This window comes from Tachypleus tridentatus, chromosome 6 (assembly GCF_004210375.1).
Source record: "Tachypleus tridentatus isolate NWPU-2018 chromosome 6, ASM421037v1, whole genome shotgun sequence".
Taxonomy (NCBI): domain Eukaryota; kingdom Metazoa; phylum Arthropoda; class Merostomata; order Xiphosura; family Limulidae; genus Tachypleus; species Tachypleus tridentatus.
Window position 1 is genome coordinate 44,592,910 of NC_134830.1, and position 126,036 is coordinate 44,718,945.

General features: G+C 33.9%; 2 protein-coding genes and 1 long non-coding RNA gene across 7 annotated transcripts in view; 1 reads left to right on the forward strand and 2 right to left on the reverse strand.

The window, feature by feature from the left end:
* LOC143252364 (beta-1,4-mannosyl-glycoprotein 4-beta-N-acetylglucosaminyltransferase-like) overlaps window positions 1-3,068 on the reverse strand; it is a 13,667-nt gene extending 10,599 nt beyond the window's left edge. The window contains exon 1 of the mRNA XM_076504365.1: window positions 2,945-3,068. Within this exon, the coding sequence (XP_076360480.1) occupies window positions 2,945-2,970 (26 nt within the window). The 5' untranslated portion in view covers window positions 2,971-3,068. The remainder of the gene's footprint in view (window positions 1-2,944) is intronic.
* A 23,457-nt stretch (window positions 3,069-26,525) lies between these two features.
* LOC143252367 (uncharacterized) lies at window positions 26,526-116,956 on the forward strand. 3 transcript variants are annotated; one of them, XR_013028959.1, is made up of 3 exons: window positions 26,526-27,721; window positions 62,524-62,693; window positions 116,677-116,956. It is a non-coding gene; the product is annotated as an uncharacterized LOC143252367 (long non-coding RNA). The 3 variants fall into 3 exon arrangements; XR_013028957.1 differs by lacking the exon at window positions 116,677-116,956 and adding an exon at window positions 87,717-88,595; XR_013028960.1 differs by lacking the exon at window positions 116,677-116,956 and adding an exon at window positions 67,482-67,662.
* Window positions 68,384-98,738, reverse strand: LOC143252366 (uncharacterized). Of its 3 annotated transcripts, none has more exons than XM_076504368.1 (3): window positions 98,420-98,738; window positions 77,124-77,369; window positions 68,384-74,588 (listed from the first exon to the last, which is right to left on the reverse strand). In XM_076504368.1, the coding sequence occupies exons 2-3, from the start codon at window positions 77,335-77,337 to the stop codon at window positions 73,585-73,587; spliced, it is 1,218 nt and encodes a 405-aa protein (XP_076360483.1). In that variant the 5' UTR covers window positions 77,338-77,369; window positions 98,420-98,738; the 3' UTR covers window positions 68,384-73,584. The 3 variants fall into 3 exon arrangements, with proteins under 3 accessions (XP_076360483.1, XP_076360481.1, XP_076360482.1); XM_076504366.1 differs by having other exon boundaries at window positions 77,124-78,849; window positions 98,420-98,736; XM_076504367.1 differs by lacking the exon at window positions 98,420-98,738 and adding an exon at window positions 90,851-91,030.
* Window positions 116,957-126,036: the final 9,080 nt, after the last annotated feature.

Genomic DNA, 126,036 nt, shown 5'->3' on the forward strand with positions numbered 1-126,036 from the left:
GTTATTTATTTATCTATTTTTCACAACTGATAATATAAAATTTTAAGTCATGCTTATCTTTAATTTATTTTATCAGTGCTTTGTTTCAGAGTTATGCGTGTATGTGTTTTCTTATTGCAAATCCACATCGAGCTATCTGCTGAGCCCAGCGAGGAGAAGCGAACTCCTGATTTTAGCGTTGTAAAGCAGTAGACTTACTGCTGTACTAGAGAGGGACGGAGTTATGCACAATTATATAAATATGGGGAAAAAAAAACATGAAATTTGTTGAGTATACTTTGTATCTTTCTATACGGATCTTTTAAATAATATTGTTAAAAAAAAGTTTTGACTAAAGGTTTAACACTTTAAACACTAGCTAAAACAAATCGATCAGATATTTGATGTTTCCCATTTGTGTAGCGTCTTTTGTCACACATGAAATAAATGGATGGCCATTTAAAAATGCTGACCAGGAATGGGGGGAGACAACCAGTCAGAAATACCCAACGTCTACAAGGCTATTATTGTTTGTTTGTAATTTAGCACAAAGTTACAAAATGGGCTATCTATGCTCTGCCCACCATGGGTATCAAAGCCCAGTTTCTAGCGTTCTAAGTCCGCAAGCATACTGCTGTGCCATTTGTGAGCCCTGTTATCCGAATCGGACATTAAATTCTTTGAAATGCTAATTGTATGTACAAAATACTACTTTTCAAAGTTACAACATAAAGGTCCAAAGATGGTGAAGCACTAGAAATCAATAGGCCTAAAATTTCTCACAGAAAGATCGTAAAAATCTGAAATGTTTCCCTCACCCACACCCTTCTTCATTTGTTCGTATCAGAATAACTGACCACTAAAGAGAGCTGTGATTGTTTGTTTTTATTTCGCACAAAGCTACTTGAGGGCTATCTGCGCTAGCCGTCCATAATTTAGCAGTGTAAGACTAGAGGGAAGGTAGCTAGTCATCACCACCCACCGCCAACTCTTGGGCTATTCTTTTACCAACGAATAGTGGGATTGACCGTCACATTATAACGCCCACACGGCTGAAAGGGCGAACATGTTTGGTGCGACCGGGATTCGAACTCGCGACCCTCGGATTACGAGTCGAACGCCTTAACACACTTAGCCATACAAGAGAGCTGTTATTGACGAAAGGCCTCCTAGACGGCAATTTGTGGTACACAAAAGCTGGATCTGAAATGCTATTCTTACTCACCTCGGATTTTGAATACGAAATGAGAAAATTAAGAGAGACGTGTAAAAAAATCAGTTGCAGTTTGGGTGAGTTTGATCCCAAATTTTAGGAATATTAAAATTATCTGAACATTATTCAATATATACTTATTCAATAACACAACTCATCATTTTTTATACAAAACTGTTAACCCTAAATTTCACATTTCAGTGTTAGTGTATTCCCATCGTACAACACAATAACACTGGGTGTATTTTAACAGAAATGCAGGCACAGTATATATTATATTATATATATATATATTCCAGTGTTTCTACTCTAGATTTGGGACAAGTTGATGTACTTACTAAGGGTAAACCACACATAATTATACCACTTACACGGCTTTGTGTGTTTAGAATGCTAAAAAGAGAGAATTTGTTGTATAAATTCGCGCCAAATGAAACAAACCACTTGTATGAGAAAATAAACAAGCAAGACTGGAAAATACTTTGCAATAATAAAGTGAACTCACTATAAAAATGGCAAACGTTACCATAATAAGTAACATTTCGTAAAATAAAAATCCACTAAATATCATCAGAGGACGTGTTATTTTTTACAGATTATACAATTTAATGGGTTTAAAAGAAAACCGGATTTATTATGAAAATCCATAAATAGTGTAATGTTTCACAGCATATAAAACATGTTAAATTAAGTCTACCCGACAGTGGGATTGCTGTTTCTCCAAATCTCTCTTTGTTAGATATAATGAAATAAAATTGTTTGTTTTTAGAGCAAAGCCACGTTCGATCATCTAATGCGTCCATCACTGGGAATCAAACCCTGGGTTTGAGTTTTTTTAGTTAGTACAATTGCCTCTGTCCTGTGGGGATACATAATCAAAAGTAATGGTTCTTAATGTATTATATTCGCTTGCTCATACTCAATTGAGGCCTAACATAGCCTGCAAGTAGGAGCGATTGATTTGTATCTGTGGGTCTTGAGTTTCAATCATCTTCACACCAAACATACTCGTCCTTTCAGCCGTGGAAGTTTCATGATATGACGACGAATCTCACTATTTGTTGGTAAAAGAATAGCCTAAAAGCTGGGGGTGGGCTGAGTAGCTGCCACCCCTCTCATTTATCACTGCTAAATTAGGGACAGCTCGCGCACATAACTCCGGTGTGGCTTTGCATGAATTTCATAACAAGCCAATCAAGCATAATCTGGAACATTTCACAATCCCTGAGTATAAAAACTTCATTTTAAACTGAAAATTATTATCTTAATTGATTGAGATGCGGATTGGCCTCATGGTAGAGCTCCAAATTTCGGAGCTGGCGTATTGAGTTTTAATCTCTGCAATACCACAAAATATTCCCTGCACTTTAAGCTATGCGTGCTTTATAGAAGAGACAGATAATCCCTCAGGGGTAGTCAGCGGATGATAGAGTGCTACTTATGGGCGCCTTTCCTCTGGCCAGTATTTCAAAATTAGGACGGCTACAATAGCCTTAACAGTTTTGTTACAAACGGAAAATATACATCGTTATCCTAACTAATTAATTTCAGGTCTCTGTTTAAAAATGTGTAAAGACATTGCTTCGGGCCTTCACTTTTTCTGGAACACGTTACTGCTAACGGATCCGTTTGTTCCACAGCTGACATTATCTTTGATTCTGGATCAGTAACAGTCAAACACCTAACTGGAATTCTGTGGGTATAAACTTTTAAAAACAAATTTAACAACTTATTTTAGATTTTTGTACTTACACCAATATCGTGTTAAAACTGTGCATTTCTCCCCTTCTGACTGAAAAAGAATCTGAATTGGCTATGAACTTCAATACACAGTTACTACGATTTGAAATGTTAGCATGTATAAGCAAACATTTTATTCACAAGCCAGATGGAATAAGAGAACACCTGCCATGCAAAATATGTTACGCCACAAAACGCTGCTAATATGTATACCTCTTTCTACCAATAGATACTTCGAGCACGTGACAAGGCTGTCAGCTCAGTATACGTATAATTATCTTGTTTTGTCTCCCAACATATATTTAACGTGCTACAGATGTTATGTTACGGATGTAAAATAGAGAGTAGGAAGTACATCAATTTAGTGAGGCGTAACTTGTTAAACACAAAATTCAAATATTGAAATACAGTTTGGAAGTAAATGATAAATGCTACAAAATAGTGTGTTTTCTAATACGATGATTTAAAATTCGTAAAATATAATCTAACCGTATTTTGCGGCTTATAAGACGCGCCAAATTTTGGAATGCAATATTCAGGAAAAGAACAAATGTTGGAGACAGAATACCAAATAATATTTACACCAACAAAACCTAAGCTTATGTGTTTTATTAAAATAAACATCTATGATTAGCAATATTTTTATTACCCAGACGATAATGTTTAATCATAAAAATACATAGATAACACCAATACTGAAATAAGGGCTAAAACAGAACAACAGTTTTGGAAATAATGGAAAAACAGATTTAATTCCTCAGTTATCTTCGAACCCAGAAATATGGCCACTTTTGTCATGTTTTCGACAATCACTACCACTCATCGATATCATCAGAATCAACAATGCTGTCTCTTCACTCGTAACGAAGATCATCTTCTGTACCATCCATTGTATTAGTGATACCACATTTCTTGAAGGACTTAATTACTGTCTCTGTCTTAGCTACTTTCCGAGCAGTTTGAACCACGTGACACACACGTGCAATAGTCGGTTGTTGCTTTTTTTTTTGTACAGCCACTGGGTTTTAATCCACTTAGGCCCTTCATCCATTCCATTTTTCCTTCATAAAAGCTTTGAAGGGCTTATTAATCGATACATACAATGGTTGTAGTTGGGATGTCATATCTCCTGAAATGACAGCAATTTGAGTTTTCAGTTGCTGTACTTTTTTATTCGATGCCTCGATTTTATGAGACCTAAACTGGTCCAACACTAAACAAAGCTGGTTGCCTAAACCATCCACCAGATCTCCTTTTGCAGAATTTTTCAAGCCAAAGTTTGACTCGTTCTTCCTCCATCCACCCTTTCTGGTGAACGTGAGCAAAATTTCCTGCTGGAATTTTGTCCTTTGGCAGAGTTTTTTGTTTGTTTGTTTAAAAATCAGAAATAACAAGAGTTTGATTCCATCAGTACAGCATGATATAACTACTGCATAGTGACTTTTTACACTCCTATATATCTTAATAGTCACGGTTTTTGTTACTATCAGGTCATCCCTTAAATAATGTCCGATTTTAGGTTAAGAAAAAGGGAGAGGATTTCAAACGCTTTAACGTTATTTAATCAATAATGTATGTTCCATTATTATTAATTACATCCTGCCAACGATTCACAAGCTTCTGAATACCACTTCTTTAAAATTCTTGGGATTTGGAGGAAAATAATGTAGAGAGGGTTGTTTTGACATCTTTATGTGTTCTAAACTCTTTTCCATCAAGATAGTTTTGAAAACTGGGGAAAAGATAATAATCAGATGGGGCAAGGTCTGGAGAATAAGGAGAATATAGAAGTTTTTCCCAGTCTAGTTCTTCAATCTTTGCAGATGTGATCCTTCCTGTATGGGATCGTGCATTATTTTGGTGTAACACAACATCTTTACGATTGATCAAAGCAGGCCTTTTTTCTTTCAGTGCAACATTCAAGCGCTCCAACTTTTGACAACAGAAAACTAATGTAATAGTTACATTAAGTGGCAAGGACTCAAAGTGGATCACACCAACAATATCCTACCAAACGCTTAACAAGAGTTTCTTTCAGTGAAGATCCATTTTGGGCTGTGCTTTAGCCAGTTTACCTGCACTGAGCCATTGTCTGCGGCTATTAACATTTTTATAATGTGTCCAGTGTTTAGCTCTAGTCACTAACCTGTCCAAAAAAAAAGTGAGTTACGTTCACGAGAGTGCAGAGAAGTGTAAATGTCCACTATTGCTCTGAGGTTGGCTTCTGTCAAATCATGGGAGACCAATTTCCCAAGTCTTGACACCTTTTAAAGCTGTTGAATGGGTTGAATTAAGCTTCTGTGCTAGTTCTTCAACTGTTACAGCACAATCTTCATCAAGTGCAGCCAGTAGCACGTCATCATTAAACTCAACAGGACGACCTGAACGTGGCGCTTCACTTAAGCTTTAGTCATCTGATCTGAACTTCTGAAACCACCTTCGACATTTTATTTCACTGAGAAACTCCGCACCGTAAACACTTTTAATGTTTCGTGTAGTTTCTGCTGCACTATTGCCTTTTTTAAACTCATAAAGCAATATATACCTAATGTGGTCTTCAGACACATCCATCTTCATAAAGATTCATTTCATAAATGATCTGGAAAAGTGAAGTTGGGTTAGTTTCGTTTATTTGTCTAAACATTTTTATGCACGTCCTACTTAGTCATTAAAGCCTTCTACAAAGACAGAAATGATGATGCACTTTCTACATTACATTTTCGGACATAACTAACGGGATGACCTGATACATGTATTAAGCATTTCCACGTTTTTATTCAAAAGGATGTCAAAGGTCAGGGGGACCTAATACATATTTCAGTTTGGCTTAGCTTATAATTTGTTTGTTTCCTGGAATTGATTACAAAATTACGAAACTCTAGGATCTTGCTTTTATATTCATCCGACATTCTCTGGGCGATCCTTGTGCAGGTTTGCACGGCCAGTCCATGTTGTTTCATGAATCTATAAAACCAGATTAGAGTTGTTGAAAAATTGTTCTCTTTTTGTGCGGCCTTGACCTTGGCCTTATTCATTATTGTTTCTGTCGACACAGAATTACGAAGCTTCCTTTCATTCAAAACCCAATACCTAACTTCTTCATCTAGTTGTGGCTACCTTGCTGGTTTACGAATATTATGTTTGCTCTTCTGAATGGTCATCAATCTATCCTCTTGCTTATGCCAGACTAATCATTTTTTCGGTGACGCAAATTCCCTCTCTACAGTTCTGTTACCGTATATTTTGGCGAAATCAACTTCGCGTAATTTACAACGAATATTGACAGCATATCTCTTATTAAAATACATTGTGCTAGAAGCGTTATTACGAATCTAAAATTCAAAACCTACCGTAGTATGGTAGAAATAGTCCTATACCATTGACTACAAATTAACAAAGAAAAATTAAAACAATATCAACTCAGTATCATGCTGATCAAAATAGATGATTTTATGAGTTTTGGTTTTTAAAAACATGCGTCTTATAAGAACGCAAAATACGCTATTTTTTGTCCATTTATAACATAATACAATGTTTCGGAACAACAAAAGACCTGTTGGTCCATCTCTAAGCCAAACTATAACTATGAAAGAAATAAATTAAGAAAACGATAATAGAAACTGTCCCCTGCATATCGTTCTGTAAATTATATCAGTCATATCGAGGAAACGATAAGGAACTGTCCTTTACATATCTTTCCAAATAATAGTTCCTCTTCTAGCAACTAACTATTTATATTCCACCCTAAATAAGGTTTAACACTTACTCAGCTTTTCATGTTATAGTGATAGCTACGTAGCTTTATAATATCATACGTATACTTTATAATATCATACTTATACTTAATAATATCATACGTATACTTTATAATATCATACTTATACTTTATAATATCATACTTATACTTAATAATATCATACATATATTTTATAATATCATACTTATACTTTATAATATCATACGTATACTTAATAATATCATACATATATTTTATAATATCATACTTATACTTTATAATATCATACGTATACTTAATAATATCATACATATACTTAATAATATCATACATATATTTTATAATATCATACTTATACTTTATAATATCATACGTATAGTTAATAATATCATACTTATACTTTATAATATCATACGTATACTTAATAATATCATAGTTATACTTTATAATATAATACTTATACTTAATAATATCATATGTATACTTTATAATGTCATACGTATACTTAATAATATCATATGTATACTTTATAATGTCATACGTATACTTAATAATATCATATGTATACTTTATAATATCATACATATACTTAATAATATCATATGTTTACTTTATAATATCATACGTATACTTAATAATATCATATGTATACTTTATAATATCATACGTATACTTAATAATATCATATGTATACTTCACGTTGTTATTACATTAGTCAATTTCCATTTCCTTCCCTGTCAGAAATTAATAGTTATTTATTACAAACTCATAACACAAACAAAATTTATAAACCGTTATGGAACAAATACATCTGTAGCCTAGAATCTAGGTTTCCAGACTTCCCAAAACCAGCTGGTATCTTAGAAATGAAAGTGAATTTAAAATCTGCGAGAGGGCTGTCCGTTCTTTGTGCGTGTAACCTCTCACGTTTGCACTCCTGCATCATTATATATACATATACATATATATAATACTGAGAGTATGGAATCAAACGATGACGTTTGGCTCGGTGTAGTGAAACATTAATTTTCTAAACTATTGCATTATCGAATCAAATGTTTCGTTTAATTTTGCAAGGTGTAACGGAAGCATATGTGTTCTCTTGTGGTGACCTAAATAGATATGGATAATTATTTATACCCATAGGATTTCCAGTTACCTGTACAGTGAACGTTAGAAATATTTGAACGTATCATAAATGTCAAAGGTCTTCATAATCGGTGTACTTTTTGTTATGTAACTTGTAAATTAATTTAGCTCTTTAATGAAATTAAAAGTATATAATGTCAGTAATTGAAGCTTACAGCTCCGTATTAGGGTGGCTATGTAGAGTATGTACACACATTACTTACTAACTAGCTGGAGATAAAATACATTGACATTGCCCTGAAAAACAGATTAACACTAAATAAGCAAACAATATTGAAACGTAAAACACAGCAGCCTACATATTAAATCAGTAAACAAGTAGGGTAAGAGGTCATTCAAAACCTCTTCTCCCAGGTCTTCAAAACCTAAACCCCGACACTGAAAGAAAATATTTTTTTATCATGAATAAGTTGTATTAGCCTTTCGAATACAAGACTACACGACCCGGCATGACCAGGTCTTTTACCAAAGAATAGTAGAATAGATCATAACTTATAACATCCCGACGGCTGAAAGGGCGACCATGTTTGGTGGAACATGCTCTTACTTAAAGCTATGAGGCAGCGATATAATGTTACGGTCAATCCCACCCTTCGTTGGCAAAAACGTAGCCCAAGAGATGGCGGTGGGTGCTGCCAGGTAGTTAACTTTTCTAGTTATCAGTACAACTGACGTAAGAAAATAAAATAATAATCCGAGTTAAGGCATGCGACTCATAGTATGAAGATCGCGGGTTCTGGTCCCCGTCGCACCAAACATGCTCGCCTTTTCAGCCATGGGGACGTTATAATGTGGCGGTCAATCCCACTATTCGTTGGTAAAAAAGTAGCCCAAGCGATGGCGGTGGGTGGTGATAACTAGCTGCCTTCCCTCTAGTCTTACACTGCTACATTAGGGACGGCAAGTGCAGATAGCCCTCGAGTAGCTTTGCGCGAAATTAAAAACAAACAAGACTACACTCGTGAGTAAAAGCGATTTAAAGATTTGCTTAAAATATGTTGTTTTAATGCAAGTTTGTGTAGTAACTATATTTAACAAGAACTTTATATAGACGTTTATACTTCTACAGAAACATTATATACATACAGTTTGTTTTTTTTTGTTTTGTTTTTTACTTGAAAGGTGGGTTTCCAGCTGTGGCGAATCATTGTCAGAAAATTTTAATTTTGGTTTGGTTGTTGCTAAGCTCAAAGCTACATAGTCGGTTATCTGTGCTTTGTCTATTACAGGTATCGAAATCAGAATTTTAGTGTCGTTAGCTTACAGATTTACCGCTTAGTCGCCATCGTGCCTATCACAGAAAATGCTACACATTGCTCATTTGATAACAAACGTCTCGAGCCTGATATAAAACCTACACTGTGCGCATGCGTGAAGCTACCAATAATAAAATGCTACACTTATTTCCCAAATCAAATGTTCTTGTTTTTTAACTATATTTTTACTTTATGTAATAACAATGTTGAGCATTAATGCATTAACATATTTAGTTCAATCGTTAACATTTATTTGAACTTTTAACAGGATAAGTTCAGTTTATGTCACTTCAATTAAAATTAAGTCCTAACTTATCAACCACGATATGTTTATCGCTTGAAAATAGATAACATTACTGTTAGCTGTTGTAATTGTTTATGCAATTCTAAGTTTGAAAATCTCTTATGTGCAAGATAAAGTTTCTAACGCAGAAGTCAAATATTCTTATTTGAGATTTCGTTTATTGATTCAAAAAATGGGACGTTGAAACTTGGAGCCTGATATAGTCTGCTAATTATGGCATTCTAATCGCATTCTGCAGGTCACGGGATAGAAACACCGATACCGAACATGCTCTTACTTAAAGCTATGAGGCAGCGATATAATGTTACGGTCAATCCCACCCTTCGTTGGCAAAAACGTAGCCCAAGAGATGGCGGTGGGTGCTGCCAGGTAGTTAACTTTTCTAGTTATCAGTACAACTGACGTAAGAAAATAAAAATAATCATCCGAGTTAATGACTGCATGAGGCAACAAGAGCGATATTAATAAACTCTAATATTGAGTAATAGGTTTGATAACTATGGATAAAGTTAAAATAAACTCTAGTATTAAGTAATAGGTTTGATAAGTATGAATAAAGTTAAAATAAACTCTAGTATTAAGTAATAGGTTTGATAAGTATGGATAAAGTTAAAATAAACTATTATTAAGTAATAGGTTTGATAAGTATAGATAAAGTTAAAATAAACTCTAGTATTAAGTAATAGGTTTGATAAGTATGAATAAAGTTAAAATAAACTCTAGTATTAAGTAATAGGTTTGATAAGTATGAATAAAGTTAAAATAAACTCTAGTATTAAGTAATAGGTTTGATAAGTATGGATAAAGTTAAAATAAACTCTAGTATTAAGTAATAGGTTTGATAAGTATGGATAAAGTTAAAATAAACTCTAGTATTAAGTAATAGGTTTGATAAGTATGGATAAAGTTAAAATAAACTCTAGTATTAAGTAATAGGTTTGATAACTATGGATAAAGTTAAAATAAACTCTAGTATTAAGTAATAGGTTTGATAAGTATGAATAAAGTTAAAATAAACTCTAGTATTAAGTAATAGGTTTGATAAGTATGGATAAAGTTAAAATAAACTCTAGTATTAAGTAATAGGTTTGATAAGTATGGATAAAGTTAAAATAAACTCTAGTATTAAGTAATAGGTTTGATAAGTATGGATAAAGTTAAAATAAACTCTAGTATTAAGTAATAGGTTTAATAAGTATGGATAAAGTTAAAATAAACTCTAGTATTAAGTAATAGGTTTAATAAGTATGGATAAAGTTAAAATAAACTCTAGTATTAAGTAATAGGTTTGATAAGTATGGATAAAGTTAAAATATCTGCACAACCTGTTCCTAATTTAGCAGTGAGAAGAGTGGGGGAAAGGCAGCTAGTCATCAGCACTCATCGCTAGCTCTTAGGGTATTTTTCACCAAAGAATAGTAGAATAGATCATAACTTATAACATCCCGACGGCTGAAAGGGCGACCATGTTTGGTGGAACGGGAATCCGCAGATTATGAGTCGTTTATCTATGGAAGATGAAGAAGACCAATTATCATTAAATGTACTAGAAAAAAAAAAACTGATATAGAGGGATTTCATAACCTTATATATTAATAAAACGTGATACGTTGAAAATAAAAATTATATATATATATTTTCATTCCTAACGTAAAGAAAAACTTCATTATTATAACCAACTAAATCGAATCACCACTAGGGGGCGATACATTAGAGAGGCTATCGGAACAAAACAAATAAGGTGTAAATATCCCCCTAGAAGACTAAACAAATGGAGTTGCGTATTTTAGTACATACACGGAATATAGTAAACACCGTACATGTAAGCTAAATCTTACACGAATTTTTCGCTTGTGTTTTCTACAAGATTAAAATAACGTAAAAATAATATCAAATATAGATCGTCTCCTAGTTTCTCGCTCGACGATAGGCTTACGGTCTGTTTGTTTTTAAGAATTTTGCGTAAAGCTACACGAGGGCTATCTGCTTTAGCCGTCCCTAATTTTGAACTGATAGACTAGTAGGAAGGCGGCTAGTCATCATCACCAACTAACTGCCAATTAAATAGTGAAAACAAGTCATCAGTGATGTTAAAATGAAATCTCTATTCCTGATTCATTCTGTACACTTCCTTTTTGTCAGTAAGTTGTACAGCCAGTATTTTTCAAACCACTTCTTAATTCGCGTGTGTCCAATAACTTTATATTATAGACAATTATTGCTGACAGAATAACAATGTTAAGACGTTAAGAACACAATTGATAAAAACGAGTGTAATTAAAGTGTCATTTGAAACAACACAATTGAAAATTATGGAGACAAATAATTATTACATAAATCTATTAAGAAGCAAAAATAAAAAATATGTCCTAAAATCATTTGGTTTATTACGAAAGCCTTGTATCTTATTAAAAATATAGTTTTGCGTAAGCACACAATCACAGGTTTTCTGCGAAGCTCGAGACGGGAGTATTTTATACATGCACTAGTATCGCCATCTTGCGGGACTCTGAAATGATATCAGTATTTATTGTAATACTGGCGGTAATATTATTCTTTAGAGGTAAACAGAAACATAGATTGGTAAAAATCGAAATCGAATGTACCTCATAAATCTTAAAATAAATAACACGTGTAAAAATCGAAATCGAATGTACCTTATAAATCTTTAAATTGCTTGTGAATTTGTATTTATCGTATATATACATACATTCAAACAGTGTGAGCGTAAGGATACTCTGAGAACACTAAAATGGATTACAAGAATGCAAAGTGTATCTTAAGGTGATTCAGAACATGAAATTACAAATCGGTAACAAGGTAGTTCAGTTATCTCCAATGTATGTAAAATTATTATTTATCAAATAGCAGTCCCGGACTAAGTGGTAAAGTTGATAGTTCATACTATTTACGTTTCGTGTCAGATCTCGTTGTTGTTTCTTAATAGTAAAAATAAATTTGTTTTTAAATTTCGCGCAAGGTTACACCAGGGCTACCCGCGCTAGCCGTCTCTAAATGAGCAGTGTAAGACATGAGGGAAGGTAGCTAGTCATCACCACTCACCGTCAACTCTTGGAATTCTTTTTTACCAACGAATAGTGGGTTTAACCGTCACATTATAACTCCCTCACGGCTGAAAGGGGAGGTATGTTTAATGTGACGGGGATTCGAACCCGCGACCCTCATATTATGAGTCGAGTGCCTTAACCACCTGGTTCCAGTAAAAAAAAATCAACCACATGTATGTGTACAACTTATGAATGGTTATAGATGTAACTGAACAAAGTGATAATACCGGGTAAAAAATAAGTGACAAAGTGATTAAGACACTTTTAGGTCTTAAGTTTGTTTTCTTTGAACCAAAGAAGAACTGTAGATAATGCCATTTATTTCTTTGATATGCCAAGATATCTAATCGGATGAACTGTCTAGTGGGAATAGAAATTATAATGTTAAGGATAATGTATATAATATTTAAAACCTGGATGCTGACTTTATTATCAGATTTAATTGTATGACTACGTTACTTCTGAGCTGTTGATTTTAATTTGTTTAAACGCTTATTAAAGAGATATACGTACACGGAGAGATACTTATGAATTTGATATTTCATTGCGTGGATAGTTAATATACAAAATTGCATAGTTTTCTATCACCTCACTTTTCCTTACGATGTTGACTTACGCTCTTTTATTTACTTAGAAATAATCGACACAGAGTTTACATCTACCTAAGACTACTCAAGTGGTTCAGCGGTAAATATCGGGATTTACGTCGCTAATTTTTTTTTTGATCCGTGGTTGGCAACACAAATTACCCATCGTGTAGAAGTATGCCTAACATAACAATAAATAAATACGTATTTAGTTAAATCAGGCTGAAAAGTAAAGCAGTGCACACATTCCCACTGTGTACTGACAGCGCATTGTTTTGTTTTACGCTAAACCGTGTATATATAATCTATCATTTTAAAATACGTTTTCATTTCGCCTCATTAAAAATTATGAAAATTACTTAACAGTACTTACGAGAAATTTTCTGTGAAATGGTGTAAGGTGTTACATATACTTAAAAATCATGCTATATAGTTGGTAAAGTAACATGTTTTCCAAACAAAAGGCTTGACATGGCCAGGTGGGTTAAAGCGTTCGACTCGTAATCCAAAGATCGCGGGTTCGAATCCTCGTCGCACAAAACAAGCTCGTCCGTTCAACTGTGGGGAATTATAATGCGAAGGTCAATCCCACTATTCGTTGGTAAAGAATAGCCCAAGAGTGGGCGGTGGGTAGTGATGACTAGCTGCCTTCCCTCTAGTCTTACACTGCTAAATTAGGAACGGCTAGCGTAGATAGCTCTCGAGTAGCTTTGTGCAAAATTCAAACCAAACAAACTAGTCGAAGATAAAAGTTTCCTGTTATAACCTTAGTTAAACGTCATATGGAATTTTTTACATTCAAGTTATTAGTTGTGCATAAATAGCAGAAAGTGTAAAACGACAGCTGTGAAAACAAAAAAATGAATCAAGAGAGTAATAACCAGCTTTGTTCTACAAAATAATGTTAGTTTTGTTCCACATAAACATTTGTTAAATCTCATGAACCCAGAGAAACATAATGAGATTTCGTAAGCATTGGAAAATTAATTAATTAAAAGAGTTTAAATTTTTAAAAAGATTTAAAAATACTTTAAGTGTAAGCAGTTGTTGTAATTACACACACACACATACAGGTGATTAAATTCACTTTATAAGAACATATTAGGTGGTTAGGGGAGTTGGCTCTTAATCTGTGGTTCACGGGTTCGAATCCCAGTTATCATATATCATCGCCGTTTTAATCGTGAGGAGTGTTATAATGTGGCAGACAATCTCATTATTCTTTGGTTAAGGAGTAGTCCAATAGTTGGTGGTGTTGACTAGTCTATTACTGCTAAATTAGGAACAACTAGCTGAGATAACTCTTGAATATATTTGCATTAGATTCAAAACATACAAACATGGAACTTTACACAAGATAAATATTTCTTGAGATCTGTAGTTAATAACAATTAAATGCGCAACTATTTATAACTATAACTGGTAGAAGACAAAATTGTACATGAAAATAAAGATAGCTGGAAGTAACTTGGGTTAATGTTTGTTTGTTTGTTTTGAATTTTGCGCAAAGCTACACGAGGACTATCTGGGCTAGCTATCCCTCACTTAACAATGTAAGACTAGAAGGAAGACAGCTTGTCATCACCACACACTGTCATTTCTTGAGCTACTCTTTTACCAACGAATAGTGTGATTGATCGTAACGTTATAACGCCCCATATCTCAAAGGGCGAGCATGTTTGGTGTGACGGGGATTCGAACTCGCGACCCTCGGATTACGCGTCGAGTGCCTTAACAACCTAGCCATGCTGGGCCACTTGGATTAATATATAAGATCGAACGCTCCTTTGTATTTGGCATAATTCCTTCTGAAAAATAATAATGACATGGGTAGGTGGTTAAGACGCTCGACTCGTAATCTGAGGGTCGTGGATTAGAATCCTCATAGCACCAAAGGGATGAAACACCCTTTCATCCGTGAGGACATTATATTGTAACAACCAAGCCCACTATTCGTTTGTAAAAGAGTAGCCTAAGAGTTGGCGGTTGGTGATGTTGGTGAGTAGTTGCCTTTAAATTAAAAACGACTGGTACAAATAACCCTCGTGCAGCTTTATGCAAAAATTCAAAACAAACAAACTGTTATTTCCAGAACTTTAAATAATTGTCTTTTTTTTTCGTCAATTCTACACAAATTGGTTCAGTTACCTTAGAACACAATTTGCCCCATGCTATGTTATTGTAATACAGTCTGTGATAATTTCACTTTAAAAATCGCCACCATAAGCTTTTTATGGCTAAACTCATAATCACACAGTCTGCATCTAACTAATTCTCTAAATAACTAACTCGATCTACGTTTTTAATGATATTCTAGTTAGAGAGAGGCCTAGAATATTCCACACACTTCGAGATATTATGATGAAATGATACTCAATTGATACAAAGAAAAAATCTCAGGAGGTTCTACTAACGTGACATCATAATACAACAATCGTCAGTTCATAATAACTGAACGTCATGACACATAATTCTTAAACAGTTAAGTATAATTTCTGCAACAAACAAACACTTCCAAAAATAAATAAATTTAACATTCGTGCTATAGTCAAACCGTCTAAATTATAACACTTCGCATTAAACGTAAACAGTTTTGTATATCTAAGATGTTTTTCTTTAAAATTGTATAAAATTCTTAATTTCAATTTATATCATTGTTGCTTTTGCAAGACTATTGGACAAATAAATTGGTTGGTTGGTTAATTTAGTGTTTTATGGCACAAAGCAGCTGGCTATCTGCGCCAAGACAAATAAATAAAAAGCGTTCAGTTTTTGAGTGGGATTAAGCAAACTGCTTGTTTATCATTTTATTATGCCTGTGCTACCATATCTTGGCCTAAAACTCTTGAACTATGGCAAACTGTGCCCAGCAATCATTTCTCGCTCTTTTCTCTGTAAGTGAAAAGCACAAATAGCTGTCACATCGTTTGTCACTGAATACTTGTATTAACCTAAGTTATAAGAATGATGTCTTCGTGTTGTCATTGTAATTATCTCCTCCAGCATTTCTTATGTTGATTTGATGGTGGTCATTAGGCATTGCTGACTGAGACAGCGCATTAAGTTTCCTTTGTAAAAAGCTTCTGACAAATATGGCGAGGTCAGTCTTAGGCCAAGCATCCTTAACGAGTTTTCTTTCATCTTCTACTCTATGCGGACGTTAGTTTTCAAGACCATGTTTAATCAGACCAAAAGTACAAAAGTTCAATGAAATGGCATCATGGCATCGGAGAATTTTACATGTATGTGGGTGTATGGTGGTATTGTCATGACTTCGGCTTATTCTAGTGTGTGTATGGTATTGTCATGACTTCGGCTTATTCTAGTGTGTGAATGGTATTGTCATGACTTCGGCTTATTCTAGTGTGTGTATGGTATTGTCATGACTTCGGCTTATTCTAGTGTGTGAATGGTATTGTCATGACTTCGGCGTATTCTAGTGTGTGTATGGTATTGTCATGACTTCGGCTTATTTTACCATCTTTTATTATGAAGCACCCTTTGATTTTAAAGAGTGGATAAAATATTATATGCTTATCACTTGTAAGCCTTGTTTAAATTCAAATCTTTGTTTATCATGTGATTAACTACACCAAAAATATGCTCACTTTCATAGTAACGAGGTGAAAGAGTTCTTTGTCATAATCACAGCCTTTAAATCCCATTGTCTTTCGTATGAGTTCCATGCAAAACATATTGAGAGCTCCATTCTTTGAAATGTTATGACTTTTCACTCTATATCTTTTAACAATTTGATAAGATAAACATGATTTTAAATATGGTCTAAGCGTAGTTTCAATAAATAACAAATAGTTAGAAATTCACAGCTAAGCCTAACATATAAATGCCATCCATCTCATCCCTAGCATGACAACTTTCATTTGAAAATAAACCGTACTGTATTAGCATGTATAACACCTCAAACCTTTGGTCCATTAAAGTAACGCATATTTTATGTATGTGCTTTTTCAATTATAAAATTATCTTTTTATCTTTATAATACTTAAAACTTTTTTGTATAACCAAATATTTATATTCTACAATGAAACTACATGTACTGTTGATCAAAAATAGCGTGTGTCGCATTATAAGTTTAAACTAGGTGTTATAGTCATTAATCAACTTCAGTTGGGCAAGACTAGAAATATTATATGTTATTTGTCTTAAATATTATGTAAGCTTTACTTTAAAAAGAATACGACACGATGTTCTAAAATAAATGTTAGACGAAGCTTTACTTAGAGACGGCTGGCGCAGATAGCCTTCGAGTAGGTTTGCGCGAAATTCAAAAACAAACAAACTTGCTAATATTAAGTAATTACCTAAAAATCTAGAAATATATTGTATTTAATCTTACCCTACGTATCAATAAAAACAATTATATTGGGTACTTAATTTTACATAAAACAATAACTCAAAGATTAACACTAAAACCAATAATTAAAAGATGCTGGTGTTAATATTAAACCGACCTCCAAGATACCTGAACATGGCAACTAATATTATGCTTCCATAAAACCCACGTAGTATGCACGTGTTTTGCACGTAGTTAATAGTCGCTGTGCATTCCTCTACCCAACACTAACATTATTCACCTCAACTAGTTGCCTGGTGAAGAACTGTCTTTTCTGGGTAATTATATTTCCAGTTCACAATGTGAAACTCGTATTCAGTAACAAGTTGCTCGTTGCCGAACACGTTGAGTGTATATCATAGATTATAATTTCGTTCTTAGAATTTCCAAAAGCCATCTGGATGTGGAGTGGTCCTATGTTAGAACTTGTATTTCAAAACTAGTAAGCCTGGTTCGAATCTGTGCGATACTACAAAATAGCTCTCCTGCTTTAAGATGTTGGTACGTTATACGTGTGACAGTCAATCTCTTAGTGTGGATGACAGTTTGTGTGGTGCTATTAACTCATTGCCCTCCCTCTGGTGAGTAGTTCAAAACTGCTAAATAAAAATACAATATTCCATTTAAATTATTGTAAAACCCTTAAGCCTTCTAGAAATTATGATTACTTATTCATTTAAAAAAGGGTAAGGAGATTACTTAACAATAATACTTAATTATATCGTTTCATCATCTTAGTTCTAATATGACTAATCCTCTCACTCCATTCTGTGGACCAGAAGTAAGTTTCAGGGCTTATAATGCTAAAATTTCGGAGTCAGTTCCTGAGGTGGACAATTCGCAGGTACCCTATTGTGAAACTTTGCGTTAGAAAACAAATATACACATTTTTAAAACTTTTAGTAAACGTCCCATTCGTTGACTAATATAATTAGAAACAATTTCTAGTTTTATTCTATTTTAATGACGTTTGTTTGTTTGTTTGTTTTGGAATAAAGCACAAAATTACATCATACTCTATCCATCACGGGTATCAAAGCTGTGCGACTTTGCATGTATTACCGTTATGCTACTGGGGACATTTTCATAACGAGTAATGTAGTTAGAAACAATTTATAAATTTATTTTATTCTAAGAGTAGTTTGAAATGTGAGTATGAACGTCATAATTTAATGTCCCCCACTGGGGTAGTGGTAAGTCTTTGGACTTACCACGCTAAAATTAGGAGTTCGATTCCCTTCGGTGAACACAGCAGATAGCCAGATGTGATTTTGCTATAAAAAACACACACATAATTTTAGACCTTAAATTAAGACCATTTGGAACACAGCTCTTATCTACAAAATGAAAGATGATGTTACGAAAGAGAACCTTCTGATCCTAAAGTCGTTGTAATGAATCTAGACATATTTCCTGCTTTAAGCAACGTAGTGATAAACAAAGATTTGAAGGTGATGAAAACTGACAAGCCTTATAAAATACTATTAATCCTCAAAACTGATGGAATTTAAGACTCAGTTTCTTGCTATGTAAAGAACAAAAATTCGAGGAATATTTAGTATTACAGCTTTGACGCATGTTGCGTATTAACAAGAAACATAAGTTAGTCACGTTCTTATCTTGATATAAATAGCTACATAAAAATAACCATCAAAAGTAGTACTAGGAAATAGTTTTTAGTCGCGAAAGAAGTTCTATCCGAAAATCAAGACAGATATAACTAAGAATAAATTTTATAAAACCAAAATAAATATTGATTATCAAAATTATAGGCAATTTGACCCAAAATATGTACCCTTTACAGGACAACCATACGATAAATTGTTTGTTTTAAAAGATATCAACATTGAGCTACCTGCTATCTCCACTGTGTTAATCGAACCCCGGATTATAGCGTTGTAAATCCGTAGACTTACCGCTGTTCCAGTACGTTGAGATATTCAATAGTTTTTAACTGAATGCTTTTTTCCTGATTGCGGAGAGGCAATTTCAAATTATATGTCGAATTCTGATTCAAATCTGTGAAGTTCAATAGAAAAGATTCTGTACATACGAACAACAGTGCGGTGCTAAGAAGGAGTGATTAAAATGAAGAATGATCCTTTTATCCATATTTTTCCTTTTCATAATATATTGTTCCAAATGCTTGTACTTTCCAATACTTGGTCTGTTTTAGTGTTAGATTTATTGAGTTTTACTCTGAGAGCTTCTTACATTTTTCCTAGTTTCCAGTGTTTCACATTGTACATCATATTATTCTCTCCACTGCGTTTAATACTGTGGGCATGCTCGGATAGGACTGTTTGTTTTCTGAGGAAAAAAATTGTATTGCATGTTCTTTTAATCGTTGTTTAATTGTTCTTCCATATACTCCGTTATGTGTCCCAACAACAGCATGGTACTCTCTACACTATTTGATTACATGTTGTTTAGTTGTGGTGGATTCTTCCTTGATATCTAGATGGATTTGAAAATTAATGTCAAATTTCTGGCAAAGTGTGTGTCAGTGGTCCTATACGAATGAATTAACAATAATGATGGCTAGTTCGTCAGTTACTTGACAAGCGATTGGCTGATTAATTTTTTATGGTATCTATTAGTTTCGTATATTATTCGAAATTCTTTTTGTATGTATTGAAGGTTGTGTGTCTTACCTGCCCTGTTTTCCTAACAATACTTTGTTTATTTGATTTGGAGACGGTTGTATCTATGGAAGGTGCATGTATTTTTTATTTTGGTTTTGACAGACTTCAGTATACACTCGTGGCAGTGTTGTAGTACGTCAAGAAGTGATATTTGGTTTTGTTATTTTAGAAAGATATTGATGGAGTTGAATGGCCGGATGACAAAGTTGAGATGTCAACACATCGTTGCCAGATATGTGTATGGAACAGTTAACTCTGTCGATTGTAACTCTATTTATTTGTATTTTGAATTTCGCGCAAAGCTACACGACAGCTATCTGCGTTAGCCGTCTCTAATTTGGCAGTGTAAGACTAGAGGGAAGTCAACTAGTCATCACCACCCACCGTCAACTCTTGGGCTACTCTTTTACCAACGAATAGTGGGATTTACATCACATTAAACGCCTCCACGGTTCATATGGCGGGGATTCGAACCAGTGACCTTCATATTATGAGTCGAGTGCCTTAACCACCTGGCCATGCCGGGTCCGATCATGACTACAGGAGACACAGTAAATCCCATAACAATTCCGACGATTCTCTCATAGTTGTTTCTGATTAGGAAGTACATGTATATCGTGAAAAGACGGTGAGAAATGAGTTTCATCCAAAACTTCACTCAAAGATTCTACTACACGTGTGGAATCGAGCCTCCTTCGAGTTTTTACCAGGTGAAAACGACAGAGTTAATATCGATGTCATAAGCACGCTAGTTAAGGAAAGGAAGAACCAATTTCGCTAGCAATAGGTCGTATTAGGATATCAAATGTATTTGTCCTAAAAAGTTAACATGTTAACTTTCATTGTTTTGAATATAAATCAACACAATACTGGTTATTTTACGCTTTGGACATATAAACAGGCTGTACTTCGCCTAAAGTTGTCTTTTATTTTATTTTATCTGTGATTTATAAGCTAAAGTTGGAAATATATTCAAATACAGTAACAATTTTAATATTCATATTCATTTGTTTGTTTTAGAGCAAAGCCATGTTGGTTTACTTCTGTATCCATCGCGGGGATTCGAACTCTGGAATTTTGTGCTGTAAGTCTGTATACTTATCGCTGTCCCACCAGGGAAAACCAATATTCACATTAATACATTAGAATCACCATCAGGTATTTTTATCAAAGTAAAGCAAGGTAGAAGGATTGACCTTTATTTTCATTCACAAGTCAACACTTCGCAGTCTTTGTTGAATTCAATGTCGAATATCTTACACTAAATTTCTTTCTTTGTACTCAACCCTTAAAATACAACTCTGCAAAATTTCATAATAAGAACTTTTAATACCAGATTTGGACAGAACGTAATTCTGATTCGTTCGAACAGCAATTCCATACATTTATGAGCAGTATTTCTAGTGATGATTACCAAATTAAGCTCTGGCTGTCTTTTGTCCTATATAGTCTTCAATAATGTTACAGAAAGCTGGTTACAGCCTTTAGTGACTGCTTTTCCACTAAACGATGAATCCCCTCTTGACACTTGAGTTGCTTTGTGCTTGGTAGGACAAGATTATGGCTTTTGCTACCTTTGATAGGCTTGGCTATCTCAGCTCCTGAGCAGCTTCAATATTATTCTCGGGTCGTGATACAATATAGATTGTCTTATCCATGTCTTCGTTAGAGTATTGGGTTTCTATAATTTCCTTCCAACTTGAAAAAATGTTTGAAAATAACAATTTGTAGATAAGATGTTTAGTGTTCTAAGTACAAAGAAGCAGAGACGATAACAATTACAATTTGAGCGTAATCATTCAGACAAATATTACGACTTGTTGCAACACTCAAATTATTATATATTATATAGGTCTATATAATAAAGTGATAAATTGTTCCCCCAGGGCTTGAAAGGGATGAAAAGAAAATTTCTAGTGAGATACAAATAAATTTTGATAGCAAATAAAATTCATAGTCCAAATAGCTACTTGCGATAATCATGTTTGTGCTTGAAATAATAAAAAATATTTGTATCTCCGACGTTTACCAATAGTTTGAGTGCGGTGCTTTTCCATACTAGGTACGTGGGAGAATCCATAGTTACGTCATCAGTGCTTGTCAGCCAATCAGCACTCGCGTAGATGGGTATTTCTCGTTTTCTAAGCGGCATAGAAACACCAATGCGATCGTTCACAAGTTGAAAAAAAAGAGGCCTCGTTCACTAGGTTGTCTTGTTTCTGGCAAATCTAAAAGGACTAAAACTGTGAAAGGGCTCTGTCTACAATCATTTTTTAAAAATATAAGCAACAACTGGATTAGACCTTCCAAGTCTTCAATCTTCTAGCGGATGTTGATTGGAATTTAGCACAAAGCTACACAATGGGCTATCTGTGCTCTACCCACCACGGGTATCGAAACCCGGTTTTTAGCATTGTAAGTCCACAGACATACCGCTGAGCCACTGGGGGGCTAGCAGATGTTACTGTACCTAGTATTACTGTGAATTTTGGATTTCCTAAACCACTTTGATATTAGATGACCATCAGTTTTTACTAACCAATCCTTATTGAGCATATTGTTTCCTTTTGACATAACTACTCGTTAGACGTTAATTAAAGAATGTTAGTTTATGAGTGCATAGAGAAAGCCACCACTAGGAGTATTAGCCTATCGCGACATCTGGAGGACCAAGTCTAATTTATTCATATGAAAGTAAACGTAAGGACGTCAGCAATATGAAATCATTAAATATAGGAACTGTAGTTTTGGTCGTCAGAAAACCAATGTCTGCAAACAAAAGAAGAATACACACAATTGTATAATTAAATCAATTATATTGCCACCTACTGGACACTATAAAACCGGTGTCGGCAAAGGGACGAATTTCACACATAATTCTATAATTAAATAAATTCTATTGCTATCTGCTAGTCGTCAAAAAAAAAGTGTTTGCAAAAGGAAGAAGTTCACACACAATTCTATAATAAAAATAAATTCTACTGCCACCTGCTGGCTACTATAAAACCAGTGTGAGCAAAGGAAAAATTTCACACATAATTCTATAATTAAAACAATTCACTTGCCTTATGCTAATCACTAGTACGGCCCGGCATGGCCAAGCGTGTTAAGGCGTTCGACTCCTAATCCGAGGGTCGCGGGTTTGCATCCCGTTCGCGCCAAACATGCCCGCCCTTTCAGCCGTGGGGGCGTTATAATGTTTCGGTCAATCCCACTATTCGTTGGTAAAAGAGTAGCTTAAGAGTTTGCGGTGGGTGGTGATGACTAGCTGCCTTCCCTCTCGTCTTACACTGCTAAATTAGGGACGGCTAGCGCAGATAGCCCTCGAGTAGCTTTGCGCGAAATAAAAAAAACTAATCACTAGAAACTGGTGTCTGTAAAGGAGGAAAAAATATATCTGTGTTCTTTATTGAAAATATAATATTGTTTGTTTAAATTACTGTAACTTACATTTATACGGAGTGGCATTAAGATTTCATAAGATTTACAGGATCGCCGTAATCCCTGGAAGAGGTATTGATTTTATATATTTTATATACTAACAAAAGTTACCAAATTAAAACAAAAGTTTTTCTTATTAGCATATCTTCATAACTACATTGAATAATTTATAGCACAAAACGTAACGAACCGAAAACGAGAGATAGTAATAAATATGAAATGTGTTTGAACCTGTACATATTCCTGTGACTACACCATTAAATATGATAAACATGAAGTTAGTTCTTGAAATGCTAAACACATCATAGGGTCCCACCATGGTCAGGTGGTTAGGTGCTCGATTCGCGGATTTGAGTCACTGTCCCGCCAAACATGTTCTCCCTTTAAACCGTGAAGACGTTACAACGTCACGTTCTATCCACTATTCGTTGGTAAAAGAGTAATCCAAAAGTTGGAGGTGAGTGACCATGATTAGCTGCCCTCCCTTTTGTCTTTCACGAGGGCTATCTGCGCTAGCCGTCCCTAATTTAGCAGTGTAAGACAAGAGAGAAGGTCGCTAGCCATCACCACTCACCACTAACTCTTGAGCTACTCTTTTACCAACTAAGAGTGGAACTGGCTGCCACATTATAACGCCTAAACGGCTGAAAGAACGATCAAGTTTGATGTGATGGGAATTCAAGCTGGCGACCCTTAGATTAGGAGTGGAACGCCCTAACCACCTGGCCATGCCAGGCTTACTTTTTAAAGATGGTTACTTAATTATTTATAGTTATAAAGAACAAAGTAAATACATCTCCAACAAAATACAAAAATATAATTATATTTCCTTGTTATTATTTTTCTACGTCTCTTCTTAAAAGTAGTACAAACTTATTTCCAAAAATCCGTATTTCTTCGTTGTATTTGTGTGTTTATAACAAAGGATAGCAAAGTTAACATCAACTTTGAGCAATTGATTATCATTCGCATTACAACATTTCAATGCGGAATTATATTATTCAGAATTATTTGGAATTGATAGAGTGAAAAAAAAAATCCAAGATTAGTTGGGTATGTTTATCATTTTTTTAATTGTTTGAACATTTGAAGCGGAAGGTAGTACATAGATTGTTCTCTTTACCACTAGATGGCATGAAAGTAGATTAAAATACTGTGACTTGTTTTTGACCACTAGATGGCAGGAAAATAGTTCGAAATATTGTGACTTGTTGCGTGAAACTAAACAAAAAAAACGTATTGCAACAGGCTTCTCGTACGTGTTTAATATGTTTGGTAATCGATTTTCCATTTCAAAGAAGTGTTCACTTTTGCGCAATTGTAACGGAGTTAGAGTCGCAGAAACTTTAATTGTAGTATGTATTTTCTATACACATTATGTAATTTCGCTTTCTTTTCACATGGTATGAAAATATATGTCAGAAAATTACAAGAAAAGATCCAAAGTAATTGCTGGTTACAACAAATAAATAAATATACCAGTCACTTACTCTCGAAGCAATTTGTAGTAACTTCTTAATGACTTTTGTGGTTCGGAACATCGTAGTTTAAAATGTCAGCACGTATATAAAAGTGAAATATGCATTACTTTTATTCTTCCAAAATACGAAATGATAGTTTTGTTTCATCAACGAGACACTTTAAAAAATTAACTGAACCTTCAGTCATAGCGACAACTTTTATAAAAACAAATACTTCAAAATTCAAAATGATTGATAGAAATAACTAAATTGGAAATATTCTTGTTACGTTTATGAATCATAAATAAAATCTCTTTTAATAACCAACAATTAGAAGTTTCAAATATTAATCAATAATTTATTTTTTCCTTCTTTCATTTTCAATTGGAATCCAAAGGAAGAAGTGACGTCAGTACGAGAAATGTGAAATTGTTTTTTGGTTTATTTCTTTACTAAATTGAGATTTATTTTGAAGATACTTCAATCTACTCTCGTCCGTTTGAGAAATATTAGAATCGGTAGAACTTGTTACACTGGTTGCCATGGAAAGATTTACATACAAAGAAACCTCTATAAGCATACTACAAACTAATCAACGGTTCATTTACTCTCAGCCACTGACCGGTAGTAGCTCAATTACACGCGGAAGTAAAAAACACTCATTACACTGTTAGTTAGCAAAATTGATTTTTATTGGTACGAACTATCATCAAACGGTAGCGCCACTGTCAGTTAACTTCTACATTCAATGAAAAGCGTGAAATAATGTTTCATATATTATTTGTATTAAACGTAATGCGTTTTACTCTATTTTGTAGCTAATTTTACTTTAGTAGGCATTCAGTAGTTTTAATAAATGTAAAAAATACTGCATTTAAAGTAATATGTCATAAAATTACGACCTATATAAAGTTATGTGATCTATATTGGAAGAATGCCATCTGAAACTTTCAAGGCCGGCTACATTTACACTGGTTACAAATCAAAACTAATTTTTAAAACTGGTATCTTTATTTCAAGCCATAAAACAGTAATACATTATACATTCCACGCGCACGAATCTTTTATTAGTTATACACAACAACTAAAAATGAATTGTACGTAGAAAGTATTAAGAATACAGCTGTATGTGTAAAAACCACTGAAACCTATCTTGTTCGGTTACTGTTCCAACGGCCCACGTTAGGGGGCTTTCCGTGAGCTGGGTAAACGTGGAATACACTCACGGTCCTGTAACTTAATTTTTCCTGGGAAAACCATATATTCTAACTATCAGTGTTGTGTAATCACATCGTAGAAGTAGCTGATATCCACGAAAATAATGCTTTATTTTTAACATGAAATTTCTTTTTAAGTGAATATAAAATAATTTAAGTTGAATTGATAATTATATTATAAACAACTTTTAAGCAGAAATTACACACACAGTTTTCTTTCAATGGGCATTTCGAAGGAGGGGGAGCTAGTTTTAATAAGTGTAAAAAATACAGCGTTTAAACTAACATGTCATAAAATTACGACCTTTATAAGGTTATGTGATTGAAATTGGAAGAATGCCATCTGGAACTTTCAAGGGCATTGTGATAGGCATAACACAGACAGTCCTCTGTGCAGTTTAACAACAAACAATTAACTACAATTCGTTTCTCAAAGATTTATTTTGTTGTTAAAACATATTAAGCTGATTCGCCGGAGCTTTATTAAAACTGGCTTGATTAAAAATTCATTGTTAGTCAAATATCTACATATTTCTCAAGAGGTTAAATACTCTCGCCAATGCAATACATTGAGCAAAGATAAAATTAGGTAATATTATTGCTTAATGTTTTGTCGTTTAGGAAAACGTGTACAATGTGCAATTCTAATCGAAACAGTTTAGTTTTAATTGAAAGAGAAAAAGGGGGAAAAATGAAAATAAGTAATTTCACAAGTCGAAGGTTCGAATAAAAGTGTTAAAGATAATATAGTTTTCTCCAATAAAAGTGAGGGGGCATGTGCCCCTTTTGCTATATAGGTTTGAATTCGAAGTGCCTCCCCCAGTAACACATCGATATGTCTGTGGGCGTTACAACTCTAGAACCTGGTTTAGATACCCGTGATCGGTAGAGCACGGAAATCTCATTGTGTAGCTCTGTGCAAAAATACAAACAAATACGATTCGACGTGTGATACATAAAACATTCTGGAACACCAAGTCAAATTTCACTATAGTTTTTTTAATTTTTATCGTCTTGTACAGGATTCAGAATAATTGAATACAAATATTTTATGTGTTAAATTAGATCTGGAACTAAAGTGAATAAATGAACTTAGCTAAGCCTAGAATTACAGGTTCTAACGTATTATCATCACCTTCACTTTTCTGTACACCCAGTATTTCTTGAGTGGAAAAGAGTAAACACGTTGTCTGTGAATCATTTTAAAAACATCGACTATTTTTAAGTCAAAGACTATGTCTTAGTAAAATGTACCTCGGTATGTGATATATTTAGTCAAGTAAGAGGGGGTCTGTTCTATAATAAAGTCACTCAACCTTCTAAAGTCTCAATTATGTAATGCGTGGGAGTAAAGCAGGGGGCTTGCACTTTCACACATGGTTTATAGCTTGACTTCACCTGGCGTCGTTTAAGGTGGCAAATGTTACGTGAAGTATTGCTACAGATGTCCCAATAAGATGTCTTTTTTTTTTAGTTATTTGAACTCGGTAGCGAACGTATCTTAATGGTTCTTGCTATCAGGCTTCATGTCCTCAACCATGATGAGCTCTGGAGAAAAGTCACAAAAGAGAGGTTTGTCAATTTGAATATTAGTGTTTTACAGTTATTAATAACAGTAAAGAGCTGGACTCGGTCATTTTTCTGCTCAGTGTACTGTATCACCATGTAAAGCATGCCACCACCCCCAAATCCAGGTGTTCTTTTATCATTCTTCCCTTTATCAAATGGTTTTAGGAGTGGAAAATTATTACAGCACTCGAAACCTCAAATTTTGTTATCAGATAGGTGCTTTAGAGTAACTTCAAATTTTTATGAAATAGGTACTTTAGAAAACCTTCGAGTTTTTTATCAAATAGGTGCTTTAAAAAAGCCTCATTTTTATCAAGTAGGTGCTTTAGAAAACCTCAAGTTTTTATCAAAGAGATGCTTTATAAGAGCCACAAGTTTTTGTCAAATAAGTGCTTTAAAGAAGCTTCAATATTTTTATCAAATAGGTGCTTTAGAAAAGCCAAAAGTTTTTTATTAAATAGGTGTTTTACCAAACTGAAATGATTTTGCTTTTTTTTAACGTTTTCAGCAGTGTTCTTTAAGTGATTCAGACACAAATAACAGAAAACTGTATAAAAATCAAAGAATGAAGACAATTTTTTATATACGTATTAAAAAGATTTTGAAACTAAATCTATAATTTAGTGAAATGTAACGAAAAAGGGACTGTGTACGAATTTAAATTTTCAGTAAAGAAAATATCCTAATTTGTCACGTTTGATGACTCTTTGATTTTACTGTTCTTTTTTGAGCTTATATAATTACGATCCCCTTAACAACTCCCCTTTAAGCAAAAATCATGATAAAAAGATAGACAGATGAATGGATGGATAATTTTAAATGTGATATATTAACTGATTCTAGTGTTTCACGACCTCTGAATGATGGCTTGATTTAATTTCTGATGCTTGTGGTAAATGTAATATGAACCACTTAACAATAAAGTATAGAGATTGACAACTAGTATATTCAGTTCAGTGGACTGGAGGACATAATAAATGTATGGCGTGGCGATCATTTCGCTGTAAAGCTAAATAGAAATTGAACTCGCTGCCAGTGCTACATGCTATGGTAATTATGTAACATACCCCCCTAGAGGCTATACTTTTACTAGTTTCTGTATTTATGTCTATGGAGCATTACAACGACTACAATAAGTGTTTATTTTCATATTCTATCAGAAAATCAATTATTTGATAATTGTATGTAATATTTAATCTCTCTCACGCAGTAACTACGCAGTAAAATATTAATAATTTGAATAATAATTCGTGATAAATACTAGTTTTGTACTTACGTCCAATGTTGTATTATTTCCAGCGTCTTCAATAATCCATGTGATCCAGATGTGCATAAACCTAAAATTAAATGTCATATGTTTAGTCTAAAATTCTATTAGTTTGCTATCTGAATTAGACTCCCTGTGTGTGAGAATCTAATTGTTGTGACCTGAGAAAATCCGGTAAAAATGTTTTTGGCTCGTCGATCTACACAAAATCATATGCGTCCTGATAATTAAATAATGGAATGTTTCTCATATTGTAAAACAAATAAAAATGGGTATTGTTTTTGTTCGGTTTAGTCACGAAGTGGGTAGTGGAAGTCAATGTGTCTTAACCTTACGAACAAAACCTTCAAGTTCATTAATCTTCAAAACTTCGTAGTTGTGATGAACTCAAAGTTGTATACTTAAGATAATCGTGTACTCCATACACATATTTGGTGTGAGATAGTAAAGTGATCTTTCTGATACGAATAACGTACAATCATATCTCTTTTCACAGCACGTATCTGTTTGTAAGTAACGAGTAAAATAACCTCTGTACATGTATGTTCATGAACAAAGAGTAAAATAACCTCTGTACATGTATGTTCATGAACAAAGAGTAAAATAACCTCTGTACATGTATGTTCATGAACAAAGAGTAAAATAACCTCTGTACGTGTATGTTAATGAACAAAGAGTAAAATAACCTTCTCTGTGCGTGTATGTTAACGAACAAAGAGTAAAATAACCTTCTCTGTGTGAACAATGACTAATTATGTCTCTTTTACAGCACGTGTCTGTGGATAACCAAACACACAAATCGTAAACAGAGAAACAATGCAAGAGTCTGTTTTCTTTACTGAATATCTAGCGTACAATTAACTTATAGTTACTAGTGTAGTATTTGTATAATGACTTGTCGCTTTAGACGAAGCCTGCCTTAAATGTTCACTGTATTTCACTTTTATTTCCCAAAGTTGTAACCTTATGGTGTAAAGGTCTGCTTTCTACTCAGTGACTCAACTTTCTAAAATCGCAATTACGTAATACGGGGGCCTTGTACTTTCACACGTGTTTTATAGCATGACTCACGTGGAGTTATTCATGACCCATAATACCACTCCATCTAATTCACACGTATTCCATAACGACATATAGCTTCATCTGCTAATTCAAGTAACCCATCGCATGGCTCACTTGGTGCCTTAAGTGGCACGTTACATGGCTTCACTTTGTGTTTTAAGTGGCACATGGCATGACTTTCTTGCTGCTTTAAATGATACATCACGTGGTTTCACTTTGTTCTTTAAGCGACACATAGCTTCATCTGCTGCTTTAAGTAAATAATCGCATGACTCACTTGGTGTTCTAAGTGACACATCAAGTGGCTTCGCTTGGTGTTTTAAGTCACATTTCACATGGCTTCACTTAGTGTTTTAAGTAATATATAGCATGACTCCCCTTGCTACTTTAATTGACACATCACTTTGCTTTACTTGATGTTTTAAGTGACACATAACACGATTTCATCTAGTTCTGTATTTAACCCTAAACATTACCTCATCTGATATCGACTTGACGTCACCTATAGCACGATTCAAAATATGTAATTAAAAATCAGTAGCAAGACTTCATGGTCCTGTTGTCCCGCATACTAGTATTTCACCTGATGCCGATTCTGCCTCATTCCGTTAATATTCCCCTTGTGGTGCCTACATGACCCATCAGATGTTGTACACGTTTCTCAACGTTAATTCCCTAAACGATTGTCTAATAATTTATAGAATTATTGACATTATGAACTTGTTTAATTGAGTTTCCTTTCAACAATTATGTTTTACGGTATCTTTAAGAAATAAAAGCATAAAAATCGCTATATTATGCGTAATTTGGTTTACTCGGAATTGCAGAACAAACCATTAGCGTAATTTATTCTGGCTTGCTTTGTTTTGAATTTCACGCAAAGCTACTCCTGGGTTATCTGCGCTAGCCGTCCCTAATTTAGCAGTGTAAAACTAGAGGGAAGAAAGCTAGTCATCACCACCCACCGCCAATTCTTGGGCTACTCTTTTACCAACGAATAGTGGGATTGACCGTTACATTATAACGCCCTCAAGACTGAAAGGGCAATTTACTCTGTATTCATTTTCGAGTTGAAGAAAATGTAACTAACCAAAGCCTTACACTAATTTAAACATTAAAATTGTGTAAATTATTACTGAAATAGATTAAGCAACCTTGAATATATCTTTTGTTCATTTCTTAATGGGCGCGAACACAATAATCTAATGAATTAGAAGTTATGAAATTGAATGTTGGAACCTTTCTAATGATTAAATCCAGTGAAGTAGAATTAATTATTCCACAATTTTCTAGAATGTTTGGTGGTTTCCTGAAAGTTAAGCCATGTGTAAACCGTAGAATCAAGAAGTAGCACAACGCCACCTGGTAACCTTGAGGGGTGAAGGTAGGTACTTCACCTAAGACAAAACAGTTCGTAACGTTTGGTCAATCAAGGATGACATTGGAGGTTGTTTACACAGACCTGTAGGATACAGTGACCAATTAGATGATTATAAAAATCTTTTATCGGTTGAAACAGAACTGGTACATCCTCTAATGGATAAAGGTTGACGTCACAAGTTAAAATTACGCACAGGTAAAAGTTTGTTCAGCGGGTTCAACTGCGCTTTCCGACTTAATATTGTTCGTAACAGTGTCAAAGCCCTCTAGTTTTGGTATTACACATTACTGTAGTCTACCTAACACTGTGTATGACACCTGGAGAAATGTTCATATATAATACTAATTAGAAGTAACCGACAAGAAATATTTTTCTCTATTGAAAAATATTGTTTAGTGCAGAAAATGTAAAATAATAAAAATTAAATCTACCACAGTTATAAACACTAATTAATTAATTCAAGCAGAACAATCTTTGTTTGGTGTTAAAGCCCAAAGCTACACAAATACTTTATTTTGAATTTCGCGCAAGGCTACACCAGGGTTACCTGCACTAGCCATCCCTAATTTAGCAGTGTAAGACTAGCTAGTCATCACCACCCACCGCCAACTCTTGGGCTACATTTTTATCAACGAATTTGGATTGACCGTCACATTATAGCGCCCCCGCGGCTGAAAGGGCAAGCATATTTGGTGTGACGGGAATTCGAATCCGCGACCGTCGGATTACGAGTCGAGTACCTTAACCACCTGGCCATGCCGGGCCTACACAAATAACAGATTTCCTTTTCTAAAAGCTCCAAAGATAAAAACATCCAAAGAGATGAACTCAGGGGACTCTTCAGGAGTTGTAATTTCTACTCGTCAAGGGGGTTAGTTCTGAAATAGGCAATAAAATACATTCTTAAACAATAATAATAGTAAACAGTGTAAATAACAATAACTTCAATAAACCTACAAACCTTTCTAACTTACAAAAGGTTACTGTACTGACAAGCAAGAAAATGAAACAAACAAGGTTGTTCATGGACTACAGGTAGGTTAACAGAGCATGTGGACGTGTACTTCTTAATCCCATGCGGTCTAAGGGTTTACTGCCTTCTCAACCACTGTTATAGAGATAGTCAGTGGCACATCCGGCTAAGCGCGAACCCTTAATTGGACCCATTCCAAGAATCCTTCTGAGTTTAATTACGAGATCCTTTAATGTAAGACCAGTCCAATTAATGTAAATTGATTAACGGTATATTTCTGATCGCTAACAGAAGTTTGATGACCATAGCAAATACATCGTGAAAACATTCATTGAATCTTCGGAATGGAATCCACAATAGTGGATATTATATTGATAAACCTATCGCAACACCAAAAGCTTGATCAGAGAATGCACTATTGTTAGCACGATACGTGATATTTAAGCAAAAGGGCTGAAAGCTCTGTTTGACAAAAAATTTATTCCATTTTAAGGTGACATAATTTTCAAAACAATCTTACTGTATCCACAGCATCATTCATTCGTATCAAAGTAAAAGGTGCTTCCACATCGTATTAATCTAGAGGGTTTTCGCTACTGCTAAAGATGGTATGAAATCGTAAAATCCGGATATTGGTCAGTTGTACTAATACGAAGAGGACTTGCGCTGGTCACGAAGTATTCCGAGATAAAACTGTAACCAACAGTTAGGTTTTAAATCCGCAAATCGAAAGGGTGAGGTCAGAAAGACTTGCCTACGAGAGTAATATGAACACGGGAAGCAGAGGATAATTTCAAACATAATGGTAAAACAATAAACAGAAACATCTATTCCTTACATAAACAGTCAGATACGATAGGAGTTTTATGTGTACTAATAGTCAGCTTCCAAACACCAAGTAAACTTTTCTGCTTACTAGGTCTGTGGAATGTTTGTTACATCTTCACACGACAAGATCCTGCAAGATTGTGTATCTTTTTCCAAAAAAAAAGAAACAGAAGAACTATTTCTATACAATGATTTTAAGTCAGACAAAAGGGGCTTCTGCAGTATCCCACATTCCTTGGTTACCTATATCAGTGATCGTTCTCGTTATAGGTATTTATACGAACCTGTGCAAATTTTTACACCACCCCCTCCATAATTCAGAAGCCTGGTTAAATCAGTATATCTTATGGAATGGTCACTGTAGTATGTCACCTTAGTTCGAGGCTAGAACTAAAGCAAGATTACAACTATTTACATCCTATTCACAAGAACATTTACTAGTTACGGAAGACTTGTAAAAATATATTTCGAAAAATACATTACAAAAGGATAAAAAACAGTTTTTTTTGGTTTGTTTTTTTTTTGGAATTTCACACAAAGCTACTCGAGGGCTATCTGTGCTAGCCGTCCCTAATTTAGCAGTGTAAGACTAGAGGGAAGGCAGCTAGTCATCACCACTCACCGCCAACTCTTGGGCTACTCTTTTACCAACGAATAGTGGAATTGACCGTCACATTATAACGCCCCCACGGCTGGGAGGGCAAGCATGTTTGGCGCGACTCGGGCGCGAACCCGCGACCCTCAGATTACGAAGCGCACGCCTTAACGCGCTAGGCCATGCCAGGCCCCATAAAAAAAAACAACAACAAAAACAGTGCTTTCAAATGTTCTGTAATTACTTGGTTTGAAGAGTTACTGTACATTAGTGTATTTTAACGTTTTTTTATTCTTTATCTATTGTGCATACTGCTGCTGTGTATTTTGTATAGACTTTTATGTCATTTTTGTGTTTGTTATCTTGGAATAAAATTTCGTTGGAAATGTGATGACCACAATGAATTATACTTTGATAGAAAGAATTGCTTACAATTTATACATACTTTTAATTGTTATTATTAGTTATTATTGTTTTGTATTTCAAAATTATTTATTTCAGTATGTTTCTGTATTTTCTATTGGTGAGGTTAATGTTTCATTAATGCGAATTCTCTGATTTACATTTTGAAACGACAAACCAAATAACCTATAGCTTTCGTTTTCTGAGGTATGGTCAGGCTTGGTGGTTATTGTGCTGGACTTGCAATATGTGGGTAAAAGTTTCCAGTCCCATCTCAGAACATGCTCGCCCTTTCAGCTGTTTGGATGTTATAATGAATCGCTTAATCCCACTATTCGATAAGAGTAACCCAAGAGTTGACAGTGGTTAGTGTTGACTAGCTGCACTCTCTTTCTAGCCTATCGCTTCAAAATTGAGGCTAACACAGAAATTCAACGGAAACCAACGTAATGTCGTTTCTTAAGACCAGTATAATGTCGTTTCTTAAGACCAGTATAATATCGTTTCAACTTTAATTTCATTCATTTTCATCATTCAGTTATAGGTAAATTGATTATCTTTTGCAATTAATTTCATAAACTATATCACTGATTTATCTTCTGGTGCGTCCCCTTCAGACTGAGCTGATTAAAGAATTCGTAAACATTCGGTGTCTTCTCCTTCCTTTCAAACTATAACAAAATTCAGATGGTAAATTCTGCCTTGCGAGTTAGTGCGCATGTGTGATAAACGTTCGAATACGCGGGAATACTGACCGAATGTGGAGGTAACTGTTGGTTCTTAGCGTAATAACTTGAGCTTTAGGCTTTTGAGAATAGGTAACTATTATCCCGGTTCTTTTATTATTACATCAACGTGCACATCTTTTCTTTAATACCACGCGCATTAAATAACGCTTGGGATAAACGGAGTTATTAAAAACATCCGCTATTGACTCGCTTGCAGTACAGCGGTAAGTCCACGGATTTACAACACCACAATCAGGGGTTCGATTCTCCTTATTGGGCTCAGCAGATAACCTGCTGTGGTTAAGCTATAAGAAAAACACACTCGTTTGCTTCCCCTCGTTCTTTTAAACCTGGTATTGAAAAAATCACCAAGAGAAACTTTATATTGCACCTTTTTGAAGCCTAATTTTCACTCTTTTGTATGTTTTTAATGACTGAGTGTACTTACATACTTACTGTTAACAATCTCGTCATATATTGTATTAAAAGTGATCTTGAAAGAATAATTCTTTACTTACTGTTACCAATCTCATGATATATCGTATTAAAAGGGATCTTGAAAGAATAATTATTTACTTACTGTTACCAATCTCGTCATATATCGTATTAAAAGAGATCTTGAAAGAATAATTATTTACTTACTGTTACCAATCTTGTCATATATCGAATTAAAAGTGATCTTGAAAGAATAATTATTTTCATTACTGTTACCAAACTCGTCATATATCGTATTAAAAGTGATCTTGAAAGAATAATTATTTTCATTACTGTTGCCAAACTCGTCATATATCGTATTAAAAGTGACCTCGAAAGAATAATTATTTATTTTCTGTTGCCAATCTCGTCATATATCATATTAAAAGTGATCTTGAAAAAATAATTATTTGCTTACTGTTACCAAACTCGTCATATATCGTTTTAAAAGTGACCTCGAAAGAATAATTATTTATTTTCTGTTGCCAATCTTCTCATATATCATATTAAAAGTGATCTTGAAAAAATAATTATTTACTTACTGTTACCAATCTCGTCATATATCGTATTAAAAGCGATTTTGAAAGAATAATTATTTACATACTGTTACCAAACTCATCATATATCGTATTAAAAGCGATCTTGAAAGAATAATTATTTATTTTCTGTTGCCAATCTCGTCATATATCATATTAAAAGTGATCTTAAAAGAATAATTATTTTCATTACTGTTACCAAACTCGTCATATATCGTATTAAAAGTGACCTCGAAAGAATAATTATTTATTTTCTGTTGCCAATCTCGTCATATATCATATTAAAAGTGATCTTGCAGAATAATTATTTATTTTCTGTTGCCAATCTCGTCATATATCATATTAAAAGTGATCTTGAAAGAATAATTATTTACTTACTGTTACCAAACTCGTCATATATCGTATTAAAAGTGACCTCGAAAGAATAATTATTTATTTTCTGTTGCCAATCTCGTCATATATCATATTAAAAGTGATCTTGCAGAATAATTATTTACTTACTGTTACCAAACTCGTCATATATCGTATTAAAAGTGATCTTGAAAGAATAATTATTTACTTACTGTTACCAATCTTGTCATATATCATATTAAAAGTGATCTTGAAAGAATAATTATTTTCATTACTGTTAACAAACTCGTCATATATCGTATTAAAAGTGATCGTGAAAGAATAATTATTTTCATTACTGTTACCAAACTCCTCATATATCGTATTAAAAGTGACCTTGAAAGAATAATTATTTATTTTCTGTTTCCAATCTCGTCATATATCATATTAAAAGTGATCTTGAAAAAATAATTATTTACTTACTGTTACCAAACTCGTCATATATCGTATTAAAGTGATCTTGAAACAGCAACTATTTACTTACTGTTACCAATCTCGTCATATATTGTATTAAAAGTGATCTTGAAATAATAATTATTTACTTACTGTTACCAAACTCATCATATATCGTATTAAAAGCGATCTTGAAAGAATAATTATTTATTTTCTGTTGCCAATCTCGTCATATATCATATTAAAAGTGATCTTGAAAGAATAATTATTTTCATTACTGTTACCAAACTCGTCATATATCGTATTAAAAGTGATCTTGAAACAACAATTATTTAATTACTGTTACCAATCTCGTCATATATCGTATTAAAAGCGATCTTGAAATAATAATTATTTACTTACTGTTACCAAACTCGTCATATATCGTATTAAAAGCGATCTTGAAATAATAATTATTTACTTACTGTTACCAAACTCATCATATATCGTATTAAAAGTAATCTTGAAAGAATAATTATTTACTTACTGTTACCAATCTCGTCATGTATCATATTAAAAGTGATCTTGAAAGAATAATTATTTTCATTACTGTTACCAAACTCGTCATATATCGTATTAAAAGTGACCTCGAAAGAATAATTATTTATTTTCTGTTACCAATCTTGTCATATATCGAATTAAAAGAAATCTTGAAAGAATAATTATTTACTTACTGTTACCAATCTCGTCATATATCATATTAAAAGTTATCTTGAAAGAATAATTATTTTCATTACTGTTACCAAACTCGTCATATATCGTATTAAAAGTGATCTTGAAAGAATAATTATTTTCATTACTGTTGCCAAACTCGTCATATATCGTATTAAAAGTGACCTCGAAAGAATAATTATTTATTTTCTGTTGCCAGTCTCGTCATATATCATATTAAAAGTGATCTTGAAAAAATAATTATTTGCTTACTGTTACCAAACTCGTCATATATCGTTTTAAAAGTGACCTCGAAAGAATAATTATTTATTTTCTGTTGCCAATCTTCTCATATATCATATTAAAAGTGATCTTGAAAAAATAATTATTTACTTACTGTTACCAATCTCGTCATATATCGTATTAAAAGCGATTTTGAAAGAATAATTATTTATTTTCTGTTACCAAACTCATCATATATCGTATTAAAAGCGATCTTGAAAGAATAATTATTTATTTTCTGTTGCCAATCTCGTCATATATCATTTTAAAAGTGATCTTAAAAGATTAATTATTTTCATTACTGTTACCAAACTCCTCATATATCGTATTAAAAGTGACCTTGAAAGAATAATTATTTATTTTCTGTTTCCAATCTCGTCATATATCATATTAAAAGTGATCTTGAAAAAATAATTATTTACTTACTGTTACCAATCTCGTCATATATTGTATTAAAAGTGATCTTGAAATAATAATTATTTACTTACTGTTACCAAACTCATCATATATCGTATTAAAAGCGATCTTGAAAGAATAATTATTTATTTTCTGTTGCCAATCTCGTCATATATCATATTAAAAGTGATCTTGAAAGAATAATTATTTTCATTACTGTTACCAAACTCGTCATATATCGTATTAAAAGTGATCTTGAAACAACAACTATTTAATTACTGTTACCAATCTCGTCATATATCGTATTAAAAGCGATCTTGAAATAATAATTATTTACTTACTGTTACCAAACTCGTCCTATATCGTATTAAAAGCGATCTTGAAATAATAATTATTTACTTACTGTTACCAAACTCATCATATATCGTATTAAAAGTAATCTTGAAAGAATAATTATTTACTTACTGTTACCAATCTCGTCATATATCATATTAAAAGTGATCTTGAAAGAATAATTATTTTCATTACTGTTACCAAACTCGTCATATATCGTATTAAAAGTGATCTTGAAAAAATAATTATTTGCTTACTGTTACCAAACTCGTCATATATCGTTTTAAAAGTGACCTCGAAAGAATAATTATTTATTTTCTGTTGCCAATCTTCTCATATATCATATTAAAAGTGATCTTGAAAAAATAATTATTTACTTACTGTTACCAATCTCGTCATATATCGTATTAAAAGCGATTTTGAAAGAATAATTATTTACTTACTGTTACCAAACTCATCATATATCGTATTAAAAGCGATCTTGAAAGAATAATTATTTATTTTCTGTTGCCAATCTCGTCATATATCATATTAAAAGTGATCTTAAAAGAATAATTATTTTCATTACTGTTACCAAACTCGTCATATATCGTATTAAAAGTGACCTCGAAAGAATAATTATTTATTTTCTGTTGCCAATCTCGTCATATATCATATTAAAAGTGATCTTGCAGAATAATTATTTATTTTCTGTTGCCAATCTCGTCATATATCATATTAAAAGTGATCTTGCAGAATAATTATTTACTTACTGTTACCAAACTCGTCATATATCGTATTAAAAGTGACCTCGAAAGAATAATTATTTATTTTCTGTTGCCAATCTCGTCATATATCATATTAAAAGTGATCTTGCAGAATAATTATTTACTTACTGTCACCAAACTCGTCATATATCGTATTAAAAGTGATCTTGAAAGAATAATTATTTACTTACTGTTACCAATCTTGTCATATATCATATTAAAAGTGATCTTGAAAGAATAATTATTTTCATTACTGTTAACAAACTCGTCATATATCGTATTAAAAGTGATCGTGAAAGAATAATTATTTTCATTACTGTTACCAAACTCCTCATATATCGTATTAAAAGTGACCTTGAAAGAATAATTATTTATTTTCTGTTTCCAATCTCGTCATATATCATATTAAAGTGATCTTGAAAAATAATTATTTACTTACTGTTACCAAACTCGTCCTATATCGTATTAAAAGCGATCTTGAAATAATAATTATTTACTTACTGTTACCAAACTCATCATATATCGTATTAAAAGTAATCTTGAAAGAATAATTATTTACTTACTGTTACCAATCTCGTCATATATCATATTAAAAGTGATCTTGAAAGAATAATTATTTTCATTACTGTTACCAAACTCGTCATATATCGTATTAAAAGTGATCTTGAAAAAATAATTATTTGCTTACTGTTACCAAACTCGTCATATATCGTTTTAAAAGTGACCTTGAAAGAATAATTATTTATTTTCTGTTTCCAATCTCGTCATATATCATATTAAAAGTGATCTTGAAAAAATAATTATTTACTTACTGTTACCAAACTCGTCATATATCGTATTAAAAGTGATCTTGAAACAGCAACTATTTACTTACTGTTACCAATCTCGTCATATATTGTATTAAAAGTGATCTTGAAATAATAATTATTTACTTACTGTTACCAAACTCATCATATATCGTATTAAAAGCGATCTTGAAAGAATAATTATTTATTTTCTGTTGCCAATCTCGTCATATATCATATTAAAAGTGATCTTGAAAGAATAATTATTTTCATTACTGTTACCAAACTCGTCATATATCGTATTAAAAGTGATCTTGAAACAACAACTATTTAATTACTGTTACCAATCTCGTCATATATCGTATTAAAAGCGATCTTGAAATAATAATTATTTACTTACTGTTACCAAACTCGTCATATATCGTATTAAAAGCGATCTTGAAATAATAATTATTTACTTACTGTTACCAAACTCATCATATATCGTATTAAAAGTAATCTTGAAAGAATAATTATTTACTTACTGTTACCAATCTCGTCATGTATCATATTAAAAGTGATCTTGAAAGAATAATTATTTTCATTACTGTTACCAAACTCGTCATATATCGTATTAAAAGTGACCTCGAAAGAATAATTATTTATTTTCTGTTACCAATCTTGTCATATATCGAATTAAAAGAAATCTTGAAAGAATAATTATTTACTTACTGTTACCAATCTCGTCATATATCATATTAAAAGTTATCTTGAAAGAATAATTATTTTCATTACTGTTACCAAACTCGTCATATATCGTATTAAAAGTGATCTTGAAAGAATAATTATTTTCATTACTGTTGCCAAACTCGTCATATATCGTATTAAAAGTGACCTCGAAAGAATAATTATTTATTTTCTGTTGCCAGTCTCGTCATATATCATATTAAAAGTGATCTTGAAAAAATAATTATTTGCTTACTGTTACCAAACTCGTCATATATCGTTTTAAAAGTGACCTCGAAAGAATAATTATTTATTTTCTGTTGCCAATCTTCTCATATATCATATTAAAAGTGATCTTGAAAAAATAATTATTTACTTACTGTTACCAATCTCGTCATATATCGTATTAAAAGCGATTTTGAAAGAATAATTATTTATTTTCTGTTACCAAACTCATCATATATCGTATTAAAAGCGATCTTGAAAGAATAATTATTTATTTTCTGTTGCCAATCTCGTCATATATCATTTTAAAAGTGATCTTAAAAGATTAATTATTTTCATTACTGTTACCAAACTCCTCATATATCGTATTAAAAGTGACCTTGAAAGAATAATTATTTATTTTCTGTTTCCAATCTCGTCATATATCATATTAAAAGTGATCTTGAAAAAATAATTATTTACTTACTGTTACCAATCTCGTCATATATTGTATTAAAAGTGATCTTGAAATAATAATTATTTACTTACTGTTACCAAACTCATCATATATCGTATTAAAAGCGATCTTGAAAGAATAATTATTTATTTTCTGTTGCCAATCTCGTCATATATCATATTAAAAGTGATCTTGAAAGAATAATTATTTTCATTACTGTTACCAAACTCGTCATATATCGTATTAAAAGTGATCTTGAAACAACAACTATTTAATTACTGTTACCAATCTCGTCATATATCGTATTAAAAGCGATCTTGAAATAATAATTATTTACTTACTGTTACCAAACTCGTCCTATATCGTATTAAAAGCGATCTTGAAATAATAATTATTTACTTACTGTTACCAAACTCATCATATATCGTATTAAAAGTAATCTTGAAAGAATAATTATTTACTTACTGTTACCAATCTCGTCATATATCATATTAAAAGTGATCTTGAAAGAATAATTATTTTCATTACTGTTACCAAACTCGTCATATATCGTATTAAAAGTGATCTTGAAAAAATAATTATTTGCTTACTGTTACCAAACTCGTCATATATCGTTTTAAAAGTGAGCTCGAAAGAATAATTATTTATTTTCTGTTGCCAATCTTCTCATATATCATATTAAAAGTGATCTTGAAAAATAATTATTTACTTACTGTTACCAATCTCGTCATATATCGTATTAAAAGCGATTTTGAAAGAATAATTATTTACTTACTGTTACCAAACTCATCATATATCGTATTAAAAGCGATCTTGAAAGAATAATTATTTATTTTCTGTTGCCAATCTCGTCATATATCATATTAAAAGTGATCTTAAAAGAATAATTATTTTCATTACTGTTACCAAACTCGTCATATATCGTATTAAAAGTGACCTCGAAAGAATAATTATTTATTTTCTGTTGCCAATCTCGTCATATATCATATTAAAAGTGATCTTGCAGAATAATTATTTATTTTCTGTTGCCAATCTCGTCATATATCATATTAAAAGTGATCTTGCAGAATAATTATTTACTTACTGTTACCAAACTCGTCATATATCGTATTAAAAGTGACCTCGAAAGAATAATTATTTATTTTCTGTTGCCAATCTCGTCATATATCATATTAAAAGTGATCTTGCAGAATAATTATTTACTTACTGTCACCAAACTCGTCATATATCGTATTAAAAGTGATCTTGAAAGAATAATTATTTACTTACTGTTACCAATCTTGTCATATATCATATTAAAAGTGATCTTGAAAGAATAATTATTTTCATTACTGTTAACAAACTCGTCATATATCGTATTAAAAGTGATCGTGAAAGAATAATTATTTTCATTACTGTTACCAAACTCCTCATATATCGTATTAAAAGTGACCTTGAAAGAATAATTATTTATTTTCTGTTTCCAATCTCGTCATATATCATATTAAAAGTGATCTTGAAAAAATAATTATTTACTTACTGTTACCAAACTCGTCCTATATCGTATTAAAAGCGATCTTGAAATAATAATTATTTACTTACTGTTACCAAACTCATCATATATCGTATTAAAAGTAATCTTGAAAGAATAATTATTTACTTACTGTTACCAATCTCGTCATATATCATATTAAAAGTGATCTTGAAAGAATAATTATTTTCATTACTGTTACCAAACTCGTCATATATCGTATTAAAAGTGATCTTGAAAAAATAATTATTTGCTTACTGTTACCAAACTCGTCATATATCGTTTTAAAAGTGACCTCGAAAGAATAATTATTTATTTTCTGTTGCCAATCTTCTCATATATCATATTAAAAGTGATCTTGAAAAAATAATTATTTACTTACTGTTACCAATCTCGTCATATATCGTATTAAAAGCGATTTTGAAAGAATAATTATTTACTTACTGTTACCAAACTCATCATATATCGTATTAAAAGCGATCTTGAAAGAATAATTATTTATTTTCTGTTGCCAATCTCGTCATATATCATATTAAAAGTGATCTTAAAAGAATAATTATTTTCATTACTGTTACCAAACTCGTCATATATCGTATTAAAAGTGACCTCGAAAGAATAATTATTTATTTTCTGTTGCCAATCTCGTCATATATCATATTAAAAGTGATCTTGCAGAATAATTATTTATTTTCTGTTGCCAATCTCGTCATATATCATATTAAAAGTGATCTTGCAGAATAATTATTTACTTACTGTTACCAAACTCGTCATATATCGTATTAAAAGTGACCTCGAAAGAATAATTATTTATTTTCTGTTGCCAATCTCGTCATATATCATATTAAAAGTGATCTTGCAGAATAATTATTTACTTACTGTCACCAAACTCGTCATATATCGTATTAAAAGTGATCTTGAAAGAATAATTATTTACTTACTGTTACCAATCTTGTCATATATCATATTAAAAGTGATCTTGAAAGAATAATTATTTTCATTACTGTTAACAAACTCGTCATATATCGTATTAAAAGTGATCGTGAAAGAATAATTATTTTCATTACTGTTACCAAACTCCTCATATATCGTATTAAAAGTGACCTTGAAAGAATAATTATTTATTTTCTGTTTCCAATCTCGTCATATATCATATTAAAAGTGATCTTGAAAAAATAATTATTTACTTACTGTTACCAAACTCGTCATATATCGTATTAAAAGTGATCTTGAAACAGCAACTATTTACTTACTGTTACCAATCTCGTCATATATTGTATTAAAAGTGATCTTGAAATAATAATTATTTACTTACTGTTACCAAACTCATCATATATCGTATTAAAAGCGATCTTGAAAGAATAATTATTTATTTTCTGTTGCCAATCTTGTCATATATCATATTAAAAGTGATCTTGAAAGAATAATTATTTTCATTACTGTTACCAAACTCGTCATATATCGTATTAAAAGTGATCTTGAAACAACAACTATTTAATTACTGTTACCAATCTCGTCATATATCGTATTAAAAGCGATCTTGAAATAATAATTATTTACTTACTGTTACCAAACTCATCATATATCGTATTAAAAGTAATCTTGAAAGAATAATTATTTACTTACTGTTACCAATCTCGTCATATATCATATTAAAAGTGATCTTAAAAGAATAATTATTTTCATTACTGTTAACAAACTCGTCATATATCGTATTAAAAGTGATCGTGAAAGAATAATTATTTTCATTACTGTTACCAAACTCGTCATATATCGTATAAAAAGTGACCTTGAAAGAATAATTATTTATTTTCTGTTTCCAATCTCGTCATATATCATATTAAAAGTGATCTTGAAAAAATAATTATTTACTTACTGTTACCAATCTCGTCATATATTGTATTAAAAGTGATCTTGAAATAATAATTATTTACTTACTGTTACCAAACTCATCATATATCGTATTAAAAGCGATCTTGAAAGAATAATTATTTATTTTCTGTTGCCAATCTCGTCATATATCATATTAAAAGTGATCTTGAAAGAATAATTATTTTCATTACTGTTACCAATCTCGTCATATATTGTATTAAAAGTGATCTTGAAATAATAATTATTTACTTACTGTTTCCAAACTCGTCATATATCGTATTAAAAGTGATCTTGAAAGAATAATTATTTACTTACTGTTACCAATCTTGTCATATATCGAATTAAAAGTAATCTTGAAAGAATAATTATTTACTTACTGTTACCAATCTCGTCATATATCATATTAAAAGTGATCTTGAAAGAATAATTATTTTCATTACTGTTAACAAACTCGTCATATATCGTATTAAAAGTGATCGTGAAAGAATAATTATTTTCATTACTGTTACCAAACTCGTCATATATCATATTAAAAGTGATCTTGAAAAAATAATTATTTACTTACTGTTACCAAACTCGTCATATATCGTATTAAAAGTGATCTTGAAACAGCAACTATTTACTTACTGTTACCAATCTCGTCATATATTGTATTAAAAGTGATCTTGAAATAATAATTATTTACTTACTGTTACCAAACTCATCATATATCGTATTAAAAGCGATCTTGAAAGAATAATTATTTATTTTCTGTTGCCAATCTCGTCATATATCATATTAAAAGTGATCTTGAAAGAATAATTATTTTCATTACTGTTACCAAACTCGTCATATATCGTATTAAAAGTGATCTTGAAACAACAACTATTTAATTACTGTTACCAATCTCGTCATATATCGTATTAAAAGTGATCTTGAAAGAATAAGTATTTAACAAAAAGGTAACTATTTGAAGAAACATATTGTTTTTTAACAAAAACGTTTTAAGATTTTAATATCGGAAGTAGCTAACCAATATTGTACAAATAAATGTATGTTAAACCGTATAAATGCCTTGTTTTATAATTGTAAAGACAAATAGAAAAACTTTAGTTGACTAAATCTGTAGAAATAAGCCTGCACCGTAATGTTTGAGTGACCTGCTTGTAGTTTTAAGATAAGTTCGTTTTACGTTGTACAAATATAACGTATTTGGGTTGGTAACAGTATCAACTTAGCTATTATTAACTTGTAGAAACTTAACGTGCTGATATATCTGAAGGTTGTTATTGAACAAAGACGGCTAGTCTATTTAGCCCTAAACTTCTCCGCCCATACCACGAGATGCTAGTATGTATGGATTTCCGATACGAATAATGCCAAGTTGCTTCTTCGGTACATGTAGGTGCGTGTAGAAAGGCAGGAGAGGCCATCGCTTCGTTGTACAGTTGGCGCACTCTAGAAACACATACATGTCGTTTGTATCTAAACAGTCGTGTACGTAGTAGCTTCGAATACTTGGCCTCATGCCTTTAATAAAAGCACAAACTGTCGCTGCTTTTAATAGGGCTTACCGAGAACTGGTGAGAAATATAGACAGGTAGCCTTTTAAAGCTCACCACTGCACAATTTATCTAGAGTTCTTCTTTACTTGTCGTCGACAAGGTAACAACGATATTATTGAAATTTGAAACATGCTAAATGAATCAACCACACAAGTAACAAGTTATGAATAACAAGAAACGGCTACTAATACGGGTGTGCTAGTTACACTCAATTATCTCAGAAACTCGACAACACAGCGACGAGAAACTGTTACGCCTAACTACTCATTTTACTGTTTGGTTTGTGTGTTTTTTCTGTCGCTAAATTAGTAAAATACAGTAGTTAAAGGGATCCCATGTTTGCATCATGGGCCCCATAAGGTCTAATTGCGCCACCGTGTGCAGTACGACGCAAAAGTACACGTTTGATGTACAAAAGGGGGCGCTTTATCGCATGTTTCAACACAAGTTTATCAATTCTTTATATCAGCAATGACTGATAATATGGTGCTAAAGTTTAACAGTAAAACTGAATTTTATTTGCGTTCATTCAGTGTAACAACAATGAAGCGAAATACAAAAACACGTAACGATGAAGCAAACCATGAATACCAGAAGTAACGAACTAATTCATCCAAACAAGTAACAATGAAATTAACTGTCAAAACACGCAACAATTAAGAAAACAATCAAATGCATTAAAATAATGTAAAACATTATAATGAAACAAGTAACAATAAAGTAAGCCATCAAAAAGTAGCAATGAAGTAAATCATCAAAACATGTAACAATGATGCAAACAATCAATATAAGAAACAACAAAGTCACACACTAGAATACGCAATAATAGCATAAATCATCGAACCACGTAATAATGAAGTAAACGAATAAAACACGAAATAATTAAATAAACGATAAAAACAAGTAGCAATGAAGTAAACCATCAAAACGCGTAACAATGATACAACACATCAAAATATGCAATAATGAAGGAAAACATCAAACACATAATAATAATGAAAAACACCAAAACGCGTAAATAATGAAACAAGTAACAGTAAAGAAAACCATCAAAACACGCAGTAATTAAGAAAACCATCAAAACAAGTACCAATAAACTAAACCATCAAAACACATAATAATGAAGTAAGCCATCAAACACATAATAATAATGTAAAACACCGAAATGAAATAATGAAACAAGTAAAACGAACAAAACCTTCAAAACACGCAGTAAATAAGTGAACCATCAAAACAAGTAACCATGAAGAAAACCGTCAAAACATGCAGTAATGAGTTAACATTCAACACAAGTAACAATGAAGGAAACCACAAAATCACGCTGTAATGAAGAAAACCATCAAAACGCTTAATAATGAAACTAACCATGAAACACATAATAATAATGTAAAACAAAGAAACACGTAATAATGAAACAAGTAACAGTGAAGAAAGCCGTCAAAACACGTAGTAATAAAGTGAACCATTAAAACAAGTAAGAATGAAGAAAACCATCAAAATAAGTAACCATGAAGAAAGCCGTCAAAACACGCAGTAATGAAGTAAACATTCAAAACAAGTAACAATGAAGTAAATCTTTAAAACACGCACTAATGAAGTAAACATTCAAAACAAGTAACAACAAAGTAAACCATCAAAACACGCAGTAATGAAGAAAACCATCAAAACGCATAGTACTGAAATAAACCATCAAACACATAATAATAATGTAAAACAAAGAAACACGTAATAATGAAACAAGTAACAGTGAAGAAAGCCGTCAAAACACGTAGTAATGAAGTAAACATTAAAACAAGTAACAACGAAGTAAACCATCAAAACACGTAATAATGAAGAAAGCCATCAAAACACGCATGGTTGAGTAAAACATCAAAATACGAAATAATGAAGGAAAAACACCAAACATATAATAATAATGTAAAACACCAAAACACGTAATAATGAAACAAGTAACAATAAAAAAAAACAATGAAAACACGCGGTAATGAAGAAAACCATCAAAACACGTAACAATGAAGTAAACCATCAAAATACGCAGTAACGAATAAAACCATCAAAACCTGTTATAATGAAGTAAACCATCAAAACACGTAATAATGAAATAAACCATCAAACACACAAAAATAATGTAAAACACCGAAACACGTAATAATGAAACAAGTAACAATGAAGAAAACTGTCAAAACACGTAGTAGTGAAGTGAACCATCAAAACAAGTAAGAATGAAAAAAAAACATCAAAATAAGTAACCATGAAGAAAACCGTCAAAACACGCAGCAATGAAGTAAACATTCAAAACAAGTAACAACGAAGTAAATCTTTAAAACACGCACTAATGAAGTAAACAATCACAACACGTAATAATGAAGTAAACCATCAAGACAAGTAACAATGAAGTAAACCTTCAAACACATAATAATAATGTAAAACACCGAAACACGTAATAATGAAACAAGTAACAATAAAGAAAACCGTCAAAACACGCAGTTATGAAGTGAATCATCAAAACAAGTAGAATGAAGAAAACCATCAAAATAAGTAACCATGAAGAAAACCGTCAAAACACGCAGTAATGAAGTAAACATTCAAAACAAGTAACAATGAAGTAAATCTTTAAAACACGCTCTAATGAAGTAAACAATCACAACACGTAATAATGAAGTAAACCATCAAGACAAGTAACAATGAAGTAAATCTTCAAACACATAATAATAATGTAAAACACCGAAACACGTAATAATGAAACAAGTAACAATAAAGAAAACCGTCAAAACACGCAGTTATGAAGTGAACCATCAAAACAAGTAAGAATGAAGAAAACCATCAAAATAAGTAACCATGAAGAAAACCGTCAAAACACGCAGTAATGAAGTAAACATTCAAAACAAGTAACAATGAAGTAAATCTTTAAAACACGCACTAATGAAGTAAACAATCACAACACGTAATAATGAAGTAAACCATCAAGACAAGCAATAATGAAGAAAGCCGTCAAAACACGCAGTAATGAAGAAAATCATCAAAACAAGTAACAACGAAGTAAACCATCAAAACACTTAATAATGAAGAAAACCATCAAAACACGCAGTAGTTGAGTAAAATACGAAATAATGAAGGAAAAACACCAAACATATAATAATAATAATGTAAAACACCAAAACACTTAATAGTGACACAAGTAAAAATGAAGAAAACAGTGAAAACACACAGTAATGTAGAAAATAATCAAAACACGTAATAATGAAGTAAACCATCAAACACATAATAACAATGGAAAACACCGAAACACGTAATAATGAAACAAGTAACAATGAAGTAAACCATCAAAACAAGTAACAATGAAGAAAACCATCAAAACACGCAGTAATGAAGTGAACCATCAAAACTCGTTATTATGAAAGAAACCATCCAATCGCGTAATAATGAAATAAAACCATCAAACACCCAATAATAATAATGTAAAACACCGAAACACGTAATAATAAAACACGTAACAATGAGAAAAACCGTAAAAATATGCAGTAATTAAGAAAACCATCAAAACAAGTACGAATAAATTAAATCATTAAAACACGCAGAAATGAAGAAAATCATCAAAACACGTAATAATGAAGTAAACCATCAAAATAAATAACCATGAAGAAAACCGTCAAAGCACTCAGTAATGAAGTAAACATTCAAAACAAGTAACAATGAAGAAAATCATCAAAACACGCAGTAATGAAGTAAACCATCAAGACAACTAGCAATGAAGAAAACCGTCAAAACAAGCATTAATGACGAAAACCGTAAAAACACGCATTAATTTTTAAACCATCAAAACAAGTACCAATAAAATAAATCATTAAAACTCATAATAATGAAGAAAACCGTCAAAACACGTAACAATGAAGTAAACCAACAAGACGCATAATAATGAAATAAACCTTTAAACACATAATAATGAAATAAACCTTTAAACACATAATAATGAAATAAACCTTTAAACACATAATAATAATGTAAAACACCGAAATACGTAGTAATGAAATAAGTAACAAAGAAGAAAACCGTCAAAACACACAATAATGAAGTGAAGAATCAAACAAGTAGCAATGAAGTAAACCGTCAAACTACGAAGTAATGAAGTAACCCTCAAAATATGGAACATGAAAGTAAACCATCAAAGCATGTACTAATAAAGTAAATCGTCAAAACACTTAAAGACGAAGTAAACCATCAAAACAAGTACCAATGAAGTAAATCGTCAAAACACTTAAAGACGAAGTAAACCATCAAAACAAGTACCAATGAAGTAAATCGTCAAAACACTTAAAGATGAAGTAAACCACCAAATCAAGTAACAATGAAATAAAAGATCAAAACAAGTAGCAATGAAGTAAACCATTACAGCATGTAACAATGAAGTAAACTAACAAATAATAATAATAATGTAAAATACCGAAACAAGCAATAATGAACAAAACTATTAAAACAAATAGCTGTGAAGTAAACCATCAAATCAAGTAACCACGAAGAAAACTGTCAAAGCACTCAGTAATGAAGTAAACATTCAAAACACGTAATGATGAAGTAAAACATCAAAACAAGTAACGATGAAGAAAACCATCAAAATACGTAACAATGAACTAAAGCATCAAAATAAACAATAATGAAGAAAAATATCAAACACATACTAATAATGTAAAACACCGAAACAGGTAGTAAATAAACTAGTAAGAATGAAGTAAACCATCAAAATACGTAATAATGAAGAGAAATATCAAACACGTAATAATAATGTAAAACACCGAAACAGGTAGTAATGATACAAGTAAGGATGAAGTAAACCATCAAAATTCGTAATAATGAAGTAAACCATCAAAATAAGTAACGATAAAGGAAACCATTAAAATACGTAACAATGAACTAAAGCATGAAAATACATAATAATGAAGAAAAATATCAAACACATAGTAATAATGTAAAACACCGAAACAGGTAGTAATGAAACAAGTAAAAATGAAGTAAAGCATCAAAATACGTAATAATGAAGAGAAATATCAAACACGTAATAATAATGTAAAACACCGAAACAAGTAATAATGAAAACAAGTAACAATGAAGAAAACCGTAAAACACGCAGTAATGAAGTAAACCATCAAAATAAGTAACCATGAAGAAAACCGTCAAAACATGCAGTAATGAGTTAACATTCAACACAAGTAACAATGAAGGAAACCACAAAATCACGCTGTAATGAAGAAAACCATCAAAACGCTTAATAATGAAACTAACCATGAAACACATAATAATAATGTAAAACAAAGAAACACGTAATAATGAAACAAGTAACAGTGAAGAAAGCCGTCAAAACACGTAGTAATAAAGTGAACCATTAAAACAAGTAAGAATGAAGAAAACCATCAAAATAAGTAACCATGAAGAAAGCCGTCAAAACACGCAGTAATGAAGTAAACATTCAAAACAAGTAACAATGAAGTAAATCTTTAAAACACGCACTAATGAAGTAAACATTCAAAACAAGTAACAACAAAGTAAACCATCAAAACACGCAGTAATGAAGAAAACCATCAAAACGCATAGTACTGAAATAAATCATCAAACACATAATAATAATGTAAAACAAAGAAACACGTAATAATGAAACAAGTAACAGTGAAGAAAGCCGTCAAAACACGTAGTAATGAAGTAAACATTAAAACAAGTAACAACGAAGTAAACCATCAAAACACGTAATAATGAAGAAAGCCATCAAAACACGCATGGTTGAGTAAAACATCAAAATACGAAATAATGAAGGAAAAACACCAAACATATAATAATAATGTAAAACACCAAAACACGTAATAATGAAACAAGTAACAATAAAAAAAACAATGAAAACACGCGGTAATGAAGAAAACCATCAAAACACGTAACAATGAAGTAAACCATCAAAATACGCAGTAACGAATAAAACCATCAAAACCTGTTATAATGAAGTAAACCATCAAAACACGTAATAATGAAATAAACCATCAAACACACAAAAATAATGTAAAACACCGAAACACGTAATAATGAAACAAGTAACAATGAAGAAAACTGTCAAAACACGTAGTAGTGAAGTGAACCATCAAAACAAGTAAGAATGAAAAAAAAACATCAAAATAAGTAACCATGAAGAAAACCGTCAAAACACGCAGCAATGAAGTAAACATTCAAAACAAGTAACAACGAAGTAAATCTTTAAAACACGCACTAATGAAGTAAACAATCACAACACGTAATAATGAAGTAAACCATCAAGACAAGTAACAATGAAGTAAACCTTCAAACACATAATAATAATGTAAAACACCGAAACACGTAATAATGAAACAAGTAACAATAAAGAAAACCGTCAAAAAAGGAAGTTATGAAGTGAATCATCAAAACAAGTAGAATGAAGAAAACCATCAAAATAAGTAACCATGAAGAAAACCGTCAAAACACGCAGTAATGAAGTAAACATTCAAAACAAGTAACAATGAAGTAAATCTTTAAAACACGCTCTAATGAAGTAAACAATCACAACACGTAATAATGAAGTAAACCATCAAGACAAGTAACAATGAAGTAAATCTTCAAACACATAATAATAATGTAAAACACCGAAACACGTAATAATGAAACAAGTAACAATAAAGAAAACCGTCAAAACACGCAGTTATGAAGTGAACCATCAAAACAAGTAAGAATGAAGAAAACCATCAAAATAAGTAACCATGAAGAAAACCGTCAAAACACGCAGTAATGAAGTAAACATTCAAAACAAGTAACAATGAAGTAAATCTTTAAAACACGCACTAATGAAGTAAACAATCACAACACGTAATAATGAAGTAAACCATCAAGACAAGCAATAATGAAGAAAGCCGTCAAAACACGCAGTAATGAAGAAAATCATCAAAACAAGTAACAACGAAGTAAACCATCAAAACACTTAATAATGAAGAAAACCATCAAAACACGCAGTAGTTGAGTAAAATACGAAATAATGAAGGAAAACACCAAACATATAATAATAATAATGTAAAACACCAAAACACTTAATAGTGACACAAGTAAAATGAAGAAAACAGTGAAAACACACAGTAATGTAGAAAATAATCAAAACACGTAATAATGAAGTAAACCATCAAACACATAATAACAATGGAAAACACCGAAACACGTAATAATGAAACAAGTAACAATGAAGTAAACCATCAAAACAAGTAACAATGAAGAAAACCATCAAAACACGCAGTAATGAAGTGAACCATCAAAACTCGTTATTATGAAAGAAACCATCCAATCGCGTAATAATGAAATAAAACCATCAAACACCCAATAATAATAATGTAAAACACCGAAACACGTAATAATAAAACACGTAACAATGAGAAAAACCGTAAAAATATGCAGTAATTAAGAAAACCATCAAAACAAGTACGAATAAATTAAATCATTAAAACACGCAGAAATGAAGAAAATCATCAAAACACGTAATAATGAAGTAAACCATCAAAATAAATAACCATGAAGAAAACCGTCAAAGCACTCAGTAATGAAGTAAACATTCAAAACAAGTAACAATGAAGAAAATCATCAAAACACGCAGTAATGAAGTAAACCATCAAGACAACTAGCAATGAAGAAAACCGTCAAAACACGCATTAATGACGAAAACCGTAAAAACACGCATTAATTTTTAAACCATCAAAACAAGTACCAATAAAATAAATCATTAAAACTCATAATAATGAAGAAAACCGTCAAAACACGTAACAATGAAGTAAACCAACAAGACGCATAATAATGAAATAAACCTTTAAACACATAATAATGAAATAAACCTTTAAACACATAATAATAATGTAAAACACCGAAATACGTAGTAATGAAATAAGTAACAAAGAAGAAAACCGTCAAAACACACAATAATGAAGTGAAGAATCAAACAAGTAGCAATGAAGTAAACCGTCAAACTACGAAGTAATGAAGTAACCCTCAAAATATGGAACATGAAAGTAAACCATCAAAGCATGTACTAATAAAGTAAATCGTCAAAACACTTAAAGACGAAGTAAACCATCAAAACAAGTACCAATGAAGTAAATCGTCAAAACACTTAAAGACGAAGTAAACCATCAAAACAAGTACCAATGAAGTAAATCGTCAAAACACCTTAAAGATGAAGTAAACCACCAAATCAAGTAACAATGAAATAAAAGATCAAAACAAGTAGCAATGAAGTAAACCATTACAGCATGTAACAATGAAGTAAACTAACAAATAATAATAATAATGTAAAATACCGAAACAAGCAATAATGAACAAAACTATTAAAACAAATAGCTGTGAAGTAAACCATCAAATCAAGTAACCACGAAGAAAACTGTCAAAGCACTCAGTAATGAAGTAAACATTCAAAACACGTAATGAAGTAAACATTCAAAACACGTAATGATGAAGTAAAACACCAAAACAAGTAACGATGAAGAAAACCATCAAAATACGTAACAATAAACTAAAGCATCAAAATAAACAATAATGAAGAAAAATATCAAACACATACTAATAATGTAAAACACCGAAACAGGTAGTAATGAAACTAGTAAGAATGAAGTAAACCATCAAAATACGTAATAATGAAGAGAAATATCAAACACGTAATAATAATGTAAAACACCGAAACAGGTAGTAATGATACAAGTAAGGATGAAGTAAACCATCAAAATTCGTAATAATGAAGTAAACCATCAAAATAAGTAACGATAAAGGAAACCATTAAAATACGTAACAATGAACTAAAGCATGAAAATACATAATAATGAAGAAAAATATCAAACACATAGTAATAATGTAAAACACCGAAACAGGTAGTAATGAAACAAGTAAAAATGAAGTAAAGCATCAAAATACGTAATAATGAAGAGAAATATCAAACACGTAATAATAATGTAAAACACCGAAACAAGTAATAATGAAAACAAATAACAATGAAGAAAACCGTAAAACACGCAGTAATGAAGTAAACCATCAAAATAAGTAACCATGAAGAAAACCGTCAAAACACTCAATAATGAAGTAAACATTCAAAACAAGTAACAATGAAGTAAATCTTTAAAACACGCAGTAATGAAGTAAACCATCAAGACAAGTAACAATGAAGTAAACCATTAAAACACGTAATAATGAAGAAAAACATCATTCATATAATAACAATGTAAAACATCAAAATACGTAATGATGAAGAAAACCATCAAAACACGCAGTGGTGAAGTAAAACATCAAAATACGAAATAATGAAGGAAAAACACCAAACAGATAATAAAAATGTAAAACACCAAAACACTTAATAGTGAAACAAGTCACAATAAAGAAAACAGTGAAAACACGCAGTAACGAAGAAAAGCATCAAAACTTGTTATAATGAAGTAAACCATCAAAACACGTAATAATGAAATAAACCATCAAAAACAAATAAAAATAATGTAAAACACCGAAACACGTAATAATGAAACAAGCAACAATCAAGTAAACCGTCAAAACACGTAGTAGTGAAGTGAAACCGTCAAAACACGTAGTAGTGAAGTGAACGATCAAAATAAGTAACCATGAAGAAAGCCGTCAAAACACGCAATAATAAAGTTAACATTCAAAACAAGTAACAATGAAATAAATCGTTAAAACACGCAGTAATGAAGTAAGCATTCAAAAGACGCATTAATTGAGAAATCATCAAAACAAGTCTCAATAAAATAAACCATCAAAACACATAGTAATGAAGAAAACCGTCAAAACACGTGACAATGAAGTAAACCATCAAAACGCATAATAAAGAAATAAACCTTTAAACACATAATGATAATGTAAAACACCAAAATACGTAGTAATGAAATAAGTAACAAAGAAGAAAACCGTCAAAACACACAATAATGAAGTGAAGAATCAAACAAGTAGAAATGAAGTAAACCGTCAAAGCATGAAGTAATGAAGAAAACATTCAAAACACGTAATTATGAAGTAAAACATCAAACATGTAATAATAATGTAAAACACCAAAACACTTAATAGTGAAACAAGTCACAATGAAGAAAACAGTGAAAACACGCGGTAATGAAGAAAACCATCAAAACAAGTAACAATGAAGTAAACCATCAAACAGTGTAAGATTAGAGGGAAAGCAGCTAGTGATCACCACCCACTGCCATCTCTTGGGCTACTTTTTACCAATGAATAATGGGTTTGACTGTCACCTTATAACACTTGCACGGCTGAAAAGGAGAGTATATTTGGTGTGACGGGGATTCAAACCCGTACCCTATGATTACAAGTCGAGCGCCCTAACCACCTGGCCATAGCGGGTCTCCTGATGGGTCAGCAGTACGTTTCCGGACTTACATTAATACAATCGGTGGTTCGATTCCCCAAGCTATTCAAAAGTCAGATAGCACATTGTGCAACTTTCCGATAGCTAAACTAAACAAAACAGCACTGAACCATTCTCTGTTTGTCATTAAAGTATTGACTTTATTATAAAAAACAAAGTATACGCTAATATTTTAACCATTTGAGAGAACTTTGAAACAATTAAATATATCACTATGAATGATAAGCCTTTTGTTACCTCTCTCTTTTTACTCCTGTGCTGTTAAAATGTAAATGTTTATTACCAACCGAACTCAAAGTTTTATGACAAGCAGGAACTAATTATCACAGGAATACAAATTACAAACCCTCGTTAATGTATTATGTTTATATGCAATGTTATATCTTTGTTACAAAATTTCTATCTTCATAAACGTTATTTAACAATAACCTACAGCTTAAATACTGCCAGATTTTGAAAGTCACAATTTTCAAATACTTATGTTATATTCATCTCACATTTTGTGCTCTCTCTTCAGTCAAAGGGTACAAATAATTCTTGTGCAAACAGAAAAACAATTGCTTCACTGCTGGCATTTCATTCATGACATCATGTGGCTACCAATAATATTTAACGTATTATTTTTTTAACAAGAGTATTTTCGATGCGCGAAAATAATATTGATATTATTACGCGAAACACTTAATAAACACAATTTCCAGTTTTGTCATATTTGCATGTGAGACTGACGCTAAAAGAGATTTAGTACGTTATTTTATATAAAATGGGTTTAATATAATCCCGGCACGGTATGGCCAGGTGGGTTAAGGCATTCGACTCGTAAGCTGAGTGTCGTGGTTTCGAATCCCGGTCGCACCAAACATGCTCGCCTTTTCAGCCGTGGGGGCGTTATAATATGACGGTCAATCCCACCATTCGTTGGTAAAAGAGTAGCCCAAGAGTTGGCGGTGGGTGGTGATGACTAGCTGCCTTCTCTCTAGTCTTACACTGCTAAATTATGGACGGCTAGCGCAGATAGCCTTCGAGTAACTTTGTGCGAAATTCAAATAACAAACAAACAATAGTATAATCTAGTTTGAATATTCAAGTCGGCAAGTTACATGAAAACTACAGCCGAAGTAGAGTTACGGTGGAAAGGGATTTATAAGAACTAAATTTTAGCATTGTTTAATGTTCCAACAATTGAGTGCTTTTGAAAAGCGTTGTGTAGCGACCTCTTTCAACGAAAATTATTCATGCAATCGGGGCTGAAAATATATTTTCATATGAAGGATTTACTTGTTCCAAGACAAATCTGTTCATTGAACTAAATTTCGTTGGGAAATAAAAGATTATGGATCAGCTTGTTTTACCAGGCCCCATCCTGGAAAAAAGACCTGCAATAGGCTGTACCCTTACCATGAAAAGCAAAAATGCAGTGTCTTCTAACATGTGAGGATCCACACTCAAAAGGTCGGTGGCAAAAATCATCCAAGTGCTCCAAGCAACAATACGGAACGTACACGAGAAGAATTTCCGTCTGGAAAAACGACACAAGTCACGTGCACACAGATTGCTTGCACTACGTATTCGTTCAACTATCTCACACCTTAATTAGCTGAAGAATGAAACGGGTGTTGATAATATTACAAATCAAGGCATACCGGTCAAGTCGCCTATGGATTTCTGTATTCTAGTATGGGTGATTTTTTTTTAATATTTCGGTTTTGAATTTTGTATCGGTTCTTGTGATCTTAAAGTTGAGAAATGTTATTTGGTTAGTTTTCTCGTGTTCACAGTTGAACTTAGTGTTGGGGTGTATGGAGTTAATATGGTTGAAAAACTAATTGTGTGATTTGTAGATGTGAATCCAGCAACTGTATCGTCAACATATATGTATCAGTATAGCGGTGGGCGTAAAACTGAATTGATCGCCGAGATTCAATCTGTACCATGAAAATGTTGGCTATAACTGGTGACACGAGATTACCCATAATTAAGTACTTATTTTATGTAGTTTTAGTCGCTGACTACTAGACTGTACATTCTCTGGGACTCAGCACATGAAACAAACCAAAAACTCAAGATATCAATAAACCAAATAAGCACAGCCACAAAACTATGTTCACCTGATAAAGTTAATGATGAAATAAACCAAATGTAACAACAATTCATCATCATCAACAAATGTCCTCCAAAAACCGTTGAAAAAATAATACATACACACAAGCCTAGATCAACAACACAAACACACAATAATAAATTCAATGTAACAACTACAAAACTCTACACTTTTGCATACCATATGTTTCTGATAGTTGCGATAAAATAATCAACATTTGAATAAACCTATAACATAACATTCCAGTAAACACTAAATTCATTAAAAAATCATGTACAAAACTGAAGCCCATACTATATAAAGCTACACTGACAAACACAACACCGACATTAAATACAATGCAACAAGTGTCACGAGTTCTATATCGAGAAACAGTCAGAGAAATGGAAATCAGATTAAAAAAATAACACCAACAAAAACCACCTTCGCACATTTTTGAACATTGCGAACCAAGTAAGCACAATAAAACCGGAAAAAACACCAACGTACTAAATACAAACAAATGCAAAGTCAAAGAAGCCTTACTTTTACAACAACTCAGACCAAAATTAAACTAATATAAAGGAACACTATTATACCTATACTAATTAATAAACTAACATCTAACTGCAACGCCCTCTAGAATTCCGTACCCGTTTACACTCTTGTCCCTGAGGTATGTATGTGCTCGGTAACGGTAAGATGCAAATTCTTTCTTTGTTAACCTGAAGATGACCTAAGAGGTCGAAACGTTGTTCTCAACTTTATTTTAATAAAAATTTAATACCAGCAGTCTTTAGAATATAGAAGATTTGTTTATTTACGACAAAGGTAGTAAAGCTATCTATCATCTTCTTTAATTTTCGAGCGACTGGCGAAAGGGAAGAAACCACCTAAAAGCATCCACCGCCAACTCTTTACTAACGAATTGTAGTATTTAGTCACATGGTTGAAAGTGCGAGCGTGTTACTAGATGGAGAATAAAAAAGAAGTAGATGTAGTGGTTTACATATGACATCACGTATTTACAATAGAGCCTTTACAATGGAAAATACACTGCAGTAATATTATGAAGATGCATGGTTGTCAGACAGAACATGACTGGCCGACGTGGTGAAGCTCTAAAATCATTTTAATATAATGTACTCAGCTTCATTATTGTCTGTTACACTGTAGTAGTCGTTTGAAGGCGTGCGGAAGGTTTCGGGTTCATATTTGAGTCGAGGAAATTTGTTATGTAAAAAAACACATCAACTTACTGTAAGATATAGTTATACTTCCCTTCGCCTAGTTATGTCAGTTAAAAGTGTTTTGCCCCGATACTTCCTCATACACACTGAGGGTTCATTGAACTTTATAAGAACGATTTGCATATGCTAATCCTGCCGGAAGAGATCTGTGGCGCCACTTTTGACACCTGTGTTCGGTTTCTGCCGATCGTTTAATAATACGAGCCAAAGGGCACAACATTTGAACGAATAGAACCCCCAATGTTCTGCATTGTTTTAACATAGCAACTACTTCCGAAATCGCTTCTCGACAACCTTTCAAAGGCTCTTGATAGCGGATCTAATTCAAAAACTTGACAGGCAATCATAAGATATATCAAAAAATCATGAAATAAAACGCAAGTTTTAGCAGACATCTTTCCATAGTTTTTAGTTTGTTTGTTGTTAACCACAAAGCTACACGATCGCTATCTGTGCTATATCCACCACGGGTATCGAAACCAGATTTTTAGTGTTATAAGCCACTGAGGGTCACTTCCCATTCTGTAGTGGATTTACCGATACATTTTGCTTTGTGTAACACAATATTCGTTTACATATCACATCACCATGGATTAACTAACAAAAGTCTGATGATTACGGTATGTAAACCGTGTACTTGAACTCTAACGATAGCTTTCCACTTACAATTCTTACCATGATATTGCGCACTGTCATTTATCAAAATGTATTTGACCTTTGACCTTGATTTCCTTGTAAGATGCGCAGAAATTATTTAATGAAGAAGACTAATAAAAAAGAGCAAGATATGTAAATGGTTCATGCTCCATAAACGTAAATATTCTATAAAGTTTAGATATATTTTAAGGGGCGTTTCTTTTTAATTGGAATCCAGGAAGTCCTTTTTCGACTACTTTTAAACATAGCCTTGTGGTCATAGCCTGTATCGTTGGTCTAGACTTTCTCTTTCATCTCAATGGCACACACTGTATTTATAACATGAGGCTACCTATCCGATCGTCACGTAGTTTGATTGAAAGAAATATCCTTCTCCAGTTACATAATTATCATTGATCCAATCATTGAGAACAATGTGCTTCTTAATTCGAAGAGTTCTCTAACCTTATACTTCTTCAACTTAACACAGTAAACGCTGCTTGGAAGTCTCAATTTTCCTTTCATCTCCACCCGCCCAGAGGATTTCTTACTCATTTCATTTCTCTTAATCTACATTTTGATTCTGGTTTTCTCACTTATTTCATTTCTCTTAATCTACATTTTGATTCTGGTTTTCTCACTCATTTCATTTCTCTTGATCTACATTTTGATTCTGGTTTTCTCATTCATTTCATTTCTCTTAATCTACATTTTGATTCTGGTTTGATTTTTTTGCTTTATTTTTCTACTTAATTTAATTTAATCCTAAACTCTTTTATTTTCATTATATTTTATCCTTTTAAGTTTCCGTTTCCTTTTTCTAATAAATGTTTGTTTGTAAAATATTCTTTGGCAATGTCACAAATGCTTTTTTCACGTTTCCTTTGACCAGACAAATCCATATCATCCACTTTCCTATTTGCACATATAACTATCTATTCCTCTATGTTTACTTTCAGCTCGTGTCAGTAACTTTAAGAGGCCTAACTTAGAAAGTTGATACACTTGAAAATACACTTCTATACGTACACAGCTAGGGGTGATGAGACCTTAATAATAAATCTGGACTAGTTTTGTTCGTTTTTTTAAAACCTCAACAGCATATTACGCGCGCACGGGTTAAATGGACTGACGAGATGCTCCCATGGTTCATTAACCTGTTGACCAGAAGGAAAACAATCAGCAACAATTTCGGTTCCCTACAGAGAGCTTGCACTGACGTAAATACAATCATATGTTTTATAATTTACTTTGCTATAGTGGAGGTCAACTGGAAGTCAAATTCGTCTTAAGTGGAAAATGACAAATCTTTCTTCTAATATCATGTTATAAGACGCTGTATATCATCTGGACGATGTGAATGAAGAAAGATATGTCGAGACACTGAACAGTGATGAATGAAACGGAAAGCTTTGTGACGTCACGTGCAGGCCCACTCTGTATATATCTACTTTTAATTGAATAGCGGAAAAGTTTGTAACTTATAAAATGCCTCTACAGCTAAATGTACAGTGCGTCTTAGCGGGCATTTCACGATCTCGAACAGTGAACGTTCTGATTCTCAGCCCAATACGTTAGCACTTAGGCTTTCCCCGTGCATTTTTGAGTAATTTTACTATGCTCTATAGTTGGTAGCTATATTATTTCAAAGCACTTATATTTTAAATTAAAATGTGTTTTTTCTTCGTCTTCTCTCTTTTTTTGTTTGAAAGTTATTCTGCAGGAGTTATAATTAATTTGTGAACGTATTCTATTAGGGAAGAGGTCATTGTTCTTCAATAGCTGTCTTCCCTTTAGTCTAAGAGTTCTAAATTAGAGATAATTCTAAGAAATATAAAGACGTATAAAGTAATATGTTCTGATATTATTATTTTCATGGTCACCCAGTAGGACAGCGATAAGACTACGAACTTACTTACACCGCTACGATCCGGGGCTCGATACTCACTGTGGTGACTGTGCTCTTAAACAAACGTGACTGTTTTTGCGTGTTTCCATTAGTTTCTACACTTATGGAGATTACAGCCCGAAAACAACTGTTTTTCTATGTTTCAAAGGTAAGTCCAGTTGCATTGTATATACTGTGGTGATTAAGAAGAAATTGTTCAATGGACCATTTAACATATGATATACAAAGTTAGGCAACTCATAAGTAACAATCTCTTACGGTACTGTGATGACTAGTGTCTGCACGAGATTTAGATATCGTGATTTGTGTTGTCCTGGCAATAATTATATTGCTCAGCCTTCTGCTTTTTAGTTTGTTTGTTTCAAATTTCGTGCAAAGCTACACGAGGGCTATCTGCTCTAGTCGACCCTAATTTAGTAGTGGAAAACAAGAGGGAAGGTCATCACCACTCACCGCTAACTTTTCGGTTACTCTTTTACTAACGAATAGTGGGACTGATCGTTTTATTATAACCTTCTACGCCTGAAAGGGCGAGCATGTTTGGTGTGACTGGGATTAGAACCCGCGCCCTTCAAATTACGAGTCGAGCGCCGTAACCACCTGGCTATGTCGAGCCTCAACCTTCTGAGTTAACTTTCAATGCAAACATAGAGAGAGAGGGAAATAGATTTGCAAAATGTGAAACCTTGTATGAATCGATGTTGTAAGCACCGTTTCTGACCCGTAAATTATAAATATATTAGCCCATATTTAGTAATAGTTGGTTAAAACAAATATTTTTAACCTTGTATGAATCGATGTTGTAAGCACCGTTTCTGACCCGTAAATTATAAATATATTAACCCATATTTAGTAATAGTTGGTTAAAACAAATATATTTAGATAGTGTTATTTTTGCCAATGTTCAAAATTAAGTATTAAATCCACACAAAGCAACAATTAAGTCCTGCTTGTTCCTATGCGATAATTACGAAAATAATTCACATTAGCGTCATTTTTACGTCTACTGTTCTTGTAAACAATAATCATTTTTCCTGTTATCTGACAAAGTGTGGTCGTATATGAACCGTATAAAAAAAGATGGCTTGGTATGGTTTAAATTTCGCGCAAAGTGACACGAGAACGTTTTGCGCTAATCGTCCCTGATTTAGCAGTGATAGACTAGAAGGAAGGCAGCTAGTCATCACTACCCACCGCCAACTCTTGGACTACTCTTTTACCAGCGAATAGTGGGATTAACCGTAACATTATAATGCTCCCACTGCTGAAAGGATGAGCATTTTCGATGAAGGGGATTCGTCCCCGCGACCTGCAATTTGCGAGTAGACTAACCATCTGGTTAGACCAAGCCGAGGTCCAACAGAATAAAGAGAAAGAAACATTTTACAATAAACGACCATTTTAGATATATATCCCTATATTTAGAAATAGAAAAAGAGTCATGTGCACTTTACGTGAACGTTAATCATATTTCTACAAATGTAACGATACTTCATGCCATTCAGTGAGCATTTTGTGCCCGACTTCGTATTTCATGTCCCAAAACAAATAGATTAAAATGTAAGCGGCATTACCGGAAATACCTAGAATCCTCTATAACAACACGTGTTTTTTTGGGTTTTTTTTCTGACTCTTTTAATATGCATGTACCGAAACTTTAGAGGGTCACGATAATCCTTAAATTCTCAAAAGATGCATGGTATTTCCGTCCATGTAAGTAGCATATATTAGCTTTTAAAATTATATATTCACACAAACACATATATACAAGAGTTCTTCGTCTTCTTCATACTGTAATAGCACCTGTCAAGGTATAGACTACAGCGTAAACAACAACAATAAACAAGTGACGGTTGTTTAAAGGCGGGAAAGGGATGACACCTGCCTCGTGTTGTCTCCCTTTTTTTTTTTTATGGTTACTCCACGAAGCGCAACTGCATCTGATAACAATTCCAGGCAGATGGTAGACGCTAAACAGCTGCAATACTTCGCTTTCAGCACACACCAGATACTCTAATATACAGAAATAAATATATTATCACTGTGAATGTGTGGGTACGCCTCCTTCTCTCTCTCTCTCCATATATATGTATATAAATGGTTGCCCCAATTATTTGAGCTACGCCAGAGCTATAACTCTAAAGTAAGAAGTACAAACACTGCGAAATAAATCAATATAAAGTTTAGTGTATTTTGTACGATTGTAAGGTAAGTCAAAATACAGTCATGAAGTGTAACAGCTACTGTCGAAACTATTTGTTTTCCCTCTAGTGAGGCCCGGCATGGCCAGGTGGGTTAAGGCGTGCGACTCGTAATCTGAAGGTCGCGGGTTCTCATCCCCACCGCACCAAACATGCTCGCCATTTCAGCCGTGGGGGCGTTATAATGTTACGGTAATCCCACTATTCGTTGGTAAAAGAGTAGCCCAAGAGTTGGTGGTGGGTGGTGATGACTATCTGCCTTCCCTCTAGTCTTACACAACTAAATTAGGGACGGCTAGCGCAGATAACCCTCGAGTAGCTTTGTTCAAAATTCAAAAACAAAAAAACCCTCTAGTGAGTCAATCTGTTCACAGACTGCTAGCTCTTCCATGTCGGAACTATTTGTTTTCTCTCTTGTGAGTCCATATGTTTACAGACTGCTAGCTCATCCATGTCGAAACTATTTGTTTTCTCTCTTGTGAGTCCATATGTTTACAAACTACTAGCTCATCCATGTCGAAACTATTTGTTTTCTCTCTTATGAGTCCGTATGTTTACAGACTGCTAGCTCATCCATGTCGGAATTATTTGTTTAATCCCAAGTGAGTCCGTCTGTTCACAGACTGCTAGCTCATCCAGTCCTTCTGCAGCTTCGTTGGATAACACTGAGTATGAACGTATCGTTGTTGTTGTGTGTTATTAGAAACAAAACTACAAAAAGAACTATCTATTCTTTGCCCATCATGGGTATCGAAACCTGGTTTCTAATGGTAATCTACAGACTATGACACTGGAGGGGGAACGTACTAAGGGCGAGGACACCCAACTGATGATCTAGTGTCTTCTGGTTATGTTTTAACTTTTTTCTGTGCTGATATATGACGTAAAGTTCTTCTGTACAGCTTTTATTGATAATTATAAGTTACCTATACTTTTCTCCCAAGGGTCCCCCGCTGGTACAACGGTATGTATTCGGATTTACAACGCTAAAATGAGGAGTTCAATTCCCCTCGGTGGGCTCAGATAGCCCGATGTGGCTTTACTATAAGAAAACACAACTCTTGTAAGGATACTTTAAACCACTGTTAAAGTTATGTATCGCCTCTTGAGTTCATAAACAAACACCTATAGTTATACTCGAGTGGCATGTCACAACCACATTAAAGATTTTATAGCTTGTTTCTTTTCAATTTTATTATTAATGTATAAATGTTCTATTTATGTGGAGGAAATAATCTGTAGTAGCCAGAAATGTCAACTTCTCTCACAATGACTAAAAGAGCAAACTTAGATATTTACCTATTAACCTCAAAACTTGCTATTTCACCCACATAACCGCGGAGTAGGACTCAGCTGTTAAGTAGCAAACAAATGTTTCTCGGACAAAATCCAAAAGCTACCAAGGTCGGACAGTTGTCTTCGAAAGCATGACTTCCGATTTTGTTTGTTTGCTGACTTTCGCGCATGACTACTCGAGATCTATCTGAGCAAACCGTTCCTGTTTTTGAAGTGATAGAGTATAAGGAATTCACCTAGTCATCACTATCCGTTTAGATTACCCCTACGACGTTCATTGCGGTCACCCACGGATTGATATTCCAATACCCTAACCGCCAACAACGTTTAACAAGTAACCAAAACTACACTTCAACTTGATGTTAACGTAGATTAGTAACATAAACATTATTATTAAACAATGAGCACAAAAAGGTTTGTTTTTTATTTTGAATTTCGCGCAAAGCTACACGAGGGCTATTTGCGCTAGCCGTCCCTAATTTAGCAGTGTAAGACTAGAGGGAAGGCAGCTAGTCATCACCACCCACCGCCAACTCTTGGGCTACTCTTTTACCAACGAATGGTAGGATTTACCGTCATATTATAACGCCCCCACGGCTGAAAGGGCAAGCATGTTTGGTGCAACGGGGATTTGAACCCGCGGCCCTCACATTATGGGTCGAACGCCTTAACCCACGTGGCCATGCTGGGTCACACAGAAAGGTTACTCTATCACACGTCTACCCTTACCTATTTGCAGTACATTAAATTAGTTTCAAAACCTTGCTGCTTTTTTTACTTTCGTCATTGTATGACGTAATGAAAACAACACGCACTGTTTCTGGATGTAAAACGCAACCTATAATTGGGTTATAAAAGTAAGATAAAAGAGTAGCCCATAGGCTGACGGTGTACAAGAAAATTTTGCCCGTTGCGTCTTTTAAATGTTGAAATGCCAATGAAACTAACTTTTATTTACACATTGATATCTCAAGTTTATCCAGACGCTACACAAATATCTTATAATCCTTAAGTGAAAACGTATAGATATTTAGAAGCTATATAACTGTGTCGTCAATTATGCATTTACTTGTCATTAAATGGTTCTTCTATTAAACATTCTGTTAACACCATAGTTTTATTAGACATCTCTTCTTAGGTTATCGCTCTCTTCAATATAAAACGTTCCATACTTTGATTATTATTACTTACTTTACCATGTTGTTTTATTATTGATTCTGTATAATATTTTATACAAGTTTCTGTATATTGATTACCATAAATATTAATGTAACATTTTTCAAATTAATGAAGTGTTTTCTTAAAAAACAAACTAATATTCTTTAGCTTTGTTCTTTACGTAACCTAACAACTAATAACCACGTTCCAAGTACTTTCAATCTCGAAAACCTTTGTTGATTTTTCGCAAGATAAGTTGTTGTTTTGAATTTCGCACAAAGCTACTCGATGGCTATCTGTGCTAGCCGTCCCTAATTTACCAGTGTAAGACTAGAGAAAAGGCAGCTAGTCATCACCACTCACCGCCAACTCTTGGGCTACTCTTTTTACCAACGAATTCGGTCACATTATAACGCTGCCACAGCTGAAAAGGCGAGCATGTTTGGTGCGACCAGGCTTCGAACCCGCGATCCTCAGATTATGAATCGAACGCCTTAACCCACCTGGACCGTCGCAAGATAAGGTAGCCACGCATTACTTTCCCCGATTTGGAACGTAATTGTTCTCCACAAACGTATAAATTTATGTATCGCATATAACACACATGCTGCAACGGAACACCGAACTTCCAAAGATTTCTTATTTTACTCGTGATTTTCACTGTCCCTAATTTTGAACCGATAGACTAGTAGCTAGCTATTCATCACAACCTACTGCAAATTCCTAAACTATTCAAGAAATACGAAATTCGGCCGTTACTTTATGGTTCATCCATTCTCTGAACAAACGGAGCTGATACATGCAGCAACAGAACCAAGAATCCTCGAATTTACACTCTAGACAACCTCGCTATTTGACCACGCCCGGCTCCTTGATAATGGATGTACAGAGTAGAAGACACGACGGTTATTGTTCACGTTAACTTATTCGTTTTAGCACGTGAAACGGCTGTGCTTCTTCTTAGATGTCTTATATCATCTTGTTAGTTTAGTCTGATTCAATTCCAAGTACTTCTTCGTGCTAATATCCAATCTTAAGTCCCGAACCTCTGGAGGTTCTATAGTTTGAAATTCAAAACCTCTGAACAAATTCCAACATAATCAGCAAGCATGTAATGTACTAGAATAAAAAGGTGAACCTTAAATGTGTATTTTCTTACAATATAAAACAGACAGACAAACGGTTTTCTTATGCTTTTCATTTATTTATGAAAATACAATAACTACTAGCTCTATTCGGACTGGTAGAATAGTAGCATAGGTAGAAACATTGGAACATCTATAAGCATTTAAAAAGCTCAGGATCGGTTTTGTAAAGTTTATCATCAAACAAACGACCTTAAAGAAAAACCTACTTCACAAACGGAAATGTCTTTGTTTTTTCCTAGCTCAAAAACCAATCTTTGTTATAACAGAAAAAAAAAGTTGCACGTTATAACTAAACTCTTATGAAAGTCATCTCGGCCACAACGTTTCGCATGGTACTTCCGAATAATCACTACCACAGGAACAGTAACTTGCTTTATTTAACTTAAACAGTATTAAACGCCCTTTCAAATACAAATACCGTATCGAAAAACAGTATAGCTCAGATAAGAAGCTAATTTATTTTGTCACTAAAATTATCTCAAATTATCAACGTTTTAGTTAGCCCTTTAGCTTTGAATATATATTCTAATTGTTGAAATAAGAGTCTTAAATATAAAGATTTATAGGTCACAACATACTATACAGTTATAAACAATTCTGGTGTATAGCAAGAGTCCAGATACATTACTTCAGGCTTCTATAGTCCCAATAACCATATTAACTTTGAACGTACCAAGCTATTTTAAATAGCCCAACCATGATGGTAAAACTGTTTAGGTTAATTAAGTTATTCTTAATTTTTCAATAAATTTCGAGCAAAAAACGACGTGCACAATTTTTTTATATACCAAAGAAACCCTCGTCTCACAAACTTTAAGGAACATTTCCATTTCGAATACAAGTTCTACTACAACGATGAGGTTAATTGCATTTATTCAGTAAAATCTGTATAATTTCCTGGAGCTGTAATTAGGGCTAAATAATATGTTAGAGCTTAGCTTTAATTATTTAGGAGAAATTCTGTTTGCACATTATTTATTAAGCCAGGAAAACCCAATGAATAGTCAGTCATCTTGGGGTGAATTTTGGTCTGAACTTTTAATACAAGTACATTCGACTTTTTATTAAGTGTGAAACTCGTATTTCGATCAGAACACCAATCAATGGCGACAACAAAAAGCATCATGAACAAACACAAATCTGATTTATTTTATGCGGTTTAAACGAGTGTAAGAACTTATGGTGGCGGGCCACCAACAACCTGTGATACAAACAGAATCCTTCATTGTAAAAACCTTATGATTTATCTTAACGTGTATTAATACAGTGTGCTTTCATACAAAGTCTGTGACGGTGAATAGACCTTGTGTATAAAAAGAGACTAGACAAAAGGAAAACATGCCTACTTTTTGATTAAATAATAATGAAAATGAGGCATCAAAATATGCCAAGGTCAGGGGGTGACACTGAGAAATTAGTACCAAAACACACTATCTTAAAGCTACAACGCAGACAAACGTAACATGAGTAAAATAATAGATGCCAGGTTAATTACACTGCTAGATTGAGTGGTTTAGGCTCTATCATTCCACGATCGATATCATAGGTCTAAAATTTTCATACTTGTCAAAACGTAGGGGTAAATATTTACATTTCTGCTGAAATCACCAACTTGAAACATGTTTCTAACACACGACTCATCCACCAAAAGTGGAAGACCCTGAACCTAGATTTTCACAACGAAAAACACACCTGTCACTTTCTAATTTTGACTTCGCCTAACCAGTTTCTAATACTTTTATTATACGCTTGACACAACATAAATTTCACAAATAATCAACATTTCAAACCATTTCAAAATATATTTTTTCCCTTCAAATACAATTTAATCAGTAAAGACAAGAACTGTACATAACATACACATTTTTCAAACGTATTATAATTTAGCTGGCAACACCTAACTAATGCACAAAAAACACTTAATGCTATCTTTGTTTTTCCTTGTATGCTAAAATTAAGTTAACCGCTGGAGAGGAAAATATTATGTACAAAATTAACGCAATTCTATTTATTTGGTTATATACCCCCATCCCCAGTGTTACGATAAACGTTAGGGTCTATTACACCAAGTACCACAAACATGGAATGACATTACAAACACTGAACCATAAAATATATTTACATGTACTCAATAACCCGTGACCGTGTATTCAAAGTCGTCAACGAAAGAAATCATACGGATATGAAATACGTGTCTATATGTATGCTACTAAAGATTCATATTGGTTGTGTTTGTTTCACTTTTGGATATCAATATTTAACAGTTTAAAAAATATATTTCAGCTACATAACCACGTAAATTTGAGGTTGTTCAATGTTCTCAAACAGAGATGCATTCATAAAATACCAAATTGAGTTATTGTATGATGCTGCTATAAAAAACGGTCAGGTTTTAGCCCAATAAACTTCTGCAAAATTATCATCGGATATTCGATTTAGAAAGTACAATCATTGATTTTAAACCCTAATATTTAAACCATTACGTCAGCAATTTATTTTAACTAAAAGTTATTATTTAGGAGATAGTTTGAAATACAATGGGAGTTTTACATCAGAATATTCCTGAATATCTAAAAGTTTTAAGTTACCAGAACTAAAATATTGCACAGAATATAAAACTGATTGTTTAACTGTATGCATTTTTTAATAATCATAAAAAATCCGCAGTTGGAACTCTTGTGGTAAAAAGTACTCAAATCTTACGTGACCTTTCAGGAAGAAAACAATCGAAGGTCACCACGACTGGGCACAGCTGTAAGAACGATAAAAAAATGTTTTTGTTTGCGGGTTGGCTCTCAATCTTTACCGATTGAAATTTCACGGTCTTCATACAGCAGTATGCAAATCTACTAGAACACCTCTTTCCTTTGCAGCTTTGACATGTTGTGCCTTTGAAATAAAGCCATTGTAACATTAAATGTTAAATTTGTGCTAATTATTGATTTTCTAATTTATCCATGACTTTAATATGCTGCAGCTTTAATTAGTATAAAATTTTATGGAAGAAGCAAAACACAGTTACAAATTATTAAATGCAATAGATCTGTGTCAAACTTAATATCTAGAATCAATATAAAGTGGAGTAACATTGAAATGTATGATTGTGTTCTGTTTCTGGACCTCTTATTGTATACAAGTTTGTGATTTTCACAAAGTTTTTCATGGATATATATGAAGAATAATTTTTCCTTTCTTAAAAAATGTCATCCTGTACAGCCAATATAATGCAGTTTTACCATTAAAATGCTAAAAGAGGGAGGATGAGAGTCTTCTGACAAAGTCAATTCTCTACACGTCGCTTGCTGCAATTCCGGAAAAACTGTAAGAGACTCATCCCAGTAGTTCACCAAGTACTTGGAAGTACACACTGAACAGACAATACTGATGACGGAAAACAAAGTTCACCGAAAAAGATATATACAAATCAATTTTCTGAAAAACCGATGGAAAATGCGATAAACCTTGCTGATGACATCAACAAGTGGCACACACACCTAAAGTTTGAATAAGAACAATCCAATGAACATTCCAGAAATATGGCCTATGTGGTCTTTGTTATACAAAGACTAGATATCTGCGAAAGAACATACATTTCGATCTTTAGGACAGTGGCAGGAGAGTCGAACATACAGGAGGGTCTTTGATGGTTTGGAGCACTATATCAGCCACCTTCATATAATTCTAGATGCCACATTATACATCACACTATACTCTCTTGAAATAAACTGATTGGGCAGAATTTCATATTTCAAGAAAACAATGACCCCAAACATACTTATAAGAAATGTCGAAATTATTTTGGCAAAGAAAGTTCAGAAGAGTTCCAGCGAACTGAATAATAACCACAAAGTCCAGACCTTATCCCCACAGAACAAATTTTGGAATTGCTGAAATTTACACAGTTGAAAAATAAATGAGTGTACTAAAGAAATACTCTGAACACAGGAGAAAAACGAAATACACCAGCAACTTCTAGAGGATATGGACACCACGCAACAGTGGAGCCCAGTTGTTACCGATACCATTGAGAAACTAAAGAACTTTATTTAAAAAAAAAACTGATATCCAATGAGTTTATCATAATGAATTTGCAATAATTATAAGTTAATTTCCAGAGCAAATCAATAATTATTAATTTGAGTGTAACGCTAAAAAAATGAAATGTTGAAGTGTTCTACTAACTTTTCATACTACTGTATATACTAACTCGGTAGAGAAAGAATGGAAGTTATAAAGACATATTGCTTTGCCTGTTTCAAGTTTCTAAATGATGATACATCATATATCCAATTTCAACCGAAATAGTTTGACAGTAATGAAGTACGAAGTAATATTTGAAGGAAATCACAAGCCACGTCTCATAAAATGTGTGTATTGTAAAATGTTAAACAAATTACAACCTTGAGTTTAATCCCGTGGTTAACTAGAATGTAGTTAAACACAATATTCTGCGTTATATTGGTGTTAGTTCACCCAAATAAGAAATTTCTTATATCTCGAACAATGAAAGTAAGAAAACCTTATATTTTCACATTAATTTCTCACTAATTCGATGATTCCGAATCGAACACAAACTAATAATCGACCAAATTCGTGAGCAAAACTATAACACATTTAAACAAAAAACAACACGTCACTTGATTTTCAAAGTAAAAAACATAACTTAAAATAAATATATCAGGGGTCTTATTATATTTTTAAGAGCTGAACATCAGAAAAAAAAACAACAACTGATAACATTTATTAACCCTCTATAAACTTGATCAATTAACATTAAATTATCAATACCGGAAGCGTGCAACCAGGTGTGAAAGTTGTAGCTGACATTAAACTGGTTTAATGCACGAGGATAAAGTCAATATTTTATAGGCCACTTGGTTTGCGGAACCGCTTTTGCCTAGAAACAGTTTCCTTGTAGCTGTTATTTAGTTGCAGTCTTAATAAACCAGGTCACTACCCCATAGCGACCCACATTCTGCAACCTGACTGATCTCTCTTTCTCACTCACACAGACGAATCTGTGGTGAAGTAGGGTGAAAAAAACGTGTATTTGTATTAATATACAAAACCAACTTTACAGCTGCCTCCATTAAACAATCTTGTTTGTTCTTGCCTACTTATATGGCGAAGAATTATGGATAGAATGGAGAAGTAACTTGATGTTCGGCCGATTAACTCCAAATAATCACAACTTTAACATATTAAATGTATTTTAAGACCGACCGTTAAGTCGCTCTCACGATTCCAATGATGCTAAAAGACTTTGATATACAACCGAGTCCAGCACCGACGCGTCGGAGAGGTATGACTCATGGTTGATGCGGTATTCTGTGGCACATGGGTTGGGAGAGGCTGTCTGACGGCGTGAACTATAGTCGTCCAGATTCTTTCCTTTGTGACTGGATGAATGAGGTTTGGAACAAGCAATAACTACGCTATTGCTGCCGCTTGAGGCAGTGCACGTGCAGGAGGCTACTGAGTCACAGCTAGTTAACTGACCAGAAACGGATCCACCGTTTGATTGCGGCTGAGAGTGTCTACTGGGAAAATCAACACGCAGCACGTCCTCGTCCAAACAGAATATTTCATCGTAGTTGGTCGCGTCTTCTCCTACGCTACTGCTAGAAGAGAAGGAAACCGGATCACTGCGAGATTTTCGAGGAATAACGTCTGTGGGCTCAGCATCGAAAGCCCAACTTCGGGAAGAAGGGTGTGGAGAGAAAGGTTCACAAGCGGGAGAAGGGCTGGAGTCTGAGACATAATTGTTTCTTCCCACTACGCGGTGACCTCCATTTTTTTCTTCGCGGATCTCTTGTTGTAAATGTTTAACGGTGTTGTTGATGAGAACTGACCGACACAAAGAAGCCTCGGGGTCCTTAATGCGCCGTAACTTGTTCATCGACAGTTTTAATACCTTTCGCCGTTCGTCTTTCCAACGCATGCGCGTATTCCACAGCTGTGGCACACGCCGTCGAGGGGGAAGTAACAGATCATCAATAGGCATCTCCTCATCTTGACCTTGCTCTAATTGTTGGTCAACACTTTTCACTTCCAAGTCCGAGACCAAAACGGTGTTAACCGGATCAATATCTGATTTCTCTTCTTTAACGTCCACGTAACTGTTAACATCGTCTTCTTTCCTTACACGCTTTACACTCACTTCTTCAACCCGAGGAAACTTTCTCTTGTTGTCACTAGAGGGCAGCTGTCGGCCTTCAGATACATCGCCACCAGATGACCCTGAAAATAAAAGAGCAGAAAAGGTTAGCACCTAATCCACACAACGGGCGTTCAACACGCAAAACGTTGCAATCAGAGCAATGACCTACACAGTGTAAACTTGTTGTGCCAGCTAGTAAAGCAGTTCCTGCTCAGACTTAACTCTGTCTTCAACAATGGATTTAATTTTCCTCTGTTGGCCCCCCTTCCTTTTTACCGTGTGTGCATCTGACCTGAACACCTGGAAGTACGTAACCTTCAGCTCTTTATTATCTGGTGAATGCCTCGTGTCCAGCACGAGACAGATGTCATACGAGTAAACAACTTAAAGCCTTCCCTTGGTAGTGTCTTTATTGTAGAGCTCAAACGCCGAAAAAAGAAAAAAAAAACTGTTTAAATGTTCGATTTTATTACTATACGTATGACCATACCTTGTGAAAAACAAAAATTAAAAAACTTATTCGCTACAACACAAACTAATTTCTACGATACATTTGGGGATGGGGGGGGGGGAATAACACCACGTATAAGACAAAAGATTTTTTAATGTATTTGCTTTTAGTTCCAAAAGCGAAGAACATATGTGCAAATAAAATGAACAACAAAGTGAAACACGAGTAAAAGTTTATTTAATAATTGAGTACTTACGACTCACATAACCGAAGAGTTAACATGGACATAAAAATATTTTCCCCAAAATATCAGCTAGAGTTTGAGTTATAACAGTGTACTAAGTAACCATGAAAAATGTCTTATGTAATTAAATAGCATTTATAAAATAAATTACTTTATTAAGTGTAGAAGTATAATTCATATCTTCCACAACCAATACACTTTCTACACAACTGACGTGTATGAGAGAATAAAACGCTTTTGAGCTCATAATGAAAAAATGATTTTGAAATATCTCGTTTTAGATAAGATATTACACTAAGAGTAAATCTAGGCTATAAAAATATCCACAAGCTATTCGTCAACGACTCTCGTCAGTTGTAAAATGAATCGTGACTGTTAACTTATTCAAGATATCTATCTCCCATAAAATGGAATTTCAACTAAAACATGCAAGTTGTACTATATAGAATTGCAAAGGTTTTCAAATAAAACCCAGATCAAACATTATCATCCACTATCCTGAAACTGAAAGAGTAAGCAGTTCTCATTGGCACAATGATAAGTGCGCAAATTTACCATTATGTCATGTACGTAAAATCAGACATCAAGTTCGACCTTAGTTATCTGGGACGGCATCTTTTTGGGTTACGATATCAACTGTCTTAAAGAAACCAGGCTAATGTCAGTAAGTATAACACATTTCCTCACTGAGTTCTTTTTCAAACACCTTATTAGTCACAAACTGGATAAGAGAATTAAAACCTTTCACAGCCACTTCAGTCGCAATACAAAATTAATTCAAAATAATCCAACACAGTCAAAAGATTCTCGGTGAGTACACAGGAGTACATTTAATACGACATTTGTTCTCTGCACACTATGCTAATTTTCATGCACCATCACAGAGCTTAAAAGACAGTACTTTCATATTTTAATAAGTAAATTCAATTTTTTTCATGACCTTAGGTCATGCAACTACAGAGAAAGTGGTTAACGGACTGCCTTAAAACAAATTGCTCCGTTTTCAGGTGATTTCTGTAGTAAAAGTAGCAAAGATTACGATACTTAGTTCAAAAAATTCAATTAATATTTTACAAATCCGCGGATAACAATGAAGTAATATTATTAATAGTACACCACCTTTAAACAATGTTAAACATCTGCCACTTTTTGGTAAATTTACATTTTGTCTCGTTTCATATCCTCAAAAAAACGGCAAAGCTTTACATATAAACAATTTCAAATCACTTTCTAACAGCCATTTTTGTCTCGTTTTTCATATACATCAAAGTTGGCTACTGTTTTTAATACGAGGTAAAAAAAATATATTTTCTTTACGCAACTTTTACTGTTAATTTTCAGTACACAACAAAAACAAACCACTATACAGTAACATGCCTTCTTTTAAATAATCAAATGGCGTGTTTAAGTGTACTGTGCTTTCATCTACAATCACTTTTAATATACTTGTGAGCACGTAAACTAAACGCACGCAATTTCAAATGACACTAAATATTTCACGCGAAATATGAAACGTTTTAAATTCCCGTACAGCACAATTCAAATATGACAAATTATGAAAATTAATTTCAGTAAGTACTGGCGAAAAATGAAAAAAATATAATAACCGAACTTAAAACTTCATATATTTTACTCAAGTATAACATTTACCTCAAGTTTCTACAAGCAGGCATGTGCATTCTTCACACACTTCATATACATCTAGTTCGCTGACCTATTTGAACTTAGCAGTTTTACGCATAAAAACATGACTACTAGCAGTAGTTTAGACTGTACATTGCTTCTCTCCTAAACTGGTTACAGACAAAGACCTTATTATCTTTGCTGAGTCCAACAGCCGCCTCATCCAGTAAAGGTTAAAAAAGAAAACAAAACCTTTAGTTTCTGAAGACTGAGTTAGTAAATTACAGAGCGCCTTACCTGGGGCAGTTTTCAATGAGTCACTGTCCTGTGTTGACCCGGGCATGTCCCGTAATGACGACGGCCACTCGCCTGAAAACAACACGGACTCAAAATCCAAAGGTTCACTGTCAAAACCACAAGGCATACTTGAGATGACGGTACTCTCAGGAAATAGAGATAAGTTCGAGGTGGGAGGGTGGTTACTACAGAACGCTGGCAAAACTAAGGTCATCCTGTACTTGGCTCATCGGCCAAAGGTTCCACCTGGGAAAATAAAAACTATATATATTTCCACGATATATATTCAGACAGTTCAGTTTCTTAGTTAAGTAACGTCAATCGAGGCAATGGCACAGCTTCAACCAACAGCTTTCTATTAAAAAAAAAAAAGAAAAGAAAAAAGTCGATATCCCAAGTCCAGTCTCTATACCACCCTCGAGCCTCCCTGTTCAGCGTCTGACAGTTTCCACTGGTTGAGAGGCGACGCCGTGCTCAAGGCAGGGCATCAGCAGCGCCCTCTGTCATCCTGTGATACCTTTACACGCATATGCACATGTTGCGGAACGCTGCGTTAACTGCCGCAAAACTGGTAAAACAGTGCCATCTAGAGAATATTGTGAAGAAGGTGACCACCGATTTGATAGATCACCAGAGCTAACAGTGTAATAGCTTTAGGCTAGACTAAAATCCTGACCCACACGCTGATAGCCCAAAACCACAAGATTGTTGTGTTTGAAGTGTTATATTCGTCTACTAGCTGACCGATTGCGTCTGTTAGCCTACAGTCTTTACTTAAGGTTTTCTGTCTCCTGGACAATAAAATATACTCTCATCTCTTTTCAAACAATTTTATCATGTTACTTTTCCGTTTATCGTCTACGCTGAAACGTTTATTTTTAAAATATGGCTTCAACTGCTCAATAAAGTATCCTGTCAATACACGTCAAGAGTGAAAGTATTATAATGTCTCTTTAAATATAACATCGGAGATAACGCTTGCCAACTGGAACACCACGTATGCTGCGCTAATAAAAATAACACAAAGTTCCATAGAGCATACATAGGTTTATATTACTTTTGTTCTTTAAAATTCCTCAACATATATATATATATTTCTTGTCATTTAGCATCTATCTTGGATTTGATCTTAGCATCCCAATCTTTGGAAACGACTTAACGTGCTCACGTTACAGAGAATTGACCAATTTTATGTTTCACTGCAGAATATCAAAAACTGCAGTTACGTTTTTAAGTAACAAGAGTTAGACCACGCAATAAGAGTGAAAACAAATGTGGTTGGAACAAATGGGATTTGGTCGCATGAAAAGGCAAGAAAACTTGGAAGATCAAATTCTAAAGCACATGGATAGCTGAAATACTGAGTGTCAATTACATGGTTTCGAAATATTTTGTAATTTTACGTGTGAACATACTTTAGTTAGATTCAAAAAGAATAACGCGAAAACAAATGTTAGGTGAAAATAACAGAAACTTAGCTGAACGTAAACGAATTAATACAAGGTCGAAACTTGTGGACTCAATTACGGCAATCTTATACTCTGTAGTCATCACATGCAAGGACTTCGTGTAGATGTAGCGTGGGAGACCTTATGCAGTATCTCGGCTATAAACAAATGGTCCAATCAACCAGCTCGTGAATACAGACACGTGCTGACCTGATCCAGAAAAGCAAGTGATGTCAGAAGAAATGAAACAAAAGTGGTTGGTGTCTTGTCACACAAATCTTGACCACGTGGGAAAAAATAAATAAATTAGAAAGGTACTGTAGAATATACACGTACGCAGAAGTTATACATAATTTATTTACTGCTAATACGATGTAAAACTTCGCTCTTGTTATATTTTATGAAATAATAAAACACTTTAGCATGTTCGAAGCATAACCTTTCCTCTTATCCCCAAATAAAATACATTATAACAACTTAGCATCTTATCCAGAAACCTCTGATCAAATGTAAACTGGCTGTATATATCAGATTTAATATCAATTGTTTGTTTATTTTGAATTTCGCGCAAAGCTACTTGAGGGCTATCTGCGCTAGCCATCCCTAATTTAGCAATGTAAGACTAGAGGGAAGGCAGCTAGTCATCAACACCAACCGCCAACTCTTGAGCTATTTTTACTAACGAGTTGTGAGATTGACCGTAATATTATAACGCTCCCACAGCTGAAAGGACATGTTAGGTGAGACGGGGATTCGAACCCGCGACCCTCAGATTACGAGTCGAACGCCCTAACCCACCTGGCCATGCCGGGCCTTTACTAATGCTATAACTACTCTGAATTTTTTTTTCTAATGCTATATAAAAGGACACGTGTTGCCACGAGTAGACTAGATCTTCACTACAATCTTATATTTGTTTACTGTATTGCTCAAGCTGCTATAATATAAATACCTATTAAATAACGTTAGGTGACAAGTCGTACACTCCAGTGAAGCTGTGAGTGCTCATAAGCTTCTTACACGTTGGAAAACATCCGAGAATTCTGCTGTTATCAGAATTAAAAAAACTTTCTCAGAGAAAATTACCATAACTACGTTTCAAACCCAAGGTATTTAAACTCTGTATGCTACTTTCAGAGTCGTGCTCATGATTTATACTATCTCACCGAACCTCAACACGTTCTTTTGGCATAGCATCCTGTAAACTATGGCGCTGAAAATCTTTAATACTTTGTACTAACACTACTTGTTATTTTAATACGATTAATCACGAGGCATGTCTATTCCTAACTGATGTTGAATAAAGTTATAGTTAAATCTGTAAAGAAAGAGAACACTGACTGAACGTACAAACGTCATTAATAAACAAAGTCTAAACGACCACGTATTATTGCCTAGCTTGTTCAGGATCTAAGTCCAACAGTCAAATAATTACAAATATGCTAATACTGAATTTTCTTTGAAGATAACAAGTAGACAGCCCGTGTGTCACGTTACGCCACAACACGTAGACACCCCATGTGTCACGTTACGCTCATTATTAGTAGTTGTTTGTAGTTCTTTCCTCTTTCACACAACATTTACGACGCTACCAATCAGAAGAGCAAACTAGTTGTCTACAGAAAACATATCTATTAGGTTCTCTTAATTGTTTTTACACACACAAACATTGATACTTTGATTATCGTCACTTTTTTTTGCCAATTCTTCCTCTCGTTTTTCCTTCACACAAACAGGTTCTAAGTAGTTTTCAACCTTCAACTAAATACCAAGGTTACACAGGCAAGTGGTATTCTAAGGTTAAATAAACTAATGCTCTAAATATGGGATATTACAGTTATTAAACATCCCGATTGACACTTACGGCAAGGGAAATTTTTACTCATATATTCAGGTCACTAGAATGTCCTACATACCTCCAGGTCTCTGAACAACTTAGTCACCGTGACATACAACACGAGCCACAATTACCAGAGATGGTTTTACTTAAGAGGTAAAATATTAAAACCTCTGGGTCGTATAATTTACTAGATATTAAGAGCTAGAAAATGACGATTCATTCACGAGGGAATTAATACTGAAACCTACAGTTTGAGAGAAAGAAAACCCTTCAAGGTTAATATAACTGTTTCAATCTACTCGGAACGGTGCGTTAACAACTATATATAGTTCACACCGGATGACAGTTGACATAATACTAAACTAAAAAACGTTTCGGTTACTACCAGAAAACGAAACAGCCGTTGAGCTCAATATGGTTAACTGTCACTAAATAATCTTATTAAATCTACGACCTCGCTCACAATGCTAATTTGGTCGTGGTATAACCATCATGGTCTCTTAGGACGCTCACAACCAAACATTTAACAACAAACTAAACAACGATTCCAATAGTACTTTTTTTTTTTTTTTTAAGATGGTGACTCATTTAGAAACGATAACTTGCGTCGTTTGTTGACTGATTCAACCAGCAATGTTACAGAGTGAATAACCATGAACAAAGTGACTTGATAGATAAACACTGAAGAAACAGTTATACAGTAAATTATAGACCCAGAGTTGGATTTATATTGATATTCATAATGTTGATAACTTAACTATAGTAATGAATTAAGCTAACGGTTTCAAAGTTCTTAAGTTTCAATTTAATTTCTCCTAAAAATTATTTGTTTAAACTAGAAACGAATTTAAAATACAACAACAGAGAGGTAGTTAAGTATAGCTAATTATCTAACGTATTTTATTGGAACAAAAACTATTTGTATTAGAAAATAAACATGTAACACCTAAAATAAAGAAAAATGTTGAAATAACGTAAGAACGAAAAATAAAACAATGGAATTTTCACCACAGAAAACAACAAAAAAACCTAAAACGTTGCACGAGTATCGTGATAACACCATCACCATTGCTTAAGTTTAGTTAAATTATACGTAATTTAGAAACTAGGAATTTACTCTTAATATCCGTAAGCAGTCTATTATGATTTGCATGTTATATTTGAGTTCGATACACACAGCAACAATATCGGAGAATTATCTTAAGTTTCTTTTGTCGTCTTCAACTGAGAAGTAATTTACAGAGACTTCTCGTGAATACCTCTATACATACAGTCATTTCTTTCGTACCTTCCAGCACATACGTTCCGTTACAGTTCTCTATCTACGACACGATATATGCAGGTTCTGATTTACTGCTGTAACACCTCTACGGGCGATTAACACTTGTGTAATTATATCAATAGTGCTGATGCACCTAGCATGTTAGAAATGATTTTCAGTTCAGAGTTAAAATGTCCACTTCTGTACTTACACGCATGTTAGATGTAACATACTGAGTTGTTCATGGCGAAGGCCACGCTTGTTTCTATACATTTGATTCAAAACGACTCTTTTTACATCTTAATAAAAACTGTATAGAAGTTAGGGTGTAAAACTGAACCATTTTACTTACTAAAATTGCAAACCTTTTAAAAACTGAGATTTAGTGTGTTTTTTTAAATTCTATTTTACTCACCAATACCAATCATGAACACCTATTTGACATACGATTTATCTTGCATAAAAACACACAAGAAACGCATATGTTGAAGCCATTTGGCGCCACTGTATGTTGGACTTTAATTGAATCATTCAATAACGATTGAATTTGGGTCGAATTTCGCGCAAAGCTACACGAAAGCTATCCACGCTAGCCGTCTCTAATTTAGCAGTGAAAGACTAGAAGCAACTAGTCTTCACCACCCACTGCCATTTCTTGGGCTACTCTTATCAATGAATAGCAGGATTGATCGTCATACCATAACGCCCCCACAGCTTAAAGAGCGAGCACGTTTGGTAGGACGTAAATTCGAGTCCGCGACCATCAGATTAAGAGTCGAACGCCCCAACCACCTGGGCATGCTGGGCCGAACATCGCTGTGATTTGAAATTAAAGCCACTGAAAATAACTGATAACAAAGCAGAACTCGATCCGAAAACAAGTTGGACGTCGAATAAAATGAAATCTCATTGTTGAGAAGTTATCCTTATAGAGTGAAGTTATCCTAACAGAGTGAAGTTCACTGTCGTGAAAACCATCTTCTCTTCCGTGACGCTTAAAAAATATTCAACTTTCGTTGTCCTCTTATTATAACCGGAATAGCTTAAAGCATGCATGATCATACTTTTTCTTTTTGTGTAACAAATTGCACGCTCACGCGCCCAAACTGAGAGCCATCAACAACTTACTCATTCCGGGTTTCAAAACAATCAAAACGTTCTTCTGCAAGTGATCATCTGTAAGAATAAGCCACGCTAAAAATTACTTTTTTAAAATCAACTTTCAGTTTCCTAAATACAACAAACGTGTTACAAAATGTCTTAAGAACTATGATCAATTATTATGTAAAGTCGCCTACAACACTCGCGCTTGGGAAGACTTAAGACTTTCAGTGACATGCAGCAGACATTGTTTTATGCAACCAATAAACAAGGTCCTTTGATCAACACAAGCAGCCAATGAAACTATTGAATGATTTTATATTACTGACATAAGGTGGTTTTATTGTTGCGTGTGATTAATCAACTCTAAGCGCGCGCCATGCGCTACATCTTATACATATACACACACACATGTATATAAAGACGCACACATACATATAAACCGCGCTGTTTCCATTATGGGAGGGTAAGAAATCAATCAACGTGCTAGCACAAGTTTCTCCTCCACAAGAGATAGAGAAGTACGTCAGTTTTCGTGGTCCATTTGGCTGATTAAAAGCTATCACACGACACAACCTAATTACTACCCAGCACGCACAAGATACAGTTTGTGAAGTGTTCTTACACAGACTAGTGTTGTAAGTATATATCATGAACACCACATTGTTTCCAGTCAGACATTACTAGTTATTTCAAACACACTGGAATGGTAAGCGCTGTTGAGTTATAAGCTTTGGTTAAATGGTACACACGATAAAATAAAAACAAAAAAAACAGCGTCTGACGAAACGGCATGCAGATTATTATTGTTTCCCGAAAGGAAGGAATTTATCTATTAAAAAATAAAAAACATGAACCTTCGGAAAAAACAAAACAACCTTTTATCCATTATACATGCGAAATATCGTAATTGGATCGAGTTAAATGCCTGCTACTCTATTTCTTATTGGCAACAATGAACGAATTTTAAAATGCTCACTTTCCCATCAAAAGTTTGAAAGAACTCTCCCCAACTAAAACATAGTTACGGAGCTTTTAACTGAAGAGGGGAAGGGGAGAGTGAGATACATAAAGATCCAAACATGCGATTATATTAACGAAAGGTATATGATTATGTGGACCGACAGCGGGGGTTTGCCCCCCCCCACTAGTGCCGGCCCTAATAAGAATAAACTAGACTTCTACGTAATGAAGCTTTTAATTTAATTACACGTAGGTTCAAAGGTTCCTGCGTATAGACAATCGACCAACAACAATACTAAAACAACAATTATATGTTTTGTCCTCACACAAGATTCCACTCCCGAAATATCATTCCCAACTATTGAACGATAAGAAACTGATAAATGAAAAACTGCACTACATTCAAAATTATTGATAAATGAATAGTTATTCTTATCAACTGGTATCGTACCATAACACTTATATCCTGGTTGATGCACCAAAGTTCCAGCTACAAATTACAAAATCTTCACGGATAAGGTAAAATTTCATGATAATTAATATCTATTTTATTATAACGAATCGTACAGCTTGTAGCAAGTTAAGTTACAAAAAGTCAAAACGACAATGACTGACACCTACACGTTCTCGGAATTTAACTACTGTTAACATTTTTTTTAATGCATCTCATTTTGCTGATGGAAACTGACAGTGACAGCATTAATTTACTGTCATACTTCACAAATTTAACCACTAGCAAGTAAGGTTATTTATTCAAGATTAACTGGGTTATACACATTTTTTGTCTTTTAACTTTTACTGGCGTAAAAAACAGCAGTTCTGTTTGTTGATTTTTCACGCAAAGCTATACTAGGGACATATGCGCTAACCGTCTCTAATTTAGCTGGAATGGGCTAAATGGAACTGTCAACATCAACATCTTAGGCTATTCTTTACAAACCCACAGTGGTTTCTATTGTCACTGAAAGAGAAAGTATGTTCAGCTAAAGGTTTCGATCCCGCGTTTGCACATCGCGAATCGACAGCACGGTCTAGAGAAAGAGAGTGCGCGAAACAGATAGTCAGACACAGACACACGTGATTGTTTAATAAATCGACGTAAGCCCTCTCTTTGACTTCTAACAGCTGCCATTCTATTATTTTTTTAAGGTATTCCCGTGTTTTGTTTAACCCTTAAACAGCGGGAATGTTATATGTAACAGCATCAAATGGCCGCTGTTTAAGGGTTAACATTGTGTTAATATGTCTTAAATGTTTAACCAAGTTCAAGATAAAAAAGATGTGTCCACTTTAAATCACTTGTTGAAATATCTCCCTTTCCACAACGAAAAAAGTTTACTCCTATTTCCACATTATTTGGGTACAACACCTGCTCAATCCCAAGGTCACAATACGTTGCATTTCCGAGGCGCCAATTATCCAAGTAACTTAAGCAGGTGTTACTCGACAAAACTTATATATATTATAGTTATCCTGACAGTACTGTACTGTTCAAATAAAAGTTTAATACGTATCGCGTAACTTCTTGCAATTCATTCCTAGTAGTCTTAATACCAAACATACAAAGAATGTACTGTGAGGTGCGTTTAGCTTCACAACTTTTCATAAAATTCGTAGGTTCGAGGAAATTTTTGCTTTAAAAATCACCTGCGGGATACAAAATAATAGTTTCAGTTAGCAATTTCTTGTATACGAGTGCGTTTATATCTCGATCACGAAGTAGTCTTTGATCCGTGGACTGTAGAACAACATTTGTGTGTGGTGGTGGGGAAGAGGGGGATCGTGAGGTATGTTCTCAACGCTCCTCCTTCCTTTTGTTTGACAACCTGGGAAGAGCAGTGAAAGGGTGAATCACCGCGTAGCGTTTCAGCGCACGCTTCAACAATGTTCCTCTGTTGTAGACTTGAAGAGCAGCCAGCCATATGGGCGAACATTTATGCCCGAGAAGCAACAGTGAATTGCACACCTTCCGTTTAGTATAATTTTCACAAAGCCACCAATAGTATCTCTGATCCGAGAACAGCTGATCTTACATTTTCTATCGATTGTTAACGATGTCAAACGTAGCTTGAAATATGTTTGGTTTTATTTTTGATTCAATTCTCTACGATGACTAATTATCGACAACGTTTTTACATGTTTATATTGTGGACCGACTGGTACCGCAATAATTTATTTCAATAACATTGTAATGAAATGAAATGCACAAATTACCAAACCCCCAGTTTCATGAACTTTGTGGTGACCTTTATTATTTTTTTAAATTCTTTTTCATGTTCTAGCTTGACGACATACTAGTATAAAAGACCAACTACATTTCTGGTACTTAATCAAAATATTTGTTGTTGTTATCCAAAATGTAATACATTCCCAGGGCCTGGGGATTCCCACTTTTCTGTTTCTATTCTTCAAATGTCAAGGTACGTTATAGGTTTTTCAAAGAGAAGCCATATTACTTTTGGTGTAGAGATTAGAATAACATATCACGCTGCGAAGTATAAAAACGAAAGTCTTCTATTCGAACACAAATGATAACATATACCATTTAAAATATGGTACAATGATACCAAAATGAATATCCGAAAGTCACAGATGAACAAGGTGATGGTCGTTTCCCTCAAAAAAAGATATGTATTACTCCACTACTGTTCCGTGATGAATTATTATAGCATAAATAAACAATAAAAGGCCCGACATAGCCACGTGATTAGGGCACTCGATTCGCAATTTGAAGGTTGCAGGTTCGAATCTCCGTCTCACTAAACATGTTCGCCTTTTGAGCCCTGGTGATGTTATATGTGACGGTAAATCCAACTGTTCATTGGTAGCCCAAGAGTTGGCGGCGGTTGATGAATAGTAGCCATCCCTCTAGTCTTAAGACTTCTAAATTAGGGACAGCTAGAGTAGATAGCCTCTGCGCAGCTTTGCGCGAAATTAAAAAACAAACAAACAATAAAAAGTCCAAATCTTAAGAAACTGGTTTTAAGAATCCGTAATTCACACTGCCTGTTGAATACAAAACCTGTAATAAAACTCCACCTGTCGTGTTAACTTAACCTGTCGCAAAATTTCTATTGCTGCCACACTGGTTTCTAATTAAGAAAAATACTACACTATTGAATATCTGTGCTCATTACGGGTATTGAAACCCGGTTTCTGGTGTTATCAGTCTGCAGACTTACCGCTGTGCCTTTGGGAGTATTTCTGTCACTGATCCACCCAGTTTTTATAACATTGACACCGTACGTTCATGCAGACAAAATACTCAGTCTGAATGTCGAGAGATGCATCATGATCGTTCTTTTGTTTAACACGAATATCTCTTTTTTTTTTTTATACTTTTGTAGCAACACAAGAGAGTAAGAAACGTTCGTTTGTTCCGATAATACGAAATGTCATGCTATGTTATCTTAACATTTTTAAGTTTTTGGAAGCATTAGATTTGTTTTTATAAAACTATCTGTTAAAATAATACACTCCGTTACAAACCAACTGTTGGATTCCAGTGTTATTTAAAAATATTTATGCTTATTAACAAACTTAACAAATAACTGTTTTAACCCTGTTGATAGACCTGGAAATAGAAAATTCCAGAAATCAAATGGTTACTTCTATGGCCTGAGGTTTAACTTCTCTGTCAATTGAAAATGCTTGATTTACAATCACGTATTTGTCAGCAGTTTTGATTTCAAACTATAAATTTTGGTCAAGAGAATGGTTTAAATAATAATACAATCTGGGTATTATTCCTACCGTTTCGCATAAAGACAATATACAACTTATACTTGTGTTCTTTTACAATCTGGGTATTACTTTTCACATTATTTTTACTTCTATGGCCTGAGGTTTAACTTCTCTGTGTGCTTGACAATCACGTTAAACATTCTTACTATTCAACTACAATACAAAGTTGCTTCTCTTGTAATAATTACACCCAGTAACCATCACCTCACGTGCATTTCTGTTCCGTTCATTTCTAGTTACCTTTCTGGGAACAAGCACTTATTAACACAACCAACTGCTTTCGATCTCCACGGAACTTACAGCCCACGCAGCTAGAGAAAGGAAAAAAAAAAAAGAGAGAGAGAGATAAATTCGGCCTCCACTATATATCTACTGCACGTGATTTCTAACATCACGTGGCTGGGAAATACGGAGGTAGTTCCCCTCAGTTATATTTCAACTGTTATGTACGAGCAGACGCCCCAGTCAAGGGGTTTTTATTTGGCAACATTTAAGTTATACGTGTATTTACTCCTTCCTTTCACATTTACAAATAAGGTAATTTCTTTTTATGATTTTTGACGTATCATGCATGTACTTAGCCACATAACTAGACGCTCCCTCTCGAAGCATTTCGTGAACTTCAGAAACGTAGGCGACTAAAACTATCTACAACGTTTAGAAGAACTTCAATGTGGAGCTCATTGGTGTCGTTCTTGTCTGTAATAAATTGTGGCCACACTACGGTTGGATCGATTTTCTTCCAGCCATGCTAGGTGATGAAGTTAGCATCTATACTCGTATACAGCTGGTAATTTATCAAGTTTGTTTTTTTAACAGCTTAATAACACAGTTTGAAAGCATAAAAAAACAAGCGATAATGGTTTAGAAGTATCAATAAAATATTCATTGATTCATTTTTCCCACTAAGTAAAAAACAAACGAACATCTAATTCGGAAATTTCTCCGTTAACAGAATTAGTTGATGCATGGAAAATAAAATGGGTCAATATGAGTGAAATGGAACATCTTCTAATTACGTGTAGTCCATAAATATAAACTATTCACCTGAAGAAAGTGTGTCATGCGGTCAGTGTTTCTGTCATCAGGACATGTACCATTACATGAAATCTAAATTCTCGGTCACGAGCCAATTTATAGATTTATGTATGTTACAAGTGTATTAATATTCAGTTGATTTTCGCGTAACAATTAACATCTCCATAACATAACTAGCTGTTTAGTTAATATTGGCAAGTAGGTTAAATACTCAAACCTGGACTATTATCACTCACTTTTAAGGCTGAATAAAGTATACAAACCTAAGGTATTTAACCTTTCAACAGGTTCACCTACATATTTTTCAAAGGATAACATGTTTCACTATATAAAAAAATATATATAAAAAACAAAACTGATTATTTGTAAGGATATTATAAGTGGACAACAGGATCTTAGTGATTTAAGACGTTTTGGCCTTTAATTACAACTTTTTTACGTTAATGAGAATTTTTCGTAGAATAATAAATAATTCTACAACAATGTAATGATGCTAAAACAACAATGTAATGATGCTAGAAAATGAAACAAATGGAAATTAAATTAATACAGCTACTTTCCATTGTTCTGTTACTCTACATGTCAGTACAATAAAGAGTAAGCAATGCATGTTTTAAGCAGGAGACAAAATTTACTGGTATGTATAATTAGTCATTGGATCAGCTTTACACCATACAGATTTGAGATGGATTCATACGTCATTATCACAAGACTACGTACACACCAGCCAAGTCAAACAAATTGCTAGGTTTGTATCATACATACGAGGCTAACCATTCAAGAATGAGTGATTGTTTTCTATTATAATGGTAGGATTTGAAACAATCTCTTCCAAGTTTCTATTTTCAGAATGAGTGAATGTTTTTATTATAATCATGGGATTTGAAACAATCTCTGCCTAAATTCTATTGTCAGTATTTCCCCAAGAATAAATTTTCAGTGAAATGAAGACGCAAAGATGGGCAGTTTGTTTTTGTTTTTTGAATTACGAAGGCTATCTGCGCTAGCCGTCCATAATTTAGCAGTGTAAGACAAGAGGAAAGACAGCTGGTCATCACCACCCACCGCCAACTCTTGGGCTACTCTTACCAGCGAATAGTGGGGATTGACCGTCACATTATAACGCCCCACACAGCTGAAAGGGCGAGCATATTTAGTGCGACGGAGATTCGAACACGCGACCCTAAGATTACGAGTCGAACGCCTTAACCCACCTGACCATGCCGGGTCAAGATGGACAGAGCGATTATGATCAGTATCACTTAGCAATGAAACATATTTAAAGTAAATTTTTCGCCTAAAACATTCAGCAACTAGAAACAGTAGTTTCACAAATTAAGTATTATATTTCTCATCACAAAATTATGTATAATTAAGGAACACGAGCATCAAATAACTTATGCACAAACTGAATATTTACGGGTAGCGTGAAAACAGTTTGTTGCTGGATGATAGGTTTGCGCGCGCGCGTAAGTGTATCTATATTCTCTAACTATGAAAAGTTTATTCTCTGTCACTCTTTCAAGAACGCTTTCACGCTCCTTTTATGGTAATGCTGAAGATTATAAATCGTTGCTCAACAACACAACTATCATTTTATTGTCCGTAGCCCAACATGGTGTTAATGTTAAATGCCCAATATTTGTGTTGATTTGTTAGAAAAGTTTTTTTTTTTTATAACTTCGGTGATATAACAACAAAACGGTTTAATTCGGAAGTTTTAGGGCACTAAGTTGTAACCAAAAACAAAATAATACTTACCAAAAGTGTCTCAGCTATGTCTTACGTTACATTTATGTATAAGGTCTAATTCTTGAATTAGACAACAAACAGACCTACTATTATTTGTAACGTTATGGAGCCATCACTGTCTAAAAAGTTTTAAGTGGTGAATAAATGTTAATTAATAAATATTATTTTGGTATTTTAACACATGTATTACCTAATTGGCCTTAAACATAAAAAATAAACGTTTATTGGTACCAAACATGCTTACTGTTACCTGTTCTAAAATACGGTGAAAAGGCCCAAAAGTGCAAAACAAGTCTCTTTCAGAGTGCACGTGCATTTTTGTTCACGATAACATTTTTCTGTGTAGTTTTTACTAAAAATGTGATGAATAAATAATTACTTCGAGACTGATCACATAAGTGAAGAGTACGTGTATTTTAAAGGTACAAATTAATTTTAGTTAAATTCCATAATTTTCATAAATCATTTAATAATGATTTAATTTCCGACGTGTTTTTATACTAATAGATACACACGCATGAAATACGAATGTACTTCCTGTATCGCGTTGCTGGCTTATTGTATGATTAACTGTACTTACCTCCTGTGAGAAATACTGAGATTTAAGTCATTCTGTAAACTGATCTCGTCACTGGGATCTCACGAGCAGGTGTGATAGGCCTACAGCAACGGCGATACCCGTTGTTTGTGCTAGTTATTATGGTTCCTAACGTACAAATATCAACCAACAGTTTATACGAAGACAAACGTCGCCAAAAGGAAACGCTTGACAACTGCTACTACTAGATGTCGGACCACACGTCACACACAGGAAACGGAAGCAAGAACTCCTGCCCTTGTTGTGAAGGCGCAACACACACACACAAAAAAAAATGTGTTTACTGTTACATCAGTGGTCAGTTAACTGTAAATTTTTCATCAGCTGTCAGTATTTATTTATACCAGATATCAAACAGATGTCTGTCTAGAAAAAATTACAGTTATGATAAAACAAAAATATTCGGGTCGTATACTAACTCATGGAAGTACTCATAAAGCCAGCATAAAATATTACAATGGCCAGAGGGGAAGCTAAAGAACAATCAAGTTCCCCTTCGGCGTTCCTAAATGATTGTTATCATTGTAGTATCAGCAAAGCAGCGAGGTTAAATCAAGCGAATAGCTAGTTCTTTCTGCGCGTAATAAAATTAAACATACAGTCTAAACTGCTGTCATTGGTTTATATGTTTAAACAATGCATTTTGTCTCTCGTCTGACTTTGATACACCTATCGGTATCAATGTGAACTACTAGAAAGTAAATAAAACCACTCTGAAGGAGCAACATTAATATTTGGCCTAACACTGAGCGTAGCACTTACAGTATAAAAAGCCAGTAGTATGTCATCACAACATTACAGCAACATCGCTCGTGCCGCTGGTATCCAAATATTTCACAAATGCGCGCGTCAGTTATTTTTAAATCTTGGGTTTCACGATTGGCAACGCTGAAAATCCTTCTTTGGGAAATTCTTCTGTATTGATTCTCCTTGTCTTGTTATATAGTTAATGTGTTCAAAATTTGTAGTTGATACTGGAGGGATTTAAATTTTTGATAAAAAATTTAGAAAAGGATCCCCTGTACTCTTAGATATACAGAAAACTTTTTTGAGCCAACGTTTTACCTTTGTGGCTTTATCGGGGTTAACATACACAACTGTCTGATACAAAACTACTTGTAATTTAGCAACTATTCTAATATCAATCAGTTGTGTATGCTAACCCTGATGAAGCCGCAAATGAGAAATGTTGGTTAAAATAAAATAGTTTATATATCTAGAATATAGATATTTTTCTAACTTATCAAGATTTTAGTTAATGTGTTCTGATGAATGTATATACGTAAATACATATATACATACGTATACTCTTTTAAACTCTTCCCATCTTTCAAAAGTATAATTTCTGTATTAAAATACTTCTCTCTCAAGAGCTCAGCGATTTGACCTTTTACATTAGTTTAGTAGAGCTGATATTCAAGAAATGTTGCAGCTAAACTTCCATGGTTTCATAGATTGTTACGTTATTTTGTCTGTTTATACAGCTACGCTTTTCTCTCACTGTCACGTGGTAATACGCGCTAGGTTGCACAGATTCGTGTTATGCATTGTTATACTCCCAGATAACAGCTTTCAGATCAGTAGCATACGACTACGTCATTGTTTCACTTGTATATACATAGGAAGGTGCCTAATTCACCTGGAACTGCTTGCTCATTTTAGAAAATAGGCTAAAATCACACAACCAATCGTGGACACAAGTACCGAAGGCTTGATACTATATGAAGTCAATAATATACGAATAAAATGTTCGATAGCAGTGATTTTGGGTCAGTTAATGTAGTCAAGATATAGTAACAGGTTATTTTCAGATCTCTGTGACAATATTATATATTTCTAGTTTATACTTTTCTTCCTTTCAACTTTCGTCACACCAAACATGCTCGCCCTTTCAGCTGTGAGGGCGTTATAATTTTACCGTCAATCCCATTATTCGTTGGTAAAAGACTAGCCCAAGAGTTGGCGGTGGGGGGTGATGACTAGCGCAGATAGCCCTCGAGTAGCTTTGCGCGAAATTCGAAACAAACCAAACCTTTCAACTTTCTTGAATTTTGCTTACATTTTGAATTCCTAGTTCAGCTGTCTATATACCAAGGCATCTTGCAGCTGTGCGAGATATTTAAATACTTTGGGATCTTCCCTGTAAATTTATACACCAATATCACCTTTTATCCACGTAACACACCACTGTAAAACATTGAAAAACTGAATAAAATAATAGTTGTTAAATAGAAACAATACATACGTTTATTTATCTGCAATACTGCTATTGACAAGAGCATCTACATTAGTTCATACAGTACTACTTTGACCTATGAACTTTATACTTGTTTTCACATTAGGGGTTATAACTTCCTCTAGTCGACTGCTAATGTAGAAGCTTTGAGTTTCAAAGCCTGCTTTTATGGTATCACTAAAAATAACTGAAATCCACAACTTTACACTGTGCAATAACTGGTGTTATTATGTTGTTGGTTTTTATTTCTGTCTATTACTAAGTTCACTCTTATAAAAGTTTTGTATCTGATTTCCCGCCTGCAACACGTGAGTGAATGTTTCTTTCTCCCACGGTACAACATGTAATCGTACTTAAGTACATAACCCATCCCAGAAGCATGACCAAGTTCAGTGACACCACGTGCCATTCCTATGCCCATGTTCTTACCCCTTCCTTCCGTTTTTCGGAGATATGCTCTATCCCCTCCCCATGCTAGACATGCATAAGATAATTACGACCACCATCTGCCCCTGCTGCTATTGTTCGGGCGTCAGGTGAGCTTGTCCAGCCCCCTGTTTGTTTTTTGCTGCTTCGAGTGATGTGTTTGTGAGGAAAGTTTAATTGTATAGACATGAAAATATCGCATACAAAGTTCAGCAGTTATGGGCTGGTAATACACAACGAAGTGGAATTTATTTTTTTTAGTTACAAATCGCTAGAACCCAATTAATTATATCCTCATACAAGGTATTTAATCTTTGATAAACAGTTACAAATAAACACAGCTTTTAACTGCTGGTTGAATAGAACAGTACATACACAACATCGCACGTCAGTAAGTCAAATACGATGATAAGTTGAACATGAAGTTAGTTTTGGTGGTAGTGAATTCTATACGGGTTGCTTGGGATGTGTATCAATGGATTCACACCTACAGAACACACATTTAGTTTCCTCAACCACATTAACTCAATACACCCCAACATTAAGTTCACCTGTGAACATGAAAAAAAAAAACTAACCACAAAGCATTTCTTAACCTCAAGATCACTAGAACCGATACACAATTCAAAACAGAAATCCACAGAAAAATCACCCATACTGGATTATACATTCCATGGGACTCACTCAGCACATGAAACAAAACAAAAGCTCAACATATTAAGAAACCAAATAAACACAGCCACAAAACTATGTTCACCCTATAAAATTAACGATGAAATTAACAAAATAAAACAACACTTCATCATCAACAAATTTCCTCAACAAACCATGGAAAAAATTATACACACACACCTAGATCAACAAAGAAACAAATAACAATAAATCCCAAGATACAACAAACAAAAAACCTTACACTGCTGCATACCATATACTTCCGACATCAGCGAAAAATAACTAACATTTGGAAACAAAAACTTGTAACAAAACAACATTCCAGAAAACATCAAATTTATTTAAAAACCAGTTACAAAACTAAAGCCCATACTATGTAAAAACTACACTAACAAACTCAACACCAACATAATTTATAAAATACAATGCAACAACTGCCACGAATTCTATCTTGGAGAAGCAAGCAGAAAAATGAAAACTAGATTCAAAGAACAACAACAACAAAAAAAAAAAAACACCTTCGCACGTTTTTCAACACTGCAAATCAAATAAACACAAGATAACCATAGAAAACACCCAGTAACTAAGTAGGAAAACAAACATAAACAAACGCAAAATCAAAGCCCAATTTATACAACAACTAAAATCAAAACTAGACCAATATATACCTAAACTAATTAATAACCTAACATCCAACTGCAACGCCCCCTATAATCCCGCACCCGTTTATTCTCTCCTAAGACGTGTGTCCGGCAACGGTCAGTTGCAAATTCTCTCGTTGTTAACCTGAAGATGACCTAGGAAGGTCGAAACACTGTTCTCTGCTTTATTAGTAAAAGTGTTAATACCCATACCAGCTATTCTGAGATACATTTTTATTTCAAGTGGGTTTCTCGTCATCAAGAAAATATTTTTATCGACGTAATTTAGAAGGAGAAGTATGTGTTCTATTCCAACTGTGGATTTCCAACATCATAAACCTCTACGAGTGTTTAGAACAAAATATTAGATATATCGTTCTTCGTTGTTATTTTCTTTTTAAACATTTCACCTAATTTTGCAACTGTAAAGTCTGAGATCGCTTTAACATGTGCGAGTTCTAAGTACTGAGAAATAAGATCCTAGAACTTGAAATATTGGAAGTTTGCGCACACGCTGCCTCAGTCGTGATGAAGGGATATTTTTGTTCTGGCGGAAGGCCAGTATTCCGGAAAGAAAAAAAATTGTTTAGTAATAAACATGTGCAAGTTCAGGTGATTAATAAGAAAATAGGTATAAACAACAATTATCGTGCTACAAATTAACTTGGAGTTTCAATGGAGCTGTTAATTTTGTTATGAAAGTTAAATAATAACGAGATGTCACTTGCATTCAATGTCATTTTCTGTTGTTTGTGTCGAATGTATCTGTTAATTTACTTTTACCACATTCTAGAAAAACTCGTAAGTTACTCTTTAAACTTTAACCGAAAAACGAAAGAAAAAAAACCACGACACGACTTACGCAGTTAACTGCACATTACATTCGCAAAATGCATTTTATCATCCTAATCTACCCGTAAGATTAATCGAGTGACAATCGTTATATTGTGAAATGTACCGATTTTCCGTATTTGGGCTAGTGTGGAGAAACCTGAGAGCTAAAATAACGCTAAAGCTTAGGTTTCATACTTGCGGCTGGTAAAGCAGAGATAACCCATTGTGCAATTTTGTCTTTAACAAGCAAACAAAACTTTTGCTTAGAATTAAAGGATTGTTATATTTCTCACAGACTGTCCTCTAAAATCTTTTAGATTGTTGTTGTTGTGGAATTAAAGTTTTTGTTTTACAGTTGCATCTCTGAAACATATACTTAGTTATCAGTAAGGTACTGCTTCCACGTACGATCAACAACTGAACTGATAACTGTCAACGGGCTTGCGACGACATCTAGCGGTTACATTCAACATTCAGAAATTCTTCTCCATCAGTTCGAGACATAATTTGAAATAGTTTTCAACCCGCAGATATGTCGCTGGGAAAAGCTGATTTTAAACTTCAACAATATACTGCAATATTATGAGAAACTTCTAAAACGTCGTGTTGTCTTTCCTTCTATCTCTCTTTTTCTTTATTAAATAAACAATGCAATTCTGTACCCCTGTTAACACATTGTAATTAAAACTTTAGATACCAGCGAGTATTCATATGTTTCATAGTTAAACTACAGTTGTTCAGAAATAACAGTACCATCAAAACACGTTGTGTTTGAGTGTTGCGCCATCTGGTATAAAAATTCTTCCTGCTGAAACAAATTGCTTCCATACGATATTTTGGTACAAATATTGTTAATTTTATTTTTTTTCACAATTCCATAAAAAATATTTTTGTAAGTACTTTTAATGTGACTTTAATTATAAAAGGTTTTTTTTTCTAATTATTTACATTAAAAAATAAGAAGCCTACTTATTAATACCTTACGACGATACCGTTATACTAAAGAACTGTTTTCTTTCTTTTTTTCGTTGTTATTGTTTGGGTTAGATTGTCTGACATCAAGTACAGAATATAAAACTTTTTAACACCACATTTCTGGAAAGTAATAATATAGAACATATTTTCTCTGACAGAAACACCTTCCATTGGACAGTTTATTAACAGCCATCACATATAGATATGCATTAAAGGTTTAAATAGTACTGAACATTTCATAACTGTACAAAATAGAAACTTGGCTCGAGGTATTTTCTTTCTAGAACGCTACTGTATACGTAACTTCCGGTATTTCAGGATGCAACACAGACGCTAAGTCACACAGAAAGAAAAGGATGCAGGTTCAGAGAATCGTATATTTCCTTGTAATATTATAGTTAGGCCTATTAACAAACAATAAAATACGACATCTCTAAGAAAAACGGCTTGACGTATAAAAATGCACACGTGCAATTCCATACAAATGTAATATTATTGTTGCATATAAAGAAATAATATTACTGCCAAACTGTCTGTATTAGGTAGAGTATAATATTACGTTGTAACAAAGTTTTATAAATTAGAAATAGTAATTCTTGCTTAGCGTATTTGTTGAAGTCAACCAACCTTTTAAGTGTTTAAATGTTGATTAAGTTTTCTACCTATCTTGTTTCATTCATTAGGTTTGTCTTTTGCATCTGGTGGCAAATTATAATAAAACAATTTGTATTATTACACTAATAACAAAATGGCTTAACAATAACAGTACACGCTTCTACAATTTTTATCTTACAACTTCGAACTTAACCACTCTAACTATAGTGGTGGGACTAGTATGGTATGTTTTACTGTTTTGATTCTAGATCACAAAAAATACAACTGTGGGCATTTCATACAAGACCCCAAACGGTAAGTCATAAAAACCTCAACGAAGATCACTATTCACAGAATCAAGAACACAAGTGTTCGCCGTGCTGTATACTTATATCATGAGTGTGCGAGTATTTAACGCTGCTAATTATTTCGGTGAATAATAATAAGGAAGAGTTACGTTTCATTAAGTCCCTTTGTAGTGACCTACAAAACTTGAATAAGATTAAAGAAAACTCAGATATCCGTGTTTCTAAGACAGAGCCTAACCTAGTGTAATAATTAATCGAAATATCACACCATTTCTGAACGATCGCTAACATTTTACTACACGTGTGAAAATAACAACAACAACATACATCTTAAAATAAGTCCCTCCTCTTTCACACACTCACACGGCATATAATATTCCACGTCTATACAACTGAAATTAGTACATAAATGGACATGCCTTAACAGACTTAATCATTTCTTGGGTGTGTCCTAATTTTGAACATTCATACTCAAAGGTTTCTGCACCTTACAATTAATAGTTTAAAATAATTTATTTGGTTTTTCTCACTGAATAATGAGCGTGAACGGAAGCTTAGTAACTAGTTACTTAAAGATTTATTAAAAGAACGAAACCACGAAATTTAACTCTGTTAATATACTTCACTATGAAAATAATTTGTTGGAAAATGTACTCCAGAATAATAAAAATATGAGATATTTCGTTAATTACTATTTAATTTTAGGGTAAAACAAGCTCGTAAAACAACAAGAATAAAACACCCAAGTCAAACTTTTAAGAACCGAACCAGAAAAATAGCTTTTGTTAAGGATGTGCCTAAACTAAACATTAAATACTAAACATTACCTAGTGGTAGTAGAACAAAAATATATGAGTACTCTTACCTGCGGCTGTTCTTATTCTCTTAAAAAGCGTTTTCACTTTGTATTTTCTTGTAGAAACAAATTAACTTTTAGCAACTAATATTTAAAATAATAATAATAATGTGAACGAATAGTAATTCCAGTTCTAATTTCCGCAGTTTTTGTGGTTGTTGTTTAGTACAAATGAGACATGCCAAACACGAAGATTTAAACCATAGAGAAAATGCAACGAGCAAGCGTTGTTAAAACAGGTTATCTTGTTTGGCTCGCCAGCCTCTACAATCTAGATTCCACGAGAACAAAGTACGACTACGAACTACAACGTCTACTGAAATTATGTCGTCTGCTGCTCAAGTAGGCGGGAACTGCATCAGCTCCTGCAGATGTCACGTACGTTTTAATGACGTCAGGTGTTTTCGTATAAAACGTCATAGCAATCGCCCACGGAAGAAGCTAGTATTATTTGATATTTAAAAGTTTACCTAAGAATACTAGATTTGAAAATGAAAGTCAAATTTCTAATAGCATATCTTAATTTTATAACTTATCGCGTGATGCACGACCAAAAAAAAAAAGAAGTTAGAATGCGGAATTAACTGATGGTCTAAGACATAACTTCTATTCCCCAGTGGCACAGCGATGTGTGTCTGCGGACTAACATCGCTAGAAACCAGGCTTCGATACCCGTGGTGGACAAAGCACAGATAGCCCATTCTGTAACTTTGTGCTTAGTTTCAAACAAATGTAAATTATATCCCAGTGGATCAGTAAACAAATATTCTTCACGTGATATTATTAGCAAACTTGAGAATATTATTCTTTTTTGAGCTTTTCCTTGGCTACTTGAGCTCTAAAAATGAAGACAATAACTTGTGTTATTTGTCTTTTACAAATCTTTCTTTCGCTCCTTCTGTTTCCACAATACGGTTTATGGCTCATTTGCTTTTACAGTTTCATCTTTTTCCAATTCTATGTAGATGTTTAACACTCCTACGAAAAGTGGGGCCTAATAGGCCCCAGAGCAACTTGAAAGGTTATTAATATTAGGCTAATAATTTTGTATTTAAATGAAATCGCCATTTAAATCCATTAATGAATGGATTAACGAGATTCCCACTGTCCCTATCTACTATCTAGCGAAACCACAGCCAGGGGAACGGGCTTGGAGAAATAAGGACTAGAAACGTCTTTTCGTAGGAGTGTTAATAAATAAAAACAATATAGATTTTGAGTATGTGTGATGAATTTGATGAAAGCAGTTTTCAATCATGCATTAACGTGATATTTGTGTGTGTGTTTTTATAGCAAAGCCTCACCTGGTTATCTGTTGTGTTCACTGACGGGAATCTAACCTCTGATTACAGCGTTGTAAATGCGTAGACTTACTGTTGTCCCAGCAAGGAACATATTGAGTTGGAAGTGTCTGCCTATCCAACAGTTTATTTTAGAGTGAATTCATGATGTTAAACGCAACTTTTGACCAAAAATGACAGATAATTAAACTTTCATTTTATTTTTATTGTAGTGAAGAAAGAATCATCACTTCATACATATACTCAGATAACAAACTTCATGAAATTTATTTAACAAAAAACGCGTTTCACGATCACAAACTGGCTTACGTACAACTTACAGAATTGCTTTAATTAAAAAATTAAACAAGTTCGTTACTCTTTTATTTCATTATTAAATAGCTTAGAACAGTGGTTTGAATGTCTAGAAAATGTATGTTCCTTTGAAATTTAGTTTTCTTCTTACTATTCTGAAAATATGGTTACGTAGAATAGTTAACAGGTTAATCTTTAGTGTTAGTACTTAAAGTTATTATTCACTGTTTTAGTAAAACTGAAAGTTTTGTTCCTTATGAAAGAATGGAACTAGTTCTAAAGCTATACATGTTATATAAAAAGAAAGTTACATTACAAAGCAAATATGATTTAGAATAACTGAAATTAATGTTTAAAGTCATATATAATTAATTGTAAGAAAACTGAGTGAAAATTTTATAGCATTACAATGGGTTTTATTACATCTAAAACTCTTATATATACTCTGTATGTATATACACTGCTGGCCAAAATCTTAAGGCCAATAAACATAAAGAAAAAATATGCATTTTGCGTTGTTAGACTCAACCACTTATTTGAGTAGAGCTTCGAAAGATGAAAATAAGAAAAGGGAAAATAAAAACCTTTTTTAGCATTTATTAGGGAAGATGTGAACATTATGAAATTAGCCTAAATACTAGCTGGTCAAAAGTTTAAGACCATACCAAAAAGAAGTCCTAAACAGGGTAGGAAATGCCCAACTAACGGTCTCAGTAGTGAGTTGCACGGCCGTCATTGCGAATAACTTCAAACATTCGCTTTGGCATGGTCGATACAAGCGTTTGCAGAAGGCTGACTGGAATGTTATTCCGAGTGGTGAAAATAGCTTCACGAAGATCACGCACTGTTTGGAATTGATGTCTCTTTCTATAGACTTCTCTTATCATCCACCCCAAACATTTTCAATGTGGTGCAGTTCGGGCGAACACGCTGGATGATCCAAAAGAATCACGTTATTCGCTATGAAAAAGTCCTTTGTCCTGCGAGCATTGTGGATTGCAGCAATGTCCTGCTGAAAGATCCAGTAATTTCCACACAAGCGAGGGCCTTCAGTCAAGAAGGATGCTCTCTCCAACATGTTAATGCAGCCAGCTGCTGTTTGACGCCCCTGTATAACCTGAAGCTTCATTGTTCCATACAAAGAGAAAGCACCCCAGATCATGATGAAACCTCTTCTACTGTGTCGTGTAGAAAATGTGTCTGGTGGAATATCCTTATCGTGCCAGTAATGTTGGAAGCCATCTGGACCATCCAGGTTAAATTTTTTTCTCATTTGAGAACAAAACCTTCGTCCACTTTTTTACATCCCATGTTTGGTGCTTCTCAGCAAAGTTTAACCGAGCTGTTTCGTGGTGTGAAAGAAGGCGTGGCCTTTGAAGACGTTTACGGTTTTTAAAACCTTTCTCTCGTAGATGATCTCTTATTGTTCTTGAGCTGCATTTTGTGTCCGTAAGGCCCTTAATCTGGTTCGACGATCGGCTGGTGTCTTGCCGGACAACCCGTCGAATCCTCTTGCTCAACGTCGGCGAAATTTTCTTTGGCCGATTACTTGAAATTCTCGTTCCGTATCCCTCAGGGTCTTTTAAAAAATTTGTAACAGCAGTTTTACTATGCCCAATCTCACCAGCGATGGCACGTTGAGAAAGACCTTGCTTTTGCAACCCAACATTTCTGCCACGTTCAAACTCTGTCAATCTTTTAGCCTTTGCCATGTTTTTACCCAATGTAACACAGGAGATGTTGACAACGCTAATGCTTGAACACAAATGACTAAATTTCGTTACGTATTTACCTATTAACGCTTTGTTTCAGTATGGTCTTAAACTTTTGACCAGCTAGTATTTAGTTTAATTTCGTAGTGTTCACATTTTCCCTACTAAATGCTTAAAATATTTTAATTTTTATTTTCCCTTTTCTTATTTTCTTCTTTCGAAGCTCTACTCAAATAAGTGGTTGAGTCTAATCTTTACAAGCCGCACACGCACAAGTAGATAAATAACTAATAGTAAAGTCATTTCTTTACATTTGAATATGTTTTCGAATTTTGTTTGTTTCACAAGCATTATTACAAAGAAATAGAAAAGGATGCACTTAACGTCTTAAGAACTGAAAATTTGTTTGCCCACTGGTTATGAAAACATCTATCTTAACTGATGTGACCTTTTTCATTATTCCTAATTTTGCTGATCTAGAACGACCTGTGATTATTTTACTCAAGACAGAAGACTGAGACTGGAAGTTGTAAGAAGTCATCTCGAACATCCTCTTTTTTTTTCGTTTTTCATCGTTCAGCATTAGAGTCCTCCTAAAGAATCAAGAATTAGTGTACTTCATTAAAGTGGTCAGAAGTACTATTGGTTATTATTACCAATATATTTTCTTATTATATATATTGATTTTGTTAAATAAGTTATAGGAAACAACTAGAAATATTTGTTTTATCCAGTCACGATTTAACTACGTTTACAGTAACAAATACCTTATTAATGCTGCAGAATTAGTCACTAAAACAAAACTTACAGTTTATTGATAAATTCAAAGAAGACCGGTCATGAAAATGGTGACTAATAGAAGTTATTGTTGAACATGGAAACTCCTTGTTGATAACCTACTTTACGTGTGAGATTTTGGTCCTGGAAACAGTAGATAACGCGGTCGTGAATGATGTGGGAGAGTTGCACAATGGAATACGTGTTTCCTCGTGTTATGTATATACACTTTTCTAACAATTATTCACTGACAGTATTTGCCACCAGGGTGATAAATGTATTTTTTTTTACTATCCTATTGACGAATTCGATTGCTAACTGATAATATGCGTCACAAGATATTTAATAATGACTTCCCTGTAAAGAGAGAAATCAAAACCAACACAATTCACGAATTTTTAAGAATTATTTTTGTTTATTTCTGGACTTTTATTTATCTATTTTAAGAATAATATCTATTTATATCTATATATATATATATACATACATAATAGGTAAGGCATCAGCTCATATTTTCATATTATAAATATTTTTTGTCTTTTGGAATATTTATCATTTAATACAGTGACTTACACAGAGGTCTTCCTGCCCTTATGCCCAAAAGTGCCCTCTTTTCTGTCTTTACCATAAAAATTGTCAACAACTACGAAATATTTACCTGATTCCACATTTTGCTCCCTGCGAGTTAGTAAGACTTGTATCCATAGAAACCGTGTTTCGATACCCGTAGTGGGCAGAGCACAGATATATCCACTCCTCTATGTAACTTTACGATTAATAGCAAACAACGAGCATCTTGGTAGGTAACTGATATAACAGGTATTGTAATTCACATAAAATTAATGAAATTCCTCAATAGCTCACACATTCTGATTAGTGTTGATGGATATTTCTCGATATTAAATAAGAACTTGTTATACAACTCAGTACTAATTATTCAGCCCGTAGATTTACGCTTTTAAAATTGAGCTTTAACCATAATTGTTTATTTGTTCCATTTAAGTTACAACTTATAGAAGCGTGTTTTTATCATATCCAATGTTACGAAGCTTTTAAATTAAAAATAATCCCTCTTCATCAACGTGGTCATCTTTACAGCAGAATTTAAAACTCCAATTATATAATTACGAACATTTTAGTTTGATAAGTAACTATTGAAAAATCCATGTACCCTGCTACAAAAGTTTTAATAGTCATTTTTGTTTGTTTGTTTCAACAAAGTTCTTTCACCTAATTGATATGTATAATGTGTTCTCCATTCTAGTGTGGACAGTAACGTTATAAATTCACTAGTCTGGAATTATCAGAGTTTAATATTTTATCGGTTAACAACAAATTTTAATAGTTTCTTTTCTTCTTTCCAAAGAAAACTCGTTTAAAAATAAATTATAAACACAAATGGATTCTACAAAAATGTGTGTTATGTCATCGGACACGAGAATAACACACTTCCGCTTCGAAGCATCAGAGCAGACAAAGACTACAGCGACTCATTTTGTCTCTGTCTTTTGCGTATTAAGTTTACATTTAGACGTTAACGTTTAGTATATACACAAAAAGTGCTCATGGGTATAAAGTTTTATCAGAAGTGTTGGTTTTTTTTTAAAGAAATAAATGTCGCTCGCTGTTCGCTCTTACTCTCTAATAACCGTTCGTACCTATTTTATAGCTTTTACTTTGTACAATAGTATAAATTACTTTGACAATATTAGTAAATTCCCTAGATATTTTATATCATAATTCTTTAATTTCAATGTATACTTGCTTTGAAAGCTCATAACTTTGCATTTTTTAATTGACTGACGGACAAGATAGCACGTATAATGACAGCTGAAAGTTATTTTTTCAGTTGCTTTGGTTTGTTTTGGAATTTTGCGCAAAGCTACACGAGGACTATCTGCGCTAGTCGTGCCTAATTTAGCAGTGTAAGACTAGAGGGAAGGCAGCTAGTCATCACCACCCACAGCCAACTCTTGGGCTACTCTTTTACCAACGAACAGTGGGATTAACCGTCAAATTATAACGCCCCACGGCTGAAAGGGCGAACATATTTGGTGAGACGGGAATTCGAACCCGCGACCCTCAGATTATGAGTCGAACGCCTTAACCCACCTGGCCATGCCGTGCCTTTTTCCAGTTGTATCTCGTGTAAGTTCAATAAGCGTTGCTATGTGAGAAAATGAATACCAGAATATATAAGTAAATTAAATTAAAACAGAATCAAAAGGAACGACTGCATTAAAAACAGCACATCCAAACCTCTAATTATATTAGTTTGCTTCAACCAAAAACAAGATGAAACAAAAATAAATTAACATAAAAACGCTGCATTAAATGAAAGGATCCCAGAGTACAAGCTATAATGTGGGATATAAAATGTATCATATATCTATACAGTCATGTGAAAACGTTAGGACACCCTATGAAAGCCTGTGTATTTTGTAACATTTTTGGATATATATATATTCAATCTCAATTTTAACAATACTGAAATATTATAGGAATATAACCAAACAATTAAAACTGAAGAAAAGACTTTTCAAGATCTTCTGTAAATGTAATTCTACAAAAAATGCATATTCTAACTGAGGAAAAAGTTAGGACACCACCACATTTATTCCCACTTAAAATGGTTCAACTCACACACAGGTGTATCACACCAGGTGCACATGATTAGAAGGTCGTTACTCAGCATTTTGAATGAGCCTTGCCCTATTTAAACCTCAGACATTTAGTTTGGTGTGCTCCTGACTGTTGAAGTGAGAGTGAGCACCATGGTGAGAGCAAAAGAACTGTCTGAGGCCTTCAGAAAGAAAATTGTAGCAGCTTATGAGTCTGGTAAGGGATTTAAAAAGATCCCAAAAGATTTTGAAATCAGCCATTTCACTGTCCGGAAAATAGTCAACAAGTGGAGGGCTTTTAAAACAACTGCCAACATCCCCAGGTCTGGTCGTCCAAGCAAATTCACCCCGAGAGCAGGCCGCAAGATGCTAAAAGAGGTCTCCAAACACCCTAACATGTCATCACGGGACCCACAACATGCCTCTACAATCAGAAAGAGACTGCACAAGTTTAACTTGCATGGGAGGTGTGCAAGGAGGAAACCTTTGCTCTCTAAGAGAAACATCAAGGCCAAATTGAAGTTTGCCAGAGAGAATGTAGACAAAGACCAGGACTTCTGGAATAATGTTTTTTGGACATATGAGTCCAAAATTGAATTATTTGTACACCAGAACAGAAGACATGTTTGGCGTAAACCAAATATAGCATTCCAGGAAAAGAACCTCATCCCAACTGTGAAGCATGGAGGTGGAAGTCTCATGATTTGAGGCTACTTTGCTGCAACAGGACCTGGACAGTTCACAATCATAGAATCCACCATGCATTCTACTGAGTATCAAAGGGTGCTTGAGGATCATGTGAGTCCATCTGTAAGAAAATTAAAGCTGAAGCGGAACTGGACCCTGTAACACGACAATGACCCAAAAGATACCAGTAAATCCACAAAGGACTGGCTGAAAACTAAAAAATGGAGAGTCCTGGAATGGCCGAGTCAAAGCCCAGATCTTAATTCCACTGAGATGTGACTTGAAACGGGTTGTACATGCAAGAAACCCCTCAAACATCTCACAGCTGACAGAATTCTGCTTTGATGAGTGGGGCAAACTTTCTTCAAACTGATGTCAGAGAACTGGTAGATGGCTACAAGAAGCGTCTCATTGCAGTTATTTCAGCCAAAGGGGGTAACACTAGCTATCAGGGGGTAGGGTGTCCTATCTTCTTCCTCAGTTAGAATATGCATTTTTGTAGAATTACATTTACAGAAGATCTTAAAAAGTCTTTACTTCAGTTTAAATTGTTTAGTTATATTCTTAAAATTTCTCAGTTTTGTTAAAATTGAGACTAAATATCTATGTATCCAAAAATTTTACAAAAATACATAGGCTTTCATAGGGTGTCCTAACTTTTTCACATGACTGTATACATGTATAGGTCAAACAAAGTGAGTAGTTCATATTTTATTTGTACGTACCTGTGTATAAATGGATAAGTGTTAAGTGGTCAAAATGTGGGCTTTTTATACGATATTTATTTTTATTTGATTGTGTTGTCGGAACTTATTAATACTTATTGCTATAATCTGGTATTTATTGATTTTTAAGAGGTAGTGTTTATGCGCATGCCTACGTTTCACTTGATCTCATATCGAAAATAAGTAACGGGCAAACGTCATCTTCTAAACTGGTCTCTACTGGAAATATAATAAAACAATGTTGGATTTCAAATACGTTTTAGGTTGTCAAAATTAACTGTTATGTCATAAACTGTATGAGGTTTTATAAACTTCTTGAATAAACATTTTGAAGAAAAAAGCTGTTTGAAAAGGTAACTGAGACGTGAGATATACATATAAAGAACCCTTTAGTATAAGCACTAGAAGTCATGACTGAGACGTGAGATATACATATAAAGAACCCTTTACTATAACCACTAGAAGTCATGACTGAGACGTGAGATATACATATAAAGAACCCTTTACTATAAGCACTAGAAGTCATGACTGAGACGTGAGATATACATATAAAGAACCCTTTACTATAAGCACTAGAAGTCATGACTGAGACGTGAGATATACATATAAAGAACCCTTTACTATAAGCACTAGAAGTCATGACTGAGACGTGAGATATACATATAAAGAACCCTTTACTATAAGCACTAGAAGTCATGACTGAGACGTGAGATATACATATAAAGAACCCTTTACTATAAGCACTAGAAGTCATGACTGAGACGTGAGATATACATATAAAGAACCCTTTACTATAAGCACTAGAAGTCATGACTGAGACGTGAGATATACATATAAAGAACCCTTTACTATAAGCACTAGAAGTCATGACTGAGACGTGAGATATACATATAAAGAACCCTTTACTATAAGCACTAGAAGTCATGACTGAGACGTGAGATATACATATAAAGAACCCTTTACTATAAGCACTAGAAGTCATGACTGAGACGTGAGATATACATATAAAGAACCCTTTACTATAAGCACTAGAAGTCATGACTGAGACGTGAGATATACATATAAAGAACCCTTTACTATAAGCACTAGAAGTCATGACTGAGACGTGAGATATACATATAAAGAACCCTTTACTATAAGCACTAGAAGTCATGACTGAGACGTGAGATATACATATAAAGAACCCTTTACTATAAGCACTAGAAGTCATGACTTAGACGTGAGATATACATATAAAGAACCCTTTACTATAAGCACTAGAAGTCATGACTGAGACGTGAGATATACATATAAAGAACCCTTTACTATAAGCACTAGAAGTCATGACTGAGACGTGAGATATACATATAAAGAACCCTTTACTATAAGCACTAGAAGTCATGACTGAGACGTGAGATATACATATAAAGAACCCTTTACTATAAGCACTAGAAGTCATGACTGAGACGTGAGATATACATATAAAGAACCCTTTACTGTAAGCACTAGAAGTCATGACTGAGACGTGAGATATACATATAAAAAACCCTTTACTGTAAGCACTAGAAGTCATGACTGAGACGTGAGATATACATATAAAGAACCCTTTACTATAAGCACTAGAAGTCATGACTGAGACGTGAGATATACATATAAAGAACCCTTTACTGTAAGCACTAGAAGTCATGACTGAGACGTGAGATATACATATAAAGAACCCTTTACTATAAGCACTAGAAGTCATGACTGAGACGTGAGATATACATATAAAGAACCCTTTACTATAAGCACTAGAAGTCATGACTGAGACGTGAGATATACATACAAAGAACCCTTTACCTTTATAAGCACTAGAAGTCATGACTGAGACGTGAGAGCACTAGAAGTCATGACTGAGACGTGAGATATACATATAAAGAACCCTTTACTATAAGCACTAGAAGTCATGACTGAGACGTGAGATATACATATAAAAAACCCTTTACTATAAGCACTAGAAGTCATGACTGAGACGTGAGATATACATATAAAGAACCCTTTACTATAAGCACTAGAAGTCATGACTGAGACGTGAGATATACATATAAAGAACCCTTTACTATAAGCACTAGAAGTCATGACTGAGACGTGAGATATACATATAAAAAGAACCCTTTACTATAAGCACTAGAAGTCATGACTGAGACGTGAGATATACATATAAAGAACCCTTTACTATAAGCACTAGAAGTCATGACTGAGACGTGAGATATACATATAAAGAACCCTTTACTGTAAGCACTAGAAGTCATGACTGAGACGTGAGATATACATATAAAGAACCCTTTACTATAAGCACTAGAAGTCATGACTGAGACGTGAGATATACATATAAAGAACCCTTTACTGTAAGCACTAGAAGTCATGACTGAGACGTGAGATATAGATATAAAGAACCTTTAATTGTAAGCACTAGAAGTCATGACTGAGACGTGAGATATACATATATAAAGAACCCTTTACTGTAAGCACTAGAAGTCATGACTTAGACGTGAGATATACATATAAAGAACCCTTTACTATAAGCACTAGAAGTCATGACTGAGACGTGAGATATACATATAAAGAACCCTTTACTATAAGCACTAGAAGTCATGACTGAGACGTGAGATATACATATAAAGAACCCTTTAGTATAAGCACTAGAAGTCATGACTGAGACGTGAGATATACATATAAAGAACCCTTTACTGTAAGCACTAGAAGTCATGACTGAGACGTGAGATATACATATAAAGAACCCTTTACTATAAGCACTAGAAGTCATGACTGAGACGTGAGATATACATACAAAAAAAGCCTTCATTGCAAGCACTAGGAAACGTGACTGAGACGTGGGGATATACACAAACTACCTGTTACGTTAGACACTATAAGTTGTAAGCGAGACGTGAGATATACATGTAAAGAACCCTTCAATCTAAGCACTACGAGTCATGACTGAGACATGGGATATGCATACGCAGTACCCGTCAATATAAACACTAGATTTTGTAACATTTTATTGAGATTTTATTATGTAGAATAGTAAATTGTCCTACACAATAAACTTAGAAATAATCGAAAAAAGCTTTTATGTTTGTTACGTAAAACGTAGAAGAAATTTGTCGCTATTTATGTTTTATCATAAAAGTTATATAAATTTGATGATTCATAAAAACACTGTTGCAAGGAAACTTTTTAGTTTGCCTTTGACAGGGTTTGGTTTGTTTTGAATTTCGCGCAAAGCTATACGAGGGCTATCTGCGCTAGACGTCCCTAATTTAGTAGTGTAAGACTAGAGGGAAGGCAGCTAGTCATCACCACCCACCGCCAACTCCTGGGCTACTCTTTTACCAACGAATAGTGGGATTGACCGTAACTTTATAATGTCCACACGGCTGAAAGGACGAGTATGTTTGGTGTCACGGGGATTCAAACCCACTTTTGACAGAGATTTCTGAACAACGTTTTATGTAACGTTGGCTTCAGTCTTGAAATGATTCGTTTTCTCGTACCTCAGGATTGCATTTTTCTTCAATGAATACAATTTATTAATGCGGAAGAAAGCTGAGGGTATCTGATATTAGCTCACCCATGTTTGTAATGATAGTAATACGAAAGAAAGCTGGGATATCTGATATTAGATCACCTATGTTTCTAATTATATTAACGCGAAAGAAAACTGGGATATCTGATATTAGATCACCTATCTTTTTAATTATGGCTTTACGTTGGTTTGTGCCTCGCGTACGATCGTTTTCTGTTTTTTTTTTTTTTAAATAAGCCAATTATATGCGTAATTGAGTACAGCGTTAATATATATTTTTACGTCAACAATCTTAGTGTAAAACTTCGTACTAAGAATAAGACGTGTGAGTAAAAAATACAAAACAAAGATACGATAGATTTGAATCTTTTACACATTTTCAACTAAAAATATTTGATTTCGAAACAAGATAGTTTAATTATTGAATATCGATTATTTGTAATATCTGAGCTATCAAGTCTACAGTGCTATAGCAAAAAGTGCATGGCTATACAGCATATCTCTGTTCTTTGAATTTATTTATTTATCAACAGTTTGCTAATCGTTTCCCATAACTACTGAAACACAGATAATCAAGTTTCACTCACCCATAAATATGTCATGTTTCATATTCCATTTTTTAGTTAGTATTCGATTCTTGGGAAGCGTCTTCGATATTTGTTGCAGCAAGTGTAACACCTTCCGGTGAAGGTGGTAGTCGTGTGAAAACGTGTATCCTGACTAAACACATTCCGGTAAAGGTGGTAGTCGTGTGAACATGTGTATCCTGACTGAACACCTTCAGACAAACAAAGGTGGTAGCCGTATGAACACGTGTATCCTGGCCGAAGGTAGTCTTGCAAATCTGTGTTTCTGGACTGAACACCTTCAGACAAAGGTGGTGGCCTTATGAGTTAGCTTCTGGTACTGCTTGAGTATCTGGAGCAATATCGGTTCTCTTTGTGCACAGAGCCTTACTACACCTGCTATACCGGACAAGATCCAAGGATCACTTTGGCTGTCATGCTGAATTGTTACTTGAAACAAAGCGGGATTGAATTTTCTTACAGAGATGACCACCTCTTTCACTCAGGTCCATATATCGTACTACATGGTCAGTTGGATGTTCTTATATCTACAACTAGTGTCAGTAATAGTAGACACTCATCACTCAGTTGTGAAAAGTTAAAACAAATTATCTGTTTCAATATCTTTCCACATAAACCTACTTAATACTAAACATTTTCAGTCTGTTATATGTTGGAATACCTTAAATTTTCATCTGTTTGAATATGGGTTGTTCGATAGCAAAATTAGTTTCTAGATTTTGTGTAAGAGCAAATCGATAACAGATACAAAGATCGCATAATAACCTACAAAACTGAGTATTGATAAATACCATGTTCAATAGCTTCCAGTACTTTATGCGAACATTTATTGCTTTAACCACCCAACTCACTTTTTCGATAAGTCTTGAGAGTTTAGATTCTTCTGTGAGATTCTGGTTACAATCTTTTTGCAGAAAGAATGGTATCTAAACGAGTCAGCTAACATAGCACAGTCTTATAAACCGCACAGAAAGAAACAGGCAATATTTGATTGTTTTCAAAACAATAAAAATGTCTCGGATTAACGGAATAATATAAATTTAGTGATATAGTCTCTAATCTGAAACTGTGCAGTTAGATCTACAGAGCAATTTATGATTTCAATGGCTGATACATGATGTATGCATAGTATTAGTGCAGGTTTTGTTCCTGGTAAACATTTGCAGCGCCCGGCACGGCCAAGTAGTTAGGGCGCTCGACCCACAATCTGATCCTCTTTCCACCAAACATGCTCACCCTTTCAGCCAGGGAGACGTTATAACGTTACGGTCAATCCCATTATTCATTTGTCAAAGAGTTGGCGGTGGGAGGTAATGACTAGTCGTCTTCTCTATAGTCCTTCACTGCTAAATTAGGGACGACTAGCATGGATAGTCCACGTGTAGCTTTACGCGAAATTCAAAACAAATGGTACCCCACTGGGACAGCGGTAAGTCTTCGGATTTACAATGCTAAAATCAAGGTTTCGATTCCCCTCAGTGGACACAGCAGATAGCCCGAGATGATTCTGCTATAAGAAAAAAAACACACAAACACGCTAAAAACAAATCAAAATTTCTTGTATTCTGTGCATTTGCATTACAAAAAAAAAGGTTTAATCAATCCTAGGTATGATTTTGACAGTTTAATATGAACAGTAATATTTCTAGGACTAATCATCCAGCAATATATAAAAAAAATCACCTTTTAATAGTGAGACACGTGATCATTTTTTGCAAACACATAACTATGGCACTTCTTTTTTTTTCGCAATTAGCTCAACATTCCCGTGAAAATAAAGAGTGGTCATTTTGTTATCATCTCTATGATTGGCTAAATTTACGAAGGTATCCTTCGTCATTATCTCAATTATTGGTCAATTTGGTCTTTATATTTGTCTCATTTCTTATCCATCTACTGACAAGTTCGGACCTGTACCAGTTTTTAAACTTTGCAGAGCAGATTAAAGAACTGTCAACTTCTGATCAGTCGTCTTTGCGTCATGTTTGCATTACCCTTAAATTATTAAATAAAGTTTGACTTTCAAATTAGAATCATATAGTATGCATTAATAAAAACAAACCTTTACAAAGTTTGTATTAAAATAAATAGTCCTCACTGTTCCGTTGCACACATTGTTGTGCTTTTATAGTAAACGTCTCTCTATTCCACATTTTTTGAAACTTGACACTTTGCTCTTCCATAAGTGCTACATTGCCTGCTAATCATTTCTTACAAACTTCTGTTTATTGCACTTGTAGCTTTCCTTTTATTATTGTTTGCCCACATGAACACCACTGAATAATGTGCTAATATATTTTAGTGCTATGAACAAAATGTGATCGTTAAGATGATTAGTAGTTTAAACCTTTCTCTGTAAGCTGTCCTCTAAACGTTCACCCTTTTGCTTATTATGTGTATGGTGTTTTTAGCTGTATTTTACTTAACACAGTGAACTTGTGTGTGCTTTCTTAAAACAAAGCCACATTGAGCTATCTGCTGAGCCTACCGAGGAGAATCGAACCCCTGATTTTAACGTTGTAACTCCGGATACATACCGCTGTACTAGCCCATTGAGAGGAACAGTGAACCTATACGGATATAGGATTCCAACAATGTGTATCACTTCATCTACTAATTTACTTTTCCTAGTTGTTCAGCATAAAGTAAAAATAAAAATGTAGCCTCACTTTTCATTAAATTCACTCTTTCCACTGAGTTATATCGGTTTCATGGGTTCCACCTACACTCAAGTACTATTTCATCAATGCTAGGAAGTAGCCAATGTTTGATCTGACTCGCAGTCCAAACGTTTCGGTTTGTTTGTTTCTCTTGGTAATTGTTTTAGTGTCAAGCATCATTACTCTGCAAAATAGGATCACAGTGTTTGTGTAATGACTAATGACTTGAAACATGTTTGTCCATACTGGTCCAGGCTCTCGATATTCTTACTTTATATATAACTGACTGCCAATAGTGAACCAGCAGGGACTCTTAACAGACCCATAATTAATTCTGTTTCTTAGATTTTGTATTGATGTATTAAAAGTTGGATCAAATAAGAAAATATGTCGTGAAACTGCTTTCATCAAGGGTAAAGCTGTAGTACTCGCGAGTACAATAGGACCCAATAGATTTTTGTAAGAGAAATATGCAATACATTACAGGTGATATGTCATGAAGCTCGTGCAAGAATAATTGACCAGCAAAAAACCAGAGATTCGTACACCATTGTAAAAAATGATGAAAACAGTCGAATCCCATACATCTAATGTAAGAAAAATTGATTAAGTGAACTGAACTCCGTGTTTTCATGTTGACACTGACCAGTTTATTGGCTGTGTTGGCTACTGCACTGCAACTGAAATTATTAGAGCGAAATATTAAAATATGGGAAATCCAATCTCATAAGCCTTACTCTAGGTCTCTTCTCTGTTCAACCCTGGTTAGGGCTAACTATCCAATCCTAGATCCATCACCTTTTATAGGAGACAGAACTTCATGCTTGCGCTTTCTTCCATGCACCTATTATTTTGTCTAAATTGCACATAAAAGTTGCACAATCTTAGTGCAATAAACTCAAGCCATGGTCATACTTGTTGTACAACAATCCTAACGAGGAGATTCAAGCAAACAGTTGATAGGTTTTTCAATAATATTTCTAAACAGAAGTTTATTTTTACTATATTCCTCACAATAGTCCAACTCATGAGAGTTTGGTCTACCACTGTAGTACTTGTTAATGCTGTTCCATTCAGTCAGTCGACTTAGAAAGACTCGTTAATTTAGTACCGTAGGACTTACAATGAGAACATTGCTTAACATAAGCGTGAGAGATGTTCTGAGTTTTGGAAAGACGTTTGAAATACTTGCTGAAATTCTTCAGCTTCTTCTATAATAGATATGAAGTTGAAAAATTGCATGATGATGTGTACAGAATTGACCCAATAATGGAATGAGATGTCAGCTAAACAGAAGCTGCTAATTCAGCATCTGTTAAGGAATGGAATCACATCACATCCAGTAAACAGAAGAAAAGCTTTAAGAGTTTTCGAATGTTATTAGGTGCACTTCGTGTTACGATTCATTCATGAAAGTTATTCTATTGTTTTCTATATCAAGTAAAATACACACACACACTTCCAGGGAAATAGCGACTGTGAGCATAATTTTCTATTTTTGAAGCGTGTTTTAGTTAAAGCACCAGTACTGATTGACTCAGAAAGCCTTTGCGTTCTTATTGAAGTATAGCAGTAGTGGTTTTATCCCGAGTGCAGAATGGTGTGATGTGATGCATGAGCCACATATTGCTCCAGGGACTGATCATTATTACTGAATAATAAAGACATAACTTCTGATAACCGTTCACTTCAACAAATGTGTTCAACGTTCTTATCCCAAGAGCACACCATGCTTCCCACATAGGACTTACCACACTGAATCACAGTTTTGCAAATACACAGTTATTAGATGTATCACTGTCCTGATAAACTGTGTAGGAGTGCACATAGTCTTTCACTGCAACCTATAAGAAAGTGTTTATTTAATTTGCGTCTACATTATGGACATGGTGTACTCAGAGAAGATATAGCGACAGCAGGATACAGTAGAAGTGTGGATGTATAGCCAGTGAACATGGTGGAATTCTAAGTAAAACTATCCTAGTATCCACATCTCACTTAAATGCTCGAAGTTAATTATTGATGACTGATACACAATGTCGAAACAATACAAGATTTCTAAAACTCCATCGTCAGTACTGAAAACTTAATTAATTATAGCTAATACCTTAAACTAAATCTCAGACATTAGGACGCATAGCTTTATGCTTGAAGAAACTCCATTGGATAAAGACCAGCAGATACATCTTCCAAGTTGTTATTCAATAAACTCTCAGATGCCAATATTTCAATTTAACCAGCAGAAGTTACGAAGGACTAGCAAATCTCAACAGACAACGTAAAATAATTTGATGACCTTCAACATGTCTTGAATGCGAGTGATAGAGTGTCAAATACAGAGATACGACGTAAATTGGCAACACAAAATAAAAATATAGTTCATGTGCAATCAGGCCATAAAATCTCAAACCAATTTTTTTCACTCATTGACTAGGCGAGAGAGTTACGGTATGTCGAAGGTTATTTTTTACAACTTTTGTAATGCTAAGGATAAGATGGCTAGGGCTATACTATCCATTCTGGCTAAAGTGGCTACCTCTTCTTTATTAACTCATACTTCTAAAACATGGTCATCCATTACCAATTACGAAATAAAGGAATTCCCTCTTAAGAAGATTATGGCGAAAACAGATCTTAGAAAGATAGATTTATCACTGCCAAGTCCAGACAAACAGGTGAATTGAGGTCTGAACAATGATTCTGTGAGATATGCGCTACAGAAGAAACTAGGATTAAGGAACTAACCAAACTTATGAACAATTCTCAAATAGTCCAGAAAGAGTTGAATCGGATCTGTCAAGATCTTCGACAAGCTAAAGGTGTCCTTTTGTGGACTTTATGAAACACTGTCGACAGCTCTTGAAACAAAGTGTGTATACTGGGCGTGCGTGTGTGTGTCTGTTTTTCTTATAGTAAAGCCACATCTGGCTATCAGCTGTGTCTACTGAGGGGAATCTAGTCCTGATTTTAGCGTTATAAATCCGAAGATTGGATACTGTCCCAGAAGGGGGCGTGTACACTAGCAGAATATTCTATGTATCTTTATTTTACATTTTACTTTCGGAATTAAACTTTCAACTAACTCACATGTAACATAATCTTTGTTTTACTGTAGCTTCAACAGTACTTTATATGTAACCTGTAGTTTCATTTATGATTTCTGACTATACGTAAATTATTGTTATTTAACTATGAAACTGTGTTGTTGTTATATTTAAGTTGTACTACCAATGAATTTGACTTATAACTAATGAAATGTTGGACTATCTGAAAGCTTTGCTGAGAGTGTAAATATTCATTTCTAAGATTAGAAATATATTTACTAATTCGAAAAGGTGTGTGTGTTTTCTTATAGAAAGGCTACATCGGGCGATCTGCTGAGTCCACCGAGAGGAATCGAAATCCTGATTTTAACGTTGTAAATTCGTAGACTTACCACTGTACCAGCAGAGGACAATTCGAAAAGGAAATAATTAAGTACAATATGTAATTTGTTTAACTTTGCAACATCAAATTCGCTGCTCTATGGCGAATAATTAATAGTCACGTATTCAACAATACAATATTTATAGAAGAAATATTATTATAATGAGCTTTCTAGCTGGAACAATTAAGATTTTAACAAGTAAATTAATGTCAAGCCATACAAGTTCTCATTTTTGTTACTGGGCTGGAGTAAAATCAACTGAAATCTTTCACTTTTATCCATTCCAGTGAAATAGCCCTCCAGTGGTATGTCTGTGGACTTATAATGCTAGAAACCGAGTTTCAACATCCGTGGTGGGTAAAGCATAAATATCCCATTGTGTGGCTTCATGTTTAATTTCAAACACACACACAAGCCCGATGCGATAACACTTCTATTAAATTATTCAAGATAACATCTGATGCAATGACACTTCTGTTAAGTTATCCAAGATAACATCTTGTGAAAACACTTCTGTTAAATTATCCAAGATAACGTCTTGTGCAGACATTTCTGTTAAATTATCCAGGATAACGTCTAATGCGATACCACTTCTGTCACATTGTCTCAGATAACTTCAGGTCACACAATAGCTCACCTTCCTGGTTTTAATAGTTTGTTGTGTTTAATGGTTGTTAAGCGCAAAGTTGCAGAATTGGGTATCTGTGCCGTGTCCACCACTGGTATCTAAACCCGGTTTTGAACGTTATAAGCCCTCATTCTTACCATTGAGCTACTGGAGGCGGACGGGTCTATAAACAGCCAAGCTGTTGACCATAATACTACAAAGAAAGTGGCTGGGTCTGATAAACATATGTCATATAAACAACTAATTAACTATTAATCATAACTTGAAGCTGAGGTTAAAACATTAATTTAACCAAGTTAAATAATTTGAACTATAAATTTGTATCGCGTAAACTATCGTAAAGAAGTGTTATTCTATTAACAGTTAACATAACAACGTGTCCTTTTAGTGACGTCATTTCTAGCTATTCTTGGATTTAATTTGGAGTTCCCAGCACACGTGCAGAGGAGATGACGAGGATTTTTTTTTTCTTTTCTGAGTTCTCTGGTTTCATTAAATCTCTTGAGATGTTTAAGAACAACTAAAAAAACGCACGTAAACAAAATAAAATATTTTTTAAATATTAGATTAATTTTTTTATAAATGACAGTGCAATACATGCGTGCTTACTGCATCAAGAGTAATAAACCTTTTATTAGGACTATCAGGCATCCGTGCGAGAAGTTAGAATACGATTTATTATCAATCAGATAACACCCTTATAAAAACATTAAACGTTTTACCGTAGTTCAGGTGGCCATATATTCTGATTAAAACTACTGTTTTTCATACTTTATGTAAGATAATACTTTATATTATGATGGTAAACATAATTATGAGTATAACAAAAAATAAATAGGAATTGCCATACATAGGATGTAAACAGAACCTTGTGAAGCATTCCTTTAATATATGTTATACAAAGGTGTAATCCAAATAGAAGATAAAACGATTTTATCGGAAGACCTAGAATGTTAAAAATATCCTAATTAAAAAGAGGCAGACGGACAGAGAGACAGACTTCCTGTCTAGGATATCGTGATCGTGATCAAATTTTCGGTAACTTGACATAAATATTCTATATTGAGATAAGACCATTTCTGTAAATTTATAATAGTAGTGGTAAGTCAACGTTATAAAACACCGACTGATTGTATGTTGTTTGTTTCTGGACGTCTCTTTCAAATTAAGAACATAATACTTTCTAAGAGTTCGTTTCATTTTTACCGTTACATTTACGGAGGAGTGGAGAAGAGATAACTCATCATCCCTCTATTGAAATTCTGATTAACAACTGCTATTTGTACATGGTTTGACTAAATAGGTTCCCCAGTGGTTCAGCGGTACGTTTATCGAATTACAATTCCAAAATACGAAGTTGGATTTCTCACGGTGGGCACATACACAAATTGACTTGAAGGACAACACCACGAATCCAAAAGCAAATCAACGAACTCCAATAAAAGACCTGAAGTATATTAATCATGATGTTCATGAAAAACGGATGCATTTTCAAAAATTCCGCATATTTTTGTTATTTTTTTTATCCCTTTTGCTTTTATACAATATCAAAGGTGTTTTAACAGTTTTGATTTTGTGTACCCACATTTGACAGTGATAACCAATGTAGTCATGTAATATCTAATACGAAAAAAGTACTGATTAATATAAAAAGTTAGACTTCAAGAGTTATCTCAAAAGACAGCAAAAACTTATCGTGACAACTTTAATTAAACCAAATGTATTATTTCATTGTTGTAAAACCTTCAATTGACAAGAAGCTGTTTTCACAGTACACTGATATATCAAACCTTTTGGAAAATCGATGGAAAGTGTTTAAAATTGGGTATTCACGAAGATAACTGATTACACTGGTCAACAAAGTTTTTGTTGCATTTATATCAAACACTTGGTATTACATAATTTCTTGCCCTGATTTCAGATCTGAAGTTAGTTTTTTTCTCAGTGCTCTACTTTTTTTGCAATCAAGGTATTTGAAAATCTCAAAATTTCGTCATCATCACATTGACGTCGTAGTCTATCATGAAAAATATGTGATAAAATATAAAACTCTTTAATATAGCTAGGTAATAAAAAAGAAAATGCAAGATAGTATAAATGTATTCAAGTTATTTATATAAATTCAATTTTATATTAAGTTATAATTCAATTTTATATTAAGTTATAATTCAATTTATTTATATAAAACTGATTAGTAGATAAGACATTTGCTACTATGAGGAGGCAAAGCTCAATTGCAGTCTACTCAGGTATGAATTTCCGCTTGTAGCTCTTGCGTTTGTGGACTGTCTCAGGGCATTCTCGTTTAATGCCCAGGAGTAATCTGCCATCATATGTTTGTCCCATCTCCCTTGGTAACGCTCTTCCATGGTCTTGAGGTCCTGATGGAACCGCTTGCCTTGCTCGTCACTTACAGCTCCTGGGTTCTCAGGGAATCTATCAAGATGACTGTACAGGTAATGGAGTTTGACACTCATGTTACATCCAAGATCGCGAAAAGCTGACAACATATTCGCTACAAGGGTTTCATAGTTGTCAGCTTTTCTATTGCCGAGAAAGTTTGCCATCACCGCCACAAATGAAAGCCATGCAGTCCTTTCCTTGTCGTTCATCTTTCTGGCAAATTCTTGATCACGCACAAGTGCACGAATCTGTGGTCCATCAAAAAACACCTGCCTTGATCTTCTCGAAGAACAAACCAGGGAGCCAAGAAAATATGTGTTGGAAGCATTCACCGTCAGTATTCAACGCCTTCATAAACTGTTTCATCAAGCCCAGCTTGATATGGAGAGGAGAAAATATGATCTTTTCTCGACTGACAATTGGATCGTTGACAATATTTGGCATACCTGCCTTCAGAGTCTCACGTATGGGCCGCTCCTTCTGGTTCCAGTGCTTTTCTCGAGCTCGGCTGTCCCACATGCAAAGATAGCAGGGGTACTTTGTAAATCCTCTTTGTTGACCTAGGAGGAAATTAACCATTTTGAGGTCCACACAAATTGTCCAGTTGTGCTCGAGGTATTTTAGTAGGTCAATCACAGTCTTAATGTCATTATATTCCTCTCGTAAATACACAGAGTGTCCAATTGGAACAGCTGCATAGACATTGCCATTATGAAGTAGAACGCACTTCAAACTTTGCTTAAAACAATCTAGAAATAATCGCCAGTCATTTGGATGGAAAACTGGCATCCCTAATTCCTGGAGAAGACCTGAGATATTATGACAATAAACAAACATATTCTCCTCTGTAAGAAATGGCACAAAAGTCTGCTCCCGATTTTAGAAGTATGACACTTTAGTTGTATGGCTCAGCTGATTCTTTTCTTGCATACTGGAAGCTAACACTTCAGCTGCATTTTTTTGGAGAAACCCAAATCACGCACAAGGTCATTCAACTCTGGCTGGCTAAACGGTTGAGGAGTTAATGACTGTGGGGTCTCATAAGAAGGATCGCCACATTCTGAAAGTATTTCTTGAGTTTCATCAGCAGTCTCTTGCTCTTGGTCACTACCCACATCTTCAGATGGAAGAAATCCTTTAAAAACTGGGATTGGGAGCTCATCAGAGTGCAGAGCAGGTCGGATTGCTGAGGGGATACTAGGATATGAGATTTTGTGTCTGTTTTTCTTGCCAATGCCCTTTGTATTGACCAGACAAAAAATAGCAGTCAGTTGTGTGGTCCATCGGTTCCTGCCAGGTCATGGGAATTCCGAAAGGTAAACCCTTACGTTTCCCTTTTGTCCAGTCACGCAGCATTTCCTCGCAGTTATGACACACAATATGTGGGGCCCATTTCTTGTCTTGGTTACCAAGAGCAAGTCCAAAGTATGCTTTATAAGCACGCCTCACAAACGATGTTATATTACGCCTTTGACGAATAAGCGTGAAGCATCCGCAAATATAACAGAAAGCGTCCGGCTTGTTCTCACATTGACGTCTCCTTGTAGCCATGATCAGATCTGAAACAAAATCAAAACAATTTTAATATCTCTGTTAATAACATAAACATGTAAGTAATTAATTTGACCACAAAATCTAAACAATTTTAATATCTCTGTTGATAACATAAACGTGTAAGTAATTAACACGTTTCCTGCGATGGGACCCACCGGTGTCCCACTATTGTCTTACCTTTAACTAAGTTGCAGGCTAGAGACAAATGTAACGACAACCTCACGTTATCATAGCTCATGCAGCACTGAAGCTGCCAGATGTACAAGAGCATCGCAGCAGTTGCCGGTTTGCCAATATAGGCATCGCAGGAAACGTGTTAATTTGACCACAAACGACTAGAATGAAAAACTTAAAATTGCATTAAAACTAGAGCATGTAGAGCTGAACCGTTTTCATATTTGAATTTAGCAGGTCACAAAGGGTAAGAATGAGTAAAAAAATCTTATGCAACTGAGATTTCGAAAAAAATTGTTGACCTGTGAATTATCTATCACCGTGTCTTCGTTGAATATTTTATGTTAGTTTATTGGTGTTTAGGTTTTCTGAAATTGATCATGATGTTAGTATATTCCAAGTTTGTTTCTCTGAAATAATTCAATATATTAATATGTTAAAAACTTATCAGTGGTCTTCATACCAGTAAATACGGAACTGAATTTACGTATAAATTAGAGTTTCACCATAATAACGAAATATTGTTCATTTCTTTCTTTATTCCAGAGTACATTTCTTATAAAAATGTTCAATGAGTGGCTTATATAAACTATTTCTCGAAGTTGTAAACAGTATTTTTATTAATTCTCGAACCAAAACACCGATGAGCCGTTTTGAAGAACTGTGATTTATTATGGCTTTATATCTAATATCAGTTAATGAACAGTTTAGCCCAGTTCGTTAACTTCATTTTAAATTGCAGAAAAACCACAACTGTCTAAATATTAACAAGTAATTTGATGTGTACTTTTTCATGAACCACTACATCATCAAATAATAATTGAGTTATTTGATAAACAACTTAATATTGTATTATATAATGTATCCAGTTAACGCACGAGGAAGACATTGGAGCTTCCGCGAGGTAGCTCATGTAAAACAAATCCGAACATCGTCTTCCATGTTACTTCTTGGGGTGCCCTAAAAGTTTCTTCGTTTGAAGTCTGGCAGAGATCAACATGGTATTACGAGGTACACAACGGGCTTTGAAGATGCTATACAGAAGTTAGATCCAAACTCTGACCCACTTACAGGGCATATAGCACTGAAAAAGCGGGGAGACAAACATTTGATGGGGCTGGATGGGGCTACTCCAAATGAATGTTTATAACATAAAGGCCTAATTTTAGCAGGAAAAAATATTTATAGCAGAACATTACATGACTATAAAATTTTATATTGAGAATAAGTGAATTGGACAAATCCATTATTTATAATTTGAAATTAAGGCATAAATTGGGTTTCTTTTAACCCTGTTAATTGGGGCCCCCAGCAAAGAGTTCAGGAGGCTGTCTCTATGATACTAGGACTACGTGAAAGCCAATTCTTAAAATGATTGGGCTCTTTTTGTTGACTAACTGGAGTTGGTTTCCTATTGATGACGTTTCGTTTGTTTTTTTTCCAATGTTACAGTGTTTTTTTTTAAGGAGCTCCCAGTTTTGTGGGATAAGCGAGGAGGCAATTGCCTCCTCTGGCTCAACCTGGCTACGGTTATTTCCAGGGTGTTTTTAAGGATACATGACAATATTAGTTGAAATTATTCAAAAACCGAAGGCTTAAAAATCAGATACACAAAGAGAGTTACGATGGCGAACCTCACGGTGCTAGTCAACGGAGCATCGTAAGGGGGAGGCTTTTAAGTTTGGTCTCAGGGGTGGCTTAGGAGTGGAAAACGATGACCTCCAACGACACTTCACTGAGGCCCAAATGCTGGATGCAATATTTGGTTGTGATCAATAAAAACAAAGTGTAACGCGAGATGCGTGCACACAGAAGCTTCTACTTTATATGTGTATATAGCTGTTATTCCTAAAGGAAACAAACGTTTAGGGAAAATGTTAGCTGGAAGACAAGGAATCAATAAAATCCCTGGTGTCCTGAACTGCTGTTTTAAAGGTTCTTATTCAGGCAGATCGTGTTTTCCACACCCTCTGTGTAACGAACAGCGAACGTCTGAATTGTCTCTTTAGAGCTTTATATCATTATAACGAAGGCACGAAAACACCCATTACAGAACACCCAAACACGTATTATAATATTCAAAATACAGAAACATACTCTTACTTTATCCAAATATTAACTTATATAATACGTATATATACAGTATTGAAAATAATAAATTTGTAAAAGAATAGAAAAACGAAGAAGGACTTTTATGAAACGTTTTAAGCAAAGCACACTGGTGTATGGAATTTAAGTGTTTTTTTTCAGAGGATAATATTCCATATGTTTCAGTAAAACAATTACATAAAACATATTCAAACAAAATTAACGATTATGAATAACAAATTCTTCTAGGTAAAGAGGTCAGCTAAAGTAAGATATAAGAGCGTGCTTAATAGCTTGTTTGTTTCTTTTTGAATTTCGCGCAAAGCTACTCGAGGACTATCTGTGCTAGTCGTCGTTAATTTAGTAGTGTAAGACTAAAGGAAAGGCAGATTAGTTATTACTACCCACTGCCAACTCTTTGACTACTCTTTTACCAACGTCCCCACGGTTGAAAGGGCGATCATGCTTGGTGCGACGGGGATTCGAACCCGCAATTACGAGTCGAATGCCTTAACCACCTGACTATGCCGGGCCTGTTTATTATGAACCACAAAGGGTTATCTGTGTTTTGCCTACCGCGGGTATCGAAGGCAGATTTTTAACGTTATTAGCCCTATAATTTATCGTTTAGCTCCCGAGATGAGTACCTAATAGCATAATTCGTTTGCTGTTAAGCACAAGGTATAGAATAAGCTATCATTGTCGTTCTCACCACGGGTATCGAATCTGTTTTTCGTGTTATAAGTCCTCAGACTTACAGATGATAAGGAACATAAAAAGTTTAAAGTAAAAATTAAACTAGTTTTTTTCACTTGGAATGTACATGTTTTTAGACACTTCACAAAATCTCCCAATCACTATATTTCTGAACTTTCTAACTATTATAGGATCTAACATCATGAAATAAATGTTTACTTCACAATAGTTTGTTCTGCAAAAAGGCCAATGACACTAATGTCCTATGCTGGTAACGTAGATTATATCTAGAATATAGCCTCCCTACATTAAATAAGAAAGTACAATCACATAAGTATGTACATTCTTCCATTTAGAACGTACATCAACTTACCTAATTAATACTGGTGTCACAATATTTAGAATAAAGCTGAACCTAATCATCAGTGATGTCGAGAAAACCAACTTGTAGAGAAATATATATGTAAAAACGGCTCGTTTGGGTTGAGAAAATATTTTACGTAGAGAAGCAAACAACGTTTCGACCTTCTTCGATCATCGTCAGGTTCACAAAGAAAGAAAGAGGTAACTGACTGGAAGCTGACCACATTTTTGAAAGGGATTGTGTAACTAAGTGTCGGAATGTAGAGGGTGGTGTTAGATATTTGAATATATAATTTTATATTATTTATTTTATTATTTTTAATATGGGTATAAAGGTGTTCCTTTGTATTGGTTTATTTTGGGTTTAAGTTGTTGTATAAGTAAGGCTTGTTTAATTTTGCGTTTGTTCATGTTTGTTTCTTTATTTACTATTTGAGTGTTTTCTATGGTTATGTCGTGTTTATTTGAATTTTATTCGTGATAACTGCCATGAATTCTATATTAGAGAAACAAGTAGAAAAATAGAAACCAGATTCAAAGAACATAAAAAGTCACCTTCACACGTTTTCGAACACTGCAAGTCAAATAAACACAACATAACCATAGAAAACGCTCCTCTACGTAAAATATTTTCTCAACCCAAACGAGCCGTTTTTACAGATATATTTCTGAACCTAATCAATTTCATCCTGAGATTAATGTAATTTAGATTACATGTGTTCACACTGGCATCCAAGTATTTTGCAAAGCCTAACTAAATTATGAAAAATCAATTATTAAGGTATTACTGGGGTTAAAAATAATACTTGTGTGACAGTATTATGTATGTGTGTATATATATATATATATCTTGTTTTCTTAATGCAAATAAATATGCCTTTTTGTATTGCCAAACTTTCATTGTCTCTATCTCGAGTGACGTACGTTTCAGGGATTTATTTTTAAGATTAATCTTTATGGAGTTTTAATGGCGAACTCTCAAGTATCGAATAATGGCTTTGTTAGAACATCAGTATGTGAAGCTATACGCCTATTTGGACGTATTTATTCAGCTGGAAACTACGAACTTAAAAAACAACTTATTTGGAACAGACAAAACACGTCTTATTTTTTTACTTTCGTACAATTGGGCTGTGGTGCTTACACTTATTACTGATAATAGTTTCAAATGTCTAAATATAGAATAAACCTGGATGTTAACAACCTATGTCGTCGTCATTCTACAGTTTTAGAGCAAATCAACATGGGGACTACCTGCTTAGTCTATCATGGGGAATCGAATCCAGATTTTAACATTATAAGTCCACAAACGTATTGCTGTTCTACTGGGGAACAACAAGTAAAAAGAAGTACAGCTGAAATAAAAATTGAGTTAACAAAAC

Bases quoted from the DNA above. Each gene is read 5' to 3' on its own strand.
- LOC143252366 (XM_076504368.1), bottom strand. From the start codon at position 77,337: ATGACCTTAGTTTTGCCAGCGTTCTGTAGTAACCACCCTCCCACCTCG. The intron at 74,589-77,123 runs GTAAGGCGCTCT...TTTTATTTTCAG, and splicing joins CTCATTGAAAACTGCCCCAG to GGTCATCTGGTGGCGATGTA.